The 144,179-nt window shown below is 43.7% G+C and overlaps 1 protein-coding gene and 1 pseudogene across 1 annotated transcript; both read left to right on the top strand.

The window, feature by feature from the left end:
* Nucleotides 1-53,332: 53,332 nt before the first annotated feature.
* Nucleotides 53,333-53,642, top strand: LOC130017475 (COX assembly mitochondrial protein 2 homolog; annotated as a pseudogene).
* A 25,869-nt stretch (nucleotides 53,643-79,511) lies between these two features.
* On the top strand, nucleotides 79,512-137,178 carry LOC130017467 (NUT family member 2G-like). The gene is made up of 9 exons (XM_056108170.1): nucleotides 79,512-79,527; nucleotides 81,350-81,713; nucleotides 82,168-82,296; nucleotides 82,669-82,808; nucleotides 83,122-83,414; nucleotides 83,816-83,917; nucleotides 84,366-84,413; nucleotides 136,099-136,151; nucleotides 137,046-137,178. Exons 1-9 carry the CDS (start codon nucleotides 79,512-79,514, stop codon nucleotides 137,176-137,178), a joined length of 1,278 nt encoding a protein of 425 aa, XP_055964145.1.
* Nucleotides 137,179-144,179: the final 7,001 nt, after the last annotated feature.

The following is a 144,179-nucleotide window of genomic DNA, read 5'->3' as shown; positions in this document are numbered from 1 at the left end:
AGTGTATGAAGTATAATAAGTTAAGAGCATCATCATGGAACAGACTCTGTCATGACGCAAGAAGAAGTTACTGAATAAGGACCCTGCTGAGGTTAGGATCAACTAAACTGGCCTGAGGACTGTGGTTTGGAATATATAGCAAGATGTCCCAGGAAGATCCAACCTTTAAGCTTAATATAGTTCTTACTGTGTTCATACAAAAATGACTAGAAATTTTATAAGAAGTTACTATGGTTGTTTAAATGGATTACTTACTAGCTGAGGAAAGGAGAAAGCAATACACCCTAAATGCAATCCCACCCTTGTACAGATCTCCTAGTAATCTGGAGTGCTCCTAGTTATCTGGAGTGCTGAACCTTCAGATGAGATTTTGTCCTTGAGTTAATCTCCTAGAACTTCCCCTGAATGACTAGCTTTATCTCTGTTTGATATTCTGATATTGTTCAACCCCACCTATGTGTACCCACACCCTTCATGATTTCTATATTACTATACTGTAAGGGGAAAGAGGGGTCTAGGAGGATGACAAGGAATCCAAGGACGATGACTGGAAGTAGAAGACTTTGAGATCTATAAGGAGACTACGATGATGGAACTATGATGACTGAGACTATGAGCAAAAGTACAACGATGGTTCTGCAGTAAGGAGAGAGATCAGACTACATTGGGGAGGAGAGAGAAATAAACTGGCTACTGAGAAGTCTGGGGCCTAGTTCCCCTGTTCCCGCAATCCTTTGTCCATCTCTTGCTGTCATCTAGCCTGAATGGTGGCTCTCGTCCACCAAACACTTGAGTCCCACATGTGTGCCCACTCCTTTATTTGGAAACTCACACCATTCATGTATTCTTGATTGCTTTTCCCTCCCCATTGGAGATGTGTCTGAATGTATCCCTGATGTTGAAATCCCAGAATATACCCCCTAACTTTTCTTCTGTGTGTTTTATGATTTTATAGACAACATTTCTCTGTATGTGTTTCTCTGTGTGTTTGGGCCATTTCTCAGAAATTTCAGGAAATTTCTGACTCTGGAGGTGAGGGTTTCACTCCTTTAGCTTCAAGGGGACCTGCAGTGTCGGATAGTGACCTTTACTCCCGCAAGCTGAACATATGCTCAGCTCTTTGACCCAACAATCTCTCTGACCCAAGATCCTTATGTCCAGGCAATATCTCCAGACAGTTCTCCCAGCCCCATGCTCTATATGATTTAGTGTCCACACAACTTTATGAGGGTTTGCTGTAAGACTTCAATGCATCATGATCTGAAAAGTTAGTGGATACAATTTCTATCTTCCTGATTCTATTGAGGTATGTTTTGGGACCCAGCACATAGTCTATCTTGGAAAATCTTCCATGTGCACATTTGCAGAAAAGAATGTGTGTTCACATTTTGGGGGATGGAAAGGCCTGTATACATCTATTAGCTCTCTCTCTCTTCCAGTTCTTCCTTCAAAGCCATTCTTCAAAGCCATTCTTCCTCCAAAGGCATTCTTCTATGTCTTCCTTCTGAGTTTTAATCTTGTTGATCTATCCAGAGGTGATAAGATGGTGTTGAATTCTCTAACTACTATTGTTTTGCTACCAATATACTCCTTTAAGTTTCTTAGAAGTTGTTTTAAGTGTTTTTGTGGTCCCTCATTGGATGCCTATATGTTTAGGAGCATGATTTTCTTCCCGCTGTACATATTCCTTGATTATTAAAAAAAATGGCCGTTGTTGTCCCCTATAATCTTTTTCAGCCTAAAATCTTTGTTGTTGGATATTAGTATGGCCACCCTGGATTCTTTGAGGGAGTTGTTTGCTTTAAGGATTGTTTTCTATCTTTTGACGTTGAGTCTGTGTTTGCTCTGGCTGTTCAGATATGTTTCGTGTAGGTAGCAGAATGTTTGGTTCAGGTTTTTAATTCATTTTGCCAATATGTGCCTCTTGATTTACATTGAGAGAGATTATCGTATGGGGTTTTGTGCCATATTTCTGTAGAGGTTTGTTGTGCTTGTAGGGATTTGTCTTGTCTTACAGTAGCCCCTTTCGTCCTTCTTTTAAGATTGGTTTTGAGTCTACGAAGTTCCTGAGTTGTTGTTTATTCAAGAAATAGTGCATTTTTCCTTTGAGTTTATCATTTTCCTCCTTTCCTGAGGGGCTTGAATTTTGGTGTCATCTATATATATTCTCCCTATAATTTCATCTCCCTACTGAATTTTCTTCACATTAGTTTCTAGGTTTAGCTCTAAAATAATTCTTTTTATTTTACTTACCTTTTTATCTCTGAACTAAATATATTCTCCTTTATTTCTGTTGTCTAAAGGTATTCATGCGATGGCAGATGAGTACTGGAAGCCAGGTGGGAGGGTAATAGGAAAGATGGGGGGTCTGTCATTGGATGGTGGCAGATCAATGGAAAGGGAAGATATATTGGCTGATTGGGGATTTCTATGAGAATGATGGGAGAATGGATGGATAGAAGGACAAAGGTGAATGGATATCCAAGGGATTGGAGGGTGTGTGAGTGAACGTACACGAGGAGAGAGAGGCCAACGGAAGGGTGACTGCTGATCTGGAAGGATGGGAGAAAACTTACTCATGGAGAATGAATGGATCTTGAAAGGGGAGTTGTGCTGGTGATTGGTTCTGCTTCTGTGCTGCATGCATTGGTGGGGGAATTTGACATTTTTTGTGTTTAATAACAGGGTTGGGTATTTATTTATGGGAGGGAGATGAACAAAGTAAGATAAGTTATGAGGCATAGGGAAACAGGAGGAGGCTTTTCTTGCTGGTGGATAGGGGGCTGAGGCAGTGCTGAGGCTCAGCTCGGCTGAGAAATCTTGTTCTTTGGGAGTGCTAGAGAGTGGCAGAGTGAAGTGGGGGTAACTGAAATGCCGAAACTCTCCTCTGTCCTTTGAGATCCGAAGACTGTTAGTGAGTTGGAGGCTACAAGGACTCCTGGTGGGATTTTTAGGGAAAAGGATGATTGGCACATTCCCACTCTCCAAGATTAGCCTAGCTCTCAGGCACCAGGGAAGCTGTGACAGCTCAACTCAAAGTAGGTGACTAACATAGTGAACTGTGTTATAATATTTGGGTCACACCCAGCGATGAACAGGGGTTAGTCCTGGCTCATGCACTCAGGAATTACTCCTGGCAGTGTTCAGGGGACCATATGGGATGTGGGAATCAAATCCGGATTGACCACATGCCCGGCAAATGCCCTACCCGCTATACTATCGCTCCAGCCCCTGGAAATGCATTATGATGTCGCTGGAAGTGAAAGTCTGAAATCGAGGTGCAGCCTCTGGTTCCTTTGGATGGTGTATGGCACATGGTTGCCTTGGCTATTCCAGCTTCCAGATGCTGGACCCATTCCTGGCCCAGTACCCCTTCTGGCATACTCAGGGAACAAATCTGAGTCTTCCTCTGTCACCGCATCTGTTCTCTCACCTTAAGTCTCCTGCCTCCTTCAGCTGAAGGACCCTGTGATGATATAGGACCCACTGACATGATCCAGGAACATCTCCAATTTCCCGGTCCTCAATTCCCTCATGGTGTCCCTTTTCCAATGATAATTATGTGTCCCTTGTTGCAGGGATGGGTATGCTTACATTGTCACATTGTTTGCACCATCTTATTCAGGTTCTGTGCTCTGTCAAGGCTGACACCCAAGGAGAGTAGACACAAGGGCCAGGAAAGATTGCTCCACAGTTGGAAACCTGCCTTGTGAGCTGCGGGAGAAGGCAATTGGAATAGAGGAGTGATCAGTTGGTCAATGATGGTTGGATAGGTCGACCGGGATGCTGAAAGTAGATAAAGGACCGAATGTGATAGCCTCTCAGTATTTATATTTTAAACCATAATGCCCAGAACTAGAGAGAGAGAGAGTATGGGGGAAATTGTCTGCCAAAGAGGAAGGGAGAGGCTAGGCTCGAGGAATAATGGGGACATTGGTGGTGGAAAATGTGCACTGCTGCAGGGATCGGTGTTCGATCATTGTATGACTGAAACTCAAATATGAAAGTTTTGTAATAGTATCTCATGGTGATTCCATTTAGAAAAGAGGCACATCCACTTCCTCCTCTCCCTTTCATCTGGAGAGCTTGCTGCGTCTTCTTGAGAACACAGAGCAGTGGGATGGCAGTCAGTGATGTTGATGTCCTCATCTCCGCTCCCCTCACCCCTGCATCTTCATCTCTCCACGCCCCCACAGTGCCCCACTGCTGTGGTCTGATGTGGGTGAACAAAGGTTCTCCACCTCAGTCTTCACAACACTCTTTCCTTGCGAAGAACAGATGCGCAGGAACAGTGTCTGGTCTACTACCGCCTTCCTTCTGTCTACCTTTTTTGGGTCTCCTCCTCCTCACCCTTTGTTTCTTCGATCCCCACACCCAGTTGTGTCTCCATTCTGCCCTCATCACCCTGAGGTCAGTTCCTCGACAGCTGTAATCTTGCCACTGATGAAGTTTACATAGGTGTGCATAGATCTATCCCTCATATGTGGCATATAAAGAGACATAATAAGGAGATAATAAATGCCAGACACTATGAAAACTAAGAACTGACTTACAGAGTGGAGTATCCTGAGTGGCAGGGGAAGAGAATCTAGGGGAGAGGAACTGGCTGGGGAGAGGGTACTGGAGCCATGGCTGGGGTGGGCAGTGGGTCCTCTGGTGCTGGTGTGGTGGAGGGACACTGTGTCCATGGACAGCTACCACTGTAGCAGTGGGCAGTGCTGAAAGGAGGTAAAGGGATACGCATGATACCCTTTAAGTAACATTATTGCAAGCCATACTGCCTAAAAGGGAAATGAGAGGGGGTGGGGGGAAACAGACAGACAGACAGACAGACAGACAGACGCTCTGGTCTGGTGTGTAGGACACTGTGTCCATGGTCCCCTCTCACTGTAGCAGTGGACAGTGAGCAGTGGGCAGTGGGTGCTCTGGTACTGGTGTGTAGGACTCTGTGTCTATGGGCCCCTATCACTATAGCAGAGGGCAGTGGGCACTCTGGTGCTGGTGTGCTAGAGGGACACTTAGTCCATGGAACCCTATCACAATAGCATTAGAAATCATGGTACCAAATGTTTTAGAAATATAAAGAATTACTCATGGCGCCCCCAGATCTCCTGAGCATCATATGGGTAGTCTCCCCAACCCCAAGAGAGGAACCAGTCCAGTGGTTGCACATGCATACTGAGGGGCGCAAAGGCCATGTGCTGCCAGACACACGCCCAGCCCAGCACCACTGCCAGGGGGTGTCCTGTCCTCTTGCAGGCCCAGCAGCCAACATAGGCTTCCTGGGGAACATAGCCGAGGTGCCCCGGGCCTCTGCCCAGGCGCAGCACCTGCAGAGGGGCAGTCCTGTATGGGACAGCAGACAGGCACCTTCTGACGCAATAAGGCCCCAGGAGGCCCCAGATGTCTCCCAGGACAGTGTAGGGTAAACTCACAGGCTTGGTCCCCGGCACAGTGTACGTTCACTGGAGCATTCAAGAGTGACTCCTCAGTACAGAGCCAAGAGGAGCCCAAGCACTTCTTGGTGTGTCTCAACTGAGCTCAAATTGTTTTAATATTTCTGCTTTGGGGGTATATGTTATTCACTTCCATCTCCACTAAAGTGTCCAAACACCTCTGCCACTGATTTTTGTCATGTCTAGTCTGTCCCTTCCCTCTCTACAATGTAATTTTATATAAATTTAAATTCACTAAATATTTTAAGAAACACATTTTATGCTTAACTTTTCATAAATAGTAGCACTATAGCACTGTCCTCCCATTGTTCATCGATTTGCTCGAGCGGGCACTAGTAATGTCTCACAATAAATTGTGAGGCTTGTTGTTACTGTTTTTGGCATATTGAATACATCACGGGTAGCTTGCCAGGCTTTGCCGTGCAGGCGAGATACTCTCGGTAGCTTGCTGGGCTCTCCTAGAGAAGCAGAGGAATCGAACCTAGGTTGCCCGCATGCAAGGCAAACACTGTACCCGCTGTGCTATTTCTCTAGCCCTCATTTGTAGTAATAAGTGCAAATAATTAAAATGTTTAACACTGAAGAGTTGTTTTCCTACTGTTTCTCAATGATTAGAGTTGTAAGTAGTTTTGAAAAACTATGTAGTAGTCTAATTCCCTGAGAATCTATAAGATCCTGAGTTTCAAATATCTTGTCACTTAAAATAAAGAATGGCTTTCAGACACCGGTTCTACAGGTACCAGGACCATCACGATCACGATCACCATCAGCCCGTTGTTTGTCGATTGCCTTGAGCAGGCACCAGTAATGTCTCCTTTCTAGCCCTGAGATTTTAAAAGAGCCATCCATATTCAGTGCTCTTTCAGGGGTAGGAGAATGAGACCTATCATTTTTTCTGGTATTTGGCATATTGAATATGACACGGGAAGTTTGCCAGACTCTACCATGCGAGCAGGACACCCTCAGTAGCCTGCCCGGTTCTCCAAAGTAAGAACGAGATAATAAGATTAGTGGCCACGCGCTTCCGGGAGCTGGGTTTTTATAGTCTCTGGGTCTTAGCCGTTGATGTTTTTTCATACATGATTATATGAGGATTCTTTATTTCCTCAGAAGGTCTTTGCTGCCTCCTTGCAGAGAGCCCTTCCTCACCAAGCACAGACCTTTAAACACTGATGATTCAGCCTGCTGGAGCATGCCTACTCAGGTCTGTTAGGGAACTTCCCCCTGGAAGCAGCCTCATCACCTGCCTGATTTAGAACACAGTTTCTCAAGAGACCCCAGAAGCAGTGGCTCGAGCCAGGCCCCATCAAGAATGAAAGCCTTGCCTTGAGTGCAGTTTCAGCCTCTCACATAAATGGCGATTTCTTACTGTTTTGTTTTGGAGTCACACTCAGTTGTGCTCAGAGCTTGGTCCTGGCTCAGAGATCACTCCTGACAGTGCTCAGGGAACCACATGGGATACCTGGAGTGGAGCCTGGCTTGACCATGTGCACGGTAAGTGTCCTACGTGCTATACTCTTTCTTCAGGCCCCCACTTAGGTATTTAAAATAAACAGTTCCTTCTGCTGTTTTGTACTCCAGAGAGCATCCTAATGCCTGTTGGCTCTCGAAGAGAGATGTGTGTGCACACAGGCCAGGAGACGCCGCAGGGCTAGAGACTCAGGAAGAGGGAGTCCATCAAAATCCTAGTTTCAAGGTATCTTATCCACACCAATAATTCAGCATTGATTACAGTCAGGTGATCTATGCTTATTTAACAGTCTGTATCCAAAGGGGTTTTGCTGAGTTGGTTTAATGTTCCTTTTTTATACATGTTTTTATCCTCCATTGTCAGATATAAATTAAGGGGCTGACTCAGATCTGGCTATTTCATGCTTGAAGAAGGTCACAATGAAAGAAGTGTGAACAGAATTAATTGATCTGGTGAGGAAAATATCCCTTCAACTGTAAACAACATTGTATCTTCAGAATCCCTGCCATGAAATTCACCTTCAGTCCAAGACATATTTTGCTTTTGCTCTTTCATTTTGGAGGGGCCACACTGGTTGATGTTCAGGGCTTACTCCTGGTGAGACCAGACGGGGTTCTGGCGACTGAACCCAGATCAGTGTTTCTGCTCTACCATCTCTCCAGAAACTCCAAGACATAGTGGGAAGTTTTTGTTTCTCTACTGTCATATCTTTTTAAATTCTTGAGACGCTCCATAACTCAAAGCTGTTTTGTCCAATTATTTTTAGAAAATCCTTTTAACAGCCCATACCAACGGTTTAATCTAATCTTTCCTAATAGTCTCAACTGAACAATCGCCACCTACTTAACTTCAATTTTCAACATTAAACATAGCCAAACCTATACCTTCACTATAACAGAACACTAGTCATAAGCCTAACCAAAGGCTTGACCTAACCTTATCTATTAGCCTTAAGCGAACAATCTCCCTATACTTTACTCTCATCAAGTAATTGTGGGTGGAGTGATAGCAGAGTAGATAGGGCGTTTGCCTTGCATGTGGCTGACCCAGGTTCTATTCCTCCATCCCTCTCAAAGAGCCCAGCAAGCTACTGAGAGTATCGTACCCGCATGGCAGAGCTTGGCAAGCTACCCATGGCGTATTCTATTTTCCCAAAAAAGTAACAAGTCTCACAATGTAGATGTTACTTGTGCCCTCTTGAGCGATGAACAACGGGAGTACAGTGCTACATTGCTTGTATTTGTACCAGTAGCCCAGTCTATATCCTTACTGAAACAGAACCCAAACCCTAATAACAGTAAACCAAAAACAGCAAAGCCATGTTCTTATAATACCCAACCTAAAGACTGGGCGTTAATTTACCTATTTTCCTCAACTGAACAATCTCCCTAGACTTTACTTCATTTTCAGTTTTAAAGCAGTCAAGCCCTTAACAAACAAAAGTTTAATCCAAACCCAAACCTGAATGCAATCCACATTCTTTTAGTAACCCACACCAAAGGCTCTGCCTAATTAGCCTCAAACGAACCAACACTCTTATCTAATAACCCCAACCACGTCCTAATTCACATTGTTATAATATCCCATACCAAATACTTGGCCTAAACTTACATGTTGTCCTCAGATGAACAATTGCCCTATGTATTATTTTCTCTTTTCAACTTTAAACATAGTCAAACCAATACCTACTTTACAGATCCCTACCCTACCCCAATTCTCATTGTTTTATTCTTTTTTTTTATTGGATCACCATTATATGTAGGTACAAAGCTGTTCATGATCTGGTTTCAGTCATACAATGTTCCACACCCATCCCTTCATCAGTGCACATTTCCGACAACCAATGCCCCCAATTTCTCTCCTGTAGGAGAACATTGGTTTGCCTTTCCTTCCCAGCCACAGGGAGCTTGGGCTTGTTGATTGCTCCCTTAACCTGTCAATTACCTTTGCCTCCTGATCAGACTCTGCTGACTTGTAAATATTGTTTTTCTCTCTTAATGTCCTTTGCATAGTTAGCTACTTCAGAGCAATGGCTTTTTGTATGGACACAGGAAGACGGTTAAAAAGACATGCTTTTGTAACTTGGGAGTTGATTGACTCCAGATAATATTACCTCCTAGACATCTGCTCTCTCAACTTAAGCCTCAGTTGCCCTTACTGCCTAGATACCCCAAATCAGGGAGTACCCCTAATGAGGTACTGGATGGAACCAGGACAATCGGTGAGCTACCCTGGCATCAAAGTGGGCCTGGCCAAAGGTGCCTAATACTAAACTATAAGTTAAGAACATGGTCATGGACAAATTCTGTCATAATCCAAAAGTAATAACTAGATTTGGGTCCTGCTGGGGTTAGGAATGATTGATCCAGCCTGAGCACTGTAGCCTGAGTCTGTGATGAGATGTCCCCAGGAGAGCTGTCCTACAAGCCTAATTGTGTCTATTCCTGTGTCCATACAGAATGGCAATTTTTAGGAAGTTGAATTAAGATGTTAATTAACTTTCTGGTCTAAGGAGAGGAGAAACACACCTTAATTGCTGTTTTGCCCAAGTGGGCTGCAGGCGGTCAGAAAGGCGTGAAAAACATGTTAATTGTACCTGGGGTGGGGGGAGGCACGGTTTGGGAGGCTTGGTTGGAGAAGAGGTGGTAAAAACTGTGGTTGCAGAGAGTTGGTGCAAAAAGAAAGAGAGGTAGAGTCGGAGAGAGGCAGAGTTGGAGATGTGGGCAGAGCAAGAGACAGAGTTAGCGAGCAAGGGTTGGAGAAAGAATTGTGGAGTGTGTTAAAGAGAGGTTGGAGAGAGTTGCGGGCACATTAGGGAGAGAGTCATGGCCAGAGGGGGTTGAGAGTGGTGGATAGAGTTTGGGAGAGACAAGAGATGGAATAAGGCAACTGATTATCAACCAGCTTGGACCTCGTTTCTCCTCTATCGGCCTCAGTCAAAGGTCATCCCAGGTGGGGAAGCGGTTCAAGAGCACTGCACAGCCAGAGAGAGCCACCAGGAGAGCCCATGAACATCCCCTAATCTGTGATCATTCCTAGAGACACCCGGGTAAAAGGAGTTTCAACAGTCAGGGAAAGGAGCTTAGGGAGGAGCCCAGGAGAGGAGAGCACAGGGAGGAGTCCAGGGCAGGAGAGCACATTGGAGCCCTGAGTGACAGCAGGGCAGGCCGCCCACCAGGTGCGGGGTAGCCTGGGAAGCAACCCACTGCTCACTGCCTGCCTGAGGACGGGCAGCGGGGTCTGCACCAGTAACTGGCGTCTGCACGGTGACCAGGATGTGCACTGTGACTGGAGTCTACACTGGGCGACCGGGGTCTGCACCAGGAGACCCGCGGCTGGAGCCGGACAGGAGGGAGAGCGCTGGGACCCCTGAGTTCTACCCGGCGCAGTCTCCTCACTCAGGGACGCACCCTCGGCTCCCCTCCTGCGACCGCCCGCGTGCCTGGGGTCTTGCAGAGACCCCCGCAGGATGTGCGGACACCGGAGGCCGTCACACGCAGACAGGAGCAACCGGAGCCAGAGCAACACAGCCCGTCTCGCCCTGCGCCAGCAGCGAGACCGGACTTGGCACTGAGGCTGCGGTAAGTGCACTGCGCCTGCGCACTCGGAACATCGCACTCAGCGCATCAAGCCCAACACATGATCCCCTAAGCACCACCAACGGGCGATGCTTAGGGGCCAGGATAATCCAGACCTCCACCAGGGATTTCCCAAAATGTCACATATTTCCACTCATATTAAATTGCCTGTATTGGGGGGTGGCGGTTGAGGGGCCGAATTTCCCTTCTAGCACTACATTCTAAAGTCAGAATGTATTTTAATTACTTTTGCCACTATCGTCTAAAGCAACAGGGTTCAGGACTGGACAGATAGTTCAATGGGTAGGAATCTTCCCTTGCACATGCGGACCCGAGGTCCATGTGGACCCGAGATCCATGCCTGGAATCCCATATGGTCGCTGAGTCCACCAAGAGTAATCCCTGAGCAAAGCCAGGTGTGAACCAAAATCCAAACTATAAAGAGCAGGAGGTAGGGTGCTTGTCTTCATGCTGCAGATCCAGTTCAGATCCTCAGCACCACCTGTGTTCCATGAGAGCCAGAAAAATAGGAGCACTGTTGGACGTGGTCAAATTGACCCCCCACCCAAATACTATTGATGCAGGTGCAGCAGAAGTGGCGGCAGTCGGTTTCTATGTTCATTCGCGAATCCAGGTTCTTCAATATTTTCAAGAATGAAAATATTAAATACTAAAGATTCTCAGCCTGAAGTGATAGCACAGTGGGTAGGGTGTTTGCTTTAGCCACAGCTAACATGGCTCACCGGAGTTCAATTCCTCCACCCCTCTCCAGAGCCTGGCAAGCTTCTAAGAGTATCTCACCCGCCCTAGAGAGCCTGGCAAGATAACCGTGGCATATTCAATATGCCAAACACAGTAACAACAAGTCTCATGATGGAGATGTTACTGGGCCCGCTAGAGCAAATCAATAAACAACGGGAGGACCATGACCGTGAAAGATTGTCAGAGTTAGAAAGTAGAAAATTTTATTGATAAGTAGAAGAGAAAGGAATAGGAGATTCCCAAAGTGGGAGGGAACTTAGTGTGGGCCTATGGCTCTTTTTGTGATACTTTTACAGAAAAAACAGGTCTTTGTGTAACAGAGAATGCAGGGAATCTACAGGGTGGTCATGCTGGTTTATCTTTCGGGTCATCTGCCTCAGGTATTTTTCCTTATCTTAGCCTTGTGACTCCTAATTCTAGGACAGGAGAATATGGTCCTGGGGAGCTCCAGGAATGTTTAAGGTTTGGCCTTGCAGATGAGGTGGAGTAGATCAATGGGGGAAATGGAACTGCTGGTGAGGGGAAACAGTGGACACGCCTCTTGTTGGCAAGGGGAAACTGAGGCTTCCTCTTTCACTATCAAATGATGATATATTCATGAAGGTGTTACTTGGTTACATGAAACACGTTATTAAGTTTTTCAACTTTGTTTATATCTAAGTTACAGGATATATCAGTTTGGACTCAGTGAGTGAGAAGCAGACTGTCACTATGTATTTGGTGAATGAAAGCTCAATTGAGTCACTTAACACTCTTCTGTTCTACTCGATTTTATCAGTTTTTCCTTTAAAGTTTTCTCGTTTATTGGTTATTATTTATCTATACAACCTCTGAAATGTAATTAATGAAAGTAACATTATGGGAGGGCTGGAGCAATATTACAATGGGTTGAGCACTTGTCTTATATGCAACCGAACCAGGTTCGATCCCTGGCACTACATATGGTCCCTTCAATCTGGCCAAGACTGACATATGAGCACATATCTGAGAGTAATTCCTGAGTACTCCCAGGTGTGGCCCCCAAAACAAACCAAAGAAAAAGTACTTTTATGGATCAATAATATAATGGATTGAGTGCATGCAAGAGTCTCAAGTTTAATCCCTGAACAGATCCCAGGTCCCCCAAGCACTACCAGGAGTAATGTTTAAAAACAAAGCAAAAAATTTCACCAAACTCAAGATTATTCATTTTAATGTGGGTTCTGTCTTATATGGAATGAGAGGCTACGTGTTAGATGACATCCTAGGGATCTTCCACTGGGTGGAGTTATCACTGCACCATAGTAGAGCTCTAGCCAGAGTCAGTAGAGATTTGCTTAAACAAAGGATTATTTTGTAGACATGTGAAACGGTGATATTTCTGAACAATTTCTCAGAGTGGAGCCTAATTTATCTGAGTTAGATGACCAGATACTTAAAATTTAACACAGAGCAAGGTCTAACTTACCATCTCCTTTTCAAGTTCGCTGTCTTAGCAGTGGTAGGTTGGTGAGTGGGTTTGAAGTAGAGCATTAATCACTTTTTTGGGTTACTAATTGTTTTTTTCCGTCTTTAGTATTTTGCCTTTCTGACCTTGGCTAATCTGAGTTGTATTTACTAATGTGATTGTGTAGTTTCCCCATCTTAGGGGAACATTTGCTCTTGTTTAAATATCTCAGCTGTGCTCCTGTTCTTTCCTCCACCTAAACATTTTCTAAAAAGTGTAACTTCACCATTGCAATGAAGCGTTAGTTAACTCTCTCATCCTTCTAGAGGCTTTTCAATTTCTCTGACTCCTTCTAATCCATAAGTACCCCTTTGCAGTGCATCCACATAAGATATAGTTCTGAACTCTGGAGTACTGTTTGTGGCTGACTTTACAGCCATATAGCTCTGTGTCAGGTGAACTTGATCTGGCACCATTTAATTATTTCTAAGCCATTTTGGGGGTTTGATGGTCGTGGAAGGAAGTACAGTAACTTTATACATGCTAAACATGAACATTAACAATTATAAAAAGCAATAATCAAATAATAATACCCATATTTGGTGTGTATGTGTGTGTGTGTGTGTGTGTGTGTGTGTGTGTGTGTGTGTGTGTATGCTGATGCCCAGGCATTGTTTTAGCAGAAGAGAAGTGTTTCATTTCTGGCTGCATTTTCTCCCAGTAGCCAGAGTGAAAGTGAACAAATATGGGAGTACAACTTAGCTTTCAGGATGATATGTTCATGGTTTTATCCTGTTTTAACTGTTTTAAAATGAGTCTCACTCAATATTGTGAAACAATCAAGTTTCTCTGATGAACTCATTCTAAGGATATTTCGTGGGGATATGGGGGCATGTATGTTGCTACTACCTCCCAAATGGGGCTCTGAAGATCTGGGACCCTTCTTGGCATTTCCTGGACAGCTGGGCATGAAGTTCATTTCAGGATGTTGCTTGGGCCCTGAGAGTTTGGCCAGGCAACTCTGTTGGTTGTCAAGGGCCTCCAGACCAGAATTTACAGGTCCCAGGGATGAAGCTGGAGATGGGTAGGGGATTTTGTGATGTCAGGAATCAAACCAAGTTTCCTTTCATGCAAGGCTTGCACCTTAATCCATGTACTGTATCCTCAACCTTATTCTAAGAATCCTTAGATTTATTTATATGATTTAAATCATCCATTGCGCGCGCTTGGATGGATGGAGAGCCCCTCTCGGAGAGCCCGGCAAGCTACCGAGAGTATTCGATATGCCAGACACAGTAACAACAAAGTCTCCAATGGAGACGTTACTGGGCCCGCTCGAGCAAATCGACGATCAACGGGAGGGCCTTTACCTTTTACCTTTACCTTTAAATCATAGTTTTAATTATTCAAAATAACGTCTCCCCCCTAGCACAGCGGCAGGGCGTTAACCTTGCAGGCAACCAACATGGCCGACCCGAGTTCGATTCCTTCGCCCCTCTCAGAGAGCCTGGCAAGCTACCGAGAGTATCTCACCCGCACGGCAGAGCCTGGCAAGCTCCCCGTGATGTATTCGATATGCCAAACACAGTAACAACAAAGTCTCCAATGGAGACGTTACTGGGCCCACTGGAGCAAAATTGACGAACAATGGGAGGGCTTTTACCTTTTACCTTTACCTTTAACCTCCCCCCTCCCCCCCCCCTTAACTTCTGAAAGTCTTATATACTGATTGGAAAAGCTAGAACATACTGAAAATTATATGAAAGGCAAAAAGATCTATAAATCACCTAGATAATTGCTGTTAATTGAACTTTTATTTCTAACTAGTCTTCCATAATTTTGCACTTTGTATCTTTAAAGTGTTCAAAGAGAGACGCCTGCAGAAAAGTAGCTCTGAGACTCAGTCTTTCCCTCTTCACCGCTCACACTGCACTGATCTTGTCCCAAACCCAGCAACATGAAGAAACAATGCAAAGACCCACCACATGGGGAGGACAACAAAAAGAATGCAGAAGAATCTGTCAATACTGTTCACCTAAGGGACCTCTCAGACAAAGAATTCAGATACGAAGTCATGAAAATGTTCAATCAACTCAATCAGACAGTTAGACAGATATCCAGTAACATGACAGAAAAAATTGACAAATTGCGCTAGGAAATGAGAGCAGAAATGTCACGAATAAAAGATTCCGTAGATGAAATGAAAAACTCAGTCTCTTCTCTCAAAAATAGAATGACCACAGCTGAAGAGAGAATCAGTGAGCTGGAAGATCAGCTGCACCAAGCCAACAGGCAACAACACACAGTGGCAAGGCACCTCAAATGAGCTCTACAGAGAATCAGAGTCCTAGGAGATGATTCCAAGAGGAACAACATTAGAATCATTGGACTACCAGAAGCTCAGGGAAACAATCCCAGTGAAAAAAAACACGGTGAAACAAATCATTGCTGAAGTATTCCCAGAGCTCCACAATGCAGCCATTCAGGTTCAAGGAGCCCGAAGGGTACCAGCTAAAAGAGACCCTAACAAAAACACTCCAAGACATATCATAGTTAGAATGATTGATGCTCCTGATAGAGATACAATACTGCAAACAGCAAGGTCAAAGAAGAAAATCACATACAAAGGAGCATCCCTTAGATTCACAGCAGTTCCATCAGGGGGAACCCTCCAATCCCGAAGGCAGTGGCAATCTATAGTGAAAAAAAAAAACTCACTGAAATGAATGCTTCACCAAGAATACTCTATCCAGCTAAACTCTCACTCAAAATTCAAGGAGTGGTACAGTATTTTCTAGAGAAATAGCAGCTCGGGAACTTCATAGACTCAAAACCAAACCTAAAGTAAGGGTTAAAGGGGCTACTATAAGACAAGACAAACCCTACAACCACAACACACCCTTACAGAAAGATGACACAAAACTCCATAACAATAATCTCTCTCAATGTCAACGGTCTAAATTCACCAATTAAGAGACAGAGAATGGCAAAATGGATTCAGAGACAGAACCCAACATTCTTCTGCCTACAAGAAACTCATCTCAACAGCCAGAGCAAACACAGACTCAATGTCAAAGGATGGAAAACAATCCTGCAAGCAAACAGCTCCCTCAGAAAAGCTGGGGTGGCCATACTAGTATGCGATAGCATTAATTTTGCATTGAAAAAGATTAGAAGAGACAACGAAGGCAATTTTCTCTTCATCAAGGGACACGGACAACAGGAAGAAATCACAGTCTTAAATGTATATGCACCTAATGAGGGAACAGCTAAATATTTAAAACAACTGCTAACAGATTTTAAGGAGGACATTTCTAGCAACACAATAGTAGCTGGAGATTTCAACATCATCTTATCACCTCTGGATAGATCAACAAGAACAAAACTCAGCCAGGAAACATTGGCTTTGAAAGAAGAAATAGAAGAGGGAGGGCGTATAGACCTGCACAGGGCTTTGCACCCAAAAAAGAAAGAATACACATTCTTCTCCAGTGCGCATGGAACATTTTCCAAAATAGACCATGTCCTAGGCCACAAAATATACCTAAATAGAATCAGGAAGATAGAAATAGTATCAACAATCTTTTCAGACCAAGATGCACTGAGAATAGGAGTGAATCACACACAAATACGGAGAACCAAATCAAACACCTGGAAATTAAAAAACTCAATGCTTCAAAACGAGTGAATCAGGAGGGAAGTCAATGATGAAATCAAAAGATACTCGGAAACAAATGAGAATGAAGACACGAGCTACCAAAACTTAGGGGATGCTGCAAAAACCATTTGAAGGGAAAATTTATAGCTCTGCAAGCATATCTCAGGACAGAAGAAAGGATGCACATAAACAACCTGACTTCACAGCTCAAGATCTTAGAAGAGGATCAACAGAAGGAGCGCAAATTGTGCAGAAGGAAAGAGACTATAAAACTTGGAGCAGAAATCAAAGACGTAGAAACCAAAAAAAAAAAAACAGTTCGAAAGATCAATGAAACCAAGAGCTGGTTATTCGAGAAAATAAATAAGATAGATAAACAACTAGCAACACTCACAAAGAAACAGAGAGAGAACCCTAATAAATTGAATCAGAATTAAGAATGGGGATATCACAACAGAAACCAAAGAAATTCAAAAGATCATCAGAGACTACTTTGAAAGTCTGTATGCCACGAAACAAGAGAACCTAGAAGAAATGAATAAATTCTTGGATTCCTATTATCCCCCAAGGCTGAATCAAGAAGATACCGTGTACCAGAATAGACCTATTCACATCAAGGAAATTGAAACTGTAATCAAAAGTCTTCCCAATAACAAAAGCCCAGGTCCAGATGGATTCACTAGCCAATTTTTCCAAACATTTAAAGAGGACCTATTGTAGGTTCTTCTTAAGATTTTCTAGGAAATTGAAAAAACAGAAACTCTCCCAAACAGTTTCTATGAAGCCCATATCTCTCTAATACCAAAAGGAAACAAAGACACCACAAGAAGAAGAAAACTCAGATCGATATTCCTGATGAACACGGATACGAAGATTCTCAACAAAATAATAGCAAATAGAATTCAACAACTCATCAAAAAGATCATACACCATGACCAAGTGGGATTCATCACGGTGATGCACGATGGTTCAACATTCGGAAATCCGTCAACATAATCCATCATATCAATAAAAGAAAAGATGAAAATCATATGATCATATCAATAGATGCAGAGAAAGCATTTCACAAGATCCAGCAAGCGTTTATGACGAAAACCCTCACCAAAATGGGGATAGCCGGGACTTTCCTCAATACAGTTAAAGCCATCTACCACAAACCTACAGGAAACATCATCCTCAATGGGGAAAAACTGAGAACCTTCCCACTAAGATCAGGGACGAGACAAAGATGCCCACTCTCTCCACTACTGTTCAATATAGTACTGGAACTACTTGCAATATCAATTAATCAAGAAAAAAATATTAAGGGCATCCAGGTAGGGAAGGAAGAAATCAAGCTCTCACTATTCGCAGATGATATGATACTATACTTAAGAATCCTAAAACCTCTACCAAGAAACTCCTTGAAACAATAGACTTGTATAGTAAAGTTGGAGGCTATAAAATCAATACACAAAAATTCATGGCTTTCCTATACTCAAATAGTGAAAGAGAAGAAAGTGACATAAAGAAAACAATCGCATTCACAATTGTACCCCAGAAAATCAAGTACCTAGGAATCAGGTTAACTAGGGATGTAAAGGACCTGTACAAAGAAAACTACAAAATGCTTCTTCAGGAAATAAAAGAGGGCATGAGGAAATGGGAAAATATCCCCTGCTCCTCTTTACAATAGCCAGAAACTGGAAGAATCCTGAGTGCCCAAGAAAGATGACTGGTTAAAGAATGTGAATGGAATTGACCGGACAGAGGTCAGCACTGGTGTCTGCACTTCCAGAGACCGGCCTGTGCCCTTATGGCCCATTGACCTTCTTCGGACTGCCTGTAACTAAACCATTAATAGTTCTGATTCTAGAGCAGTTTGGGTACACTGCGCTGTCTCTCTGCTCTCTCTTCTCACATTCACTCTCTTTCTCTCCCTCCCCTCTTCTCTTTCTCTTTCTCTCTTGTCTGTCCTCTTTCTCCCTCTCCATTTCTTTCTCTCACACCCTCTTCCTTCTCTCTTCTCTCTCCCCCTCTCACTCTCCCCTGTCTTCTCTCTTTTCTTTCTCTCTCTTCCCCCCTTCTCTTTCTCTCCTCCCTTCTCTTTCTCTCTCCCTGTCTTCTCTCTCCTCTTTTTCTCTCCTTTTCTCTCTCCTCCTCCTCTCCCCCTCCTCTCTTCTCCCTTTCTCTCTTCTCTCTCTCTCCCCTCTTCTCTCTCTCTCCTCTCTCTTTCTCACTTTTTCTCTCTCTTTCTCCCACTGATTTTTGTCCCACACCTAGAGATACTCAGTTACCACAGGCTCTGTACTCTGGAGTTGCTGGTGGTATTGCTCAGGGAACTGTGAAGCTTTGGCCTGCATGCATAGCATGCACTCAATCCATCGAGCTCACTCCAACCCCTGGCACACTTGTCTTTGTTTTAGAGAAGACAGGAGACATAGTGCATCAGGTATGGTGCCTGTCTTGCCTGTGGACTACCTGGGTTTGATCCCTGACACTCCATATGGTGCCCTGTGCAAACCAGGAGTGATCCCTGGGCATGGAACCAGGAGTAAGCCTGGAGCACCATTGGATGTGGCCTCAAACATGTGTGTGTGTGTATGTGTGTTAAATAATTTTTATTTTAATTGAATCCTCATGAGATAGTTACAAAATTGTTCATGACTGGGTTTCAGTCATGCAAAGTTCCAACACCCATTCCTTCACCAGTGCATATTTCCCACTACTAGTATCCCCAGTTTCCCTCAAACCATGCCCAGCCTCTCTCTATGGCAAGCACTTTCCTTTTTTCTCTCCTTTGGACACTATGGTTTGCAGTACAGATACTGAGAGGTCATCATGCTTGTTCCTTTACTTCCTTTCAGCAGTTCTTATTCAGTTCTTATTCAGAGTGATCACTTCCAACTGTCTTTGTCATAGTGGTTCCTTTTTTATCCAAACTGCCTTCTCCCCAGCACTTGAAACCAACTTGCAACCATGACCTGTCCTCCTGGCCCTTGTTTCTATTGTCCTCAGGTGTTAGTCTCATACTGTTTTTTTTTAATTCCACAAATGAGTGCAGTCATTCTATGTCAGTCCCTCTCCTTCTGACTTTTTTCACTCAGCATGATACTCTCCGTGTCCATCCATTTACATGAAAATTCCATGCTTCATTTTTCCTAACAGCTGCATAGTATTCCATGGTGTAGATGTGCCAGAGTTTCTTTATCCAGTCATTTGTTCTCAGGCACCGAGGTTCTATAAACACACTCTTATTCCCTCTCCTGACCTTCCCCCTTGTTGCTGTTGATCTGCCATGTGGGGTCCACATGCAGCTTTATTGTGGCACTCGCAGTTCTCACTGTGATGCCGGCAGGGGTTGCGGGCAGGGTGCAGGGCTCACATAGTCTGCTGGGGTGCTGATGGGGCATCATATGTCAGGATAAATCACTCACTCTGCTGGGGTGCTCCTAGCAGGTCGAGTATTAGGCTGCAGGCTCTTGGGTTTGTGCTCCTGTGGCTGTGGTGCATGCATCTCTACTTGCCGGCATGCACCTCTGGCTGAGCCATGCAGGCTCTAGCTGCAGTGCTCACAGGGTGAGGGGTCACTGTGGTGCTTTGTTTAGAGTTCCCAGGGCTCACACTTTCTGACTGTGGTGCTTGGGTTCTTGGTTATTAGTCACAACATGTGACAGTGGTTTGGGTGCCAAGAACATTCCTGGCACATGTAGCAACATGTAATTGGAACTCATTTGACCATAAACCTACAAGGCAAGCATCTTAGCCACTGTGCTATGCGTCAAGCCCTCCATTTTAAAATGTTTTGGGGTATAATGTCACCATCCAGTGTCCATCAAAGTGACAGTATCCCTCAGCCATAGTCCCCTGGACCTTTCAACCCTGCCCTGCCTCTTGGTGTGCTCAATTTGGGATTTAGAGTCTATGGGTTTGTCTTTGACATTTCTCTCCTTGTGGTGTATTTCTTTGAATACCATATATAAGTGAGATCATCCTGTATTTGTCTTTCTCATTGTGAGTAGTGATTTCACTGATCTTTTACATGATCTGTTTTCATTTCTATTTTCCTTACTTCCACTGTAATTTTTATTTTTTTCCCTTCATCTACTGACTTTGGCTTTAATTTGTTCTTCTTCTAAGTTCCTTGAGGTATGCAAAAAATATTTATCGTTGTTAAATTTGACAGTGCTAGAGAGTGAACCCTTTAGCTACTTCTAAAAGACCTTAGATGTGAAGATGTTCCCTTCACAGCACTGCAAGGGGAGGCCCAGGAAGCTTTCTCTGTGCTGTGCATTCTGACTTTGCTCTGAGTGCTTATGCACCAGGTGGGAATGGACGTGGGTGTCCCTGATAGTCCACATCTCCAGTCCTGTTTTGTTTTGGGGTTACTTCTGGTGCTGCACTTAGGAATCACTCCTGGTAGTGCTCAGGGATCGTACCCAGGTCAGGACACGGGTCCTACCTGCCATGCTCTCATTTCCTATTTTTTTTAATTTAACTTTATTTTTTTTAATTGAATCACTGTGAGATACTGTTACAAAACTTTCATGATTGAGCTTCAGTCATACAATGATTGAACAACCCATCCTCCACCAATGCGCATTTCCCACCACCAGCATCCACACTTAAGTACCTATTCTTAAGTGTGGGACAGAGGTGCTTGTTTGACTTGCATTGATCCAGCAGACAGAGACGCATGTCTTCCTCTCTCCCTGAAACCTGTGTTTTTTCATTGAAATCTCGCCATCCCCTCATAGCATTCATGGTATTCTAAGAGGTTGTCTTTCTTGCCCCAGTGTCTGCCTCTCTAGAGGATATCGCAATCACTCCCTCCTTTCACAAGCACTGCAAGTGTACCTGGAGCTCACAGACTCAAGTCCCTCATACTGCCCTTCCAGATAAGTCCAGACTCTCTAGGATTACTCTTCAGGCTTAGTTTCCTTTGGACTCCCTCCCACATCTCTGATTCACCATTGCTCAGTATTTCCCTCATCCACTTACTCAAGCATCTTGATAACATATGTATCCTCTGCTCTTGGAATCTGCCTTTTGTTCTCTTTGGCAGGCCTTAAATTGAAGAGTAAGAGTAAGTCCTCAGCATTTAGCCTTCGGAGGGTTTGATCAGAATGTCCTCTCCACCACTTTGTCATAGTTCTTTTACAGCCCTCATTTCTGCCCTTGAGTAATTTAATTGCACATATATCTTCCATTAGGTTGTAAACCCTTGGAAGACAGGGATGTTGCCATCCATTATGATTCCCCAGTACTTGATATGGTGCTTTTTGCTTGTGTGGTAGTGTGCAGGGGCTGGCAGCTCCAGGTTCTGTTCTTGGAGTTGCTTCTGGGGGTGCTTGAGGGATCTTACAGTGTCAAGGATCCAACCCAATCCAGAGTCTTCTACATAACAAAGCATGTGCTCAGTCTCATTGAGCTGTCTCTGATATGGTACTTTGAATGCATTTAGTATTCATGGTTAGTGGAGTTAAAGCTCAGTGTACTTGTGAATCAAGGTTTGTTTTTAATAAATTCAAAGTTTAAATTGTTATATTAGCCAAATAGTATTGTTTAAAATGGAACTTACTCATTTTTTAAAATCTCTATCCCAAAGCAGCTCAATGAATTCTACATTAACCTCCATTTTATAGAGGTAAAAAACAGCAAGTATCTTGCAAAAAGTTCCAGAGTGAGGGGAATCTGTGCCTTAGAAGATCTTGTTTTTCTAACTGAAAAAGGCCCTCGTAATTCTCAAAAAAAAAATCCTGAGAAGTCAACCAAGGTTGGTTAAATGAAGAGAAAGGATGAAAATGGGAAAGAGTTACAGCTCTCCATATGCAAATCCATCCTGTCTGTCTGTCTGTCTCCATTTCTCTCACTCCCTCCCTCTTCCAAATCTTGGTTCAGCCTTGGGAGAATATAGGAGTCCAGGAATTTATCCATTTCTTTAAAGTTCTCTTATTTCACGGCATAAAGATTCTCAAAGGAATCTCTGATTTGAATTTTCATAGTTTCTGTTGGGATGTTACCTCTTTCATTTCTGATTCAGTTTATTAGGGTTCTCCCTCTCTCTCTTTCTTTGAGAGTCTTGTCAATGGTTTACTGATCTAGTTTATTTTTTCAAAGAACCAGCACTTGATTTCATTGATCATTTGGAGTGTTTTGGGGATTCCAGCTCTTTTTTTAAAATTGAATCACCTTGATATACACAGTTACAAAGTTTTCATGATCTGGTTTCAGTCATAAAATGTTCAAACACCTGTCCCTCCACCAGTGTACATTTCTCACCAGTGCACCAGTGTCCCCAGTCCTCCCTCCATCCCTCCCTCCCTCTCTCTATCTCTCTCTCTCTCCCTTCTAGCCCCCTTTCTCTTTCCCTCTCTCTCTCTTTTACCTCCCCCATCTCTCTCTCCTTCCCCTTTTGAGTATTATGTTTTGCAGTATAGATACTGAGAGGCCATCATATTTGATCTTTTACCCACTTTAAGCACACATCTTCCTAGACTATAGACCAAGCGTTATGGCTACTTAATACCTGGATTGCAGACCACAACACCCTAAAGGAGAGAGAGAGTAAAAGGTACTATCCACCTGCCACAGAGGCAGGAGTGGGGGGTGGGATGGGGATTATGGGGGGATGCTGGGAACATTGGTGGTGGAGAATGGGCACTGGTGGAAGGATCAGTTGATAAGATAACTCTGGAATTAATTCAAGAGGAACAACATAAAAATAATCATTGTCCCAGAGGGACAGGAAGGCGACTCTTGTGAAGATGCAACAATCAGAAACATCACTGCTGAGAAGTTCCCAGAGCTGGAGGGGGCAAGCACCCAGATCCAAGAGACTTGAAGGGTACCAGATAAAAGAAATACAACTAAAAATACTCAAAATACAAACTACTCAGAATGATGAATGTCTTAGATAGGTATAGAGCACTTAAAGATTAAAGAAAAAAATGACATGCAAAGGAGTGTTGGTACAAATGACAGAAGATTTCTTACATGAGGCCCCAAGACAATGGTGGGAGATAATTAAACTCAATGAACAACTTTACCCAGCCAGACTCTCATTCAGATTTGAAGGAACTATACACAACTTCACGGATAAGAAACAGTTCAGGAACTTTATGACTCAAAACTGCTGTAAAAAGAGAATGAAAAGGGCTACCGTAGATGAGAGAAATCTCACAAATAGACCAAATTTCTACAAAAAGACGGTACAAACTCCAAGGCAATAATCACACTCAATGTCAGAGGCCTAAATGTACCAATTAAGAAACATCAAATGTCAGTATGGATTAAAAAATTGAGTCCAACCTTCTACTGCTTGCAAGAATTAAATTTAAGCAGTAAGGGCAAACAGATTCAAAGTCAAAGATTGGAAGACAATATTTCAAGCACACAAGCCCAAAAAAAGGCTGGGTGGCCATACTGATATCAGACAACATTGACTATAGTATTAAAAGGTTTTAAGAGACCGAGAAGGCCATTTCTCAGTGATGAAGGGATATGAACATCAGAAAGAACACACATACTCCTAAACATATTTAAAATTCATAAAATGACCAATAGACTTGAAGGACATTGATGACAGCACAATAATAGTTAGAGATTTCAACACCACTTGTGTGTAAATTTCATGATTTCATCTTTTCTAAGAGCTACATAGTACTCCATTGTGTAGATGTACCAAAGTTTCTTTAACCAGTCATCTTTTCTTGAGCACTCAGATTTCTTTCAGTTTCTGGCTACTGTAAAGAGTGCTGTAATGAACAAACAAGTGCAGATGTCACTTCGACTATACATTTTTGCCTCTCTGAGATATATTCCCAGGAATGGTATTGCTGGGTCAAATGGGAGCTCAATTTCTAATTTTTTGAGAAGCGTCCATACTGTTTTCCAAAAGGGCTGAACTAGTCGGCATTCCCACCAGCAGTGAAGGAGTGTCCCTTTCTCGCCACATCTGTGGCAGCATCAATTGCTTTTGTTCTTTTGAATGTGGGCCAGTCTCTGAGGTGTGAGATGGTATCTCATTGTGGTTTTGATCTGCATCTCCCTTATGATTAATGATGTAGAGCATTTTCTCATGTGCTTTTTTGCCATTTGGATTTCTTCTTTGAGAAAGTTTCTGTTCATTTCATTGCCCCATTTTTTGATGGGGTTGGATGTTTTCTTCTTGTGGAGTTCAACCAGTACTTTGTATATCCTTGATATCAACCCCTTGTCAGATGTGTATTCGGCGAATATTCTTTCCCATTCTGTAGACTGTCTTTGTGTTTTGGTCACTGTTTCTTTGGAGGTGCAGAAGCTTCTTAGTTTAAGAAAGTCCCATTTATCTATCTCTGTTTTCACTTGCTCAGTCAGTGGCGTGGCATCTTTGAAGATACCATTAGCTTCAATGTCATGGAGGGTTTTGCCAACTTTGTCTTCAATGTTCCTTATGGTTTCTGGTCTGATGTTGAGGTCTTTAATCCATTTTGATCTTACTTTTGTACATGGTGTTAGGCAGAGTTCTGAGCCCATTTTTTTGCATGTAGTGATGGAGATCTTTAAGAGCACTTTATGTATCTTAGATATTAGTCCTTTATCTTGCGTATGGTCTCAAAATCCTTTCAATCAGCAGAATGTCTTTTAATTGTAGGGCACATTGCTCACAGAATGCAGAAGTGTTCTAGTTTGATATAGTTCCGTTTCTGTTTTTATTACCTTTGCCACTTGAGTTCTTACATTTCAGACTTCACTGTGGTCATGATTTTGGAGAGTCTTGCCTATGTTTCCTCAATGGATTTTTCAAGATTCAAGTGCAATATAAATATTTTAATTTACTTGAGTTGATTTTTGTTTACAGGGTGAAAGAGGGGTCTATTTTTCCCTTATTGCTTCTGTTTTATTCTTTTTCTTATTTTTCACGATTGTCTGAGATTTCTAACACCTTACTCTGAATGGAGCAGGTCAAGATCTCACAACGTTTCATAATTGCATGCACTGTGGGAAAGCACAGGGTACTCCAGACCCAAGTATGATGAAGGCTTGCACCTAATTTCATTTTTTTTAATTGTGACTATCTAGTTTTCCCGTAATCATTGGCTAAAGAGGTTTCCTTGCTCCAATTCATGCACTTCTTCATAAATAAATTGCTTATGCATCTGAGGGTTTCTCCCTGACTTCTCAATCCTATGCCATTGAGAAGAGACTTTTTTTCTTCCGGTACCAACCAATTTTGATTGCTAAAGCTTTGTGTCAGAATTTAAAGTCTGGGGACACAATGCCTCCCATTTTTCCTCAAGATTGCTTTGGCTATGTCAGGAGTTTTGTAGCTTAATGCAAATTTTAGAAAAATTTACTCCATGTCCTTGAATAATGCCATGGAAATTTTTTTCACAATTGCTGTTTCTGTAAACTACTTTGAGTTAAGATAGTCATCTTCAAGATGGCAATTATTATGATCCTTAAACCAAGAATATTTTTCTATTACATTAGTTCATTTTAAATTCCTTTCAGAAGTTTTGCAGTTTTCACTAAATAGGTCTTTTACCTCCTTTGTGAAACTAAGGGGTTTCTGTTTTTTACATGATTGCAATCGGGTTTATTTCTATTCTGGATTTGGGTTTTTTTTTTGTTGTTGTTTGTTTGTTTACATGTAAGAATAAATTAGAATCCTGTGCACTGGTTTTGTAGCCTGCTACTTTACTATATAAATATATTGTTTTGAGGAGTTTTTCAGAGGAGCCTTTTTGGGTTCCTACATACGAAATTCCTAACAGTGCTTTGTAGGTTTTAATAAGTAAATCTTTCACCTCCTTTCTAAAAATTGATTACACATTACCTAATGTTTTTCATAACTATAAGCAGGATTTTTAAATTAAATCACTCTTTTATCATTGTTTACATATAAAATCACAAAAGATTTTCCTGTTTGCTTTCGTAAGCTGCAACTTTCCTGTAAAGATTTATTGCTTCTAGGAGTGTTTAGTGAATGATTGGTTATGCAGTCTTAGGGTTCTTGATATGTCATTTGTAAACAGTGAATTTGATTTCTTTGCCAATTTGAACACAAATTTAAATTTTTTTCTTGCTTAATTTCTGTGGCAGCAGCTATCAGAACTGTATTGAATAATAGTGCTCTCAATATATTGTTACATCCATAACAGCGTTGGGAAGTCAAGCACTAAAGAAACAAATTGTGATTGAAGCCGACTTCAGGTTAACCATGTCACGATAACACTAGAAAATACTTTATCTGTGAAACAAACAAACAAAAAACTATAATGTATTTACAGAATAAAATAAGGGATTCACACTGTGCTAACATACACCTACAGAGAACAAAGGCAGTAAGAAAAATACAAAACCCAAGAAAAGTGAGACAGAAATAACATTTTTCCCTTTCTGATATTTGGGCCATTCTCAGTGGTACCTGAGAGTGACTCCCAGTTATTTGCTTGGGGACTTCCTGTGGACCTTTGGGGGCCAAGCAGTGCCAGGGACCCAGCACAGGAGATTCATGGCAAAACATGCTCTCAAGCCATTTGAGTCATTGCTCTGGACAGAGGATTATTTTTTAAGGGCAATACGGACTCTGTCCCCAGTGGCAATTACTTTTAATATAAGTTTACTCTTCCCCATAAAAAAACATAAATGGCCAAATACATTAAAAAAAAAAAGGCCCTCCCGTTGTTCGTCGATTTGCTCGAGCGGGCCCAGTAACGTCTCCATTGGAGATTTTGTTGTTACTGTGTTTGGTATATCGAATACATCACGGGTGGCTTGCCAGGCTCTGCCGTGCAGGCGAGATACTCTCCGCAGCTTGCCGGGCTCTCCGAGAGGGGCAGAGGAATCCAACTCGGGTTGGCCATGTTGGCTGCATGCAAGGCAAATGCCCTACCGCTGTGCTAAATTTTTAAAAACACACAAAAGCCAGTAACCTACTTTATATTGTCTAAAGAAATTCTCCAGCTCTAGCGACACACAAAGGTCAAAAAAATGGAAAAAGATTTCCCATGATGGGAGAATTATGCTGAAAGTAGACTATAGACCAAACATGATTGCCACTCAATGCCTCTTTTGCAAACCACAGCACCCAAAAGGAGAGAGAGAGAATAAAAGGGAATGCTCTGCCACAAAGACGGGGGGGGGGGGGGAATGGGGCTATGGGGGGATAGGGGGTGGGAAGGATACCAGGACCCATGGTGGTGGAAAATGGGCACTGGTGGAGGGATGGGTATTTGATCATTGTATAATTGAAATCCAAGCACAAAAATTTGTAAGTCTACAACTGTACCTCATGGTGTTCCACTAATAAAAATTAAAAAAAAATTCCCATGCAAATAATAGCCAAAAAGGAGCCACAAATGTAACCACAGTAATATTAGACAAACACTTACCAAGAAAAGCCTGTATGAGTGTTTGGATGAGCGCATGCGGCCAAGAGACCTGAGCGTTGGTGCTGGAGAAGTAGGAATCTTTAGAGCAGTGAGTGAATCCATGGAACTGTGAGGTCTGGAAAACGGGTCTGCAGCAGGAAATGAGGCAACCAGGGCATTTGCTCCCCAATGAAATGGGTTCGTGTTTCCACGAACAGCCTTCACCAGGCATAGAAGAGGATGTTATCTGCTTAGATCCCAGTAGAAAAAGCTCCAGAATTTGTGTAATAGCTTAGAAAGGTCAAAGGAGTGAGGAGCTCTCTTAGATCTCCCATCCTGTCCAGCAGCAAAATCCTGCTCTTTTGTTTCCACAGGGCAACCAACAATCACCCTGATACCAAAAGCAGTCAGAGACAGCACAAAAAAGGAAAACTACAAACCAGTAGCCCTGAAAAATAAAGATTATATGAACCTATCAATAGGTGCAGGGAACACATTTGACAAAATCCAACATCCATTAATGATTAAAAACTCTCAATAAAAAAATGGAGTTGGAGAAATTTCCCTCAATATAGTTAAAACCATTTAACACAAATCCATAGAAAGCATAGTACTGCATGGAGGAAAACTAAAAGCCTTCCCTTTCAGATGAGGCACAAGAAAAGGATGGGCTTTCTCACAATTTCTATTCAATATTGTACTGGAAGTTCATGCCATAGTAATCACGCAAGAAGATATTAAGGTAACCAGATAAAAAGTCAAGCTCTCTTGATTTGCAAATTACATGATACTGTACTTAAAATCTCTGAACACTCTACCTAAAAAAAAAACCCTCCTAGAAACAAGAGAATTGAATGATAAAGCAGTAGGCTAGAGAAAAGACACCTCTCAGAGGAAGATAGGTGGATGAGCAGTAGGCAAACAAAAAAATGCTCAACATCACTTATCAGAGAAATCCAAATCAAGACAACAAGGACACATACCACCTCACACCAGTGAGAATACAATCTGTTCATAGACTAGAAGGATTAATGTAGCCAAGATGGCAATAATCCTCCAAAGCATTATACAGATTCAATGAAATTGTATGATTCAATAAATCATTATAGATTCACTTCTTTATAAAAATTGCCCCTTGAATGTTCCTGACATTTATATGGACTGACAAATCCCCACCAAAAATAGCCAAAGAAATCCTAGGGAAAAAGAAAACTGGAAGAATCACTCTGCCCAATCTCAACTATACTGCAAAGCTGTAGTAAGTAAAGCAGTGTGGTATTAGAATAACACCACAGACCTTGGTATGTAAAATAATAAACAGACATTAAGACCAGTGAAATAGAACTGAAAACCCAGGAACAGATCCTCACGTATATGGACAGCTAGTCTTGAGTAAATAAGCAAAACATCTTAGGTGGAGCATGAGAACTTCTTCCACAAATGGTGCTGGGAAAACTAGTTGGTCAATGCAAAAAAAAAAAAGAAAAGAAATCAGAACCTTTTCTAATACCATGTACAAAAGTCAAATCAAAATGGTTAAGTACCTCAATACCCAAAAAAACATAGTCAGAAGAACACTTACGGACAGTTGAAGCTAGAGGCATCTTTAAGGAGCCAACTGCCACTGGCCAAGCAAACAGAAACACAGATAAGCAGGACAATATCAAAACAACTTATCTGAATGAAAACTGTTACAAAAACACAAAGATTCCCCCCAAACTGGAAGATAATTGACCATCATTCATTTGATAAATTCTTAATATCCAAGATGCATATAAGCACTGATAGAACCATGGGAAAAATCCAACCCCATAAACAAATGGAGAGAAGAGATAAAACGAAACTTCTTCAAAGACATACAAATGATCAAAAGGCATATGAAAAAATGCTATACATAAGTAATCATTATGGGAATGGAAATCAAAACAATGAGATAGCACTTTACACTACAAAACTGGCACATATCAAAAGATGAGGAAGAAGAGGCTGGGCTGATAAAATCTCAGGGCCAAAATAGGCTGCCAAAATGAAGAAGGACAAAAATGACTGTACTTTCAGTGCACGTATGCTGGCATCAGATGCATCCATCGAGGACCTGATGGTGCAGGCGCGAAAAATCAAGTAGAACATCATTGGTCTGACCGAGACGAGAAGGCATCAATCACATCATGCCATTTTTGACACTGGGGAAGAGCTGTTCCTCAGAACATGTGACAAAAGAGGCGTCGGTCTTGTCAGTGTCCTTGTCAACACAAACTTGGCCATAAACATTGATTCATTCGAATGCCTAACAACCCGAATTGGACAATTACACTTAAACAGATGTGGCTGGAGAAGTTCTATAAAGAAGACCACACCTTCTACAAGATCATTGTCAGTGATTTTAATACCAAGATAGGACCGAGAAGATCAGCCGAAGAACTCCACATCAGGACACATGGCCTAGAATGGAACGAACAGGGTGAGAGATTGTCCGAGTTCATCATGTCGACCAAGACCATCTATGGTATCTCACAATTGCAGAAGGCTAAATCTAAACGTTGGATATGGGAGTCTCCCAGTGGATGATTCCACAATGAAATTGACCACATCATATTCAATCAATGGTCTTGCCTGACCGATATTGCTGTCTGCGCTCTCCCCTCGCTCCAAAGAGGTGCATAATAGCAAAAGGATGCTTAGCGCGTGTGTGCATGTGCAAGAACTATGGGCAAAGGCCAGATTCCTGCACAAGACCAACCGGAGCTCAATCCTTGAGACCCCAGGTGTCCCTGAGGCCTCCAGGAGAGACCTCTAAAATGCAGAGCCAGGGTCAACCCAGGGCACTGTAGGGTGTGGCCGCAAAACAAATGAAAAAAAAAAAACAACTGGAGGCAATTGAATGCAGCCTAAAGCTGCAGTGCTGACCCTCTCATGGCCCATAGTCGTGGCCATGTCCCTGTGTGTGGCAGCTGCAGACTCTGGAAGTCAGTTTCCACACCAAAGTGTGGTTCATTTTGGGGATCCTTGTATGGTCACCATCCTCATGTCCCTTGGGGGAACTTGCAGCACTTGGTGCCCTACACGAAGCCTAAGTTCCAGAGGCCCATCATCAGGATGTTGCCCATGTCACACCCACATGTCACACAGCTGGGTGTCTCTGAAGTATCACCAAATACGTGGACACCTTATGGTAGTGATAGGAGGCCTATGTCCTCTACAAATTCACGAGCTTCCTAGTCAACTTCCTGAAGAGCTGTTTTCAACCTAAAGTCATGGGGAAAGGCAAAGAGAAGCACAAGTCCTCACTTCCCTTCTTCTGCTTCCTTCCATGCTCCATGGGAGAAATTCTGCTGCCCTGGTGCAAGGGGGTTGTGCTACAGTATGTCACGAACAGACTGGCCACCACAACCACCTCTGAGATCTGTGAGACGTGCAACTTCTATGTGAAGGAACATTCAGCTTGCAGAGAGCTTGCGTGCATTTGGTCATCATCAACGTGCCCCTGTTCTTTGCCATGTACAGCCTCCTGATATTTTATTAAACACCAAAGGAGGATCTGAGCCCATCTAGCAAATGGGGATGTTCTTTCATGTGAAGCTCATTATCTTCTGGAAAACAGTGGTGATTGCTTTGTTGGTAAAATTTCATGTGATTTAAGACAGCAGAGACAGAAACATTCTGCATAGAAATGTTCATTGCTGCCATAGTCCACCACTACACCTTATATGGGAGATCAAGAATTACGAGTGTGCAACTCTTTCTTCCTCGAAACGTCACTTTTTCCACTTCACAACCACACACTGGTAATTACCACGAGCTTGGAGACACACTGATGGCACAGAATGTGCTCAGTACAGTTAGAGGTACCTGAAGACCTTTAAAATGACAAAGAACATCACATAAAAGCCGAAACTTCGGAATCCATAATCCAGTGCTGCACTTCTTTATGCTTTTTCTTTCTTCCTTTATTTCTCTATCTTCCTTTCTTCCCTCCTTCATTTCCTCCTACCGTGCTCCCCTCTCCCTTTCTCCTCTTTTTCTTTTATTCTTTCCTTTTTCCTTCTTCCCATCCTAGAGCAATGCAGAGGACCATGGGTTGGACAGCCAATCTATGGAGAAGACATCAGACATAAGGACGGTCGGTCCAGGTACAAGTTCCAGTTCTGCACAGACTCATTAGGCTCACCTTGACCTGCCTCCAGTGAGGCTCCCACACTCCCACAGGCAGACAGGGAGTGTCCCAGTGTCTGCCCACAGGAACTGAGGGGGGGGTGTTCAAGAAAGAAAGAAAGAAAGAGAGAGAGAGAGAGAGAGAGAGTGGTCTGCCATAGAGGCAGGCAGATGGGGGGAAGGAAGACATATGGAGAACATGCATACTGGCATACTGCTGAAGAAATGGGTGTTGGAACATTGTACGACTGAAACCCAATCATGAGAAACTTTGTAACTGTGTATCTCATGGTGATTCAATGCAATAAAAAATATTTGAAGTGCCCCTCAAATCTGTGTGTGTGCGTGCGTGTGAGAGAGAGCAAGAGAGCGAGAGAGAGAGAGAGAGAGCGAGCAAGCGAGAGAGAGAGAGAGACTATCTTTTTAGTCACTGTATCTGTGTATATTTGAAATACTGGAACGTTAAAGCCAGGTTAAAATAAAAATTAAAGGCCCTTAGGACAAGCTGGAGTTCAGTTGTGAAGTGTCATGTACCAATATTTAGAACTATCTGGTTTTTGATATATTTTTAATGATTCTAGGAGGACTAGACTGAGGACTCCACCCAGCTACTTAGTGAAGTTGAAAGGAGAGCAAGCCAGCCATACCCTGGAGAACTTAGGGTTTACTTGTGAAGAGTTAGCCCTGATACTAACTGGAAGAGGCCACTTTAATATGGGAGCAGCCTGGAAGCTGTCTTTCCTTGCAGTTTCATTAAAGAACAAATCAAATAAATCAAGATAATTAATTGTAATCACCATTTTAAATTAAATTGTTAGTATGTATGTTAAAGTAATTGATTTAAATTTGTCTTGAAAGTTTTACAATTATGATGTTGAAATTAATAAGTAGCTATTGTTTTGTGAGAACTTTGGTGGAACAAGGCTTCCCAGAACTAGACTCTAAGGAAAATTTTGGATAGGAAGCAAGGGAAGTGCTCAGGAATAATCATTCCATGAAAAGAATGGAATAATAAAACATTGCATGATATTTGCTTTTATATAAATTAAGATCCATTTGGAAGACATTGTCGTTTTAAAAAAATCTTTACTATTTTAATTATATGACTATAAAGTTAAGTATATAACTTGTAGTTAGTTATATAATACAATAATTTATGTTATATTATTAAATAATTATTATAGCACTGTCACTATAACTCTGTCCTCCCGTTGTTCATCGTGTTCATCAATTTTCTTGAGCGGGCACCAGTAACATCTCCATTGTGAGACTTGTTGTTACTGGGTTTTTTTTTTTTTTTGCATATCGAATACATCATGGGTAGCTTGCTAGGCTTTGCCGTGCGGGCAGAATACTCTTGGTAGTTTGCCGGGCTCTCCGAGAGGGGTGGAAGAATCAAACTCAGGTTGGCCATGTACAGGCAAACACCCTACCGGCTATGCTCTCACTCTGGTTCAAATAATTATTATGTGCTACATAATTTAAATTAAGTATTTGACTACAAAATTAAGAGAGAGAGAAGGAAAGCGCCTGCCATAAAGGCAGGCTAGGGGAGGGGCAGTGACAGGAGTTTCCCCCGGGTCATTTGTGGTGGGAAATGGACACTGGTGGAGGGATGGGTTTTGGAACATTGTATGCCTGAAAACCTGGTCATGAAAGCTTTGTAACTCTGTATCTCATAGTGATTCAATTAAAAACTTCAAAAAAGCCAATAATTTAACATACCTAGCAATATTTGATCTCTGAGATTTTTGGTAAGTTTAAATTGTTAGGCTGATTTGGTAACCTTAGCAATAGCTCCATTCCTCGATGCTCCTGAAGAGACTGGAGGAAGTCTCCAGCTCAGGAATTTATTGTTTCTTCACTATGGATTACAGATGAAAGGGAAGAGAAATGGGGGCGTTTTAAACTTCAAACTGCTAGGTTACCCTGTGACTTTGGGTGATTTCTAAAATAAAGGATTAAGTTTTAAAAAACGGGACACAGTTATAAGAAGAATTTTTTGTTTGTTTCTGAATTTTTTATTGGATTCTGCAAAGCCAGAGAGCCCTAATAAGAATTTTTAGGCTATACTGCTAATTATTTTGCCTAGAACATGAAAATGCATTTCATTAACACAAATCATCTTATATGGTAGTTTTGACACCTGGTCTGAAACACAGTCATGACCTAAGTCTTAAGTATAAATATGAAATTTTTATAGTGCTTAATATGTGATTAAATTAAATAATTCTTGATATATGATAATATATGTGAGTTTTTAAAACTCTTTAATATGTTTTCCTAGAAATTGTGGTTTTAAGGATGCAAAATAAACCTAGGTTAATTTACAACAGGAGCAAAGCTTTTTTTGTGTTTTTTGGGTTTTTTTTGCTTTTTGGGTCACACCTGGCGATGCACAGGGCTTACTCCTCGCTCTGCACTCAGGTGTTACTCCCGGCGGTGCTCAGGGGACCATATGGGATGCTGGGAATCGAACACGGGTCGGCCGCGTGCAAGGCAAAGGCCCTACCCGCTGTGCTATTGCTCCAGCCACGTAGCAAAGTTTTGCTGGAGCAAAAGTGTAGTGTGTAATAGTTAACTCTTAAGTATTCTAAAGATTTTGGCTATTTATAGAATAATGTTTTTGTGTTTGGTTTTTGTTACACTTGAAAGTTTTGTAATTTTCAGTGTACCAATATTGTCTGGTCTATGCATGTGAAACGGTGCTGTGAAACGGTGGCTCTTAAACCAAGTTTGCGAATGTCTCCAGTATTTTAACTCAGAACTGTGATAGGATGAGAACCCACGTGTCCATGCTTTTCTGTTACTACGTGAGACCACAACTTGGGCTCTTCATAGAAAGGTTCCCCTGATGAAGTAAAATGAAGAAAGAAAAAGGAGCACAACCTGATGACAGTTAGCTCCCCATCCCTCTTTGCAAAACTGAGAGCTGGGATTATGAAGACATCACCATCTCAGGATGGCGATGGTTGGATAGTATGATATTTTTAAGAACAGTTCTGAGTGCTTTATGAATAGGGAATTTTAGGAAAACAAAATATGTCTTAGGGTAAAGGGAACTTAGGATTTTAAATACTGTAGTAGAAGTTATTGTCTCGTGGGAAAATGGCCTTTTAAAAAAGGAGGAAAAATAGAAAGCTAGAAGAAATATTTGACTTCAAACTAAGGTAGACATAACTGATTTTAAATATTGTCCCCTTTCATAAAATTGTGTTAATTTTCAAGCACTGTTTTAAAGATATAAATATGAACAGTGTCTAACATTATCTAAACTGTGTACTGCAGATGGGGAAAATGTGGTTAAGCTAAATTTTACATCAAATAGAATGTTTTTACACAATTTTAAAGTTTAAAAGAAATAGAGGAGGCCCAAGCGATATTACAGCAAGTAGAGTGTTTGCCTTGCATGTGACAGGCCAGTTTGATCCCTATATGGTCCCCTGAGTCCTGCCAGGATCCCTGAGCACAGAACCAGGCACAAGACCTCAGCTTCCTCACTCCCAACCTTTCACTGAAGTAAAGAAGAGAAAAAAAGAAAGTCAAAGAAAAGGAAAAATAGAGTTGTCATGCGTGTAACAAAATGTTGAAGATGAGCATAAAATTAAATAATTTGGTGCATGATCATACCAAATGTTTGTTTGAAATGAATTTAGAAACATTGTGTTCTTTCAGTTAATTACCTGAGTATTACACATCAGGATGTTAGTGAGATATTTGCTTGTATCTTTCCTTAATGCCTTTTGTGTGTTTTGCTCATGTCAATTTCTCGTTGTGTTGGACAAGGAATACTTATAAAGCTATGCTTTTTCTATAAATTAATGTGTGAGTGGATTAATTCTAAAATACTAGTAATGCAGGTGGACTCTGATTAAAGAACCTGGGCACTCATCACATTCACTTATTTTAAGCTTGAGTTGCCTTACATTGGTCTTAAATCCTAATACCTCCTTGGATGGCCCTGAGACAAGCTCTATACTAGCCTGACTTCTACACCGGAGTGTGTCTGGACCCACATGAATTATAACTGGATAATGGCTCTTCTTTGGAAAAGGCTTAAGGAAGCAACTGACAAGGAAACTAAGGGGTTGGGAAAATGAAAACAAATTGGCCTGAAGCCAATTTGTAGTTTGGGGAACAGGACCAGGTGTCCTTACACACCCAAAACTCCAAATCAACAACCTAAATACATGTCTCAAAATCTGGAGAAGGAACTACAAATAAAATAGCACAGTAGCACTGTCCTACCATCGTTCATCTATTTGCTCCAGCGGGCACCAGTAACATCTCCATTGTGAGACATGTTGTTACTGTGTTTGGCATACCGAATACGCCACAGGGAGCTTTCCAGGCTCTGCCGTGTGGGCGGGATACTCTCCGTAGCTTGTCTGGCTCTCAAAGAGGGACGGAGGAAGTGATTCCAGGTCAGCCACGTGCAAGGCAAACACCCTGCCCGCTGTACTATCGCTCCAGCCCACAAATAAAATACAAAGACTGAAAGGATAAAATTGAAGTCAAGAGAGGAAATCAATAATATAGAAAGCACAAAAGAAATTCAAAGAATCAATAAAATTAGCAGCTGCTTCCTCAAATGATAAGCAAGAGAGACAAACCTTTCACTACACTCACAATCAAGAGAAAAGAAAAAAATGTTCAAATAAAATAAATCAGAGACCAAAAGTGTAGATCATTACAGATCCCTTGGAATTTCAGTATGTAAGAGGTCACTATGAAAAACTTTATGATATTAAGTTGAAGAATCTGGAAGAAATGAACAGATTCTTAGAATCAGCACTGTCTGTCCTCCTATTGTAAATTGATTTGCTCGAGCGGGCCCAGTAACGTCTCCATTGTGAGACTTATTGTTACTGTGTTTGGCATATCGAATGCATCATGGGTAGCTTGCCAGGCTTTGCCATGCAGGTGAGATACTCTTGGTAGCTTGCCAGGTTCTCCAAGAGGGGCGGAAGAATTGAACCCAGGTCGGCCTGGTTGGCTGCGTGCAAGGCAAACACCCTACCCGCTGGGCTATCGCTCCAGCCCTCTTAGAATTATATCATTTAAAAAATCTGAATGAGAAGGATGTAGTGTTTATTAATAGACCGATCATGACTAAGTAGTCTCATCAAGAACAACATTCCAGGTCCAATGGGGTTACTGGAAAGTTCTATCTGACTTTCAAAGAAGGTTTTTACTAAAATGGAAGAAAAAAATCATAGATCATATTGGTGAATGCAGAGATAACTTCTGACAAGTTTCAGAATCCATTCATGTTGAAAAAAAGAACTTTATTAAAATAGGGGTGGAAGAAACCCTTTTCAAGGCAGTAATGACCATCTGTAACAAGCCCAAGGCCAAGATCTTTGTTTTTTTTAATTGTTTTTATTTTATTTTCATGATTTTTGGTAACACCCTTCAGTTTTCTTACCAAACTCAGGAGTCACTCTCCTGACTGATTCAGGGACCATATTGGATGCTAGGGATTAAACCCGGGTCAGCCACATGCAAGGCAAGCACCTTAATCACTGTGTTATCCATCCAGCCCAACAGCCAGTATCATTCTTAATAATAAAATATGCAAAATATTTCTTCTCAGATAAGGTACAAGGATGTCCACTATCCTTTCATCCTCCACTTTTATTCAATATTGTATTAAAAGTCCTGGCTACAGCAACAAGGCAAGAAAAATGAATCAAGGGACCCAAATTGTGAAAGAAGTCCAATCATTACTATTTGACCATGACATGATAGTATATTTCGAAGACCCTAAAGAGTCAACCAAATGCTACTAAAATTAATAAATCAATACAGTAAAACTCGCTGTAAAAAACCCAATGCACAAACATTGGAGTCATTCTTATATACAAATCAGTGAATGAGAGGAGTAAGCCACCAAGGAGTCTATCCCATTTATATTAGTGTCCAAAATAAATATATCAGTTTCCAAAATATCAAGAATCTCTGATTAAACCTAACAAAAGATGTAGATCTACATCATGAAAACTTTCAACCACTTAATAAAGACATAGAAGACCTTAGGAAATAAAAAACAATTCCATGCACAATTACAGACAGAAAGACTAAATTTATTAAAATTATTAATCTACCTTAGCTCATATATTCAACATAATGCCCATCCAAATTCAGATGACATTCTGCAAAGACCTAGAAAAGTCAGCAATATAGTTTGTACGGAATCACAAGAAACCACAAAAAGTCAAATCCATACTGAAAAAGAAGAGATTTGTAGGTATCTCTTTACCTATAATTTGAAACTACATTTATAAAACTATACGGATCAAAACTGCAAGGTACTGGCCTAAAATTAGGCTTTATTCAAGTTACTGGAATAAAGGTACTGCAAGGTACTGGAATAACGTTTGGTTTTATGATCAATGTTAAGAATTGAATACTCAAGGTAAAAAAATATTTATAGACATAACTTTGATAAAAGGAGGTGAGAACATGAAAAGGAGTAAAGATAGCCTCTTCAAGAAATGTTGCTGAGAAAATTGGATAACCACAGGTAAAACATTAAAGCTGGATCCACATCCAAAAGTCAAATCAAAGTGAATAAAAGATCTTGAGATCTGACTGGAAACTAAAGTACATTTAGGAAGATATAGGCAGAATAGTCTGAGATTTCAACCTCAAAGATGTCTTCAATAATATGATTGGCAAAGGAAACAGAATGAAAAATAAACAAATGGGACTATATTAAAATGTTTCTGCATGGAAAAATGAAAGGCTGAAACTAAAAGACAGCCAACGAAATGTGAAAAAACTTGCATTCAACACATCATAAACGGTTGATCTCCAGGATATTTAAACTACTTAAAAAGATCAAAGAAAAATATCCAAAGACCTTATCAAGAAGTGGGTGGAGGAAAGGACTGAGCGATAGTATAGGAGGAAGGGCATTTACTTTCCCACAGCCAACCCGGGTTTAATCCTCAGCATCCAGTAAGGTTCCCTGATCATCGCCAGAAGTTAGTAATGAGGGCAGATCCAGGAGTAACCACTGAGCACTGAGGTATCCCCTCAAAACTGAGATGGGCCTAAGAGATGCTGCATTTGGCAAAGGAACCAATTGATAGTTGAGCAGCAGGAGCTGTTCTCTATCCTCACATGGGGCCACCGCCACCCATGGGGACAAGATGCCTAGTTTTCGCACCATCACTGGACCTGTCAGCTGTGCCCCAGCAGTTTGTCTTTTAGTCCTGGTTTTGCTACTCTCTGGCCAGGGCCATCTGTCTGCTGGTGAGAGTCCTGTGCTCAGTACCTTGTAACTATCTGGATGTCTGAGCCCTGCCTGTACCTGAGCTATCCTGAGCATCAGAGCCTTGCCTCTAACTGCCAGAATCTGGGCACGAGTGATACTGTGCCTCGTGTCAGGGTACACCATACTACCTAATCTATTGGGAGGACAGTATCCAGAATGCATGTTCTCAGAGAGAGAGACAGAGAGAGAGTCAGAGAGAGAGAGTCAGAGACAGAGAAAGAGACAGAGACAGAGACAGAGATACAGACAGAGAGAGACAGAGAGATAGAGACAGACAGATAGAGAGAGCACCCCAACTCGGGACTTCCTTTAATCTGCTGCCAAATCCTACCCTCAGCATTCCAATTCTGTGTTCAGATTGACTCCCTGTTCCATGGGCTGAGATTGGCTCCCTGTTCCTGGGACTCTACACCTCAGCTCCTGCTGTGTCTCCCCGCCCCCCCCGCCCCGAGTAGTGGTTACCTTAAAATCTTTTAGGGATTGTGGCAAAGGCCTATCTTCTAAAACTCCTTCCTGTCGGCATGTGGACGCTCGTTTTGCTTGGGACTCCTAGGTGCCACACTTGTTCCCTAACTGGAACAGTGGGGTAGGAGTCAGTGTCCCTGATGGCTGGTCAGATAATTAGTGGGGCTCCAAGACTTGAGAGACAGACACGCTCAGACCTGTGACAACTAAAATCTATTTCACTAAGACCAGGGAACTTTGGAGAGAATATTCCCATATGAAGAAACAGAAAATATAAAAACATCCCTTAACACCCATAGAAACATATAGAACCATTTACAAGTGAAGAACACATTTAACTATTAGCCTTGAGGAGATATTTTGCATCTTCTAGATTTTGTGCTTCATAGCTCTTGTCCTTGTAGTTTGTGTTGGAATCTAAAATAATTATTTCTGTGACCTGGGTTTTAGTGGGTAGTCTTCTAATCAGTGACTATTCTCATGGAAATGGGTTTCTGCAGAAGTTTTCTCTAATTGCACATTTACTTTTCCAATGCCCTTCCTGATGGCAGTAATAACATCTCCCTTTGGAGCTGGTTTTGAAGTTCTCAAATGCAACAGCAGTTCGGGCTCGATTCCTGTGTCCTCTGTTCCCTATTTCAATCGACTTTCTTTCTCACTTTCAGTAGTTCTCCAAGGCTAACCCTTGAAACCAAGCCTACTATTTGAAACTTTCTCTGTATGTCCAGGGCAGTCTATGCTGCCAGTAGGCACAGACACGCCTCATTCATGGGTGCTCACCATCAGACATTAAGGATGCTGAGTCTGGTGAGGGAAGGAAGGTATTGTCATTTGGATAATTTGCTCCTGTAGAGTTATCAGACAGCTAACCTTTGATATAAGGAAAAAGCTTCTAATGCAAGCTGTGAGTTCCAGGCCTAGCCAATATGAAACCAGAGAGCACTGAAAAATGAGCAATGAGACTTAAGGTGGTACAAGAAAATGTCTCCTAAACTGACTTGAGGAACTCAGGAAGGCTATATCCTCAGGCTTGTGTAATTCACTGAATGGTGACACAGCAGCCACCGAAATATTTCTTCTACTTGTATGTTTTCAGATGGAGAAACCACCAAATGGTTCCAGATGACACACCATCGGGCTGTCCAATGAACAACTGGGGAAAGTTTGATTTGAAGTTTCTCCATAAAGAAGGACTCAGCCACTTCTGTACCAAGTCTGGCCACAACACAATTTGGGAGGTCAAGTATGGCCAGCACAAGGAAGTATAAACCATAGTGCTGTCTGGGAACTCTATTAGTTTTGTAAAAATATGGGTAAGCACATTGTTCACCTTATGTTCACCTGCTTTATGCTTTATGAGAAAAACCTGGACTTTGTTGGAATTGTAAATTGGTACCCTCTTTTCTTGCCAAATACCATGAGACTAGAACAATGGACAACCCCTAAGAGCCCTCTTCCTGCAGTGCTCATAGCCCCAGAGTTGTTTCTCCCTTATCCATACCCACAAATGGACCTGTTGACTATCAGGAAAGCAGGAGACTTAGGATTTATGGCTTTGTGCCCACTTCAGGAGGCTCCCCAGGGATGCAGGAAATATCCAGGATCCATGTGCCTTTCTCCTTGAAAGTTATAGGCCAGATAAAGCCAGATCTAGGGAGATTCTTGAATGACCCTGAGAAGTACATAATGAAGTTCCAGGGCTTTCTACAAATGTGTGAAATGGCATGGAAAGTTATAATACTCATCTTAACTCAAAACTTAAAAACAAACAAAAGAGTACTGTACAAAAGTACATAACTTGATTATGTACTTATCTGAGCCATATAATCATTTCTGGAGAATTCAGAATCCTTTAATAAATAAAATATATTCCACAGCGCAGTGGCAGTCTCTCCTGTAGACTCAGGATAGAATTACAACCAGCCAACTGCTGCTTGATGCCTAGACACTGTGAGTTACAGAGTAGGGAAAATAACAAGAAGCAGAGACTGACCCCTTAATTATGCTTTGTTGATCATTATTGAGCAGGAACCAGAGAAAACACCCACAATATCTTTAGAGTGTCAGGGAAGCAATTAGAAAATACACTACCTAAATCCTGATCCTATGCAAGGTGAACTAATCTTATGGAAAAAAATGTTTCTGCAGGCTGCCCCAGATATACGGAGAAAGTTTCAGAAGATAGGTGTGGGTCTGGAGGTTGTCCTTGGAGAACTATTGAAAGGGGCTTTGGCAATCTATTGCAACAGAGAACAAGAGGGCACAGGAAGAAATAGAGCCCAAGAGTGGTTTTGCATTTGAGAACTTCAACAGAAACTCAAAAGGGATATGCCATTTCTGCCATCAGGACGGGCACTGGAAAAGTGAATGTCCAAATAGGAGAAACTTCTGCAGAGACCCCGTCCATGATAATAACAAGCACTGGTTACAGGACTACCCACCAAGTCCTAGGTCCCAGAAATAGTTGCTCTAGAATCCAACACTGCAAACCACAGGGACAAGAAGTTTGAAGCACAGCATCTACAAAATAGATATAGATTTTCAAGGTGAATAATTGTTTTCTTCTCTTGGAAATAGTTCTATGTCTTTCTATAGGGGCAAGGGAGTACTTTATACTTTCTATTTCTTCATATGAGAATATTTGCTCTAATGTTCTTTGGTTTTAGTGAAATGGGATTTAGTTGCCACATGTCTAACCATGTCTGTCACACTAGAGTCTTGAAACCCCAATGATCATTCGACCACCATCATAGAAACTAACCACAGCTTCACCAGAGCTCCAGTTAGGGAACAGGAGTTGTATCCTAGGGGTCCAAAGAAAGACCAGCACCCACATGTCAACAAGAAGTCATTTCAGAAGATGGGCCTTTGGCCCAATCCCTAAAATAAATTTAGGGTAATCACTCCTGACATTAGGAGTTAATGCTTTAGGGGATAAATTAATAATTTAGGGGAATTCTTCAGCAGAAGCTGAGGTGTAGAGTGCTAGGTCACTTTCAATCTCTGCCTATGGACCAGGCAATCAGAACGTAGAATAGGATGGCTTGGGGTGGGACTCGGCAGTAGATAAAAGGAAGCCCCCCTCCCTCTGTCTCTGAGCACACATTCTCTGGACTCTCTCCTCTCTCCATGGATCAGGTCTTTCCTAGACATGGGGCTCAGACCCAGGCAGGGCTCAAGATGCCCTGTAGTGACAAGGCACTGAGCACAGGACTCTCACCCACACACACATGAACATGGCCAGAGAGTAGGAAAGCAAAGACTGCATGACAGGAACTGCTGGGATAGAGCTGTGAAGCCCATTTGATGGTACAGAACATAGGATCTAATCTGCCTGGGCAGCTGTGCTGGAGACAGAGGAAAGCTTAGATGAGATAGAGAGCAACGCAGGGACAGGACCCAGGCATTGTTCGTGGGGGGGGCAAGTAGACAGCTTGGGACAGGACAGGGAAGTCGTCCACGGGTCCAGAAAGTGTCAGGGACAGGACATGGTTATCATTCACAAGTAAAGGTGAAGCCTGGACATCTAGGGAAGACCTGGAACCATTTATTTTTCTGTACAAGAAACTAACTTTCAATCTTCTGAGTTTTAGGTGCAAATATTTCATACAATTCTCCCAAACCCACCACCGCTTTCTTGCTAATGAGAGTGCAGCAGGTATGGCATTTGCCATTCTTTAGCTCTTTGGGTCACACTGGCAATGCTCATGGGTTATTCCTGGCACTCTAATTACACTTGGCAGTTCTCGGGCACCATACAGGATACTGCAGATCTAAGCCAGGGCGGTCTTGTTCAGGGAAAATTTCCCACCTGCTGTACTATTATTACTATTATTACGCTGGAGCGATAGCACAGCGGGTAGGGCGTTTGCCTTGCATGCAGCCAACATGGCCGACCCGAGTTCGATTCCTCCGCCCCTCTCGGAGAGCCCTGCAAGCTACCGAGAGTATTCAATATGCCAGACACAGTAACAACAAAGTCTCCAATGGAGACGTTACTGGACCCGCTCGAGCAAATCGATGATCAATGGGAGGGCCTGTACTATTATTACAGTAGGGCATTTGTTTTCTACACAGCCAACCCAGATTGGATCCCAGGCAATTTATGTGGTCCCCTAATCACCAATAGGAGTGTTCCCTAAGTGGGGACTGTGGAGTAAGCCCTTAGAAAAGAAGATAAAAAAAGGATAGAATTGGTGAAAAAGAAGAAGGAAAAGAATGGTGGGAGGAAAGGCTAAAAGAAGACAGAATTGAAGGAGAAAGGAATAAGGAAGAATGAAAGAAAGAAATCAAAGAAAGAAAGTTATAAATAAGGGAAAGAAAAACCAAAAGAAGCAAGTATCAAAAGTAAGAAAGGAAAGAATGGAAGGAAGAGGAGAAGAAGGAAGGAAGGAAAGAAGGAAGGAAGGAAGGAAGGAAGAAAATCCAGAAGGAAGGAAAGAAGAAGAAAACTGGAGGATTCCAGGACAGAAGGAAGGTAGGGAAAGAAAGAAATCGGATGGAAGGAAGAAAAAAGAACGAACGTATTAAAAAAGGGGGTAAATGGGAGGAATCTACCTCCCGAACTTCAAACTGTACTACAAAGCAGTAATAATTAAAACAGCATGGTATTGGAACAAAGGCAGAATTGCAGACCAATGGAACAGGGTTGAATACACTGACATCTCCCCTCAATCATATGATCATCTAATCTTTGATAAAGGTGCAAGTAATGTGAAGTGGAGTAAGGAAAGCCTCTTTAATAAATTATGTTGGCATCATTGGACGGCTACATGCAAAAAAATAGGCTCAGAACTCTGCCTAACACCATGTACAAAAGTAAGATCAAAATGGATTAAAGACCTCAACATCAGACCAGAAACCATAAGGTACATTGAAAATAAAGTTGGCAAAACCCTCCATGATATTGAAGCTAATGGTATCTTCAAAGATGCCACGCCACAGGCCAAGCAAGTGAAAACAGAGATAGATAAATGGGACTATCTTAAACTAAGAAGCTTCTGCACCTCCAAAGAAACAGTGACCAAAATACAAAGACAGTGTACAGAATGGGAAAGGATATTCGCCGAATACACATCTGACAAGGGGTTGATATTCAGGATATACAAAATACTGGTTAAACTCCACAAGAAGAAAACATCCAACCCCATCCAAAAATGGGGCAATGAAATGAACAGAAACTTTCTCAAAGAAGAAATCCGAATGGCAAAAAAGCACATGAGAAAATGCTCTACATCATTAATCATCAGAGAGATGCAGATCAAAACCACAATGAGATACCATCTCACACCTCAGAGACTGGCCCACATTCAAAAGAACAAAAGCAACCAATGCTGGCATGGATGTGGCGAGAAAGGGACACTCCTTCACTGTTGGTGGGAATGTCCACTGGTTCAGCCCTTCTGGACAACAGTATGGACGATTCTCAAAAAATTAGAAATTGAGCTCCCATTTGACCCAGCAATACCACTCCTGGGAATATATCCCAGAGAAGCAAAAATGTATAGTCGAAGTGACATCTGCACTTGTTTGTTCATTGCAGCACTCTTTACAATAGCCAGAAACTGGAAGAAACCTGAATGCCCAAGAACAGATGACTGGTTAAAGAAACTTTGGTACATCTACACAATGGAGTACTATGTAGCTGTTAGAAAAGATGAAGTCATGAAATTTACATACAAGTGGTACAATATGGAAAGTATCATGCTAAGCGAAATGAGTCAGAAAGAGAGGGATAGACATAGAAAGATTGCATTCATCTGGGGGATATAAAGTAACAAAGTATGAGATTAATACCCAAGAATAGCTGAGATCAGCACCAGGAGGATTACTCCATAATTTAGAGGCCAGCTGGGTATCCTAGAGGAAAGGGTAGTTCAGATAGAGAAGGGAGCACCAAATAAAGGATGTTTGGAGGATCCTCCCAGGAGGGGAGATGCATGTCGAAAGTAGACTATGGACTGAACATGTTTGCCACTCAATGCCTCTTTTGCAGACCACAACACCCAAATGGAGAGAGAGAACACAGGGGATTGTCCTGCCACAGAGGCAGGGGGGATGGGGGGATGGGGGTGGGAGGGATATTATCCATGGTGGTGAAAAACGGGCACTGGTGGAGGGATGGGTATCTGATCATTGTATAATTGAAACCCAAGCACAAAAAAAATTGTAAATCTACAACTGTAAAAAAAAAATCTAGAGAAAGGGCTGGGTGTGAGCTACACAAGATGGAAGGCATGACTTGTATGGGCACAGCCTGGGCTTAATCCTTAACAACCACATGGTGCCCAGCACCATCCAGAGGCCCTGAGTACTACAGGAGTGACTCTGGAGAATTTCTGAGGAGAACCCAGCAAAAGTAAGAAAGTAGGCCATGAAGAACTACCATATCAAAAGTAGATGAAGGAAATAAGAAATAAAGACATGATTCAGCTGACACAGAAGGCAGTTCTTTGAAATATTAACACAATTGAGAAATCTCAAGACAGACTCACCGAGAACAACAGAAACTTATCTCCTACCCTGTCAGATGAGAACTAGAAACTCATCTCATACACTGTCAGACTACAGTTACAACTGAAAATCTTACCTAAGGGCTCTGGTTTAACTGTAACTCTCCAATTCCATAACAGTTAAAGAATGTTACAAACCTAAACCCAGTAACAAAATCTCCTTCAATCCCTACCTACTCTATGTAATAGACATAAAGGCTATACAAGTAAGCATCATATGAATAAATTACTTTCAAAAAATAGCTTCCATATTCAACCTGATTTCAAACTCGTTGTGAAAATAAGAAAAAGGCACAAGTTTACAGCATTTCAAGATACAAAAAGTTATTAAAATATGTATGCTTCTATGAATAATACTGCAATTACCTAGCAAGGGTAGTGGTGGCATAGTGAAGGGATGGACTAAAAGTATAACATGGTTCTGGAGGTGGGGACATGGCAATTGTTGGCCAGGGAACTGTTCTAACATGGCAATTGTTGGCCAGGGAACTGTTCTGTTTGTCAAAACCATAGCTGGTATTAAAACTATTATAAGCACATCACCTACAATGTCATATTTTTTAAAATTTCACTAGTGTTCCCCACTTTTAATTTTCTCAAAACTATGCTCCAGCAATATCCACTTTACTTACCTCTTAATAAATACTTAGTTTTCATTTTTACAGAAACAGACACAGGGAAAGTTCATTTGCTATTACAATTACAAAGGAGCAGTTTATCTTAAACCTGATTTTGTAAGTTCAGAGAGATATAACAAGAGTAAGCTGTATAGCTGAACACAGTTTGAGCTCCAGCTCCACATATGGTCCCCCTGAGCACTGCCTGGAGTGATCCCTGAGCACAGAGCCAGCAATTAGCCCTAAGCAACACCAGGTGTGACCCAACCCCCGCTCCCCACTCCTACCAACAACACCTCATTATGTAAAAAGCCAAATCCATACACATGACTAGTCTCAGTGCTCATAAACAAAGAGAGAGGGGAAAATATTAGTCCCAAGGGCTCCTGGGTGGAGAAGTCAATAAAGCACAAGCAAGTCAAATGGGAACAAACAAAAAGCCTGGAGACAGAGCTGGACCTTGAGAAAGCAGGAAGGACAGCAGCCCGGAGCAGGTGACACAGTAACCCCAGGTCATGGCAAGGCCAGAGACTTGCAGACACCTCCCTCCTCTGGGCACATCATTAAGCACTGACCCCTTTAACTCTTCCACAAGAAGAAAACATCCGACCCCATCAAAAATGGGGCAACGAATGAATAGAAACTTTCTCAAAGAAGAAATTCGAATGGCTAAAAGGCACATGAGAAAATGCTCTACACCTTTAATCATCAGGGAGATGCAGATCAAAATAACAATGAGATATCATTTCACACCACAGAGACTGGCCCACATCCAAAAGAACAAAAGCAACCGGTGTTGGCGCAGATGTGGAGAGAAAGGGACCCTCCTTCACTTCTGGTGGGAATGTCAACTGGTTCAACTCTTTTCAAAAACAGTATGGACGATTCTCCAAAATACAAAGACAGTCTACAGAATGGGAAAGGATATTCACCGAATACACATCTGACAAGGGGTTGATATCCAGGATATACAAAATACTGGTTAAACTCCACAAGAAGAAAACATCCAACCCCATCCAAAAATGGGGCAATGAAATGAACAGAAACTTTCTCAAAGAAGAAATCCGAATGGCAAAAAAGCACATGAGAAAATGCTCGACATCATTAATCATCAGGGAGATGCAGATCAAAACCACAATGAGATACCATCTCACACCTCAGAGACTGGCCCACATTCAAAAGAACAAAAGCAACCGATGCTGGCATGGATGTGGCGAGAAAGGGACACTCCTTCACTGTTGGTGGGAATGTCCACTGGTTCAGCCCTTCTGGAAAACAGTATGGACGATTCTCAAAAAATTAGAAATTGAGCTCCCATTTGACCCAGCAATACCACTCCTGGGAATATATCCCAGAGAGGCAAAAATGTATAGTCGAAGTGACATCTGCACTTGTTTGTTCATTGCAGCACTCTTTACAATAGCCAGAAACTGGAAGAAACCTGAATGCCCAAGAACAGATGACTGGTTAAAGAAACTTTGGTACATCTACACAATGGAGTACTATGTAGCTCTTAGAAAAGATGAAGTCATGAAATTTACATACAAGTGGTACAATATGGAAAGTATCATGTTAAGCGAAATGAGTCAGAAAGAGAGGGACAGACATAGAAAAACTGCATTCATCTGGGGAACATAAAGTAACAAAATAAGAGACTAACTCCCAAGAATAGCTGAGATAAGGACCAGGAGGTTTACTCCATGGCTTGGAGGCCAGTCACACATGTTGTGGGTAAAAGTCAGCTCAGATAGAGAAGGGAGCACCAAATAAAGGGTGTTGGGAGGATCCTCCCAGGATGGAAGATGCGTGCTAAGAGTAGACTATCGACTGAACATGATTGCCACTCAATGCCTCTTTTCCAAACCACAGCACCCAAAAGGAGAGAGAGAACAAAAGGGAATGCCCTGCCACAGAGGCAGGGTGGGATGGGGGGTAGGGGAGTGGGAGTGATACTGGAATAAGTGGTGGTGGAGAATGGGCACTGGTGGAAGGATGGGTATTTGATCATTGTATAACTGAAACCCAAGCACAAAAATGTGTAAGTCTACAACTGCACCTCATGGTGTTTCACTAATGCAAATTAAAAAGCCCCAAAAAACTGTGTTTTTCAGAAATTTTGACACATGGTCAATCCTAAACATATGCTACCAAGTGAATAAACCAGCAAGAAACAGAAATGCGATGTTGATTCAGCCTAGACAGGTACTCTAATGAGTTGGAATCTTGAAGACAGAATGAAGAGTTGCAGGTTCCTGTGAGAAGAGGGAGGAGCGTGTGCGTTATTTACAGAGCAGTCTCCACCTTGAAGAGGCAAGGGGAGAGGAAGATGGAAGGCAGAACACTAAAAATTGCTCAGGTACAGCAGTGAGTAGGGAAACAGTGAGAAGTACAGCTCCAAGCAGAATTCCAGCAACAAAGCTCCATCCTAATAACCAGGTTGCACTGAAGGAATATGCAGCAGCATCGTGCTAATGAAAACAGTATCTCAGAACCCGTTCAACTCTCCTAATCTGACTCAAATTTCCACATGAGTTTCTTGTCAAAAATAGTTTTAAAAAGCACCTCATGGCCCAAATGAGCAACTACCTGACAGCGGACACCTGCGGTTTTACAAGTGTTCTAGAAGTGAGACTTGAATTGTAAACCAGGATCTGCACCAACGCAGGGACCCTTCCCCCCAGGTATACCCGTGGCAGGGGTCATGGCCTCTTGGGTTGCTGCAGATCATGCATATGACAATTAATTTCCCTTTCATGCTGCACTGGACCCATATCTCAGCCTCCTTTACAGAACTCTTATGACTAAAGCCTGGCTACCCCAGCTGCATTAAGCCAGTAGTCTGCCGTTCTATTCCAAGCAAAATTCAACAAAATAACTGTGAACACAAGAATCTGTACAAACCTAATTTAAAAGAAAATATTGCCTGGATCAGTGTTAGAGGTCCCACAGAATTCGCACAGCAGCACCAACGTACTATACTTGAAAGAGGAAGATACTATACTTGAAGGGGGAAGAAGAGAACACTATTGATCAAGCTGAAGCCTCAACAGGGAATACCCACATTAAGAATCTCTCTGATAAAGAATTCTGAGGTGAAGCTAAGAGGATGTTATTGAGCTCAAAGAAACAGTGGAATGGACATCCAAAAAAATAGAGAGGATATGAAAGAAATGGTGGAAGGGGCAGTCAATACAATACAGAAAGAAATGAGAGCATAAATTTTTTTAAAACGCTACAGACAGAATTTTCACTAATAAAATATTTGGTAGATGAAATAAAAAACTCAGGGGATGCCCTCAACAGTAGAATAACAACGGCTAAAGACAGAATCAGTGAGCTTGAAGATGTGCTCCGGAAAACATAAAGGCAACAACAGAATATGGTAAAAGACTTCAAAATAGCTCAATGGTGAGTAAGAGATATACGGAATGAGTTCATGAGGCATAACATAAAAATCATCTGAGTACCAGACAGGGAGGCAAGCCCAATTACTACCAATATTGGTAGTAACTGTTAAATACATCACTACTGAGAAGTTCCCAGAGCTGGAGAATGCAGGCTTCCAGATCCAAGAAGCCCGAAGGGTACCAGCTAAAAAAGACCCTAATAAAACGAATCAAAGAAATATAATGAGAACGACAAATAGCAAAGATAGAGACACAATACTGAAAGCAGCAAGATCAAAGAAGAAATCACATACAAAGGAGTACTTTTTAGATTTTCAGCAGACTTATCAGATGAAACGCTCCGGGTCCAAAGATATTGGAATATAGTTTAAAAAAAAACTCAATGAAATGATTTCCTCAGAATACTGTATCCAGCTAGACTCTCATTCAGATTTGAATGATATACTACTTCATGAATTAATAACAGCTCAGGAATTTTGTAGATTTAAACCTTAAATGAAAAACTGAAGGGGCTAGTGTAACACAAAATAAAAACCCAAAATAAAACAATCTTCTACAGAATGTTGGCACAATACCCAATGAAAATATTCTCTCTTATCGTCAATGGTTTAAGTGCACCAATAAAGAGTCACAGAGTTGAAAAATGGATTAAAAATCTAAATCTATCATTCTGCTGTCTATAAGAAAATCACAAACAGTCATCGTAAAAATAGACTCAAGGTCAAGGAAGGAAAACGAACTTTCAAGCAACCAATTTCTTCAAAAAAGCCAGGGTAGCCACACTAGCATCTGACAACATAAATTTTAGGATGAAAAAGATAAGAAGTGACAATAAAGGCCATTTCACAATCGCTATCACCCCATTGTTCATCAATTTGCTCGAGCGGTCCCAGTAACATCTCCATTCATCCCTGTCACATGCTAGTGTAGCCCGATGACATATTGGGGGCTCTTTCGGGCTCAGAGGAATGAGAACCATCATTGTTATTGTTTTTGGCATATTGAGTATGCCACAGGTGACTTGCCAGGCTCTGCCATACGGGACACTCTCAGTAGCTTGCCAGGCTCTCCGAGAGCAATGGATGCAGAACCCAGCAGCTTGGAGCAGAAAAGTGAATGGACTATGCGTTGATCCAGCCCATCAAGTCTGCCGGAGGGGAAAGGGTGTTGCCCCATTCGCCCTCTCCTCTCTGGAAAGAAAGATGGCGGCCACATGGGAGCCTTGTGGACAGCAGGTATGAGCCGGGAGTGTGGGGGCGACTAAAACCTCATGGGAAGGGGGGCGTTTCGCTCCGCCCTTCACGCCCTACCGAGGCCACCAGTTGCCCCCCACGAGTGGCTCTCCAGCACGGCCACGACTCCAGAACACAGAAACCAATTTCTTAACTATCTGACTTTCAGTAGAAATACTTCCAGGGTCAATAAGTAAAATAGCAGAAATCCAAAACCAACATTTAATTCTTGAACCCAGCTGGAGAAAGCAAATCACTTCACAATGCTTTTTCAGCATGTCTGATTTGGGGGGGGGGGGTAAACTCTAAATAATAGTGGTGAATCTTTTATTGAAACAATCTAATCAAAGCGGATAGAGTGTTAACTAGAATTCATCTGCCTCACAGGGACGGGGAGGGGTGGGGGGTGGGGTTTTATTGGGGTTCTTCATGGGAAAAAATAAGTATTGGTAAAGGGAAATGTGTTTGATATTTGCATGACTGAGACATAAACCTGAAAGCTTTGTAACCTTTCCCACAGTGATTCAATAAATAATAAAAAAAAAAAAAGAGGTCGCAAGGCCACAAATGTGGCCGCACACTTCCGGGAGCTGGGTTTTATTTATTTAATTAATTTATTTATTTAATTTCACAATAATCAAGAAATATGTACATCAGGAAGAAATTACACTCCTAAATTTATACGTGCCCAAGAGGGGTCAGCAAAATGCTTAAAACAACTGCTAATAGACTTCAAGGAGGACATTGTTAGCAACACAATAGTAGTCAGAAACTTCAGCACTGCCTTATCACCTCTTGATAGAACAATGAGACTAAAACTAAAAAAGGAACTACTGGAACTGAAGGAAGAAATGGAAGAGGGAGGGCTAGTAGATATTCACAGGGCTTTTAAAGCAGATAAGCAAAAGCAGAATACACAATCTTCTCCAATGCACAGGGAACATTTTCCAAGATTCCTGAGTGCAGAGACAGGAATAACCCCTGTGCATCGCCATGTGTGACCCCCAAAAAATGAAATCTAAATTAGCTAGAATGCTACTAGGATGAACTTCAGAATAAGAAGAATCACCAAGGAGAGAGAAAACCATTAATAATTCCAAAGCACTGATCACCAAAATGCAACATATGTATGCATATGTATATATATATATATATAAAACCACAAATATATTATCTCAATATGAGTAAAATTTGATGGAAGAGAAAAATACTTTAATATCCAGAGCTGACACTTGAACCACCTAGTAATCTCCAGAACCAGTGAACAAAACTAGTGGCCCAAATCGTTGTTTCTCACCCTTTCACTGACCACAACTTCCTTCGGGCCTTGTTTCTTCTTGTGGCACCCTGTTCTATCAGTTGGTATTCTAACCTTGTCACAAGACTAGAGGCAAAAATCACCCATTTATAGATTTAAACCTGTGTTCCCCTTGTAACATCCTGGAGGGCCCCTAGGAGTTATTTGATCTCTTGTTGAGTAATGCTGGTCTACAAAGTTCAATCATCTACTCAATCTGCTTAACAATTGTGGAATATACATATACATATACATATACATATACATATACATATACTCGTTTACATGTTTTATACTGCACTCACCAAGCAAGGGATGTAGAGGGGGAATGAAGCGACAGACTAGAAGTATCATATGAGGTGGGGACTGGGCAGTGGCTTCCAGGGAACTGTTCTAACTATCCATTAAAACCATAAATGGTATTTACACTATTATAAGCATATCACCTGAATTATCATAATAATTTTTAATTGGCTAGTGTTCCCCACATTTAATTTTCTCAAAACTATGTTCCAGGGGAGCCGCCGCGGGCCCTCGCGGCCGCCGTACTTGGGCGCGCCTGCGCATGCGCCCTGAGCCTCGTCCCGGCCAGGCTCGGCGGGTCGCCCAGACTCTGCTGCAGGCTCCTGGGCGGGCCACCGTCCGGGTTGTTCTGCTGGGGTCCGTCACCTCCTCCTAAGGATGCATCCCGACTTATCTCCACACTTGCACAACTGAAGAGTGCAACATCTTGATACACTTGCTTGAGGAATGTCACAAAAATCACGGCTCTCTGAAATGTTTTGGTCATTGCAATGATCTTGATTGAGAGATGAGAAAAATGCTTGAAGAAAGAGTGCACGGAAAAGAGGATCAAGAGCAGGGAGCCTGGTAATGCGATGCGAAAGAGACTATTTAATTCCCCAGAGGATTCTGAAAAATAAATTGTATTTTCACTGGATGCCTTGGCTGAGAGAAGACCTAAAGCCTCTTGGTTGACAGCTGAAAGAATCCTCTCATTTGGTTCTCCGGAACCCTTTGCCGATCCGTAGAAACAAGGCATGGAAAGATCCGGAAAAGCCTGGATTCTGACAATGTTGGCAGACCCTTAAGTTCTCACCAGCAAACTTGACTTCCCACTTTCCCCCTTTCTCTCCACCAGGGAACACTGGAGTAACTTCTCTCCCTCAATAAAAGAACTGATTTTAATCATAAAACAGACACACACACACACACACACACACACACACACACACACACACACTATGTTCCAGTAGCATCCCTTTTACATACCTCTTAAGAAATAATTTGCGTTTTTAAATAAATGGACCCAAGAAAAGTTCATTTGTTAATGGTCATACAATGACTAAATAGCAGTTTGTCTTAAATCCGATTTTGTATGATCAAAGAGATAGAACCAGAGTAAGGCTGTGTAGCTGACCCCAGTTTGTTCTCTAGCCACACATATGGTCGCCCAGAGTACTTCCTGCTTCCTGGAGTGATCCTTGAGCACAGAGCCAGCAGTAAGCCCTACGCACCACCGGATGTAGTCCAACCCCCCTTTTCACTCCTGCCATCACCACCTAATTATGTATAAACCCAAATCCATACACATTACTAGCCTCAGTGCTCATAAACAAAGAGAGAAGGAAAAATATTAGACCCAAGGGCTCCTAGGTGAAGAAGTCAATAAAGCACAAGTAAGTCAAAAGGGAACAAACAAAAAGCCTGGAGTCAGAGCTGGACCCTCACAAAGCCAATGGGAAAGACAGCAGCCTGGGAGCAGGTGACAGAGTAATTCCAGGTCATGGCACGACAGAGAATTGCAGGTACCTCCTTCCTGACACATGTCCACGACTTGATGTCCAGACACACCATTAAGTACTGACCCTGTTGACTCCCACATAAGGAAGGGTTATTCGGTAGAACACATACCAGACTGGCTACACACTGTGACACCATATCTGTCAGTGTTTCTGCATCTCCTCTAAATATGGACCCTTCTGGTCTGGCTTCCTTCCAGGACCCATATCACCCAAATTCAAAATAATGATAATAATAATAATAGCGGTAATTTAAAATGAAATTCTAAAGACAAAAATTAGAATAAGATTCCCATATAGTACAGCTGTTTGACTCCAGGGTAGTTGCCCAAAAGAGTCAAAAATAGATATTACAACTAAGCACACAGCATTATTCACAATAGCACAAGCATAGAAGAAGCAACGCACAAGTGTCTAGCGGTAGAAGAGGAAGTAGCAGAATGCTGTATAGACATAAAACAGAACACTACTGAGCGTCTCAGAAAATTCTGACACATGGTGATCACTAAAGACATGCTGCCAAGTGAACAAATCAGTGAGAAACAGAGAAACACATATTGAATCAGCTTAGACAGGAACTCTAATAAGTAGCTGGAATCTTAGAAACAGAACAGAGTTGTGGTTGCAGGTTCCTGGAGAGAAGAGGGGAAAGCATGTGCATTATTTACAGAGCAGTCTCTGCCCTGCAGAAGGAAGGGGAGAGGAAGATGAAAGTCAGTTGGTTGCACGACATCATCACTGTAGTTAACATTGCTGCACACGTAAGAACAAAGATGCCAATTTTTTTTTTTTGGCTTTTTGGATCACATCTGGTGATACTCAGGGGGTATTCCTGGCTTTACACTCAGGAATTACTCCTGGTGGTGCTCCAGGGAACGATATGGGATGCTGGGAATCCAACCCGGGTCGGTGGCATGCAAGGCAAATGCTGTACCCACTGTGCTATCGCTCCAGCCCCTGAAGATGTCAATTTTATCTTTTATATATGTCACAATACAAACCTTTTTAAAGCTTGGGAAGTAGATCGGTGATCTAGTGAAAAGGAATTAAATTCTGCAGGGATCTCTTCCGGAGACAAAATAAAGAGGCGGAGTGGAGGACTAATTGGCTTATTCTGTGTAGAAAAACATGTGAAGCCAGGGATGAGTAAAATTATTAAAGACAAAAGTACAGTGCATAATACGTATTTATGGCACATATAATAGATAATACAGGATTGAATATCTCCAAATAGAAAAGAAAGAAAATTAGAAAAGATTGAAAGGTTAGAAGACATTCCTGACGAATTTATTACTGTTATCATAAACTACTACCAGGAATGGTCCAAAAACAGTAAAAAATAGTAACCATCTACTCAGAAGTCTGCTTTTGTGTCACCCCACTAAATTTGAATATTTGAGAAAACCATCATTTTCTCAAATGACAGCTGCTGTTCGGTTGTCTTGTGAAGGAGTCTGAATGTGGACATGGCCGATTTCACCAGCAAGGTGAGCTCAGTCCTCTGAGATAAACATTTCTGTCTGATGCAAGCTTTCTTTCAGAAATCTGTTCTATATTCACAAACAGACATGGGTGAATACATTTGTCTACGCAAACTGTTAATTCAGAGGCTAGAATACATATAAAGCATATGATTACAAGTTTAAATATAGCAACAATGTTAGAATAATTTAAAAAGTAATTAGTATATTGAGTTCTTGGGCCTCATATCTAGTTGAATCACTTACTTGTACTAGATTATTTTGTACATTATATTAGCTTCTGAGTACATATTTTTTCCTGAATGGTGGACATTTTAATTTTACAATAGAACCCTTTTCCTCAAATTATTTCATTGAATATTATTTTCATGATACTATCTCACTGCTTTTTATAGTTGCTTATCAGATTAAAGATTGTTTCTTTGTAAACTGCTGTTTGTTTCATCATTCATTCATTCATCATCCTGTTTTTCGTCGATTGCCTCGAGCAGGCCCCAGTAACATCTCTTTCATCCTAGCCCTGAGATTATATTCAAGGCTCTTTAGGAGAATGAGACCCATCAATGTTACTGGTATTTGGCATATTTGGTACGCCACGGGGAGTTTGCCAGACTCTGCCCTCTGGGCAGGCTACATTCGATAGCCTGCAAGTTTGTCCAAAGTAGGAATGAGATAATAAGATGTCATAAAAAGATGTCCTGATAAGATGTCGCATGGCCGCAAATGCAGCCGCGCGGTTCCGGGAGCTGAATTTTATAGTCTCTGAGTCTTGGCCGTTGATGGGATTACACGGTTCCAGGGGGCCAGGTGGTGGGCGTGACCCCCGCCTACTGGAATTTGGAGGATCTGGGTGGAGGATGCTTGACTCCAATCCGAGTAGGCTTGGAGATCTCGGCCCCGGAACCCGCGTGGCTTTGTCCCTCTGCCAGTACCTTCATGTGTGCGGAGAGTGGTCTCAGCATGGTGGTGGCTGGTCCTGGAGGTCTTCGGCTGCCGGAGCCCTGGTCAGGGCGGGGAGGAAAGCTCAACCTGCTCCCCTCCAAGGGACCCCGGCGAGGAACAGCCAGGCGCAGGGGCAGGAGACTGCACTGGTCTCGTCTGGAAGCTGGATTTTATAGTCTCTGAGTCTTGGCCGTTGATGGGATTACACGGCACCAGGGGGCCATATATGGAGCTGGAGATCAAACTGTGTTCAGCTATACAGCTTACTCTTGTTATATCTCTCTGAACTTACAAAATTGGGTTTAAGATAAACTGCTCCTTTGTAATTGTAATAGCAAATGAACTTTCCCTGTGTCTGTTTCTATAAAAATGAAAACTAAGTATTTATTAAGAGGTAAGTAAAGTGGTTATTACTGGAGCATAGTTTTTAGAGAATTAAAAGTGGGGAACACTAGTGAAATTTTAAAAAAATTTGATATTTTAGGTGATATGCTTATAATAGTTTTAATACCAGGTGATAGCACAGCGGTAGGGCGTTTGCCTTACAAGCGGCCAACATGGCCGACCCGAGTTCGATTACTCCGCCCCTCTCGGAGAGCCCGGCAAGCTACCGAGAGTATTCGATATGCCAGACACAGTAACAACAAAGTCTCCAATGGAGACGTTACTGGGCCCGCTCGAGCAAATCGACGATCAACGGGAGGGCCTATTAGAGATTAGTAGCATGTTGTTAAAGGTTGAGACTTGTGTGCTGATATATATATGTATATATATATATATATATATATATATCCTACAGTATTTTTGTGTAATCTTGATGCTTCCAAAGGAAAATAATATTTGACTGTGATATTTAGATATCCTATATTTCTCTTATTATTCTTAATTCTTTTTATACCTTTGTCAGCTTAATTTTTGTTTTGTTTCCTCTATACTTCTAATTTCCCTGTATTTTTCTTTTAAGAGATATCTATTTCCTTTTATAGGTCCCTAGCCTGGACTGACCAAACCCTACTTCTTTACATGACATGGTCTTTTAGACTACAGAAAGAACTGGTCATGCAGCAGGTCACCGGAGATCTTTCTGGACCTATTACTGACCCAATTCTACCGGGGCACTTCAGACAGAACAGACTTGCCCTCTCTGCCGCTCCAGATGAAACCCCTGCGGCCACGAGTTTCGAGAAGCAAAACCCAGGAATGCGGATTTCAGGACTAAGACTCCAGGCAACATGGAAGTAGCTGAGATGGGCTGACCCTCCCAGTCTCCCTGCCCGCTTGGGATCCTGGCTGTCATGCCCATGATCTGCCTCCAGGCGCCATCTCAGTGCATCAACAGTCTTGATTCAGAGACTCCCAAATGAATCTCAAAATGTATTAGCTCGTACAGAGATGTCTCTGGACCCAACCATTTACAATTTTAGAATTCCAGAAGTGTGTGGTTGCTTTTGTGACCATGTGACCTCTCGTGTTATTCATAATAAGCAACAGAAAATAAAGTATCTATCATCTGCCCCTGGCAGGCAGGCTTGAATGGTGGTGGAAAAATTCAAGCAAACCATAATGTTGAAAAGTAGAGAGTGTGGGAGAAATTGCCATAGAGGCGTGGGGGGGAGGGGTTGAGATGGGAGGGGAATACTGGGGACATTGGTGGTGGAAAATGTGTACTGGTGGAGAGATGGGTATTCGATCATTGTATGACCGAAACTCAAACGTGAAAGCTTTGTAACTGTAGCTCACAGTGATTCAATTAAAAAAAAAACTGGTCAGAAACTTAAGAAACTGAGAGATAACATTTCTGCTCTCAAGTATATTTCAACCCCTAGTAAGCTGTGTAATTTCATAGACTTTTTAACAAAGGATATATGGACCACACAGCACTTTTAAGTTATACAACTCAGCTTTATTTAAAGGAAATCACACAAGTGTGTCCAATTAATTCTCAGTAACATTAAAATTTATAACAGATTCCACACATATTATTCTGGGTGCATATTTTGAAAGTAATAAATTCAAACAATAATCATAGCTTACCTATGTGACAAATTTAAATGTAAATGGTAAAACTAAAACAAGTAGGTAAAACAATTAGCTAAAACAAGAGGTAGGCTCATATAAGACTAGGCTCCAGAGATTCATAAATAAATCTCAAGAGAACAACAAGACACAAAAGATATTTTTTCCAGACAGTCACACATGATTGAGATGTCCATGGTACCCTGGAAGAGGGGTGGGTCCTGGGCTGACCCACCCAAACAGAATCCTGGACCGCACTTGCTCCCACACTTCAAAATAGCCACCATGCTCCCTACGGGACTCCATTGTCTTGGGACTCAACCTCATAGAGAAATTAGTCTGCTGAAAAACTCAGGTATGCGGGTTTTATGACTGAGATCTTCCAGACTTTCTCAGAGTCAGGATGGGCTACTTCTGCCCCACTTCCTGTACTTCCATAAGCCCCAGAAGTCACTTACACACACTAAAGCCACCACCCAATTAAAAATTTAACTCCAGCTGCACCACCCTATTAAAAATTCCGGACTTCCTGGAGTGAACAGTCGTGAATGCGAATGACATCTCAAACTCCACAACACAGATAAACCAGTAGTAGCCCACCAGATTGGATGGGATGTAACAAAGAAGGCAATCAATCTCAATTAATAAAACATAAACAAAAAAGACTTAAGCTGAAACAACATCTTAATAATCTCTCATACAAGGACTTAATGTCTCCATGGTGAGATACAACAATTTATACTAATTTTCTGCTAAAGAAATATTTGTTGAGATTCCCGCCTGAAGCCCAGTGGGGAGAGTGCCCGTCCAGCTCCGCGGGACCGCCCACCAGTCCGTCGGCCCCTCCCCTCCAGGTGGGTAGGGGGCGTCCAGCCAGGAAGTGCTCCTGCCCCCCAGCTGCGCCTCAGATTCCCACCTGAAGCCCAGCCGGGATACTGTCGACCACCCTTCCTCCATTCCAGGATCCTGGGTGGGAGTTCCCTGGGATGGGCTAGGGGCGTGGCCACCAGGAAAGGGGCGTGGCCTCTTAAAAGTAGGCATGGCCTTCTCCTCTGCGGGCGGCCACTAACTCGGCCGCAGTTATATCACTAACATCAAGCACTCAGCACTTTCATCCCACAACTGCCCCCTAATACCAACCAAAAATTCCCCACCTCTTTTACTACAATCCAACAACATCCCACTCGCCTACTCAATTTCCAACAAAGACCTGTCTGAAAATAGCTGTATAAGCTCAGTACCAAATAGCACCTCCTCCAAAAGTTTCACTCAATGTCGGTTATAAAACAAAGAATAATGCCTGATTGAGAAGAAGGTCAAACTCAGAAACGAAGAAGGGTGCCTACCATCGACAAAACCTTATCCAAAATCCTTTCCCACTATAAGATGGAACAGTATAATCTGCACCGGACAGGAACCGAGGCCCATTGTTCAGCAACAAAACTGAACGGCTCCTGGCAGTCTCTCCTCATCCAAGCAGGTACAGCCTGCCCCCACGACTTGGGACTCCCCCAGGGAATGCGCAGCTAGCTCGATCCCCTAGAATTGCCGGTTTTCCCCCTTGACCTGCGCGGGACGGGAACTGAGGCAACAAAGCTGAACAGATCCGGGAACTCTCTCCTCACTCAACCAGAATAGTAACAGTGAACGTGAAGGACTAAAGCACACTGGTCACAATGGTAAAGCAATGCAAAAGCCCACCAAACTTTCTTATTGAAGAGGCTAGCCCAGAAGACACTAACAGTATTGCAGTGTTAGACAACCTCTCTAACAAGGAATTCAGAAGGGAGCTACTTAGGATGCTTAGGGAACTAAAAGAAACAATGGAAAGCAATGCCAATAAAAGACAAGAGGATTTGAAGGCAGAAATGAGAAAAATGCGATCGGAAATGTCGGACCTGAAAAACTTGGTAGGCAAATTGAAAACCACAGTGGAAGGCCTCAGAAGCAGAGTAACAGCTGCTGAGAACAGAATCAGTGAGCTCGAAGATGAAGTTCAGAGACTCGCCAGAAAAGAGCAGAAAATGGAAAAGAGACTCACAGTTCGGGAACAGATGGCAAGAGAAGATCGTGATAAAGCCGAGAGGGGTAACATAAGAATTATTGGAGTCCCAGAGGGACAGGAAGAAAACCCTGATGAAGAAGAAACTGTCAAAGACATCATTGCTGCAACATTTCCAGAGCTGAAGAAAACTTGTGACCACATTCAGGAGGCCCGAAGGGTACCAGCTAGAAGAAATCCGAACAAAAATACCCCAAGACACATCCTGATCAAAATGACCAAAACTTTAGACAGAGACAAACTTCTGAAAGCAGCAATATCGAAGAAAGAAATCTCTTACAAAGGAGCATCCTTAGAATTCACAGCTGATTTTTCTGATGAAACCCTCAGGGCCCGAAAACAGTGGTGGGACATAGTGAAAAAACTCAATGAAATAAATGCCTCTCCAAAAATACTTTACCCAGCGAGACTCTCATTCATAATAGAAGGAACAACACACAGTTTCACAAACAAATAACAGCTCAGGAACTTCATAGACTCAAGACCATGGTTACAAGTACAACTAAATGGTCTACTTTAAGACAGGACAGGACTGTCAAATACACCTAATTTCAACAGAACAATGGGACAAAATCCCGTAAGAATAATCTCTTTCAATGTCAATGGGCTAAACGCACCAATTAAAAGACACAGAGTGGCAGGATGGATTAGAAAATTGAACCCAACATTCTGCTGCCTGCAAGAAACACACTTCAATAGTCAAAGCAAACACAGACTCAGTCAAAGGCTGGAAAACAATCCTACAGGCAAACAGCTCCCATAAAATAGCTGGGGTAGCCACCTTAATATCAGACCACATCGATTTCAGAGTGAAGAAGGTCATAAGAGAGAGTGAAGACCATTTTTTAGTGATCAAAGGATCTTTACAACAGGAAGAACTTACAATAATAAATGTATATGCACCTAATGAGAGACCGGCAAAGTACTTAAAACAACTACTCATAGATTTGGAAAAAGACATCAATAGTAACACAATACTAGTGGGAGACTTCAACACCGCTTTGTCACCTCTTGATAGATCAACCAGACTCAAGCTTAGCAAGGACATACTTCATCTGAGGGAAACAATGGAAGAAAGGGACTTAGTAGATATATACAGGACACTTCATTCACAAAAAGCTGAATACACATTCTTCTCAAGGGTACATGGAACATTCTCCAAGATAGACCACATGCTGAGCCACAAAACATGCCTCCATAAAATTAAGAAGATAGAGATTGTATCAACAATCTTCTCAGACCATAATGCGCTGAAATTAGAAGTAAATCACACACAAAAACCGAAAACTAAATCAAACACCTGGAAATTAAACAGTGCTCTATTGAACAACGAGTGGCTTAGACAGGAAATCAAAGAGGAAATCAAAAGATTCCTAGAAACGAAGGAAAATGAGAACATGAGTTACCAAAACTTATGGGACACAACAAAAGCTGTGTTAAGAGGAAAGTTTATAGCTCCACAAGCATTCCTCAGGAAGGAGGAGTGAGCACACATAAGTAACCTAACCTCACAGCTTAAGAGCTTGGAGAAGGACCAAAAAAAGGAGCACAACCCGAACAGGAGAAAGGAAATAATAAAACTCAGAGCAGAGATTAACGAGATGGAAACCCAAAAAACAATCCGAAAGATCAATGAAACCAAGCGCTGGTTCTTCGAGAAAATTAACAAGATTGATAAGCCTCTAGCAAAACTCACAAAGAAAGGGAGAGAGAAAACCCTAATAAACCGAATCAGAAATGAGAAGGTGGTCATTACAATAGAAACTACAGAAATTCAAAGGATCCTCAGGGAGTACTTTGAGAAGCTTTATGCCACGGAACATCAAAACCTCGAGGAAATGGATAAATTCCTAGACTACTACAGACTCCCAAGGCTGAACCAAGAAGACCTGGAATACCTGAGCAGACCTAGCACCATCAAGGAAATTGAAATGGTAATAAAAAGTCTCCCCAAGCACAAAAGTCCTGGCCTGGACGGATTCACTAGTGAATTCTTTCAAATCTTTAAAAAGGACTTACTCCCAATCCTCTTTAAGCTTTTCCACGAAATTGAAATATCAAAAAGACTTTCGAACAGTTTCTATGAAGCAAATATCACACTGATACCAAATGCAGACAGAGATACCACAAAGAAAGAGAATTACAGACCGATATCGCTGATGAACACAGATGCAAAGATCCTCAACAAACTACTAGCAAATAGAATCCAACTACTCATCAAAAAGATCATACACCATGACCAAGTAGGATTCATCCCAGGGTTTCAAGGATGGTTCAACATTCAGAAATCAATCAACATAATCCATCATATCAACAAAAGAAAAGATAAAAAGCATATGATTATATCAATAGATGCAGAGAAAGCATTTGACAAGATCCAACACACCTTTATGATGAAAACCCTAGCCAAAATGGGTATAGAGGGGACCTTCGTCAACATAATTAAAGATATCTACCACAAGCCTACAGCAAGCATCATCCTCAATGGGGAAAAACTGAGAGCCTTCCCTCTAAGATCAGGGATGAGACAAGGATGCCCACTATCTCCACTGTTGTTCAATATAGTGCTGGAAGTACTTGCAATAGCGATTAGGCAAGAAAAAGATGTTAAGGGCATTCAGGTAAGAAAGGAAGAAATCAAGCTCTCACTATTCGCAGATGATATGTTACTCTACTCAGAGAACCCAATAACCTCCACCAAAAAACTCCTAGAAACAATAGACTCGTATAGTAAAGTTGCAGGCTATAAAATCAATACCCAAAAGTCCATGGCTTTGCTATACACGAACAGTGAGAGGGAAGAAAGCAACATGAAAAAAACAATCTCGTTCACAATTGTGCCCCAGAAAATCAAATACCTAGGAATCAGCTTAACTAAGGAAGTAAAGGACCTGTACAAAGAAAACTACAAAACGCTACTTCAGGAAATAAAAGAGGACATGAGGAAATGGAAAAATATCCCCTGCTCATGGGTCGGGAGACTTAACATTGTCAAAATGGCAATACTACCAAAAGCATTGTATAAATTCAATGCAATCCCTATAAGGATACGCATGACATTCTTCAAAGAAATGGAGCAAACACTCCTGAAATTTATATGGAACAATAAGCTCCCACGAATAACTAAAGCAATTCTTGGGAAAAAGAAAATGGGAGGAATCAACCTCCCGAACTTCAAACTGTACTACAAAGCAGTAATAATTAAAACAGCATGGTACTCGAACAAAGGCAGAAGTGCAGACCAATGGAACAGGGTTGAATACACTGACATCTCCCCTCAATCATATGATCATCTAATCTTTGATAAAGGTGCAAGTAATGTGAAGTGGAGTAAGGAAAGCCTCTTTACCAAATTGTGCTGGCATACTGGAAGGCTACATGCAAAAAAATGGGCTCAGAACTCTGCCTACCACCATGTACAAAAGTAAGATCAAAATGGATTAAAGACCTCAACATCAGACCAGAAACCATAAGGTACATTGAAGATAAAGTTGGCGATACCCTCCATGACATTGAAGCTAATGGTACTTTCAAAGATGCCACGCAACTGGCCGAGCAAGCAAAAACAGAGATAGATAAATTGGACTATCTTAAACTAAGAAGCTTCTGCACCTCCAAAGAAACAGTGACCAAAATACAAAGACAGTCTACAGAATGGGAAAGGATATTCGCCGAATACACATCTAACAAGGGGTTGATATCCAGGATATACAAAATACTGGTTAAACTCCACAAGAAGAAAACATCCAACCCCATCCAAAAATGGGGCAATGAAATGAACAGAAACTTTCTCAAAGAAGAAATCCGAATGGCAAAAAAAGCACACGAGAAAATGCTCGACATCATTAATCATCAGGGAGATGCAGATCAAAACCACAATGAGATACCATCTCACACCTCAGAGACTGGCCCACATTCAAAAGAACAAAAGCAACCAATGCTGGCATGGATGTGGCGAGAAAGGGACACTCCTTCACTGTCGGTGGGAATGTCAACTGGTTCAGCCCTTCTGGAAAAAAGTATGGACGATTCTCAAAAAATTAGAAATCGAGCTCCCATTTGACCCAGCAATACCACTCCTGGGAATATATCCCAGAGAGGCAAAAATGTATAGTCGAAGTGACATCTGCACTTGTTTGTTCATTGCAGCACTCTTTACAATAGCCAGAAACTGGAAGAAACCTGAATGCCCAAGAACAGATGACTGGTTAAAGAAACTTTGGTACATCTACACAATGGAGTACTATGTAGCTCTTAGAAAAGATGAAGTCATGTAATTTACACACAAGTGGTACAACATGGAAAGTATCATGCTAAGCGAAATGAGTCAGAAAGAGAGGGTTAGGCATAGAAAGATTGCATTCGTCTGGGGGATATAAAGTATCAAAATATGAGATTAATACCCAAGAATAGCTGAGATCAGCACCAGGAGGATTACTCCATAGCTTAGTGGCCAGCCGGGCATTCTAGAGAAAAGGCAGCTCAGAGAGAGAAGGGAACACCAAATAAAGGGTTTTTGGAGGATCCTCCCAGAAGGGGAGATGCATGTCGAAAGTAGACTATGGACTGAACATGTTTGCCACTCGATGCCTCTTTTGCAGACCACAACACCCAAAAGGAGAGAGAGAACACAGGGGATTGCCCTGCCACAGAGGCAGGGGGAGATGGGGGGATGGGGGTGGGGGTGATATTATCCATGGTGTTGAAAAACGGGCACTGGTGGAGGGATGGGTATCTGATCATTGTATAATCGAAACCAAAGCATAAAATATTGTAAATCTACAACTGTACCTCATGGTGTTTCACTAATAAAAAAATAAATAAATAAAAAAGAATTTCTCAATGTTTCTTGGGCAGGGAGTGCTTTTACCCGCCCCCCTTGGGGCGCCCCGAGTGAAGCAGCCTGGCGCAGAGTCTGGTGGTTTGGCTATGTCAGGCGTCATGTTACTCCCTTCCAGGAGAAAAACCTGGGACCAAGCCCCTGCAACCGAAAGCCTCGAACCCAACTGCCACCACACTCAAGGATGCTCCCCACATGCTCAGGCCAACTTAATCACTTACCTTCCTGTTAGTCGTTGATTTGCTCGAGCAGGCGCCAGTAACGTCTACATTTGTCCCTGTCGTGTGCTAGTGTAGCCCAATGGCATCTGTTCACTCTGGGAGCATGAAGAGCCTCAAACTGATCGTTTATGATCTTGATGAAGAAGTCTGACCATCTCGCACGTGGGCGGCCACACGGTCTTTTGACATCCTGTGGAATCCAGTCGGTAACAGCTCTAGTCCAGTGGTAGTTTTTAAATCTCATTATGTGACCAGCCCATCTGATTTTTGACACCTATGTAAATGAGACAGCGTCCCTGATTCTTGATCATCGACGGATGTTGGAACTCCGGATTCTTTCTCTCATTTGAGTGAAACGTGATATTCCAAGCATAGCTCTCTCTATTCTTCTTTCGGAGACCTGAATAGCATTCTCATCCTGTTTGCGTAGGGCCCAGGTCTCTGAGGCATATATTAATGCCGGAAGAATAGTGGAATCAAAGAGATTCAAAAAGAAGAACAGTCTAATCAAAGAGAGTCGGCTCAGGTCGACTAGTGAACATATTCCTGGACCGTGCAACACATCATAAGACATTCCCTACCCATTCTCCATAAGTACCACACCACATTTGATGGGGTACAAATACTAGGCAAAAAATCTTTTAGGGAAATATATATATGCATAGATACATATTTTCATATATATAAACGAAAGCTCATATCACTGAACCTTTAATAACATGTTAGTGATATCCTAAAGTATGTTTTAATGGCCCCTGACAAAATAGAACAATATTCACACTGTTTCCTCTTTGGAGACTTTTTTTGTAGCACTTTCAGTGGTTTTTCAAAACAGACAATACAAAGTGTATTATTTCAGTTGTGTTTTGGGCTGGAGAGATAGCACAGAAGGTAGGGCATTTGCCTTGCAAACAGCCAGCCCAGCCAAGCAGGGTTCGATTTCTCTGCCCCTCTCAGAGAGGCTGGCAAGCTAACGAGAGTATCTCGCCCAAAGGGGTGACATTGAATATAAGATATATTCAATATGCCAGTCATAGTAACAATAAGTCTCACGATGGAGACGTTACTGGGCCCTCTGCTTGAGCAAATCAATGAACAACGGGAGAACCCTGACCCTGTTTTGGGACAGGGACTGGGGCTTGGGATGGAAACATCCCAAATTGGGTGGTGGGAAGGTGTAACGGTGGTAGAATTGGTGTTTGAATATTAAATATAATCATTTATTGTGAACTACCTTACAAAATTAAAAAAATTGTTTTTTGTTTTTTGTTTTTCTTTTTGGGTCAAACCCGGAAATGCTCAGGGATTGCTCCTGGCTCATGCATTTAGGAAATACTCCTGAGGGTGCTCGGGGAACCATATGGGATGCTGGGAATCGAACCCGGGTAGGCCATGTTGGCTGCATACAAGGCAAATGCCCTACCTGCTGTGCTATCACTCCAGGCCCAAACATTTTTAAAAAGAAAAAGAATTTCTCAGTGTTCCATGTAGGAACCTGTCAGCTAACAAGTTTCAGAGAAATGACTCAAGCAACTTGGATGATGCCAACAGAGAGGAGGAGTTCTGGTTTTCTTGCCACTAAAAAACAAACTGTCAGGGACCCCTTATGCTCTCTTCCAGGGAAGCTATTAACCCCTTGCTTCCTGGGGAATGGAAATCTTGGTAAAATAACGGTGAGTTTCTGAGGATAGATAAGAAAGACGAGTAACTCCAAAATATTTCCTCCCACCCTCCTAAGACAGAAAAGTTGCTCACTCCTCCACACGCAGAGTAATACGAAAAGAAAGTCTCAGCTCACCAGATGAAGAGGGGTAAAAGGAAAGAGAAAAAGATGGTGAGCAGGGAAATAAATACAGGATCCCTGGGAATTCCCCAAAAGAAAAAAGACAAACACAACACATGGGTGGCTAATTAACCCTTCCTCACACTGAGTAGGTAGGTGATCAGTCTCTCCCAGGCCCCTGAGTGAGAACCATTGTCAAGGCGCTGTTCAGACCAGGCAGCACTCTGTGGGCCGCTTGGGGCCAGTCCTGGCACCTGAGAATCAAACTCCATCCAGAAGGGAAACTCACTCCCCATATTCTGAAAAGGACTCAGAATCCAAACCCTCCCTGGGAGAGGAGCTAAGGGCTTTCCTGTAAGTCTGTCCAGGTAAGGTGTTAGGGAAGTTCCTGTTGTCAGTGAATCCCATTGTTCCCTAGCCCGCCTACCCAACTTCTACTGGAGTCTGTGGGCAGCTAAGGAAGGCTGGTACCCTCAGGCACCTTCTATAAGGACCCAGATCTCCTTTCACCCACCAAGCCAGTAATTCCAAGTTGTCTTAGCATCATACCAGGACCTCCAAATGTAACAGTTCGATTAATCCATCACACCAAAATAAACTTTAGGATATTAAGAAAGGAGAGTGAATTATTTCATGTCAAGACAGACCACAACCAGGTAATCTTCTGGAACTGTAGCCAGACAGGGGCACTGAGCACTTGACATAGGAACATTCCTGAAACCACTCACTGGGGGCAAAGAGAAGAGGAGCAAATAAATGGGGCTTTTCAATTGGTTGTGTTGTGACAATACACTAAGTTACACTGAGGCAAGAGGGGTCTTAGTTGTGGTTCCTGTTGCTGGAAATCTTTGTTATGGACACATTCCTTTAGGTCCCATAGAGACATCTATTAATTGACTAATTCTTTCTTTGACCCTTCACTACTTCTCCACCCGGGTAACAGGTGGGTTTGGGTCCTTCTGCTCCATTCTGAACCAAGACTTATTACTGATGACCTATTCTTCTCTGCTAGGTTCCTAGAATGAGCCACTCAGAGTTCCTGCCTCTGGCTGTCTCCTGGTTGCCTTTGCTTAGCTCGCGCTCACGTTTCTACCTTTGCTGTCACTATAGCAATACATCATGAGAAGGTATTTCTTAATTCAAGTGGTACAGCAGAAGCAGAGCAAAAGTACAATTTAATCCTTATATATCAATGTAGCCTGATACACCAATGGGAACAGTCCATCACTGCTCAGACCACCTTGAATCCAGGGTTTAACCCAAAACTCACATGAAGCACTAGTAATAATGAAAAAAGTTAAGAAATTTCACCATTCTTTGGACAGACAGAAGCCCAGAACACTTCTCAAGTGCTTCATAAATTCTGACACTGACTGACATGACCTAAAGCAACAAAATGTTCTACATAACCACTGAACTACTAAAGCATCACAAGAGTCAATGAACCTACAATAAGACCGAGGGGAGAAATAATAAGTAATTGAACAGAAGAGGTAAAGAATACAATAGTAGGACTCAGCATTAGAATGGAACAAGCCAAAATTGAATCAGTGACACACGTGGCGGTGGGTGTGGGGAGTATGATTCTGCCAGCAGGTCAACCTGTACCTTCAGGCGAGCGCATCAGCAGCCTGTTGGTGTCTTCATTGCTGCTGTGCCTTTGGTCGGACCCCAACAACTTGGGTCCAAGTTTACCAGGAAAGTAAACCAACAAAAGTGACATATGTGGGAGCTACACAGACAAACCACCGCTGGCTCAGCTATACAGGCTCCTTTATTGGCCTTATTTTCAGAGGCCCATAAATTTTGAAGAGAACAAAAGCCATAGTTAAGGCCGGTGGTGCACTGTGGGAGAGCAGGCGTGCCCTGCATGGCATATGCCAATTTCTCTGAAAAGATGGAAACAAGGGCCATGATCCAGAGACACAAAAGAGTCTCGAACAGAGCAGCTCACTGCAGAGATGCCTCCAGAATTCAAGCCAGACCAACTTCACTGACATGCCCAGATTTGGTGGTGGTGGTGGGGGCGGCAGGCATTGTCCCTCCACCTGCCCCCTAAACCCCACCTCCCTGGCGGTTGCCAACTTTCAGAACTCAGAGAGAAGTGCAGGTAAGTGGGTTCAGAGACAACAAACTCCTGGCGTCAAGGGATAGGGGATGGGCCGGTCCCTCTCTTCCCCCATCCCCATAGGACCCTGGATGTCATGCCCACGAACTGCCTCTGGCTGCTACTTAAGCTTCTTAATGGCCATGATCCAGAGACACACAAAAGAATCTCTAATCAAGCAGCTTGCTGCAGAGATTTCTCCACACCCTACTTATCTAGAATGTTAGAATTACAAGACAAGTTAAGGCTCTTGTGACCATGAGACCTCTTAAGTGAATCATAACAAGCAATTCAAAAGGGAACAGAGGGGAGATTGTCTGCCATAGAGGCAGGGGAGGGGTGGGAAGGTGGGGATACTGGGGACATTGGTGGTGGAAGATGTGCATTGGTGGAGAGATGGGAGTTTGATCCTTGTATGACTGAAACTCAAACAGGGAAGCTTTGTAACTGTCTCACAGTGATTCAATAATTTTTTTTAAAGACAGTACACATGTCCTCATCAATAAGCAAGAGATGGAGGCCAGAAAGATAGCAAACCAGGTAGGGCACTTACTTGCACATGACTGATCTGTTTGATCCCTTGTTCCCCATGTGGTCTGCTTAGCCAGCCAGGATTGTTCTCTGCATGCAGAGCCAGGATAAGCCCAGAGCACCAGTGGATGTGGCCCACAAACAAACAAAAAAGAGGTCTAGAAAAGAAAATTTTTAAATAAATAGTGTAAGCTATTTAACTGACAACAGAAGAGAAAAATAACTGAATTATAGAATTTCTAGAAGGGCAGTAAAGAAACAAATGCAATAGTGTAGTGGGTAACGTACCTTCTTGCATGACACTGACTTGGATCCAATATTCAATATCACCCAGAATCCTCCAAGTCCCACCAGGAGTGATCTCTGTGTACAGAGCCAGGAGTAAGCCCTGAGCACTGCTAGTGTAGACCCCAAACAAAAATTAAAATGAAAAAAAAAATCAGTAAAAAACCTCCCCAAGCAAAAGTACAGATCCAAAATGGATTCACTAACACACAGCCAAGCCAAATTAGATCCTCAGCACCCACATGTTTTCCCAAGCCCCCTGGGTGTCACTCACAATCACTGAGCCAGAAATAAGACCTGAGCTCCTCTGGGAGTGATGCAAAAAAAAAATAACCTAGAAATCAAACTAATATTCACAACAAATGTAAAAAACTACATGAGTGTTATCAGTCATTTTACAAAGGAAAAGGAAAGGAACCCTGGAAATGGGAAAATATTACATGTTTATGTGTATGAAAAATTAACATTGCCCAAATGATAATACCCAAATTATACATATTTAATGCAGTTGTTCAAGATTCTGATGACATTCATCAACAATTTAGAAAATCTTTTAGTGAAATTAATACAGAATCATAAAGCTCCCTGAGAACTAAAAGCAATTCTAAGAAAAAAGGAGGGAAGTATTGCTTTTCCTGGCTTAATATTGTACTATAGTAAATTTTCCCATTATAGGATATACGGTTGTCAGTGAGATCCCAGAAATACCCAAAGGGGCCGTGGGTGAAAATTAGTTAACTGGAGGTGGTGGTGGTGGTGGGGATAGCCTAAGACTATATGGTTAACCAATAAGATAGGAAGATATAGGAAGAATCAAGATTGGAAGGGGGCACATGAAAGATAAGGTCAGAAGCAACGTTGCAAAACATAGTAATCAAAATTGTGATCTATTAAAAAAAGGAAACTCTCAGGGCCATGGGGTAGAATTGACAGCACACAGATATAACTCACATATTTATTGAAAAATCTATGACAAAGTTGCTAGGTACATGAAGTGGGGCAGGCAAGTACTCTTCAACTAACATGTGTGCTAAACTGGAAAATAAAGGTAAAGGCCCTCCCGTTGATCGTCGATTTGCTCGAGCGGGCCCAGTAACGTCTCCATTGGAGACTTTGTTGTTACTGTGTCTGGCATATCGAATACTCTCGGTAGCTTGCCGGGCTCTCCGAGAGGGGCAGAGGAATCGAACTCGGGTCGGCCATGTTGGCTGCTTGTAAGGCGAACGCCCTACCCGCTGTGCTATCGCTCCAGCTGGAAAATAATGTAAAAAAAAGAGAAAGAAATAGGTATCTCATATCCACCCAAACTTAATTCAAAGTGAGAATTTAATTCAAATATATACTTTGAAATTGGACCGTAATCCATACAATACGTTTATTTATTTATTTATTTTTCTTTTTTTTTAAAACTTTTTTTTTATTAGTGAAACACCATGAGGTACAGTTGTAGATTTACAATTTTTATGCTTGGCTTTCGATTATACAATGATCAGATACCCATCCCTCCACCAGTGCCCATTTTCCACCACCATGGATAATATCCCCCCCACCCCCATCCCCCCCCATCCCACCCTGCCTCTGTGGCAGGGCAATCCCTTGTGTTCTCTCTCTCCTTTTGGGTGTTGTGGTCTGCAAAAGAGGCATTGAGTGGCAAACATGTTCAGTCCATAGCCTACTTTCGACATGCATCTCCCCTCCTGGGAGGATCCTCCAAACACCCTTTATTTGGTGCTCCCTTCTCTATCTGAGCTGCCCTTTCCCCCTAGAATGCCCGGCTGGCCTCTAAGCTATGGAGGAATCCTCCTGGTGCTGATCTCAGATATTCTTGGGTATTAATCTCATATTTTGTTACTTTATATCCCCCAGATGAATGCAGTCTTTCTATGTCTAACCCTCTCTTTCTGACTCATTTCGCTTAGCATGATACTTTCCATGTTGTACCACATATGTAAATTTCATGACTTCATCTTTTCTAGCAGCTATATAGTACTCCGTTGTGTAGACGTACCAAAGTTTCTTTAACCACTCATGTGTTCTTGGGCATTCAGGTTTCTTCCAGTTTCTGGCTATTGTAAAGAGGGCTGCAATGAACAAACAAGTGCAGATGTCACTTCGACTATACGATACATTTTTGAAAGCATATCCAGACCTGTCTAGGAAAGGAACCTCATAGGTGTGTGCAATGGTTTGATTTCACTGGTAAAAGAAATAAAAATACAAAGGGGATTAAAACAAATGTACAAGTGATTACAGAACAAATGAAACTTGAGATAAAATTTTAAAACTGCCCTACTGAGTGGGAGAAAATATTTTCAAACATATAACAAATAAAGGACCAGTATCAAGATGTATAAAGCATGCAAAAGCTCAACAAAACCCAAATCATCACATCAAAAAAGGAGAGAAGTGAGACCCATCCACAAAGAGGACATACACATGATCAATATGTGTATGAAAACATGATCAGTATCAACTATTACGAGGATATTGCAAATCAAAACAATGAGTTATTATCACACACCAGTGAAAATGGCATATGTCACAAAGAGTAGAAACAACTACTGTTGGCAGGAATGTAAAAAAGGAAACCTCACTGGGAAACTGAACTCGTTCAACTTCTAGGGAAAACACTCCAGAGATTTCATCAAAACAATAAAAATATAATTTCCAAAAGTTTCAGCGATTTCACTTGTTGGTATTGCCCCACTAAAAACAAAAAATATTAATTTGAAAAAATATATGTATACCTGTGTTCATCGAAGCACTAATTAGAATAGCCAGGATATGGAGACAATGCAAACATCAATGATGGATGAATAAAGAAGTTAGGACACACGTGCACACAGGCAGATATACACAATGGAATTTTACTAAGCTATTACAAAATAATGAAATCTGTGACTGGAGCTGGAATAAGTCAGAGGGATTAAGAAAAAAGCCTTAATTTCAATAAGTAAGTTAGTTGAAATAGGTAAGAGAGATTAAGACAAAACTCACACAATCTTATCTCTCATGTGTGATATTGGGAGTCAGAAAACAAGGAAAGAGAGAGTGTCAAATATGGCAACACCTTGACCTTGAATTCCAAACCTGAGATTACCATGCACTTGGGGGAGGAGTGGGATAAAACAAGACGTGAAGCTCGAAGTAGCACATGGATAGTGGTGGAATGTCTTGGGCATTTTGGTGAGATGAAATGCAATGACTGTAATAATAAATACTGTTCCCCCAACAAAGCAGTGGTTAGAACTGTTGGTTATTAATTATTTGTTAACAGGGAAGGCACACATGACCTGCAAAGATTAACCTTAGACCTGACACTCATCATCCTCATTTAGGAGGACTTGAAATGCTACCGACTGAAGTAGTGATGGTTTGCAATGAGAAAAATTCTCTCTAGCTTTCACATGACTCAAACTATGCACACAGGCTTATTATTTTAACCATCTTAGACATCCATAAACTCCTTTGGTGTTCAACCCACTAGGGAGCTAGATGGCAGTGGGTGCTGGTCTCCTGGTGTATTGCGGGCTCATTCAAGCCCGGAATGGGTGGAAGGGAACACAACAATCTACTGGGGTCTCCACCTATAGAGTCAGAGTGCAAATAACCCAGAGCACAACCAACACAGCAGAGCCAGAGAATCAGAAATCAAATTCAAAGCAATGAAGGAAAAATATACAGAAATACTTATTTACTATATATATATAAAGCAATCAATGCATCACAATCTTCCTAAGTGCACATGGGATATTTGCTAGGACTGATCATTTTTTAGACTACAAAAATTTTCTTAGCAATTTCAGGAAGATCTAAAACATGCCAAGTAACTAATGGAAGACAATTGCAAGAAAGTAAAAATTAATCATAAAGAAAAATTAGAACTACATATATGCATGAAAATAAAAAAACTCTGAACAGCCAATGGTATGAGAATGAAAGTTAAGTGGAAATTAGAGGGGGGAAAATGAGACAAATAAAAAAGGAAACACATCTTTCTAAAACACGTGACATGCTGCAGAGTTAAGAGAAATTTCACAGCACTGAAGGCCTTAGTCAAGCCGTGGCAGCCAAAACCCTCCAGAATTCAACCGCTGCCATGGTCACAGCTGCTTTTCACATGTTCAGGCAGAGCCTCACCCGTGACTGAACCTATTCCACGACCGTGCGGCTGCATTTCATACCTGACACAACCCATTTTCCAAGAGTGGCACACCACATTTGATGAAGGCAACCAATTCTTGAGGGAAATATATCTTTACATATATATATATATATATATATATATATATGTATATCACTGTTCCTGTCCTCCCATTGTTCATGGATTTGCACCAGCAGCCCAGTAACGTCTCCATTTTGTGACTTGTTACTTTCTTTGGCATATCGAAGAAATCGCGGGTAGCTTGCCAGGCTTTGCCTTGCGGGCGAGATACTCTCAGTAGCTTGCAGGGTCTTTGAGAGGGACGAAGGAATTGAACTCGGGTTGGCCGCATGCAAGGCAAACGCCCTAGGGCTGTGCTATCGCTCCAGCCCAATATCTATGCACAAAGGGCTGAACCTTTAACAACAGGCTCATAATCTCTTATAGAAGGGTTTAGTGGTTCCTGCGTGAAATACAACAATCTTCACACACTTTTCTCTAAAGAAACATTTTGGAGCATTTTTAGCATTTTATTCATAACAAATAATGCAAAATAAATTATTTTGGTTCTGCTATGGGGCAGGGGTTGGGGTTCGGGTGAAAACATCCGAAATATGGTAGTGGGAATGTGTAATGGTGTTGGGATTGGTGATCAAATATAAAATGTAATCAAATATTGTGAACTACTTTATAAAAATAAAATTAAAAATAAGAAATAAGAAAATTCTCAAATGAAAGGAATACTTAGCCAATTCACCAGTTGGTTCTGGAAGAATAAACAAAATTGACAAGAAAATAATATCCAAAGATGAATAGCCTAAAATGCAGTGTGGGCAGGATACTCTCAGTAGATTATCGGACTCTCTGTAATATATAAATATAATACATATTTATATAATATATAAATGTAACATATGTAATATTTATATATTTATTTATGGGCTGGAGCAATAGCACAGTGGTAGGGTATTGGCCTTGCACGCAGCCAACATGGCCGACCCGAGTTCGATTCCTCCACTCCTCTCGGAGAGCCCGGCAAGCTAGGGAGAGTATCTTGCCTGCACGGCAGAGCCTGGCAAGCTACCCGGGATGTATTCGATATGCCAAACACAGTAACAACAAAGTGTCCAATGGAGACGTTACTGGGCCCACTTGAGCAAATCGATGAACAATGGGAGGACAGTGATAAGATATTAATTTATTTTTATATATAAATATATATATTTCCTCTATCATTTGTTGCCTACTGTCTGAAACCCATCAAATATGGTGTGGTAATGATGGAAAATGGGTAGGGATGTGGCCAGGAATATCTTCACTCGTATGTGAGGCTCGGCCCAAGTGTGTGGAAAGCAGCATGGAGTGTGGCGGCAGTTGGGTAGTGGAGCAAGAATATAGGTTCCAAAAGACCTAGTGATTTCACATTTGCATGTTCCTACCAAAACCCCTTAATAGAAAAGTCAAAATGATATATGCACTCCTATATTCACTGCCATGCTAAGTACAATACTCAGGAAAACCCCAAATGGACACATAAACAGATAAAGTTGTAGTATAAACACGCACAACAGAACACTACTCAGCTACAAGAAACGGTAAAATCTTGCAGACTCCTGCAAATTGGATGGATGGAGGGCATCCTGACAAGCAAAAGAATTCAGAGAAAGGACAAATCTTGTAGGATCTCAGCGTGCTATATAAACAAAGGAAAGTAATTAAAAATTCCTGAATGAAAAGATGTCTTGACTTTTGATTACAAAAGTAAACCTCAGTCAAGGAAGAAGCAGACTGAAAGAGATCTGAGGACAATGGTGGGGAAAGGCACCCAGGTCGAGAGTTACTGATGACAACATATATGACCTTAGTTGTGTGATGCACATATAACGTGCAGAAAACCACATCCCATGACCACTACACAGGTGCCTAAGTTTTCAAACTTCACAACTCAGGTTGAAGAACACCCCTCATTCTGTGCCCTGGGAAAGAATCCATAAGAGCTTCCATGACTCGCTACTCCCATGAGAGATTGGACACACTCAATAAGCTTCTGCCTTGTCTGCCCAGTACACCATCCTCCTTCCCTCTGGAATTTCTCAAGATTCTTTCCAATTGCTCTTTGCTCTCCCCTTTCTACAGCAGATATTTCTCATCCTAACAAATTCTTCGTGGGATGAAGGCAACTGAATTAGTGTAGCCATGATATGAGAACCACTACCACCACCACAGGTTCCTCATATTTGAGGGGTCATCAAGCTCAGCTTGCTCTGCTGGGCCCAAAATTTCACTAGCTGCTTCCTGAAGTTAACAATCTGAAATCCCTGTCTCTGTCATCTGGCCATCCTACTGCTTTCTTGGAACTGGTAATCGCCATGCTTAAACTCAAACAGATCTGGGATTGCTGCATTACACCCATGTACTTGTGAGCTGACAATGGCTGGACACCTCTACCTGGTCTCTATAAATGAAGTGTCTTGTCCTAAAATACTACAGATGATGAACACACATTTAAAATGTTTTAAGGCATTAAAATATACAAAAATAAAGTTTCACTGTCAATTTTGTAAGCTCAACTGAACCTTACATATCTCTGTCGATATTTGCTTAGTTCTTGCATCTCCTGCCAAACAGGCTGCCAATTGCACAACAATTGGAAGTCGGATTATGATTGTTTCAATATTTTAAGTTAAGAAAACGGTTTCATTTATTGACGAAGAAATAGTGATGGAACCTAATTGTTGGTTTCTAAAACGTTTTGGGAAACAAAGGTGAAGCTTTTCTATGTATGTATTTTCTATGTATGTTAGAGCTTCCCCTTTTCTCCATTTAGGAGTGACCTGACTTTTTTCATGTTCAAGGGCTAAAGTTTTAAATAAGGAAAAACTTTGTGTTTGCTTTTGCATCCTACACAAAAGGTCCACATGGTAGAAGGGCTTTGTTTGCTCCTGCTGTTTTATTGCTGTTGTATTTTGGGATTCTTTTATTTTGGTTTGAAGGCACACTGGCTGTGCTGAAGAATTCCTTTGCACTCAGGAATTACTCTGGCGGTACTCAGGGTACAATCTGGGATGAAGACGATGGAAGCCAGGTTGGCCATATGCAAGGCAATGGCCCTCCCCCGCTGCACATTCACTCCGACCCCAAGTAGCAGTCTGAATGGTCTCAGGAGTCCTTTACCACCCTAGCTCTCAGCGTCCAGATCCGGAACACATCTGGCGCAGGTGTGCGGCGCTGCCACAGCCTGGGGGATACGCGCCCCCGAGACAGCTGGACAGTGCCACATACCCCTCTGTTGAGCCTAACATAGGCATGGGTGCGACTATCCCAAAGAGGAATCATTACACCCATAGCTTGTAGGACGTTGGCAGTTGCAGACCCCGCGACAGATGCAGGTGCGCGTGCGTGTCCGTTACCTCTAACTGCTTAGAACTGAGCCAGGACAGCCCCAATGCGCGCGCACCTACAGGGTGCAGTGGTTCAAAGTCGGCCAGTCATGCACGAGATTGGTGGCTTTTCAGGCATAATAAGGATTCAGTTAGGGACTGCAGAAGTTCTTGCTGTGGGGATGGAGTCTCCTGAACAAGAGAGAAGCCGTTTGACCAATATAAAGAAATCACTACACATGCCAGCTGGTAGAACGTACATGTACTTTTAACCAGAGTGGAAGTCAGTTATGAGTTCATAAAAATGAGATCCGTAGGGGTTTCAGTTCATAGTACATGTCTAGAAATATGTTAACAACAGAAAACCAGTTTGGTGTGGGAGAGAGCATTGTATTACAAGGCGAAGTTGAAGGGAACACCCAGCCATGCATTAAAAACACATCACTGAGCCTTTGGCAAAACTTAGCTTTGAACCACTAAAGATATTCCTCAATTCAACATTATATTTAGGAGGCAAATCATCCATAAAATGTATTGCAAATGCAAAGAAGTAAGTTTGTGCTTTGTAGCTGTTTTAAAAAGAAACTTCATGGCTATTCCAGGAAGGATAAGAGCTTCCAGTAGAAAGAAACTTTGAAAAAGCTAGTCAAACGTGTTAGACAAATCTACATTACTTTCAGTCCTAGGGATTGGACCCTAATGAAGGATCAGCAAAACAAAGAAACAAAAAAGCAAAGCCCACTGCATTTGCTTGGGAAAACTCCTTTTAATTTTTGACCTCCATGGGTTCACAAGTCACAAATGACTGAATATTGCAAAGAAAGCGTAGACTCTGTTGAAGGAGGTCAACAGGAAGAGAGGAAGGAGAGAGATTTGAGGGGCACACAACTAGACTAGTGGATAAAGTATTGAGATAAAACGAAGACCAAGCCAACCTGTGTGCTGAGAATTGGGAAACTTTGTCTAAGTGGCTGAAAGAGACCATGTGAGCTGCTCTGCCATTGAGCAGTTTGAAGGAAAGTTCTGGTTCTGGCCGTCCAATCAGAGCCCTTCATGGAATGTTTCCCCAGCCAGGCCCTCCTGGCCCTCCCCTCCCCCACTGCAGAATGTCTTGGGCCCAAGATTCTGAGGTTTGAATTCAAACTTCACCCTCACCCACTGGGATCCTGAGCGTCTGCGTGAGCAGTTCACTCTCTGATCCTGGTCCTGATTTTTGCCGTTGTGAAGGCTGATAAACTGCAGTGGCATCTGGCCACGTCTATGGCGATGGCGTCAGGAGGAGGTAAGCCTGTGAGGGTGTCTGTGTATGTGAGAAAGTCTCTGTCACACTGAAACCATTTGGGTTCATAGTCACCCTGACTGGGAACACCATGTTTTGAGTGGGTGAAAGAGGAGAAAGACCTGGGCTCCATAGATAGCTCACCTGTACAGCAAAGGGAGTCCAGGAGAACCTGAGGGGTCTGGGAGGGCATCCTTGGAGGTGTGTCAAATTACCTGGGAGAAGGTCATTGGTATGGACAGAGGGAGGCAGCAGGCATATGGCTGCTTTATATGTGAGTGTCCCGCTGGTGGATGGGGGAACAAGGCCACTTGTCATGTGTCTGGAGGGACTGTTTTGTGGTGGCACAGGGAAGACCCAGGCATGCTGAGTCCATGTCTCCTCCTGTGTTGTAGAATAAGTTTAGTAGTAATTAGACTTGGGCTGAGCTCAACCTGATGTGGACAGCTCAGCTCAGATGGTCCAGGCTGAACCTTGTTGATTGAGGCTGTCTGTGTGTACTTCTGCCATGATGCGTCCTCCCCAGAGCTGGGCTGCAAGTGACTAACTGCCACAGTCAGAGCCTGACACTTCTGCAGAATTAAACTGTCTGCTGGCTGAGCCCAGCAGTTGTCTTGGGTCAGCAGGTTGGGAGACAGGTGACTTCAGCGTAGTTACGACTCAGCTTCCTGAGTTGTTCTGGATTGCTCTCCTTTTAGTGAAGTTTGTTCTTCCATGGTCTGGCATCTCATGGTGCAGCCCCAGCAAGCATTTCAGCTCTGAGGTGAAGATTGATTGAGAATTGGATACTTCCCTCACAGACAAGGAATAAATGGATGTGTGAGTCTATGTGTGAGTTTGTGAGAATGAGTGTGTGTTTCTGTGTGTGTGTGTGTGTGTGTGTGTGACATGTGGGGTTTTCCTGAGAAAAGTCTGTGAAGGTCTGTTCCTTGAGTGTACTGAGGCAGAAAGAGCATCGTCAGAGCAGTTGGAGACATCAGGGCCTCTGTCCTGAGCATGATGCTCACAGGCTCTGGGACGTCTCTAGGGCGAGTCTCTGTGTGAATTCCACCTGAGTAACGATGGTGGCAGACAATTTTCTTTCCTGGCACCTGGTTTATGCCTGATGTTTATTATCCTGTATCTGTCTCTGGGATAAAGTCTTAGATTATTTAGAAGATGTTACCAATTTTCAATCTAACATGATCAGCAGCTCCAGAACTCTGGAAACATCCCCAAGTGTCTGACTGGTGAAATCTCTGGCCATTTCCACACCTGCTGCCATCCCTGATGGAACTCTCCCAGAACACAAGAACCCTAGCCTTAGGATCTCCACGAAGTATAACACAGCTGGAGGGGAGGGATGGCCTGTGCCCGGGACTCAGGGCTGAGACAGGGCACACCACCTCATTCCTTTCAAAGGGCCTGATCTAGAGATGGTTGGGCCAGTGAGGCCTTGCTCCCCCCCACACCGTCTCCCTCTCACTCCCCTCCCTCCTCTCCACAGTGTCTCCTGTGCTGCTCCCAGAGATGACCATGAACCTTGGGGTCTCCGGCTCTGCATTCCGGGTCTTGCCCTTTCTCAATCCAGGGCTCCCCCAGCCACCACCCTGGGAGCCGATCCAGATGCCCCCTCTGGTGACCTCGGCCATCGCTCCTGGCAATCCTCTGGTGCTGTCACCTTTCCCCATGATGCCGGTGGTGGCAGGAGCTGCCAGCCATGGTCCCCAAGTTCCTGAACCTTGCAAGGTCATCATCCAGGTCAGCCCTGATGTGGGGCTTGTGGAATCAGCAAAGAACCAGCCTGTCATCCTGACACAGTCTTCACTCAACTACGGGGGTCCAGAAGTTCCATCTGCCGTGAATGGGCATCCTGCACCCATCTACTTGGTGTCATCTGTGCAGGAGACCATTATGCCGACCCCAGCTACTACTGTCACCCAGGCTGGGACAGGAGACCATCCTCCTCAGGCTCCACTGCCAGTGGACCAGGTGGTTCCCATCATCCTCCCATCCAGTGGTGGATCACAGCCCCAGTGGGTTTGTGGGGAGAGTGGTCCAGCCACCACCCGGAACCAGGCATCACCTGAAACATCCAGTAGCCCCAGTACCGTCTACGAGAACTTTCGGCGCTGGCAGCGCTTCAAGGCCCTGACCCGGAGGTACCTTCCTCAGACTCCGGACACTGAGGCCGTTTCCTGCTTTCTCATGTAAGTCCCTCGGTTGTCCTAGACCTAATGTGAGCTTCACAGGAAGGGACTAGGGTGACCCCCAGGGTAGGGTCCATGAGAGCATGACCTCAGGAATGCCATCCCGGGGTTTCGGCTCAAATCCCATAGTGACCAGTCATGCCCTAAAGCTTCAACTCAGTCCCCTCATCAGGGTTGGTCCTGACCTGTGGTCTATAGGACAGACATTCTGTTCCTAAGACCAGACACAGCACAGATGCACCAGGGTTCAGACAGGCCGTGACTGCTCAGCCTTGTATCTCATGACGTATCCCCAGAGCTGAGGGATCACACCAGCATGGCCACTGAGCTGGGGTGTGGGAGGCAGAGTCAACTCTGCGCGGGGAGACCAGGCCCCCACCGGGGGTCTAAGCATGGGTGTAGGGCAGCCGGGGCTCCCGGCAGATACAGAACCTTACTGAGCCTGTCCTTGCAGCCCGGTTCTGCGCACCCTGGCCCGCCTGAAGCCCACCATGAGCCTGGAGGAAGGCCTGCGCCGGGCCCTGCGGGAATGGGAGGGCACGAGCAATTTTGACCGCATGATCTACTACGACATGGCTGCCAAGTAAATCAGTCCTGGGCAGAGAGTGGGGATTGGGGCTGGCTGCGGGACCGGGCTTCAGGGGCTGCTCCCAGATGGATAAGGGTTCCTTGGCATCCCCGGGAGGCCCTTCCCCTCCGGAAGCTTGTCCCTCCTGGGGCCTGGACACTACTCCCCACGCCACTCTGGGGCCCCTGACCACAGTCTGGGGGTCACAGTCCCGTATTTTCTGTGACCCTCAAAAGGCTGATATGGGGAATCACTGGGGGCGCTGGGGTCTGTGCCCACCCATTCTCAACCCTCCTGAGGGCTTGGCCGTGAGTGTTCCCTGTCCGTACCTCATCCAGTGTGGTCCCGGCCAGCCCATCTAAATGGGGTCTGTGCTCCCCATACCAGGTTCATGGAATTTGAGGCTGAGGAAGAGATGGAAGCGCAGAAGCTGCAGTGGATGAATGGAGTACAGGGCCTGCCAACCCCTGCTCCACCCAGGCCTGAGCCTCAGGGTGCTCCAGGCCCACCACTAGGCCAGCAGCCAGGTACCGACCCTGTTCCCCAGCTAATTTTCATAGGCCCAGGAAGGTGCTAGCGTTCCTGCCCTGCCAGGGAGCCTTCACTCTCCCGGGGACACCCAGGCCTATGCTCAGCGGCCCCCTGTTCCTGGGTTTCTCCCTCTCCCTGAACACAGCACACTGCATGAGGGCGTCAGACTCACCTTTGAAGTGGGGTTGACACACACTTGACCTGACCCAGCCCACAGATATCCGTCCCCATTTTTGTGCTCAGTGCTGTGTGTCTGAGGGCAATGGACGCGGGGTCCCCTCACGTCCCTCTCTCCTGCTTCCTCCTCAGCCTGTGTCCCTAAGAAATCCAAACCCCGGGCTCGGGCAGCCTGCCCCAAGACGCACAAACCACAGTGGGACCCCAAAACCAAGGCCCCCAAGGAGATCCCCCCTGAGGCCGTGCAGGAGAACATGGATATCATGGACGAGCTGCTAAAGGCCCCTGACACAGTCTGCGGGGCGCCCGTTGGCCGAAGGGCAGCGGGCAGGAAGGAGCAGCAGGAGGAGGCCGGGATCTACCCTGAGCCGGGGCTCCTGAGCTATGTGTATGAGCTGTGTTCCCAGGAGGCCTTTGTCACCAAGGTGGGTTTTGGGCACTGCTGTAGGGTGGGGAGGGTGCAGGGTTGCTTCTGTCCAGGACTTGGTAGTGACATATTTCTACTTGTGTTTGTGTGTATGTGTGCACATGTGTCTCCCTGTGTACAAATATTGGCCCTAGTTTGTGAATTTCTGGGTTTGGTCGATGTGTGAACATCTCTGTGTGTCTCCATCTGTGTGTACTGTGTGGGCTCTGAGCAGAAACGTGTGGATACATGTACATGTGCCTAGAGGTGGAAGAGTGTGTGTCTTTGTGTCATGTGTGTACATGACAGAGACTTGGTGCAACCGTCCAAGACCCTGCACTGTGCTGAGAACGGGTGTGTTTGCATCTTAATTCCTTCCTAGTCCGTACGAGAACCCTCACACCCGCTTCCCCTTCCCAGGTCGAGGCAGTCATTCACCCCAGCTTCCTGGCGCACCTGCTCTCCCCAGAATCCCAGCTGGATCTCCTGGACCTGGCTGAGGAGCTGGAGGAGGAGGAAGGACTCACCCCCACACAGGTGAGGCACATAGGTCTCTGGGGTCCATGCAGGACCCAGGGGAATAATGTGAGGGTTTCCTCTAAGGCAATGGGTAGTGGCCCACGTCAAACACGAGGCATTTTGCATGTGATTGCTGGAAAAGAGTCCCTGCAGGGGACACAGGGGACAGGTCCCAGGGCACTCAGAGCAGCAGGTGGGTCATGAGTCAGGGAGGGGCGCCCAGCACTGGGGCCTAGTCACTTGGTGCCCTCCCTGCCCAGGCCATGGCCAGGGGCCTCCCTCTGAGTCCTCAGGGAAGATGAGGACGTGAATATGGGGTGAGGGAAGGGTTGGCGGGGGTGAGGGCCCTTAGTGGGACAGAGATCTGGGTTTTCTACTCTGGGAGGAGTCGGGGTCACGCTATGTCCCACCCTGCACCTCCACATGCCCACACTGTCCTTCCTCCCTTCAGATTGTGGAAAAGCGTCTGCGAACTGAGCAGGACAAGGAGGTCATGAAGGCTTGTCCCCAACACCAGCTGACTCCAAAGGACTCAAGTCCATCTGAGAGTGCAGCAGGTCACTGGAACCCAACACCTACCTGGGGCCATAAGTCAGGGGCCAGCGCTGAATCCTGTCACCCTGAGACTGACTTTGGACATGCCTCAAGGCCTGTGCCGGCTGAGGCCACTGCGATGGCACCTCGAGCCTCTGTCCTCTCATTGGGGAGCCTGGAATCCCCATCCCTTCATGCAGAACAGGCCCCCTGTCCTGGTTTCGGTGCCCCTACTCTGGACAGCAGGGTCTCCCTCATGCTGGGAGAGGCCCCTCCTGGCCAGGGGCCACATGGAGCAGCAGAGGGCTCCAGTGAGGAGGAGGAGATGCCCAGCCTGGCCTTCCTCCAGGCCTCTCAACATAGCCTTCAGCCCTGGGGCTTCCCCATAAGCCCTGGCTCAGACACTGGCCCCTGTTGCCCGAGGGCCTGGGGGGCTTCTCGGCCCCAACCCACTCACAGAAGGGCCTGTAATCCTACTGCCCCTGCTACTGCCCCTTCTAGGAAGCGGCCTCTGTGTGGGAGTGCAGAACTGGGCACTACTGAGAAGACCCCCTTCCCTGGGGAGCACCCCAGGGTGTCTGGGGGCTCAGCCTTGACTGTGGAGCTGGTGGGTCCTTCCCTGCCCCCAAAGAGAAGGTTCCAGGCTGCTGTAGCCCAGAAGAGTACAGTACAGGATGGGTACAGCATCCAGTAGGACACCGGGGAGCTCCCTCCTGAGCCTGGCTGCCCCTAGCAGCCTTGTCTTCCACCTGATCTTCATCCAGCTAGGACTTCTCTGTATTGTTTGGCGGGCCCAGTGGTGGGGTTGTGCTGGAGCAGCCCCTTTATGTCATTGTGTAAATAGTTAATAAATTTCATTTCATTGAAAACACTCTTGGTATCTCCTGTCGCTCATGCTCCTTGGACAATCCTGAGATGAAAACAGGTAAGGGCGTTACAGGGGTTGGGTCCTGTGAGACATTGTGCTCCCTGGAGGAGGGAGGAGTCCTCCCCACCCGTAGGGAGATGTGCTCAGTTTCAGCAGACCCACCCAATTCTGTGGACATAGGTGAGGCTTAAGTTTGCTGCCTTTTCCTTGGAATGCATTAAAAAGCACATCAAAGATTGAGGGCATCACGCTGGGAAAAATCACAGCATGGGAGAGAGCAACACAAAGGAGCTCTCACAGATGTGGGAGACAGACTCTATTTCTTCACTGAGTTCGTGGGTCACACCCAACAGTGACTGCTCTACAGAGCACCTTGTTCTAGGACTCACTCCTGGTATAGCTCAGGGGACAACGTGGTGCTAGACATCAGTAGAACGAGGGCTGTGCACATGCAACACAAGCACCTTAATGTGTATACAATTTTCCCAATTCTCAACATTCAATTTGATTTGTTTTAGTGTCACACAAAATGGTTCCTGGAGCTTACTCTGGCTCTGCCCAGGAAGCACTCCTTTCTGGGCTCAGGGGACCATATGGAGTGCCAGTAATCAAATCCAGCTTGGCCATCTTCAAAGCAACTTCCCCATCAGCTGTACTACTTCTTCTTCAGTTCCAAAATACCTTTGAAAACAATTTCACCACACTTTAAAATAGAGCTCGTATCCTCAGAAGGTGTCCATAACCTCCTCCACTCAGCCATCACCCTTTCTCTTCCCATTGATCCTTGAGTCTTGAACCCCATATTCCTTTCTCCCTCTAGATTCCCACACTCTGGCCATCTAGAGTTCTGTGGCCTCTTTCACTGAGAACAGCTTTTCCTGGTCCACCTACATCAGCTAATTTTACAGTTCAAACGTTAACTACAGAATCATATTCCATGTGCAGAAGGGCTAAATCTGGCAATTCCTTCAATGGTTGATGAACAATGAGCTTCTTTCTACTCCCTTGTACTAGCTAACAGCAGATACGAAGATTTTAAGTGAGGTTCTCAAAGAATTTTATTGAGAACGCAAGCCTGGGAAAAACCCTCTCACTGCTGGCAGAGAATCCCAAATTTGGGATTGTGGGGTAGGGATTTTATGCACTGTGTAATGCACCCCAAGCACGAAGGTTCTGAAAACTGTATTAGGGATGCAACAATTAGTGATATCCAGAGAACATGTGTCCTTTCTTGGTGTTTTCTTTACACTAAGACAAACAGCAAGGTCCTTAATCTTTCCTTGTCTGTCCTGTCTCGACTTCTGGAACTGAGCATGGTGTCCTGAACCTGCAGTGTTCTTTATCCCTGATAGTTGAGGATCTATATTGCCTTTGGTGCTCTGTTACTTTCTGCCAATTTGGAGAGAGTTCAAAATCACAGGTAGTTCCTGTCAGGAATGGGTTTCTTTTTTTTTTTGGTATGCAAAATAATTTTTTAAATTTTATTTTCATAAAGTTATTCACAATAATGGATTACATTCAATATTTCAATCCCACCACCATTACACCATACCAACACCATTATTTCTAAGCTTACCAACACCAGCACTCAAGCCTGCCTAACAGACTGATACTTTATTTTGTATAGCTTATTGGCTGCTTATTATGAATAGCATGAGAAGTCACATGGCCACAAAAGTGGCTGCACGCCCTGGAATTCTAAAAGTTTAAATAATTAGTGTCTGAAGAAATCTCTGCAGCTAGCTGCTCGATTCTGAGATTCACTTTTGAGTCTCTGGATCATGGCCATTACTGAGCTTAAATGGCACAAGGAGGAAGGCAGTTCATGGGCGTGACATAGAGGCGAGGAGATGGGAAGGAGCAGCTGTCCCTGATCCCTTGAGGACTAGAGTTAGCAGTCACTGGTCTCACATACCTCCGTTTTCCATTGGGCTCTGGATTCGTCAGGGGCAGGTGGAGGGACAACACCTGCCCCTGTCTGAGGCACCCCGTGAAATCGGCCTGCTGCAAGATCAGGAGACCTCTTCAGCAAGCTTCCTGGTGCCGAGATTCATTTCTTGTTGGGAATGTTTTAGGGTAACCTTGAGGCTCCTCCACAGCACCAGTAGCTTCTGGAGTGAAGTGGCTCAACATGCCTGATCATGCATTTTGTCCCTAGAAGCTAGAACAGTTCCTGGGCACACCAGTTTTGTTCTACTTTCTCTAAAACTGTGATCACTGTGGAAGAAATGAAGTGTGTCCAGACTATGGCACAGCTGAAACAAGGTGGTCAGATCTTTCTACTGTATCTGCATGCACTTTTATGGGCACACAAAGTCCAGCATCCAGACTTCAGAGCAGATCAGCTGCCCTGCAGAGGACCCAGATACAGCAGCGGGGCCTGTGCTCATTCCCATAGACTAGCCCATAACCTCCATGTTGTTCCTGTTGGCGAGCTCCTTGCCACCTGGCCCCACCCCAGCAAGTGCTGGGAGTTTAAACAACACTGACCTGTCTGGAGAAAGCTCTGCTCTCCACTGGGAAGCACTGAGGAAGCCCTGCAGTCACAGTCAGGGAGCTGAGGGGTCCCTGGACTCTTCCCCCTCCATGGAGCAGACCCTAGAGGGGCAGCCGGGCTGTGGAGCTGGGTTGGATGGAGAAGACTCTGATGTGGTGGTGTTCATAAAGGACCTGAAAAGTTGGATCAAGCATCTGGAAAGCCCTGGGGACCTGGCTTTTACCTGTTAGAGCAGGGATGGCAGCTTGCTGAGACCAGCTCTTCATTCCTCTGAAGTGGGACGGGAGTGAGGGTGGAAAAGGATCTATCTGGGGCTTGGGAGGTATTAACACAAGAAATGTGCTCCCAAGAAAATGCACATCTCAAAATCCCTGGAGAGGGGGCCATGTTTTATGTGACCAGGATAAAGACTGAGGGGTGCATTTTCTTGGGATAGGTGGAAAACAAAGGTTTCATTATCAGGCCTTGAGGATCTTGGAGCCCCAGAAGAGTCTTGCTGTTTGTGTCATGTTCTTGGGATTGGGTTGTGTCAGAGTAAAGCCATCCCAGAACACATGCAGGGACACCTGTGGCTGTGACTGGAAAACACTTGCAGGTGTTTCTTGCAGTGTTGATGCTTCGGCAGGCTTTGGTGCTCACTTTGCCCAGGTCCTGTGCTCTCTGTATGTGTTGTTTCCAAAAGGGGCCACCTGGGATAGGCTCTGGAAATGGCAGCAGCCTCTGCAGTGGCCAAAGGGCCATGTTCCACACCCCACAGTTGGAACAGCTCTGGTGAGGGTCCAAACTGCACATCCAGTTGTGGGCTCGGTAAGGGCTCAGGCACTGGATCATGGAAGGGAAAACAAAACCCGCACCAGAGCTAGGTGAGAAGAGTTTCTTCAAACCTGTGTAGGCAGCTTCAAGCTGTGCAGGGGCTAGGGACTTACATGAGTAGATGGTCCTCAACTCTGTGCCAGAGGCGAGCTCCTTGAGTCCCCTTACTTGATGGGGCTGGATCAAACCCAGGTTCTAGTAGAAACTTGGTATGTGGATGACTCTAGTTATGGCCAGCCAGATGGAGGCCAGTGTTAATCCAGCCTTCTACAGAGGGGATTAGGTGTGGTTCCAAGAGGAGGTAATGCATGCCTTCTGGCTGGACATGCACTCTTGGCCTCCCTGCGAGTTGCCAGGCTGGGCTCTGCTGAGGGACCTGTGACTCAATGCTGCCCTGAGACACAGGGCCTGGATACATGCCACCTGGTGGCTGCCTGCCAGGCTGCTGCATGCTGGCTCCAGAGCTCTATGGGCGGTAAATCGGGCTTGGTTTGATAGCTCCACCCTGGAGAAGGAAGTAGTGCTATGGGCCTCAAAGGTGTTTCCAATGATCAGACCCATTGACAGGGACAGCTCAAACAAAAATACACAAATGGGACTTCATAAAATTAAAAAGCTTCTGCCTAGCTAACAACATGTTCTACAAGGAAAGGACACCAGACTGAATTGGAGATAATATTCATGTGCAACACATCAGGTAAATATGAATATCCAAGATCTATAAAGTACTCAAGAGGACTCACCTCCCTCCAAAATTCACAAACCCTATTTAAAAATTGTGAGAGGAAAGAAATAGACGCAACTTCAAAGTATACTGTTGGCCATGAAATAACACATGAAAAAGGGTTCATTATCACGTGTTGCTGGTCTTCACTGGGCTGGAGCAATAGCACAAGAGGTAGAGCGTTTGCCTTGTACGTGGCTCACCTGGGTTTGATTCCTCTGTCCCTCACAGAGGGCCCAGCAAGCTATTGAGAGTATCCCGCCATCTTGGCAGAGCCTGGCACTCTACCGTGTCATATTTGATATGCCAAAAACAGTACTAACAAGTCTCACAATGTACACGTTACTGTTGCCCATTCAAGCAAATTGATGAACAACGGGAGGACAGTTTTACAGTGCTATCACTTACCCTCAGTTAAATCCAAATCAAGATGCTAATAAAGTATCATATCACACAAAGGAGAATGACAACTGTCAGGGAAAAAAAAGTGGGCACAATCTGTGGTGTTGTTGGGATGTGGTGGAAAAGGAATCCTTACCTGCTGTTGTTGGGAATGCTGTCTGGCTTAGCTCCTGTGGAAAACAGTTTGGAGGTTTCTCAGAAAAGTAAGAACAGAGCTGCAGTTTGATATTACCCCCACGACACAAAAACTTTCATTCAAACAAACAAATGCACACCATTATTCATTGCAGTACTCAACACTATAGCTAGACATGGAACCAACTTAGGTATCCAACATCGGATAAACAATTCATGAGAGTATGATATGCAAACACAGTGCAGCTATAACGGAAGGTGAAGTCATACAATTTGCCACAACCTGAATGGAACTGAGTCAGAAGGAGGACAAATGCCACAGACAAATGTCACTTGTCTGTGGTATATAGAATAACAGGGTAAGGAATGCAAGGTAACAAATGGGATACCTATATGACCCTTGACCCTTGATTACAGAAATAAGGAATAAAGGGAAGGAAAGAAACTGAAGGGAGTGAGAAGAAAACGATGGAGGGTAACTGGGGTAGGGGGCATGCACAGTAGTAGAGGGGAGAGTTTTATCTGTATATTATGTCTGAATAATACAGCTAACAACAGTCTAAGAATAAGACTCAAACTACATCAGCCAAATTAAAAAAATGTGCTCGTCCAGGGGTATGGTGCTGCCATGAGTCAACCTGCATCTGCGGGGAGAGTGCATCAGCAGCCAGACTTTCTCAGTGTCTCGATGGGCTACCTGCCTCCACCTCCCTGTACTTGTGCAAGCCTCAGCAGTTACATCCACACCGCAAAGCTGCCACACAGTTAAAAAGCTACTCCAGCCTTACCGAGTCAATAAAAATACTGAATTCTCTGAACAAACTCCATGACCTCTTAGCACCTGTATTGTAAACCATTATGCACAAAAGGTAAAGGAGAGAGAGGACAAGAAGAAAAGTGCCTCCCATAGAGGGAGGCTGGGGATGAGGGATGGGGCGTTGGGGGATGGTGGGAAGGAAACAGGGGACACTGGTGGTGGCAAATGTACACTGGTAGAGAGTATTCATGTGCTGGATCATGATATGACTAAAACCCAACTATGAAGAGCTTTGTATTGGTCCATCTCATGGACATTCAATTAAAAAAATTTTAAAAAGTAATGTCGAGTTCATGCCAATTCAATCAGCTTATTCAATGGCTGAATAAATAGCAGTACTCCTACATTAAATATAATGGTAATAACAAAATATACCTGTCAAGGAGACAGGCTGGGGTTGGGAGGAAGCTTTGGGAAACTGGTGGAGAGAGGTCAACACAAGGGGTGAGATTGTATTGGAACATTGTATACCTCAAAGTCAGCTATGAATAACTATGTAAGTAACAACTCCTTAATGCTTAACAAACTTTTTCTACATTTAAAAAGGAAAGAATAACTGTAACACTGAGAGGATCAAAGAACAAATATGATTTCACCATCATGGGGAATGAGCAGCTACCGCCAAATATCACCCTTAAAGTAGGGCCAGAAGGGTCCATGATTCTCTCACCATACTCAGTGGTTCATCATCTGAGGATGCCTGAGGACCACATACCTGTTTTTCTGAAGGGGAGGAGGGAGAGGCACATGGAGTTGATGGAGCCCCGTGAGTGGAGCCATAGGTGTCAGCTGACCTGACTGGAGAGGTAGAGCTTCACCCCCCACCCCTAGTAAACTCCACAGAGAAAGGGTAGGTTTGTGCTAACTATCAAGACTGGACATTGGACACAGCCCCTTGGCTCTGGACACTTGGCTGTGACAGGTGTGTTCTTTCCCCCACTGCCCTTCCCTCTTCCCTGGGGATTCAGAGTCTTAGGTCAGAGGGAAACCCAGATGCTGTCCACCAACACCATAGAGAGGGGATGGGATGGGGAGAACTGTGAACTCTGTGCTCAGGTTTGCCCTCCCTGCCCAGGGCTGTGGGTGGCTAACGGAAGTTGTCTCTGGCCTGCCTTTCCCCTCTTCCAAAAAGGACTCCAAAGAAACTCAGAAGTAAGGTCACAGCATCACCTGCTTGTATTGGAAGAAGAGGCGATTGAGAAATCACAAGCTCTTAGGCTTTAAGAGAATGAACCTGTGAGGAAGCATTAACATTCTTCTCAGTGCATGTGGAACGTTGTCCAGTTCAAATCAATCATAGACCTCTACAAAAGTATCAATAATAATATAAATATTTATATGAAATTAAGCATCTTTTCCCACTACAAAGTGACGAAGGGAAAAAATCAACCTAAAGCAAACAGTAAGAATCACAGTATATAGACACAGAACAAGATTCTTCTGAAAAACACTTAAAACAATGAGGAAATAAATAAGATATATGAATATTAACAAGAGACACAGCAAAAAAAAACTAGGGTCTGATGCAAAGAAAGTGATGGGAATGAGGGAAAATAAAGAAATACCGGCCTACCTTTCAAAAAAGAAAAGAACAAGTAAGAAAGTCTCAAATAATCAATTTGAGCTCACATTTGAAGACTATGGAGATGGATAGATCAAAAAATTAGCAGAAGGAAATGATAAAAACGTGATCATAAATAAACAAAAAATTAAATGACATAGGAGCCCATATTATTTGAATCTCCTTCCTACAGATGGCAGAAAGAAAGTATTATGTCATGCATGCTTCTTTTTCTAGAAACTCATAAATGACAAAGTAAGGGTCTTTAATTGTAGATTTCTGAGATAATCACTCTTTATTTTTTTAATTTTTTTTCTTGTCCCTTTTTGTTTTTGGAACATACCCAAAGGTGCTCAGGGCCTACTCTGGGTTCAGAAGTCATTCCTGGCATTGCTCAGAGGACCATCAATGTTTACTGCATCAAAGCAGGATTTAGTCACATGCAAGCAAGTGCCTTTACCCCAGTACCTAGCTCTGGCCTTTCTTTCCTTTTATCTTTTTCTTCTTTTGGGGTCATACCCAGCGATGCACAGGGTTTACTCCTGGTTTCTACACTGAGGAATTACTCCTGGTGGTGCTCAGGGAACCATATGGGATGCTGGGAATAGAACCCGGGTCAGCCAGGTGTAATGCAAATGGCCTTGCCACTGTGTTCTTGCTCCAGCCCCACTTCTTTGCATTTTAACATAGGTTTCGGCACAGAAGATGAAAGACAGGGTCTTCAGCTGCCTCTGATCTCACCTGTAGATTCGTCTGACAGAAGAGACATTTCACAGCAGAGGGAAATGTAGTGTGATAATGGGTCTCAGGGATCTGAGATCTCAGATGGACACAGGGAGGACATGAAGTAAAGAACTGAAACATCACTGACCACTCACGACAAGGAAGAAGCTTTGCGACAGAAAATCAAGAACAAATTGGAAAACTCTCCAAATCAGCATATATATTATTGTAGATTTCAAAAGGGGAGGAAAAAATTACCACAGTAAGCCAAGAAAAGCAGGAGAAAGAATCTAATTTCTAGACTTAGCAATTCATAAGAAATTCCACCAATCCCAGACACATAAAGAGAAATACAAAATTGGTTTTGACAAAGGTGCAAAAGCAAAATTCTTAGCTATGATAGAAAACACAAAATTAATTGCTTAAAAATGAATAAATTGAACTTCATCAACATTTAAAACTCATATTTGGAGGAAGATGGTTTTCATGGCAAGTGATCAACACGCCACAATTTTCCATCTTTACAACTTCGTCTTATTGAGAATGATATTATCCGAACGGGACTATACATGCTATGAAAATGAAATGTTATAGAAATGACTACTCACTAAATGACTATGCAAAATCCACTTGACATGCAGTTATAGAATCAATGTTTCTTATATTGGATTTTAGTATTTGGTACAATGGATTCTACTATTTTCCCTGATGATTCACTCCCTTACGATCTTTCAGATTATTTCCAGTGAAAGTCTTTACTGAAAAATTCCAAATTATACTGAAAATTTTGGAATTGTCCCTTCTAATGGGTGAATTTCATGACATGATTCATATCTCTGTAACAAGCTAAGAAGCGTATCCCTTATCTAGTGGCGTGGCTTGCCCTTCCTGGGTTTAAGCATCCTCGGTACAATCCTGCCTCCCTGGGTCCCTCCTCTCGGCTGGCTCCTTGGGTCTCCCGTTCTGCTCCAACGTTCTCATCTAAGGAACAATTCACTCCCCCAGCACCAGCTGTGCCTTCGGCCCTTACTCAACTCTGATGTAGACCTCTCCAGCCCAAATCTCTTCCAAAAGCCAAGTGGAGTTCCTAGGTCCCTCTCCTGAGGGAGTCGAAGCACTCAGCTCCTCTGTGGACCCTCTCCAACTCTCCAAGGCCTGACAAGCTCAGAGTGCAGCCAAGGTAGGGTGTGAGAGCTGGGGTCAGAGGGGGTTAGGGTGGGGTCAGGGAGGGGTCAGAAAAGGGATAGTACAGGGGCAGGTCCAAAGTCAAGGAGGGCTCAGGAGAGAGCTGTGTCCAATGGGGAGGATGGGATTAGTGAGGTCATATTTTAGGGGTCAGAGGTCAGAGGGGTGCAGCCAGGGCTGAAGCTACTCTGGCCATGGGCATGGTGACTGGAAGCCCCTGGCAGGAAGTCCCAGCCCCGCAGCCCTCGGCTCAGCAGGTGCATGGGGCACCCTGGGCTTAGGTGAGCAGATGGGCTGTGGGTGGGGAACAGCCTGGGTGGACTGGCCCATCAGTCTCCTCTTTTTTCCTCTCTGGGTTCTCCAGTCTTCGAGCGGGCAGCCGGCCAAGGCATCCACACGGTTGGGGCACCCGGCCCACCCTGTCCAGATCATATGACCCACTGCCCCTCCCGGAGACAGCGTGGAGGTGGAGGCAGGACACTAGTACAGCCCCGCACACAAAGCTAGTGTCTGGGCCGGGGGTGGGGGTGGGGGGCGCTGCGGGCATGGTGTCTCGGGGATGCAGCTCTGACCAGCTGTGGCCACCACATCCCTTCCACGGCTTCCCACGGGGCTTGCTCACTGTGTGCTCTGCTGTCCAGGTTTCTGCTGCCCAGGCAGCAGACAGGGATATCAGACACAAAGCTGCCCTGTCACTCTGGGACTGGTTGACCCCTGATTCTGCTTTCCCACTGAGAAGTGGTCAAGGGTCTACCGGTGAGGAAACGGGGACCTCCTGTTTACCACATGGCATCGGACTGGTCATCACAGTGTGCGGGAAGCCCAGGGGGTATGGATGATCTCTGGTGGCCAGGAGGCCGTGGAAGGCCAATGGCCATGGCAGGCCAGCCTGCAGTACCAGAGCATTCCTCCCTGTGGACCTGTGCTCATTCATTCCCACTGGGTGTCCTCTACAGCCCACTGCTTTACAAAGTGAGTTGTTTCTCAGGTCCTAGCAGCCGGGCTGGCAGGGGGAGAGGGTTAAAAGATTAGAGCCCCTGCGTCCTCAAGGCTGTGTGCTGGGACAATCTGTGTCCTTCTAGTCCAAGTTTTTCTGCCTGTGACCTGTCCTCTCCTGTATTGTCCTCTCTCCTCACCTGATTTTGCTCATCTTCTATCCTCATCCCTGTGCCTTTCCCCGACACAGGTCTGCCCCCGAGATGGCAGTGTTCATCCTGCCTCTCAGGAGCAATGTCAGCTGGCTCTGTGTCACCTCACACCACGGCTTCTCTCAATGTCCCTGCAATCCTGGTTGTCAGAGGGAGGTTGGAACCTGGGATGCAGTGGCAGATGCTGTTGTTCTGAACGTCTCTGGCCTGGGGTCTCTGCTCACCACATGTCTATGGTCAGCTGCATGGACACTAGATATGGAGTCCCTGACCTTGAAGAAGAACAGAGCTCCTCTCTGTCCTCGGTCCGGTTGGGTGTTCCCAGTGGTTTGGGAGGGGCAGTAACCAGGAGTTGGATCTTTGGTACATACAGAGGACCACAAGCATCTGTGTTGTGCTGTGTCCCACTGGAGACCCACTGTGGATTAGGTTGGCTTGACCCACCTCACTGTGTCTCCATTTAGTCAGAGCAGAAGTACCCCTGTGGGTGAGCAGGGCTGACACTATTGGAGTGGAGAACTCAGATGGGCAGGCTCCAGTGGGCATGGGTCAGTTTGTGGATGCGAGAGTTTGGTCACAGGCTATGTGGGGAGGAATTTCCAGGTGAGTGAGTGAGAGGGTGGAATGTTTCATCCCTCATGGTCAGAACACAGGACATCCTGCACGCAGGGCCTCCTTTGACCAATGATTTTGTGCAGTTTCAGAACAGGTGAGTACCAAGTGAGAGAAAGGAGTGGTGCGAGAACAGTTTGGTCATAAGGGGGACAAGAGCCAAGATGGCGCCAGGGCGCTCTGCATGTGCCCAAGGAAGATCAGGATTGTCCAGCCCCATGGGACCTGCAGCCCTCTGTGATCATTTCCGATAGTGGGTGTGTGCTGAGTTGTGATTAAAACCGCCCTGATTGCTAGAGAGAAGGTCTGACAGAAAGGGAGAGTTCTGTGCGGTGGTGCAGACAAGGCAGTGCTGGGGGTCAGATGATGGTGGAGAGGCACAAGCTGCCATATGCAGAAGATGATGACTGTCACCTTCCCTCCTGCAGGAAGTCTCAGGACCCTGAGGATTACTGGGTGTGTTGGGGAAGTACCCAGCTCTCCCAGGACACCGAATAGACCAGGAGGGTAGCTGTGAGCTGCATTATCATCCATCCAGACTTTTAGAAGCTCCACCATTTTTCAGCGGTGTTACAACTGCACCAACCTGTGAACTTCAGCTCCTATATCATCCCTGTCTGCCTTCCAACCCCTGGCATGGAGCTGCTTCTTGGCACATCTTGTTTGATAAATGCCTGGGGAAAGCTCTCTGAGGTCAGTGAGTGGTTATGGTGTGGGTGTGGATGGGAGACAGGGACTAGGATTCTAGCTCATCAAAGTCTCTAGTTAGTGTGGAGGCCTATGGACCTTGTGCCTCTGTGCCTTATTTCCTGAGAACTGGACTCTTCTCATTCCTCTTGTGAAAAATGTGTCCTTCTGAAAGCTTCAAGTTACTCAGGTCGAAGACACTGAAATTCTGGGTCCTTTGCTTTTGGGAGTCAGGAATCTGGAGATCAAAGTTTCTCTGTCTTGGGTGTAAAAACTTAACTAATAAGTGAATTGATGTAGGGTTTCTCAAAAATGCTGTTTAGGTGGCCTGAGAACTCCTCTCAGTGATGTATGGCCCACCTTCTCAGTTTGAGGATGCAGTGTTGTTAGGTTCTGCAGTGACAGGGTTAACCAGGCCACCTCAGTGATGCTGGGGAAACCTCTAGGCCACATCTGGTTGTGCTCAAGGGCCTGTAGGGCTTTATCTTAATGCTCAAGGAACATGTCATGCCAGAGATATAACTAGCAACGATTTTGGGAGAAGCATGTATTTCACACTTCTGTTTTCTTCTAACCCCTTGGTTCTAATATTTCAATTTGATGTAGATCAGATATGACTTTGTCAACTCAATTTGTCTGAGTGTTCCTCTTTCTACGGTAAAATACCTTAATTTTTCCATGGCCATAGAAGGAACATGTCAAAGTAAGAAAAGAGCTCTTGGAGAACCTCGGGGAAGAAAGATCATGACCTAAAATCATCTCAGTTCCATCACCTAAGTTTTGTTCTTCTCCTAACCTGTGTCTCCTATCTGACTCTTGGATTTGTCAGGTGAATGGAGTAATAGGGTGAATACAGGGCAAAACTTTGTGGAGGTTTTCAGTAAAATGAGGAGAAGTATAAACATTGAGTATAAACATGAACTTGTTCAGAGAAGTGTGTTTATACTTTAGTGAAATATTGATGCATAATGATTAGCAAAAAGGAAATATTTGCCTTTTAAATTTTTTATATTTATAAAGTTGTTCACAATAATTTATTACATTAAATATTTCAACACCAATCCCACCACCATGTACCTTCCCGCCACCATTATTTTGAATTATATCTTTAACTTTATATTTTTATATCTTTATATCTTTATGGGCTGGAGCGATAGCACAGCGGGTAGGGCGTTTGCCTTGCACACAGCCAATATGGCCGACCCGAGTTCGATTGCTCTGCCCCTCTTGGAGAGCCCGGCAAGCTACCGAGTGTATCTTGCCCGCATGGCAGAGCCTAGCAAGCTTCCTGTGACGTATTTGAAATGCCAAACACAGTAACAAGTTTCACAATGAAGGCGTTACTGGGATCACTTGAGCAAATCGATGAACAACCGGAGGACCGTCGACCGTGATATCTTTATATTTATCTTTCTTTTTTTCTGTCTGTCTGTCTTTTTCTCTTTCGGTCTCACCCAGCAATGCTCAGGGGGTTGCTACTGGCTCAGCACTCAGGAATTATTTCTGGCGATGCTTGGGGGACCATATGAGATTCTGGGAATCGAACGTGGGTCGGCCGCATGCAAGACAAACGCCTTATCTGCTGTGCTATTGCTCCAGCTCCCCAACTGCCTTTATTTCTAAAGTCATTATTTGGTACACTGCTTCTATTCAAAGGTGCTACAGGCATTTCAGACAGACCATATCTTACGGAAATGGGGTACAAAAGCATTCCAGATTCTTGCCTTAATCAGTGGCAGGAACACTTCCTTCCTCGTAACCAGCCCCCAAATATACATGCACATGCACACACACACACACACACACACAAACACACACACATGCTCACAGACACATTCATACTCTCACTCAGTCATACAAGCTTATACTGTGTTTGTCTTGAGGTCCAGGATCATGCCACAGACTTATCATTAGTCAGCCTATAGAATTTCAGACAATCAGCTTCTGACTTTTATGGGCTTAGCTGTGACCAGGTGGCCTCACCTCCAGTGCTCCCATGCCAGGCCGCCATCACAAACATCCTTCTGCCCATTGCTTCCTCTCCCCTTCTCCTTTCTCTCTAGAAGCTTCTTTGTTTTCACTGGTTCTGCAAGTTAGAGTTGTCATTTCTTCGTGATTGCTTGCCTTAGTAAATCATCTTCTACATTTGAGCAAAATCTGTTAATTGTCTTTGGATAACTAATTAGTAATGGTACTTTAGAATCATATGGAATTTCCGTATTAATTTTTTAAGGACTGCATATCGTTATCCCTAGCAACTACACCAATTTCATTCCCAGTACCAGAACCCTTTTCTCCACTTCCTTGCCAACAATCATTTCTTCTTGAACCATTTTCCCAACTATGAGCCATTTCCCTAGTTATAAGTAATTTTGAATTTTTTAATGTGTCTGTGCGCCATCTTTAAGGCAGTGTCTGTTTATGTCTTTTGAATAATTTTTATTGTATTTTTTTCTGTTTTTTGGTTATATGAGTTAATATATTCTGGGTATTAGTTCTTCGTTAGGTATGATGATCAAATTGCTTTTGCCTATTGTTCAGTTACTTTTATTGTTTGTTTGTTTATTTGTTTCCAATGTAGTTGACTTTTCTGTGTAAATGCGTTTTAGTTTTATGTTGTCCCATTCTATTGGATAACATTGGGTGTCCTTGCTCCTTGTATGACTGAAACTCAAACATGAAAGTTTTGTAACTGTATCTCATGGTGATTCCATTTAGAAAAGAGGCACATCCACTTCCTCCTCTCCCTTTCATCTTGAGAGCTTGCTGCCTCTTCTTGAGAACACAGAGCAGTGGGATGGCAGCCACTTATGTCCATGTCCTCATCTCCGCTCCCCTCACCCCTGCATCTTCATCTCTCCACGCCCCCACAGAGCCCCCTGCTGTGGTCTGATCTGGGTGAACAAAGGCTCTCCACCTCAGTCTTCACAACACTCTTTCCTTGCCAAGAACAGATGCGCAGGAACAGTGTCTGGTCTGCTACCGCCTTCCCTCTGTCTACCTTTTTTGGGTCTCCTCCTCCTCAACCTTTGTTTCTTCAATCCCCACACCCAGTTGTGTCTCCATTCTGCCCCCATCACCCTGTGGTCAGTTCCTCGACAGCTGTAATCTTGCCACTGATGAAGTTTACATAGGTGTGCATAGATCTATCCCTCATATGTGACATATAAAGAGACATAATAAGGAAATAATAAATGCCAGACACTATAAATACTAAGAACTGACTTACAGAGTTGAGTTTCCTGAGTGTCAGGGGAAGATAATCTGGGGGAGAGGAACTGGCTGGGGAGAGGGGACTGGAGCCATGGCTGGGGTGGGCAGTGGGCCCTCTGGTACTGGTGTGGTGGAGGGACACTGTGTCCATGGACAGCTACCACTGTAGTAGTGGGCAGTGCTGAAAGGAGGTAAAGGGATACGTATGATACTCTTTAAGTAACATTATTGCAAGCCATACTGCCTAAAAGGGAAATGAGAGGGGGTGGGGGGAGACAGACAGACAGACAGACAGACAGACAGACAGACAGGCGCTCTGGTCTGGTGTTTAGGACACTGTGTCCATGGTCCCCTATCACTGTAGCAGTGGACAGTGAGCAGTGGGCAGTGGGCACTCTGGTGCTGGTGTGCTAGAGGGACACTTCGTCCATGGAACCCTATCGCAATAGCATTAGAAATCATGGTACCAAATGTTTTAGAAATATAAAGAATCACTCATGGCGCCCCCAGATCTCCTGAGGAGAGTGGGGAGTCTCGCCAACCCCAAGAGAGGAACCAGTCCAGTGGTTGCACATGCATACTGAGGGGCACAAAGGCCATGTGCTGCCAGACACACGCCCAGCCCAGCACCACTGCCAGGGGGTGTCCTGTCCTCTTGCAGGCCCAGTAGCCAACATAGCCTTCCTGGGGAACATAGCCGAGGTGCCCCGGGCCTCTGCCCAGGCCTAGCACCCACAGAGGGGCAGTCCTGTATGGGGCAGCAGACAGGCACCTTCTGAGGCAATAAGGCCCCAGGACGCCCCAGATGTCTCCCAGGGTTTAGCAGCACTGTAGGCTAAACTCACAGGCTTAGTCCCCGGCACAGTGTACGTTCACTGGAGCATTCAAGAGTGACTTCTCCGTACAGAGCCAAGAGGAGCCCAAGCACTTCTGGGTGTGACTCAACTGCCCCCAAATTGTTTTAATATTTCTGCTTTGGGGGTGTGTGTTGTTTACTTCCATCCCCACTAATGTGTCCAAACACCTCCGCCACTGATTTTTGTCATGTCTAGTCTCTCCCTTCCCTCTCTACAATGTAATTTTATATAAATTTAAATTCACTAAATATTTTAAGAAACACATTTTGTGCTTAACTTTTCATAAAGAGTAGCACTATAGCACTGTCCTCACGTTGTTCATCGATTTGCTCGAGCGGGCACTAGTAATGTCTCACAACAAATTCTGAGGCTTGTTGTTACTGTTTTTGGCATATTGAATACATCACGGGTAGCTTGGCAGGTTATGCCATGCAGGTAAGATACTCTTGGTAGCTTGCCGGGCTCTCCTAGAGGGGCAGAGGAATCAAACCTAGGTCACCTGCATGGAAGGCAAACACCGTGCCCGCTGTGCTATCGCTCCAGCCCTCATTAGTAGTCATCACTTAACTTAATCACTTAACTTCCCGTTAGTCGTTGATTTGCTCAAGCGTGCGCCAGTAACGTCTCCATTTGTCCCTGTCGCATGCTAGTGTAGCCCAATGGCATCTGTTCGCTCCGGAAACATGAAGGGCCTCAAACTGATCGTTCATGATCTTCACGAAGAAGTCTGACCATCTGGAAGGTGGGTGGCCACGCGGTCTTTTGACATCCCGTGGAATCCAATCAGTAACAGCTCTAGTCCAGCGGTCGTCTTTAAATCTCATTACGTGACCAGCCCATCTATCTGATTTTCGACAGCTTGGCAAATGAGACAGCGTCCCTGATTCTTGATCGTCGACGGATGTCAGAACTCCGTATTCTTTCTCTCATTTGAGTGAAACGTGATATTCCAAGCATAGCTCTTTCTATTCTTCTTCGGGAGACCTGAATAGCGTTCTCATCTTGCTTGCGTAGGGCCCAGGTCTCTGAGGCATATGTTAATGCAGGAAGAACAGTGGAATCAAAGAGATGTGCCTAGAGCCGGAGGTTCTTCATCCTCTTAGCTATTTCTTCGACGTTCTTGAAGGTGTTCCAAGCTGCTCTCTTCCTCCTGCGCAGGTCATTTGGGTGCCAGGTCATTTGTCATGTTGACCTCTCGACCTAGGTACACATAGCTGTTGCATTCGGAGACGGTCGTTCCATTGAGAGCAAATGGGGCGTCAGGAACAAGGCTGTTTCTCATAAACATTGTCTTCGTAAGATTCAGCTGTAGTCCTACCTTTCCACACTCACGGTCAAAGTCGGCCAGCATTTGTATTAGTAGTCATAAGTGAAAATAATTAAAATAATTAGTGCAAATAATTAAAATAATTAGTAGTCATAAGTGCAAATAATTAAAATGTTTAACACTGAAGAGTTGCTTTCCTACTGTTTTTCAATTATTAGAGTTGTAAGTAGTTTTGAAAAACTATGTAGTAGTCTAATTCCCTGAGAATCTATAAGATCCTGAGTTTCAAATATCTGGTCACTGAAAATAAAGGATGGCTTTCAGATACTGGTTCTACAGGTATCAGGACCATCACTATCAGGATCACGATCAGCCTGTTTTTCGTCGATTGCCTTGAGCAGGCACCAGTAATGTCTCCTTTCTAGCCCTGAGATTTTAAAAGAGCCATATTCAGTGCTCTTTCAGGGGGAGGAGAATGAGACCTATCATTGTTTCTGGTATTTGGCATATTGATAATGACACGGGAAGTTTGCCAGACTCTACCATGCGAGCAGGGCACACTCAGTAGCCTGCCCGGTTCTCCAAAGTAAGAACGAGATAATAAGATTAGTGGCCATGCGCTTCAGGGAGCTGGGTTTTTATAGTCTCTGGGTCTTAGCCGTTGATGTTTTTTCATACATGATTATATTAGGATTCTTTATTTTCTCAGAAGGTCTTTGCTGCCTCCTTGCAGAGAGCCCTTCCTCACCAAGCACACACCTTTAAACACTGATGATTCAGCCTGCTGGAGCATGCCTACTCAGGGCTGTTAGGGAACTTCCCCCTGGAAGCAGCCCCATCACCTGCCTGATTTAGAACATTTTCTCAAGAGACCCCAGAAGCAGTGGCTCGAGCCAGGCCCCACCAAGAACCAAAGCCATGTCTTGAGTGCAGTTTCAGCTTCTCACATAAATAGGGATTTCATATTGTTTGTTTTGTTTTGGAGTCACACTCAGTTGTGCTCAGAGCTTAGTCCTGACTCAGAGGTCACTCCCGACAGTGCTCAGGGAACCACATGGGAAACATGGAGTGGAGCCTGGGTTGACCATGTGCACAGTAATTGTCCTACGTGCTATACTATTTCTTCAGGCTCCCACTTAGGTATTTAAAATAAACAGTTCCTTCTGCTGTTCTATACTCCAGACAGCATCCTAATGCCTGTTGGCTCTCGAAGAGAGATGTGTGTGCACACAGGACAGGAGACGCCGCAGGGCTAGAGACTCAGGAAGAGGGCGTCCACCAAAATCCTAGTTTCAAGGTATCTTACCCACACCAATAATTCTGCATTGATTACAGTCAGGTGATCTATGCTTATTTAACAGTCTGTATCCAAAGGGGTTTTGCTGAGGGGGTTTAATGTTCCTTTTTTATTCATGTTTTTATCCTCCATTGTCAGATATAAATTAAGGGGCTAACTCAGATCTGGCTATTTCATGCTGAAGAAGATCACAATGAAAGAAGTGTGAACAGAATTAATTGATCTGGTGAGGAAAATATCCCTTCAACTGTAAACTACATTCTATCTTCAGAATCCCTGCCATGAAATTCACCTTCAGTCCAAGACATATTTTGCTTTTGCTCTTTCATTTTGGAGGGGCCACACTGGTTGATGTTCAGGGCTTACTCCTGGTGAGACCAGATGGGGTTCTGGCGACTGAACCCAGATCAGTCTTTCTGCTCTACCATCTCTCCAGAAACTCCAAGACACAGTGGGATGTTTTTGTTTCTGTACTGTCATATCTTTTTAAATTCTTGAGAAGTTCCTTAACTCAAAGCTGTTTCGTCCAATTATTTTAGAAAATCCTTTTAACAGCCCATACCAATGGTTTAATCTAATCTTACCTAATAGTCTCAACTGAATAATCGGCACATACTTAACTTCAATTTTCAACATTGAACATAGCCAAACCTATACCTTCACTAAAACAGAACACTAGTCATAAGACTAACCAAAGGCTTGACCTATCCTTATCTATTAGCCTTAAGCGAACAATCTCCCTGTACTTTACTCTCATCAAGTAATTGTGGGTGGAGTGATAGCACAGTAGATAGGGCGTTTGCCTTGCATGTGGCTTACCCAGGTTCGATTCCTCCGTCCCTCTCAAAGAGCCCAGCAAGGTACTGAGAGTATCCTACCCGCATGGCAGAGCTTGGCAAGCTACCCATGGCGTATTCTATTTTCCCAAAACAGTAACAAGTCTCACAATGGAGATGTTACTTGTGCCCTCTTGAGCGATGAACAACGGGAGTACAGTGCTACATTGCTTGTATTTGTACAAGTAGCCCAGTCCTTATCCTTACTCAAACAGAACCCAAACCCTAGTAACAGTAAACCAAAAACAGCAAAGCCATGTTCTTATAATCCCCAACCTAAAGACTGGGCATTAATTTACCTATTTTCCTCAACTGAACAATCTTCCTAGACTTTACTTCATTTTCAGTTTTAAAAGCAGTCAAACCCTTATCAAACAAAAGTTTAATCCAAACCCAAACCTAAATGCAATCCACATTCTTTAGCAACCCACACCAAAGGCTCTGCCTAATTAGCCTCAAATGATCCAACACTCTTTCTCTAATAACCCCAGCCACGTCCTAACTCAAATTGTTATAATATCCCATACCAAATACTTGGCCTAAACTTACCTGTTGTCCTCAGATGAACAATTGCCCTATGTATTATTTTCTCTTTTCAACTTTAAACATAGTCAAACCAATACTTACTTTACAGAACCCTATCCTACCCCAATTCACATTGTTTTATTTTATTTTTTTTGGATCACCATTAGATCTAGGTACAAAGCTGTTCATGATCTGGTTTTAGTCATACAATGTTCCACACCCATCCCTTCATCCGTGCACATTTCCGACAACCAATGTCCCCAATTTCACTCCTGTAGGAGAACATTGGTTTGCCTTTCCTTCCCAGCCCCAGGGAGCTTGGGGTTGTTGATTGCTCCCCCAACCTGTCAATTACCTTTGCCTCCTGATCAGACTCTTGCTGGCTTGTAAATACTGTTTTTCTCTTCTTAATGTCCTTTGCATAGTGGTGAGCTGCTCTGGCATTAAAATGGGCCTGGCCAAAGTTGCCTAATACTAAACTATAAGTTAAGAACATGGTCAGGGACAAATTCTGTCATGATCCAAAAGTAATAACTAGATTTGGGTCCTGCTGGGGTTAGGCATGATTGATCCACCCTGAGCACTTTAGTCTGAGTCTGTGGTGAGATGTCCCCAGGAGAGTTGTCCTACAAGCCTAATTGTGTCTATTACTGTGTCAATACAGAATGGCAATTATTAGGAAGTTGAATTAAGATGTTAATTAACTTTCTGGTGTAAGGAGAGGAGAAACACACCTTAATTGCTGTTTTGGCCTGGTGGGCTGCAGTGGTCAGAAAGGCGTGAAGAATATGTTGATTGTACCTGGTGTAGAGGGAGGCACGGTTTGGGAGGCTTGGTTGGAGAAGAGGTGGTAAAAAATGTGGTTGCAGAGAGTTGGTGCAAAAAGAAAGAGAGGTAGAGTCGGAGAGAGGCAGAGTTGGAGATGTGGGCAGAGCAAGAGACAGAGTTAGCGAGCAAGGGTCGGAGAGAGAATTGTGGATTGTTAAAGAGAGGTTGGAGAGAGTTTCGGGCACATTAGGGAGAGAGTCATGGCCAGAGGGGGGACAGAGTGGTGGATAGAGTTTGGGAGAGACAAGAGATGGAATAAGGCAACTTATTATCAACCAGCTTGGCCCTCGTTTCTCCTCTGTCGGCCTCAGTCAAAGGTCATCCCAGGTGGGGAAGTGGTTCAAGAGCACTGAAAGGCGAGAGAGAGCCACCAGGAGAGCCCATGAACATCCGCTAATCTGTGATCATTCCTAGAGGCACCAGGGTAAAAGGAGTTTCAACAGTCAGGGAAAGGAGCTTAGGGAGGAGCCCAGGAGAGGAGAGCACAGGGAGGAGTCCAGGGCAGGAGAGCACATTGGAGCCCTGAGTGACAGCAGGGCAGGCCGCCCACCAGGTGCGGGGTAGCCTGGGAAGCTACCCACTGCTCACTGCCTGCCTGAGGACGGGCAGCGGGGTCTGCACCAGTAACCGGCGTCTGCAAGGTGACTGGGATCTGCACCGTGACTGGAGTCTACACTGGGCGACCGGGGTCAGCACCGGGAGACCCGCGGCTGGATCCGGACAGGAGGGAGCCGAGCTGGGACCCCTGAGTTCGACCCAGCACCGCCTCCTCACTCAGGGCCGCACCCTAGGCTCCCCTCCTGCGACCGCCCGCGCGCCTGGGGTCTTGCAGAGACCCCCGCAGGATGTGCGGACACCGGAGGCCGGTCACACTCAGACGGGAGTGATCGGAGCCGGAGCGACACAGCCCAGCTAGCCCTGCGTCAGCAGCGGGACTGGACTTGGTGCTGAGGGTGCTGTATGTGCACTGCGCCTGCCCACTCAGAACATCGCGCTCAGCGCGTCAAGCCCAACACATGATCCCCCAAGCACCACCAGGGGGCGCTGCGGAGCCAGGAGTAATCCAGACCTCCACTAGGGATTTCCCAAAAGGTCACATATTTCCACTCATATTAAATTGCCTGTATTGTGGGGCGGCGGTTGGGGGGCCGAATTTCCCTTCTAGCACTACATTCTAAATTCAGAATGTATTTTAATGACTTTTGCCACTATCGTCTAAAGAAACAGGTTTCAGGACTGGACAGATTGTTCAATGGGTAGGGATCTTCCCTTGCACATGGGGACCTGAGATCCATGTGGACCCGAGATCCATGCCTGGAATCCCATATGGTCGCTGAGTCCACCAAGAGTAATCCCTGAGCAAAGCCAGGTGTGAACCAAAATCCAAACTATAAAGAGCAGGAGGTAGGATGCTTGCCTTCATGCTGCAGATCCAGTTCAGATCCATAGCACCATATGTGTTCCATGAGAGCCAGAAAAATAGGAGCACTGTTGGAAGTGGTCAAATTGATCCCCCACCCAAATACTATTGATGAAGGTGCAGCAGAAATGGTGGCAGTGGGTTTCTATGTTCATTCGCGAATCCAGGTTCTTCAATATTTTCAAGAATGAAAATATTAAGTACTAAAGATTCTCAGGCTGGAGTGATAGCACAGTGGGTAGGGTGTTTGCTTTACCCACAGCTAACATGGCTCACCGGAGTTCGATTCCTCTGCCCCTCTCCAGACCCCGGCAAGCTACTAAGAGTATTTTGCCCGCCTGACAGAGCCTGGCAAGCTAACCGTGGCATATTCAATATGCCAAACACAGTAACAACAAGTCTCATGATGGAGACGTTACTGGGCCCGCTAGAGCAAATCAATGAACAACGGAAGGACCATGACCGTGAAAGATTGTCAGAGTTAGAAAGTAGAAAAGTTTATTGATAAGTAGAAGAGAAAGGAGTAGGAGATTCCCAAGTGGGAGGGAACTTAGTGTGGGCCTATGGCTCTTTTTGTGAGGCTTTTACAGAAAAAACAGGTCTTTGTGTGACAGAGAATGCAGGGAATCTACAGGGTGGTCATGCTGGTTTATCTTTTGGGTCATCTGCCTCAGGTATTGTTCCTTATCTTAGCTTTGTGACTTCTAATTCTAGGACAGGAGAATATGGTCCTGAGGAGCTCCAGGAATGTTTGAGATTTGGCCTTTCAGATGAGGTGGAGTAGATCAATGGGGGAAATGGAACTGCTGGTGAGGGCAAACAGTGGACACGCCTCTTGTTGGCAAGGGTAAACTGAGGCTTCCTCTTTTACTATCAAATGATGATATATTCATGAAGGTGTTACTTGTTTACATGAAACACGTTATTAAGTTTTTGACTTTGTTTATATCTAAGTTACAGGATATATCTGTTTGGACTCATTAGTGAGTGAGAAGCAGACTGTCACTATGTATTTGGTGAATGAAAGCTCAATTGAGTCACTTAACACTCTTCTATTCTATTAGATTTTATCAGTTTTTCCTTTAACATTTTCTCGTTTATTGGTTATTATTTATCTATACAACCTCTGAAATGTAATTAATGAAAGAAACATTATGGTAGGGGTGGAGCAATAGTACAATGGGTTGAACACTTGTCTTATATGCAACCGAACCAGGTTCGATCCCTGGCACTACATATGGTCCCTTCAACCTGGTCAAGACTGATATGTGAGCACATATCTGAGAGTAATTCCTGAGTACTCCCAGGTGTGGCCCCCAAAACAAACCAAACAAAAAGAATTTTTATGGATCAGTAATATAATGGACTGAGTGCATGCAAGAGTCTCAAGTTTAATCCCTGAACAGATCCCAGGCCCCACAAGCACTACCAGGAATAATGTTGAAAAACAAAACAAAAAAAATTCCATTAAACTCAAAATTATTTATTATCATGTGGATTCTGTCTTATGTGGAATGAGAGGCTGTGTGTTAGATTACATCCTAGGGATCTTCACTGGGTGGAGTTATCACTGCACCATAGTAGAGCTCTAGCCAAAGACAGTAGAGACTTGCTTAAACAAAGGATTATTTTGTAGACATGTGAAACAGTGATATTTCTGAACAATTTCTCAGAGTGGAGCTTAATTTATCTGAGTTAGATGACCAGATACGTAAAATTTAACACAGAGCAAGGTGAAACTTACCATCTCCTTTTCAAGTTCACTGTCTTAGCAGTGGTAGGTTGGTGAGTGGGTTTGAAGTAGAGCATTAATCACCTTTTGGGTTATTAATTGTTTTTTTCCATCTTTAGTGTTCTGTCATTCTGGCCCCGGCTAATTTGAGTTGTATTTGCTAATGTGATTGTGTAGTTTCCCCATCTTAGGGGAACATTTGCTTTTGTTTCAATATCTCAGCTGTGCTCCTGTTCTTGCCTCTACCTAAATATTTTCTAAGAAGTTTAACTTCACCATTGGAATGAAGCGTTAGTTAACTCTCTCATCCTTTAGAGGCTTTTCAATTTCTCTCACTCCTTGAATCCATAAGTATCCCTTTGCAGTGCATCCACATAAGATACAGTTCTGAACTCTGGAGTACTGCTTGTGGGTGACTTTACAGCCATATAGCTCTGTGTCAGGTGAACTTGATCTGGCACCATTTAATTATTTCTAAGCCATTTTGGGGGTTTGATGGTGGTGGAAGGAAGTACAGTAACTTTATACACGCTAAACATAAACATTAACAATTATAAAAAGCAATAATCAAATAATAATACCCATGTTTGGTGTGTGTGTGTGTGTGTGTGTGTGTGTGTGTGTGTGTGCGCGCGCTGATGCCCAGGCATTGTTTTAGCAGAAGAGAAGTGTTTCATTTCTGGCTGCATTTTCTCCCAGTAGCCAGAGTGAAAGTGAACAAAAAGTGGGAGTACAACTTAGCTTTCAGGTTGATATGTTCATGGTTTTATACTGTTTTAACTGTTTTAAAATGAGTCTCACTCAGTATTGTGAAAAAATCAAGTTTCTCTGATGAACTCATTCTAAGGATATTTCTTGGGGATATGGGGGCATGTAGGTTGCTACTACCGCCCAAATGGTGCTCTGAAAATCTGGGACCCTTCTTGGCATTTCCTGGACAGTTGGGCATGAAGTTCATTTCAGGATGCTGCTTGTGCCCTGAGAGTTTGGCCAGGCAATCCTGTTGGTTGTTAAGGGCCTCGAGACCAGAATTTACAGGTCCCAGTGATGAAGCTGGAGATGGTTGGGGGACTTTGTGATTTCAGGAATCAAACCAAGTTTGCTTTCATGCAAGGCTTGCACCTTAATCCATGTACTGTACCCTAAACCCTATTCTAAGAATCCTTAGTTTTATTTATATGATTTAAATCATAGTTTTAATTATTCAAAGTACCCTTCCCCCCCTAAGTTCTGAAAGTCTTATATACTGATTGGAAAATCTAGAACATATTGAAAATTATATGAAAGACAAAAAAGATCTATAGATAACCCAGATAATTGCTGTTAATTGAACTTTTATTTCTAACTTCTCTTCCATATTTTTGCACTTTGTAAATTTAAAGTGTTTAAAGAGAGACGCCTGCAGAAAAGTAGCTCTGAGACTCAGTCTTTCTCTATTCACCACTCACACTGCACTGATCTCATCCCAAACCCAGCAACATGAAGAAACAACGCAAATCCCCACCACATGGGGAGGACAAGAAAAAGAATGCAGAAGAATCTGTTAATACTGTTCACCTAAGGGACCTCTCAGACAAAGAATTCAGATATGAAGTCAGGAAAATGTTCAATCAACTCAACCAGACAGTTAGACCGATTTCCACTAACATGACAGAAAAAAATGACAAATTACGCTAGGAAAAGAGAGCAGAAATGTCACGAATAAAAGACTCCGTAGATGAAGTGAAAAACTCAGTCTCTTCTCTCAACAATAGAATGACCGCAGCTGAAGAGAGAATCAGTGAGCTGGAAGATCAGCTGCACCAAACCAACAGGCAACAACACAGTGGCAAGGCACCTCAAATTAGCTCTACAGAGAATCAGAGTCCTAGGAGATGATTCGAAGAGGAACAACATTAGAATCATTGGACTACCAGAAGCTCAGGGAAACAATCCCAATGAAAAAAACACGGTGAAATAAATCATTGCTGAAGTATTCCCAGAACTCCACAATGCAGCCATTCAGGTTCAAGGAGCCCGAAGGGTACCAGCTAAAAGAGACCCTAACAAAAACACTCCAAGACATATCATAGTTAGAATGATTGATGCTCCTGATAGAGATACAATACTGCAAACAGCAAGGTCAAAGATGAAAATCACATACAAAGGAGCACCCCTTAGATTCACAGAAGATCCATCAGAGGAGACCCTCCAAGCACTAAGGCAGTGGCAAGATATAGTGGGAAAAAAAACTCACTGAAATGAATGCTTCACCAAGAATACTCTATCCAGCTAAACTCTCACTCAAAATTCAAGGAGTGGTACAGTATTTTCTTGACAAACAGCAGCTCAGGAACTTCATAGACTCAAAACCAAATCTAAAATAATGGCTAAAGGGGCTACTGTAAGACAAGACAAACCCTACAACCACAACACACCTTTACTGAAAGAAGACACAAAAGTCCATAACAATAATCTCTCTCAATGTCAACGGTCTAAATTCACCACTTAAGAGACACAGAGTGGGAAAATGGATTCAGAGACATAACCCAACATTCTGCTGTCTACAAGAAACTCATGTCAACAGCCAGAGCAAACACAGACTCAATGTCAAAGAATGGAAAACAATCCTGCAAGCAAACAGCTACCTCAGAAATGCTGGGGTGGCCATACTAGTATCTGATAGCATTACTTTGGCATTGAAAAAGATTAGAAGAGAAAACGAAGGCTATTTTCTCTTCATCAAGGGACACGGACAACAGGAAGAAATCACACTCTTAAATGCATATGCACCTAATGAGGGAACAGCTAAATATTTTAAACAACTGCTAACAAATTTTAAGGAGGACATTTCTAGCAACACAATAGTAGCTGGAGATTTCAACATCATCTTATCACCTCTGAATAGATCAACAAGAATAAAACTCAGCATGGAAACTTTGACTTTGAATGAAGAAATAGAAGAGAGAGGGTGTATAGACCTGCACAGGGCTTTCTACCCAAAAATAAAGAATACACATTCTTCTCCAGTGCTCATGAAACATTTTCAAAATAGACCATGTCCTAGGCCACAAAACATACCTAAATAGAATCAGGAAGATAGAAATAGTATCAACAATCTTTTCAGACCATGATGCACTGAGAATAGGAGTGAATCACACACAGATACGGAGAACCAAATCAAACACCCGGAAACTAAAAAACTCAATGCTTCAAAACGAGTGGATCAGGAGGGAAGTCAAGAATGAAATCAAAAGATACTTGGAAACAAATGAGATTGAAGACACGAGCTACCAAACTTACGGGATGCAGCAAAAACCATTTGAAGGGGAAAATTTATAGCTCTGCAAGCATATCTCAGGACAGAAGAAAAGATGCACATAAACAACCTGACTTAACAGCTCAAGATATTAGAAAAGGATCAACAGAAGGAGCACAAATTGTGCAGAAGGAAAGAGACTATAAAACTTGGAGCAGAAATCAATGACGTGGAAACCAAAAAAAAAAAAAAACCAATTCGAAAGATCAATGAAACCAAGAGCTGGTTATTCAGAAAATAAATAAGATAGAAAAACCATTAGCAACACTCACAATGAAACAGAGCGAGAACCCTAATAAATCGAATCAGAAATAAGAATGGGGATATCACAACAGAAACCAAAGAAATTCAAAAGATCATCAGAGACTACTTTGAAAGTCTGTATGCCACCAAACAAGAGAACCTAGAAGAAATGGATAAATTCCGGGATTCCTATTACCCCCCAAGGCTGAATCAAGAAGATACAGTGTACCAGAATAGACCCACTCACATCAAGGAAATTGAAACTGTAATCAAAAGTCTTCCCAAAAACAAAAGCCCAGGTCCAGATGGATTCACTAGCCAATTTTTCCAAACATTTAAAGAGGACCTATTGTAGGTTCTTCTCAAGATTTTCCAGGAAATTGAAAACACAGAAACTCTCCCAAACAGTTCCTATGAAGCCCATATCTCTCTAATACCAAAAGGGAACAAAGACACCACAAGAAAAAGAAAACTCAGGCCGATATTCTTGATGAACACGGATACGAAGATACTCAACAAAATAGTAACGAATAGAATTCAACAACTCATCAAAAAGATCATACACCATGACCAAGTGGGATTCATCCCAGGGATGCAAGGATGGTTCAACGTTTGGAAATCTGTCAACATAATCCATCATATCAATAAAAGAAAAGATGAAAATCATATGATCATATCAATAGATGGAGAGAAAGTATTTGACAAGATCCAGCAACCGTTTATGACGAAAATCCTCACCAAAATGGGGACAGCGGGGACTTTCCTCAATATAGTTAAAGCCATCTACCACAATCCTACAGGAAACATCATACTCAATGGGGAAAAACTGAGAACCTTCCCCCTAAGATCAGGGACGAGACAAAGATGCCCACTCTCTCCACTACTGTTCAATATAGTACTGGAACTACTTGCAATATCAATTAATCAAGAAAAAAGATATTAAGGGCATTCTTAGGTAGGGAAGGAAGAAATCAAGCTCTCACTATTCACAGCTGATATAATACTATACTTAGAGAATCATAAAACCTCTACCAAGAAACTCCTTGAAACAATAGACTTGTATAGTAAAGTTGTAGGCTATAAAATCAATACAAAAAATTTCATGCTTTCCTATACGCAAATAGTGAAAGAGAAGAAAGTGACATAAAGAAAACAATCCCATTCACAATTGTACCCCAGAAAATCAAGTACCTAGGAATCAGGTTAACTAGGGAAGTAAAGGACCTTTACAAAGAAAACTACAAAATGCTTCTTCAGGAAATAAAAGAGGACATGAGGAAATGGAAAAATATCCCCTGCTCCTATTTACAATAGCCAGAAACTGGAAGAAACCTGAGTGCCCAAGAACAGATGAGTGGTTAAAGAAACTTTGGTACATCTACACAATGGAATACTATGTAGCTGTTAGAAAAGATGAAGTCATGAAATTTACATATGTGGTACAACATGGAAAGTATCATCTAAGCAAAATGAGTCAGAAAGAGAGGGATAGACATAGAAAGATTGTATTCATCTGGGGGATATAAATTAACAAAATATGAGATTAATACCCATGAATAGCTGAGATCAGCACCAGGAGGATTCCTCCATAGCTTAGAGGCCAGCCAGGTATTCTAGGGGAAAGGGCAGTTCAGATAGAGAAGGGAGCACCAAATAAAGGGTGTTTGGAGGATCCTCCCAGGAGGGGAGATGCATGTTGAAAGTAGACTATGGACTGAACATGTTTGCCACTCAATGCCTCTTTTGCAGACCACAACACCCAAAAGGAGAGAGAGAAAAAAAGGGAATGCCCTGCCACAGAGGCAGGGTGGGATGGGGGGATGGGGGTTGGAGGGATATTATCCATGGTGGTGGAAAATGGGTACTGGTGGAGGGATGGGTGTTTGATCATTGAATAATCGAAAGCCAAGCACAATAATTTGTAATTCTACACCTGTACCTCATGGCGTTTCACTAATAAAAATTTTTTAAAAAATCCCCTACTCATGGATGGGGAGAATTAACATTGTCAAAATGGCAATACTTCCCAAAGCACTGTAAAAATTCAATGCGATCCCTATAAGGATATCCATGACATTCTTCAAAAAAATGGAGGAAATAATCCTGATATTTATATGGAACAATAAGGCCCCACGAATAGCTAAAGCATTTCTTGGGAAAAAGAAAATGGGAGGAATCAACATCCCTAACTTCAAACTCTACTACAAAGCAGTAATAATTAAATCAGCATGTTACTGGAACAAAGGCAGAGCTGTAGACCAATGGAACAAAGTTGAATAGACTGACATCTTCCCCTTTGTAAACACACAAAAAATAAAAAGGCCAGCGGTCAGGCCATTTCCCCACTCCTGGGAGGTCGATGGTGATGGTCAGGCGAAGGAAGGAAACGAGGGCCAGGCTGGGTGGTCTTAGCAGCGGTTTATTACATGGAAGAGAGGTATGTCATGGAGGCCCTAGGATCTCTCAAGTTCAGTGTCCTAGAAGGATGAGACCTTAAAAAGTGCTTGGGGAAGAGAGCATAGAAGGGATTACGGAGAGACAAAGTAATGGGAGTGACTCAGGAGCACTGTGATGGGTGCAACCTGATAAACCTAAGCTCCTTGTACTCCAACATTCCCCCAAGCATATTATGATCTAATTTTTAATAAGGGGACAAGGAATGTGAAGTGGAGCAGGGAAAGCCTCTTTAACAAATTGTGCTGGCAAAACTGGATGGCTATATGCAAAACAGAGGGCTCAGAACTCTACCTAATGCCATATACAAAAATAAGATCAAAATGGATTAATGACCTCAACATCAGACCCGAATCAATAAAGTTCATTGAAGACAAAGTTGGCAAAACCCTCCATTATATGGAAGCTAATGATATCTTCAAAGATGTCACACCACTGGCCAAGCAAGTGAAAACAGAGATAGACAAAAGGGACTATCTTAAACTAAGAAGCTTCTGCACCTCAAAAGAAACAGTGACCAAAATACAAAGACAGTCTACAGAATGGGAAAGGATATTTGCCAAATTCACATCCTTCAAGGGTTTGATATCAAGGATATACAAGGTACTGATTGAACAACACAAACAAAAAACACCCAACCCCATCAAAAAATGGGGCGAGGAAATGAACAGAAACTTTCTCAAAGAAGAAATCTGAATGGCTAAAAGGCACATGAGAAAATGCTCTACATCATTAATCATCAGGGAGATGCAGATCAAAACCACAATGAGATATCATTTCATACCACAGAGACTGGCCCACATCTAAAAGAACAAAAGCAACTGATGTTGACTCAGATGTGGCTAGAAAGGGACCGTCCTTCATTGTTGGTGGGAATGCTGAATGGTTCATCCCTTTTGGAAAACTGTATGGACGATTCTCCAAAAATTAGATTGAGCTCCCATTTGACCCAGCAATACCATTCCTGGGCATATATCCCAGAGAGGACAAAAGTATAGTCGAAGTGATGTCTGCACTTGTTTGTTCATTCCAGCTACTGTTTACAATACTGGAATCTAGAAAAAACCTGAGTGCTGGAGAACGTGACTGGTTAAAGATACTTTGGTACATCTACATATGGGAGTACTATGTAGCTGTTAGAAAAGATGAAGTCATGAAATTTACAGGAGACAAAAACACAAGAATAGCCGAGATTGGTACCAGGAGGTTCACTCCATGGCTTGGAGGCCAGCCGCACATGCTAGGGGAAAAGGCAGCTCAGATATAGAAGGGAGCACCAAGTAAAGGGTGTTGGGAGGATCCTCCCAGGATGGGAGATGCATGCTGAAAATAGATTATAGACCCAATATAATTTCCACTCAATGCCTCTTTTGCAAACCACAGCACCCAAAGGAGAGATAGAACAAAAGGGAATGCCCTGCCAGAGGCTGGGTGGGATGGGGGGATGGTGGGTGGGAGGAATACTGGGATCATTGATGGTGGAAAATGAGCACTGGTAGAGGGATGGGTACTCGAACATTGTATAACTGAAACCCACGTACAAAAGTTTGTAAGTCTACAACTGTACCTCATGGTGATTCTCTAACAAATTTTTTAAAAATTAAATAAAAAAGCTACTCCAGCCTTACCTTCCCAATTAAAATACCAAATGCGCTGAACAAACACGATGACTTCAGTACATGTATTGCAAACCATAGTGCACAAAAGGAGAGGGAGAGAGAGAAGAAAAGTGTCTGCCATAGAGGGAGGCTGGAGGGCTGGAGGAGGTATATAGTGGCAGATTGTGGGAGGAAAACAGGGCATATCGGTGGTGGAAATGTATAATGGTAGAGAGATGGGTGTTATATCATTGTATGACTAAAATCCAATCATGAACAGCTTTGCAATGTCTGTCTCACTAATATTAAACAAAAAACTGAAAAAGAGAAATGAAGAAAATGAGACATTATGGGGGGGAAATGTGTTGATATGTGTTAGAATTTTCTATGTATGAAACATTGCTGTTGAAAAATATTGTAAAATTATCAAACAGTGGCTAAAATAAAATTTAACACTAAATATTTAAAAAATTTTAATATTGAATTTGCTGTCTAAAATAATTGGTCATTTTACAACATGCCAACTTAACTATACCTAATATTATTCCTTGTATTGAATTACTCTGTATCTAGTTCAGTTTTTTTAGGTGGGTGGTGTTGGGTCCACTCCCACCTTGCTTAGGTGGTGCTCCTAGCTCTGTGCTTGGGAGCAATCTGCAGGGAGCATATGTAGTGCCTGGGAATCAACTGCAGCTGGTGACATGCCAGGGAAATGTCTAAACCCTTGTGTGACATTCCAGCCTGCCTTCGGGGATTTGAAACACAGTGTTTGCTTTTTCCACGTCCAAGTGCAGAGCTGTTCAGTCTTTATGGTGGTGGGGACCACCAGGCCACCCAGAGAGTGCTCTAGTGCTCTTGGGGCCTCCCTCATCTCACCTTGACTTGGCCAGGGGGACTCTTAAGTCTATTTAGCTCCCAGTGTTGAGGGAGGGGCGATGCAGTGCCCACATCAAAGTCAGGTTCAGCACCTGCGAAATATGCATCACTGACCAATGAGCTAGCATTGATTAAGAACCTAAGAAATAAGGGTCGTGCTAATCCAGTCAAAACCTATTGAAAATTAGGGTACCAAATAAATAAGGCCTCTAATAAAGCATTTTGTGTCCAGTCCCAATCCTCAGGAGCAGTGGCCACCGGCTCTGTGCTACCTGCAGGGCTAATGCAACAGCCAAAGTCAGTGTCAGCTCACTGCACAGAGGTAACAGACTTCGACCTCTGGTCAACACGGCATTCCTCGGCTTCGGCACTGCTGGCCAGATAGTTCCCAGGATGTGACTGGGGTAGTGCTAGATCTTTTCGGTCACCTGGAAATCCTCAGGAGTAGCTTTCTCAACCTGAGTGGTGAGTCTGCTGGTTTCCTTGAAGTAAACCTACTAAGACACACTCACACACTTGGTGAATGCAAGCTCTAAATATGACAAAAAGGGAAATGACTGAAACATTGTTTTCTCTTCTCCTCTGCTAGTAATTCACGAAATAATCCACAAAGTAATGGGTTACTTTTACTTCTGATAAATAGTGCCACTTATTTGCATCAACACATTAAGAAATACACAAGTTCCTCTCATCTAAAACTTAGTTTCTTTGGATTCAGGGTAAAAGTTTAGAGCAGGGTGATTTTTTCTGGGGACATCCTGTCATATTCCCATACTAGAGACCTTCAGGACAGTTTCGTTTAACCTTTTCCTGTTCATTAAAGTCTTGTCACTTGTTTCCTTTGGGTCAGAATCTGTTCCATGATTGTTCTCTTGACAACTTATATTACTTCGGCATTCAAGTGTTCAGAAACAAGAGTTCTCATGACAGACAACAAAGCAGTAGTAGACAGAGAATCAATTCAATAGTAGCGAAGAGAATCAACTATTAGTTATCTGGAAATAAAAATAACTGAGTCACTTGGGAAGAAAAATATTTCCACTTTCATCAGCCACTGCCAGATCGAATGGCTGCTTCTCCCGAAAAGGAGCATTACTTGAGACCCCCATAACCATGCCACTGGACTCCGCACCAGGCTGTTTCACACGGAGCACTTCAGAGGGGGGCAGGTGAGAGCCCTCCCCGCCCCAAGAGACCCAGCTCTGACAGCCAAAATCTCCACAACCCTACCACCCTACCGCCACGACGCTGTGGGGTCATTCCCCACATGCTCAAGCGGAGTCTCACACATGAGTGAACATATTCCTGGAAACAGCATAAAACACCCCCTGCCCAGTCTCCATAATTACTACACCACATTTTATGTGGTTCAGATAGTAGCAACAAATCATAGAGGGAAATATATAGGCATGTATATATTTCTTCACAGTTTCCTATATGAATAATTTTTGTAAGCATGTTCAGCAGTACTACATAACAGACAATACGAAATATATTATTTCAGTTGTGTTTGGGACAGGGATTGGGGCTTCCGATGGAAACATCCTGAATTTGGTGGTGGTAAGATGTAATGGTGGTGGGATGGGTGTTTGAATATTCACAATCATGATCATCCTGTTGTTCATAGATTGCCTCGAGCAGGTACCAGTAACTTCTCCTTTGTGTAGCCCTGAGATTCGAAAAAGTGCCACATTCAAGGCCCTTTCAGGTTTAGGGGAATGAGACCCATTATTGTTACTGGTATTTGGCATATTGTGTATGCCACGGGGACTTTGCCAGTTTGAATATTAAATGTAATCAAATATTGTGAACTAACTTATAAAATAAAAAAAAAACCTCCACTTTCTTACCGAACTCATTTAGCGAGGGCTACATTATGTATCATTGTATTTCTAACATAAAAAGCTCTGCTTTATTGTTTAAACTTTTTATCTATTTAAACTGTTTTATCAAGTATAAAACTACAAGTACCCTAAGAATTATCTTTGCAGATATTTGTAAGAATATCTTTTGGCTCTGTAAAAATACTTGCTGTTGCTAAGGTTTCTTGTGCTCTACACTACATAGATGTTCTACACTAGAACTTTGTAGAAAAAATTTATTTCTTGTTTGTGAGTAGGCCATCTCATGTCAAAGACAGGGTAGCAGAATGCTTGCCACAGGACAATGTTGTGTCCTGTTCTACTCATGCAGTGCAACTCCTTCCACATGAGCACATGCAATGGTGTTATGAAATAACATGAAAACGTGGTCACAAGTTCTCTCATGTATTTACTAGATATTTGCAACATAGTTCTAATAGTAAAATAGTAAAGGTATTTAAAAACCTGTTTTAAAAACCACCTTTTCTCAAATTTTCACACATGGACAGACAAGACAGCATTGTGGTAAAGCAAAAGAGACAAAACCAAGTTTCCAATGTGACAAAGCTTAAATCTGAAACACAGGTACAATAAATTTTGCAAAGGATCAACGATTTTACTTACAATTATATATCTTATGATACAGAGTAAACTAGGCAGAAAGTCTGCTCTGTACTGCAAATTAACTGGGATACACTGTCCAGCCTTCAGAATTTAATTTCTAGGAAGACAAATATTAAAGGGTTTAATAAATAATTCACTTAGATGATTATAAACAAGCAAGACTTTGGGGCCAGAGCTATAGTACAGCAGCAGGACATTTGCCTTGCATGTGGCTGCCCCGGGTTGGATCTTTGGCACCCCATGTGGTCCCCTGAGCAATGCCAGCAGTAATTCCTTAGTGCAGAGTCAGGAGTAACCCTGAGCAATGCCTGGTGATCCAAAAAGCTCGGAAAAACAAAACCAAAAGCACATTTAAAAAAACCACAAAAGAAAACAAAATAAAAAACTAAGACTAGTTTGGGACATGGTAACAAAGCTGACACATGATAAAATCATCTTCATATATTGCACTTTCAGGTACTTTGCAAAATAATTAGCAATATCATCTTTAACACTGATTACAATATGTTCCCACAGTTCTTGCTCAATTATTTTTAAAAATTTTTATATTTATAAGGTTGTTCACAATACTTTATTACATACATTCACTATTTCAACACCAATCCCACCACAATTATACCTTCCCAGCATCATTATTTCGAATTTTCCTACCTCTACCCAAGCCTGCCCCAAAGGCAGAGGCTAAATAATTGATTTTGTATTGCTTATTATAAATAATAGACTTAAAATTATCCAAAAAGACTTCCTTAGAGGAAAGTGTGTGAAATTTGTTGTATCTCACCAGCAGCCATTAAGCTGCTGTGTAGGAAATCACTAACATGTTGTTACAGGTTGAGCCTTGTATATATATATATATATATATATATATATATATGTATATATATACACACACACACACACACACACACACACACAGAGATCAGTTGCCTTCTACCTTATATCCCATCAAATGTAAATCTCTGACTTCTTTATTTATTGGGACGATAACTGATGCTACTTGGCTCAGTGTTTGGGTAACTCCCAGCAGTGGTTGTGGAATCATGTGTTGCTAAGGACAGAACTGAGGGCTCACATATGTAAAACATGCACAACAGTCCTCTTAGCCATCTCCCTGATGTTCCTTCTTTATATTTATGGGAGATGACTTGTACTAAATATTGAGAATGGGGCGAGGTTTAGGTAGGCTTCCCAGTTTAGTGGGTATTTTGAGTATTAGAAATGATGCTTTCTGAAATGCTCTCATTCTTTTTCTTCATATAGTTTGTTGTGGGCCTTCTCTTTGTCTTTATTTCCCCCATGCTATTCAATTTTTTTTTATCCTTAGCACTTTTACTTTGCATGTGGGCCCTGGTCTGGGAAGGGATCTTTGGTAGGTCACTTTTGACTCTTCATGAGCTGGACTAGACCAACTCTTTCGAGTCTTTCCAATCCTGCCTATTTCTTATGTCATCATGAGATGGGTATACTTGTTCCAGTGCCAATAACTATTCTCTAATTTGCTGGTTGTATTTTTCATTAAAGTTTCTTTTTTGAAAGGGGTGGCAGACCCTATCAGATGCAGCCTTTTATTCTCTCTTGCTTCTCCTTTATTGAGACCTCTATTTACATGCAGGTTTTGTGGCCATTGGTGATTTGCTAGTATTCATTTGTAGTTTGTGTTTCCTTTTGTTATGAACGTTGCCCCAGTTTCCTTATTTCTCTAGTTCCTTTAGATAGAATAAATGCTTTAATTTAAATGCACAAGGAAATTAATCTACAAAAGGCAAAATAACTTTGTGAAAGATATAGGTAGGGCTGGTGATAACCAATTTCTTTATGGGGACTGTCCCTGGCATTGCCCAGGTACCTAGTGGTACTCAAGCCCTGTGCTGGAGACACCTGTTGGCCCTGCAGTGTGTGGTGTCAGGAGGTGTTGGAATGAGCCTAGGCCTACCACGTGCAAGGCAAGTTCTCTACTACTAGATCCATTTCTCCAATGCAAGAACTCATTTTTGTATTTTACTTGTTAGTCAACTTTTTTTTGACAGTGGTTGGGGTGGTATTTGGGTTTGGGGATCATATCCAGTATTGATTAAGGCTCTCTACTATGATTTTTAAATTAAATCACCATGAGATACACAGTTATAAAGCGGTTCATGATCCAATTTCAGTCATACAATGTTCTGAACCTCATCCCTCCACCAGTGCACATTTCCACCACAAGTGTCCCCCAGTTTCTTCCCGCTACCCGCAACTACCAGCCTACCTCTATTGTAGACAGTTTTACTCTCTCTCTCTCTTTCTCTCTCTCTCTCTCACACACACACATTGTGGTTTGCAATATAAATATTGAGAGGTTATCGAATTTGTTCCTTTTCCTACTTTTAGCACTCAGTTCTTATCCGAGTAATCATTTAAAACTATTGCTGTCATAGTGACTCCTTCTCTATCCCAACTCTAGGTACTTTCCTCAAGGGATCACTCCTAGCAGTGTGCACAATGTTGTGCTTCCATATATGGTGCTAGTGATCAAACTGGGGTTGGTTATGTTCAAGGAAAGTGCCCTAACACTTTTTTTTAAATATGTCTGGCCCCTCAACTTTTTAATTAATTATTTTTTGAGAGAAGGTGGAATTGCCAATGATAGAACTCCGTACCTCTACACTGCAAGCATGTATATCATGCATATATACTCATGTATATCACTGAGTAACAAGTAGGCTGGTAGTACAATATGAGGACCTGAGATAATTCAGCCTTGCTTTGGGGACCGTGTGGTATCAGGGATCGAACGGGGGTTGGGCACATATAAGGCATGCACCTTAATGTCTACTGTCCCTCTGGCCCCCATCTAATCTTTTAAATAGCAATAAAATACAGCTTTACAAAATTCCAGCATATACCTATTTCTTATATAACAATTAAAAATTACAAATTAGTCAAAGGCATATCATGTTTTGTTTTTTTTTTCTTTTTGGGTAAAACCCGGTGATGCTCAGAGATTACTCCTGGCTCATGCACTCAGGAATTACTCCTGGCGGTGCTTGGGGGACCATATGGGTTGCTGGGAATCGAACCCAGGTAGGCCATGTTGGCTGCGTACAAGGCAAATGCCCTACCTGCTGTGCTATAGCTCCAGGCCCAAACATTTTTAAAAAGGAAAAGAATTTCTCAGTGTTCCGTGTAGGAACCTGTCAGCTAACAAGTTTCAGAGAAATGACTAAAGCAACTTGGATGATGCCAACAGAGAGGAGGAGTTCTGGTTCTCTTGCCACTGAAAAACAAATTGTCAGGGACCCCATATGCTCTCTTCCAGGGAAGCTATTAACCCCTTGCTTCCTGGGGAATGGAAATCTTGGTAAAATAACGGTGAGTTTCTGAGGATAGATAAGAAAGACGAGTAACTCCAAAATATTTCCTCCCAGCCGTCTAAGACAGAAAAGTTGCTCACTCCTCCACACGCAGAGTAATATGCAAAGAAAGTCTCAGCTCACCAGATGAAGTGGGGTAACAGGAAAGAGAAAAAGATGGTAAGCAGGGAAATGAATACCAGATCCTTGGGAATTCCCCAAAAGAAAAACACAAACACTACACATGGGTGACTGATTAACCCTTCCCCACACTGAGTAGGTAGGTGATCAGTCTCTCCCAGACCACTGAGTGAGAACCATTGTGAAAGCACTGCTCAGAACAGGCAGCACTCTGTGGGCCGCTTGGGGCCAGTCCTGGCACCTGAGAATCAACTCCATCCAGAAGGGAAACTCACTCCCCACATTCTGAAAAGGACTCAGAATCCAAACACTCCCTGGGAGAGGAGCTAAGGGCTTTCCTGGAAGTCTGTCCAGGTAAGAAGGTGTTAGGGAAGGTACCTGTTGTCAGTGAATCTCATTGATCCCTTGCCCACCTCGCCAACTTCTCCTGGAGTCTGTGGGCTGCTAAGGAAGGCTGGTACCCTTAGACACCTTCTATTAGGATCCAGGTCTCATTTCAGCCACAAAACCGGGAATTCCAAGATGTCTTAGCATCGTACCAGGGCCTCCAAATGTAACAGTTCGATTAATCCATCACAGCAAAACAAACTTTAGGACATTAAGCAAAGAGAGTGAATTATTTCATGTCAAAACTGACCACAACCAGTAATGTTCTGGAACTGTAGCCAGACAGAGGCACTGAGCACTTGACATAGGAACATTCCTGAAACCACTCACTGGGGGCAAAGAGAAGAGGAGCAAATAAATGGGGCTTTTCAATTGGTTGTGTTGTGACAATACACTAAGTTACACTGAAGCACGAGGGGTCTTAGTTGTGGTTCCTGTTGCTCGAAATCTTTGTTATGGACACATTGTTTTAGGTCCCAAAGAGACATCTATTAATTGACTAATTGTTTCTGTGACCCTTGCCTACTTCTCCACCCGGGTAACAGGTGGGTTTGGGTCCTTCTGCTCCATTCTGAACCAAGACTTATTACTGATGACCTGTTCTTCTCTGCTAGGTTCCTAGAATGAGCCACTCAGAGTTCCTGCCTCTGGCTGTCTCCTGGTTGCCTTTGCTTAGCTCCCGCTCACATTTCTAACTTTGTTGTCACCATAGCAATACACCATGAGAAGGTATTTCTTAATTCAAGTGGTACAGCAGAAACAGAGCAAAAGTACAATTTAACCCTTACATATCAAAGCAGCCTGAGACACCAATGGGAACAGTACATCACTGCTCAGACCACCTTGAACCCAGAGTTAAACCAAAAACTCACATGAAACACTAGTAATAATGAAAAAATTAAGAAATTTCACCATTCTCTGGACAGGGACAGAAGCCCAGAACACTTCTCAAGTGCATCATAAATTCTGACACTGACTGACATGACCTAATGCAACAAAATGCTCTACATAACCACTGAACTACTAAAGCATCACAAGAGTCAATGAACCTACAATAAGACCGAGGGGAGAAACAATAAGTAATTGAACAGAAGAGGTAAAGAATAAAATAGTAGGACTCAGCATTAGAATGGAACAAGCCAAAATTGAATCAGTGACACACTTGGCGGTGGGTGGGGGGAGTATGATTCTGACAGCAGGTCAACCTGTTCTTTCAGTGCAAGCACATCAGCAGCCTGCTGGTGTCTTCATTGCTGCTGTGCCTTTGGTCGGACCCCAACAACTTGGGTCCAAGTTTACCAGGAAAGTAAACCAACAAAAGTTACATATGTGGGAGCCACACAGACAAACCCCCGCTGGCTCAGCTATACAGGCTCATTTATTGGCCTTATTTTCAGAGACTCATAAATTTCTAAAGAGAACAAAAGCCATAGTTAAGGCCGGTGGTGCACTGTGGGAGAGCAGGCGTGCCCTGCATGGCATATGCCAATTTCTCTGGAAAAGATGGAAACAAGGGCCATGATCTAGAGACACAAAAGAGTCTCGAACAGAGCAGCTCACTGCAGAGATGCCTCCAGAATTCAAGCCAGACCAACTTCACTGACATACCCAGATTTTGGGGGCGGGGAAGACATTGTCCCCCACCTGCCCCCTAAACCCCACCTCCCTGGTGGTTGCCAACTTTCAGAACCCAGAGAGAAGTGCAGGTAAGCGGGTTCAGAGACAACAAACTCCTGGCATCAATGGATAGGGGATGGGATGGTGCCTCTATCCCCAAGGGACCCTGGATGTCACGCCCAGAAACTGCCTCTGGCTGCTACTTAAGCTCCATAATGGCCATGATCCAGAGACACACAAAAGAATTTCTGAATCGAGCAACTTGCTGCAGAGATTTCTACACACCCCACTTATGTAGAATTTTAGAATTCCAGGAGCATGCTGCCGCTCCTTGACCACGGGACATCTTATTCGAGTCATAACAAGCAATACAAAAGAGAGTATAGGGGAGATTGTCTGCCATAGAGGCAGGGGGAGGGGTGGGACGGTAGGGATACTCGGGACATTGGTGGTGGAAGACGTGCATTGGTGGAGGGATGGGTGTTTGATCATTGTATAACTGAAACACAAATAAGGTAGTTTTGTAATTATCTCACAGTGATTCAATAAATTTTTTTTAAAAGACAGTACACATGTCCTCATCAATAAGCAAGAGATGGAGGCCAGAAAGCTAGCAAACCAGGTAGGGCACTTACTTGCACATGACTGATCTGTTTGATCCCTTGTTCCCCATGTGGTCTGCTTCGCCAGCCAGGATTGTTCTCTGCATGCAGATCCAGGGTAAGCCCAGAGCACCAGTGGATGTGACCCACAAACAAATAAAAAAGAGGTCTAGAAAAGAAAATTTGTAAATAAATAATGTAAGCTATTTAACTGACATCAGAAGAGAAAAATCACTGAATTATAGAATTGAGAGAAGGGCAGTAAAGAAACAAATGCAATAGTGTAGTGGGTAAGGTACTTTCTTGCATGAGGCTGACTTGGATCCAATATTCAATATCACCCAGAATCCTCCAACTCCCACCAGGGGTGACCTCTGTGTACAGAGCCAGGAGTAAGCCCTGAGCACTGCTAGTGTAGACCCCCAAAAAATTAAAATGAAAAAAAATCAGTAAAAAACCTCCCCAAGCAAAAGTACAGATCCAAAATGGATTCACCAACACTCAGCCAATCCAAATTAGATCCTCAGCACTCCTATGTTTTCCCAAGCCCCCTGGGTGTCACTCATGATCACTGAGCCAGCAGTAAGACCTGAGCTCTTATGGGAGTGATGCAAAAAAAACAATACCCTAAAAATCAAACTAATATTCACAACAAATGTAAAAAATTACATGAGTATTATCAGTCATTTTACAAAGGAAAATAAAAGGACTCCGGAAATGGGAAAACACTGCATGTTTGTCGATATAAAAAACTAACATTTCCCAAATGATAATACCCAAATTATACATATTTCATGCAGTTGTTCAAGATTCTGATGACATTCATCAACAATTTAGAAAATTTTTTAGTGAAATTAATACAGAATCATAAAAATCCCTGAGAACTAAAAGCAATTGCAAGAAAAAGGAGGGAAGGAATGCATTTCCTGACTTAATATTGTGCTATAGTAAATTTTCCCATTATAAGGATGTATGGTTGTCAGTGAGACCCCAGAAATACTCAAAGGGGGCATGGTGAAAATTAGTTAGCTGGAGGTGGTGGTGGTGGTGGGCATAGCATGAGAGTAAAGGGTTAACCAATAAGATAGGGAGATATAGGAAGAATCAAGATTGGAAGGGGACACATTAAAGAAACGGTCAAAAACAATGTTGCAAAACATAATATTCAAAATTATGATCTATTGAAAGAAAAGCAAACTCTCAGGGCCATGGGGTAGAATTGACAGCACACAGATATAACACAGATATATACACAGATATTTATTGAAAGTCTATGACAGAGTTTCTGGGTACATAAAGTGGGGCAGGCTTCTTCAACTAACATGTTGGGAAAACTGGAAAATAACATGTAAAAAAAGAGAAATATGTATCTCATATCCCCCCAAATGTAATTCAAAGTGGATTATAGACATTGAACTTGGTCCATAATCCATACAATACATTTATGAAAGCATATGCAGACCTGTCTAGGAAAGGAACCTCATAGGTGTGTGCAATGGTTTGACTTCTCTGGTAAAAGAAATAAAAATACAAAGAGGATTAAAGCAAATGTACAAGTGTTTACAGAACAAAAGAAACTTGGGATAAAATTTTCAAACTGCCCAACTTAGTGGGAGAAAATATTTTCAAACATATAACAAATAAAGGACAAATATCAAGATGTATAAAGCATGCAAAAGCTCAAAAAAACACAAATCATCAAATCAAAACAGGAGAGAAGTGAGACCCATCCACAAAGAGGACATACAAATTATCAATAAGTGTATGAAAACATGTTTAGTATCAACTATTACCAGGTAATTGCAAATCAAAACAATGAGATATTATCACACACCAGTGAGAATGGCATATGTCACAAAGAGTAGAAACAACCACTATTGGCAGGAATGTTAAAAAGGTTCCCTCACGGGGAAAACGATCTGGTTCCACTTCTAGGGAAAACACTCCAGAGATTTCACCAAAACAATAAAAATATAATTTCCATATGATTCAGAGATTTCACTTGTTGGCATTGTCCCCCAAAAAACAAAAAAAAATATGAATTTGAAAAAATATATGTATACCTGTGTTCATGGAAGCACTGATTAGAATAGCCAAGATATGGAGACAACGCAAACATCAATGATGGGTGAATAAAGAAGTTAGGACACACGTGCACACATGCAGATGTACACAATGGAATTTTATAAGCTATTACAAAATAATGAAATCTATGACTGGAGCTGGAATAAGTAACATGGATTAAGACAAAAACCTTAATTTCAATAAGTAAGTTAGTTGAAATAAGTAAGATGTATTAAGACAAAGCTCACAGGATGTCACTCATCTGTGATAACTGGGAGTCAGAAAACAAGGAAAGAGAGAGTGTCAAATATGGCAACCCCTTGGCTTGAATTGCAAACCTGAGATTACCATGCACTTGAGGGTGGAGTGGGACATAACAAGAGGTAGCACATGGATAGGGGTGGAAAATCTTGGGCACTTGAGTGGGGTGAACTGCAATGACTGTAATAATAAACACTGTTCCCCAAGAAAGCAATGGTTAGAACTGTTGGTTATTAATTCTATGCTAACAGGGAAGGCACACATGACCTGCAAAGATTTAAGTTAGACCAGTCACTCATCATCCTCATTTAGGAGGACTTGAAATGTTATTGACTGAAGCAGTGATGGTTTCCAATGAGAAAAATTCTCTCTTGCTTTCACATGACTCAAACTTTGCACACAGGCTTATTATTTTAACCCTCTTAGGCATCCATAAACTCCTTTGGTGTTCAACCCACTTGGGAGCTAGATGGCAGTGGGTGCTGGTCTCCTGGTGGATTTAGGGCTCATTCAAGCCCAGAATGGGTGGAAGGGAACACAACAATCTATCTGGGGTCTCCAACTATAGAGTTGGAGTGCAAATAACCCAGAGCACTATCAACACAGCAGAGCCAGAGAATGAGAAATCAAATTCAAAGCAATGAAGGAAAAATATACACGCATATATATTTACTACATATATATATATAGCATTCAATGCATCACAATCTTTTCAAGTGCACATGGTTACATTTGCTAGGACTGATGATTTGTTAGACTACAAAAATTTTCTTAGGAATATCAAGAAGATCTAGAACATGCCAAGTAACCAATGTGAACACAATGGCAAGAAAGTAGAAATTAATCATAAAGAAAACTTAGAACTACATATATGCATGGAAATAAAACAACTCTGAACAGCCAATGTTACAAGAAAGAACGTTAACTGGAAATTAGAGAAGAAAAAATGAGACAAATGAAAATGGAAACACAAATTTCTAAAACAAGTGACATGCTGCTGAGTCAAGAGAAATTTCACAGCATTGAAGGCCTGCGTCATCCCCTGATGTAGGATAACATTCTTTTGTCCTTCCTCAGGTAGCTTAGGTTTGTCAGGTCACACCCATCTAAGGACACTGAACTTGTATTGTAAGCAATATCCTTTCTGTGTGGACACAGGAAGACAGTTAATATTATGCTTTGTAACTTGGGAGTTGATTGACTCCAAATAATATTTACTCCTGGGCATCTGATTTCTTGACTCAGTTGCCCTTAGTTCCTAGCACCCCAAGAACAGGGTCCAGACGAGGGATTGAATGGACCCAGGGCAAGCGGTGAGCTACCCTGGCATCGAAATGGGCCAGGCCAAAGCGCCACGATACTCAACTATAAGTTGACGGCATGATCATGGACAAATGCTGTCATGATCCAAAAGTAAGTAACGACGAGACTAGGACCCTGCTGGAGCTAGGAAGATTAACCTGGCCTGACTACTGCAGAATGTATAGTGAGATGTTCTCAGGAAGAACCAAACTAAGTTTATATCTCTTACTGTGCTCATACAGAATGACATTGCTAGAAATATTAGAAGTAGATTTATTACAACTATTTAAGTAGATTACTAACTGAGGGAAGAACACACCCTTGTTGGGATCCCACCCTTGAGCAGATCTCCTAGTAATCTGGAGTAATCTCTTTAGATGAGATTTTATCCTTAATCTCCTGGAGCAGTGGTCTTACCTCTCTTTGTTGATTTGTCAGTATTCAACCCACCTTTATGTCACCGCCTTACGTGATTGCTATATAAACTAAGACTGTAAGCTCAGAGAGGAGAGTCAGAGCAAGAGGGGCTCAAGCTTGAGAGAAAGAACAGCCATCCTGATCCAGGCACACACAGGACTCAAGAGCACCGAACGAAGGCGGTGAGAAAGGGCCATCCAGTGAGCCCATGAACACACAACCTTCAGCGTGATAAGATTTTACACCCTGGCAGCCAAAATCCTCCAGAACTCAACTGCTGCCATGTTCACGGCCGTTCTTCTCATGTTCAGGCCGAGACTCACCTATGAGTGAACGTATTCCTGGACAATGCGGCTGCGTCTCATACCTGACCCCACCCATCTTCCAAGAGTGGCACACCACATTTGATGGGGTTTAAAGGAGAAGGCCACCAATCCTATGCCTCCTGTTCATTGATATCGACTTGCTCCAGCAGGCCCAATAACGACTCCATTTTGAGACTTGTTGTTACTGTGTTTGGCATATTAAAACGTCACGGGTAGCTTGCCAGGCTTTTCAGTGCGGGCGAGATACTCTGGGTAGCTTGCCGGGCTCCCTGAGAGGGACGGAGGAATTGAACCCAGGTTGGCCTTGTCGGCCACATGCAAGGCAAACGCCCTACCGCTGTGCTATCACTCCAGCCCAATATATATGCACACAAGGTTCAGCCTTTTACAATATGTTCATAATCTCTTATAGAAGGGCTTAGTGGGTCCTGCGTGAAATGCAACAATCTTCACACACTTTTTTTCTAAGGAAACATTTTCGAGCATTTTCATCATTTTATTCAGAACAAACAATACAAAAGAAATCATTTTGGTTCTGCTTTGGGGCAGGGGTTGGGGTTTGGGGTGAAAACATCTGAAATATGGTAGTGGGAAGGTGTAATGATATTGGGATTGGTGATCAAATATTAAATGTAATCAAATATTGTGAACTACTTTATAAAAATAAAATTTAAAAAAAGAAATAAGAAAATTCTCAAATGAAAGGGAAAATTAGCCAATCCACCAATTGATTCTGGTATATTAAATAAAATTGACAAAAAAATAAGTAGCCTACAATGCTACAACTTGAAAAGTAAACATTTAAACGAACATTAAAATACAAAGAAGAACAGCTACTGTGAACAATGGTACACCAACAAATCTAAACAAGATTGACTCAGGATAAAAATACATAAAATAAAACCAGAAATAAACAAATGTGCCTACATCTGAAAGCTTCTGCATGGCAAAAAAAAAATCAGACTTCTTAAAAATCCAAATCAGACTTTCTTAAAATTGAAACACTTCCTACGAACTGGGATAAAACATTTGCAAACCATGCTTTTGGTAAAGGCTTAAATATTACATATGCATAAAGCGTTATAAAGCTCAACCAGAAAAACTCAACAATTACATACAATTGGAGATGAGCATCCATTTTCCCAAAATGTCTAAGTAAAGCCAGCAGACATCTGAAAAGATATTACTAGTCACTTGTTATCTAAGAAATGCAAAGCAAAAATTAAAAAGCAATGAATTTCAAGTCACAAGAGTCAGAAAGATATATATATCTTCGCTAAATATATATCTAAAAATAACTGATATATATACATATATGTGTGTGAGTGTATATATATACATATATATATATGTGTGTGTGTGTATATATATATATATATATATCTGGAAACAACCAGTACTGAGAAGGGGTGGTGTAAAAGGGGTGCTATTTCATTCACAGTCTGTGGGAACAACATTTGGCTGAACCTCTGTGGAAAAGTTTGGAAACTTCTCTAAAAGCAAGAATCACTCTATCACTGTCATCCTGTTGTTCAACAATTTACTTGATGAGCTCAATGAAGTCAGGTGCCAGTAATGTCTCCATTTATCCCAGCCCTGATATTTTAGCAGCATTTCCTTACTCGTCTTTCCCAATGATTGGAGGTTCTTTCAGGGGTCAGGGAAATAAGACTCATTATTTTAATAATTTTGGCATATCGAATACACCATGAGTAGTTTGCCAGGCTGTCCAGTATGGGCAGAATACTCTCAGTAGATTGCTGGACTGTCTGATATATATATATATATATATTTATAAATTTCCTCTATGATTTGTTACCTATTGTCTGAAACTATATATAAATATATATTTATATATATTTATATATATATTTATATATATAAATATATATATTTCCTCTATGATTTGTTACCTACTGTCTGAAACCCATCATATTGGTGCTATAATTATGGAAAATGGGTAGGGATGTGGCCAGGAATATGTTCACTCAGATGGGAGGCTCGGCCCAAGAGTGTGGAAAGTGGCCTGGAGTTGGGTAGTGGAGCAAGAATATAGGTTCCAAAAGACCTAGTGATTTCACATTTGCATGTTACCACCAAAACCCCTTAATAGAAAAGTCAAAATGATATATGCACTCCTATATTCACTGCAGTGCTAAGTACAATACTCAGAAAAACCCCAAATGGACACATAAACGGATAAAGTTGTAGTATAAACACAAACAACAGAACCCTACTCAGCTACAAGAAAAGGTAAAATCTTGCAGACTCCTGCAATTTGGATGGATGGAGGGCATCCTGACTAGCAAAATAATTCAGAGCAAGGACAAATATTGTATGATCTCAGCGTACTATTTAAACAAAAGAAGGTAATTTTAAAATCCTGAATGAAGAGAAAGTCTTGACTTTTGATTACACTAAGAAATCCTCAGTCAAGGAAGAAGCAGACTGAAGGTGATCTGAGGACTATGGTGGGGAAAGGCACCCACGTCGAGAGTTACTGATGACAACATATATGACCTTAGTTGTGCAATGCACGTATAACATGCTGAAAACCACATGCCATGACCACTACATATGTGCCTAACTTTGCAAACACACCAACACTGGACCTTCACTCCTCAGGTACACAAAGCAACTTAAACTCCCGAAGTTGCTCATGGGGAAAATGAAGGACACCCTTCATTCTGTGTCCTTGGGAAAGAATTCATAAGAGCTTCCATGACTGGCTACTCCCAGGACAGAGTGGACACACTCAGTGAGCTGCTGCCTTGTCTGCCCAGTACACCGTCTTCCTTCCCTCTGGGTTTTCTCAAGGTTCTTTCCAATTGCACTTGCCCTTTCTCCAGCAGATATTTATCATCCTAACAAATTCTTTGTGGGATGAAGGAAACTGAATTAGTGTTGCCATAATACCAGAACCACCACCACCACAGGTCCCTCATATTTAATGGGTCACCATGTTCAGCTTGCTCTGCTGGGCCCCAAATTTCCCTGACTGCTTACTGAAGTAAACAACCTGAAATGCATGTTTCTGCCACTTGGCCATCCTACTGGTTTCTTGGAACTGGTTATCACGATGCTTCAACTCAAACAGATCTGGGATGGCAGCATTACACCCATGTACTTGTGAGCTGACAATGGCTGGAACACTTCTACCTGTTCTCTGTAAATGAAGTGTCTGTGTCCAAAAGTACTACAGATAATGAACACACATTTTAAATATTTTAAGGCATTAAAATGTACAAAAATATAGTTTCACTGTCAATTTTGTAAGCTAAACTGAACCTTACGTATCTTTGTTGATATTTGCTTTGTTCTTGCATCTCCTGCTAACCTGGCTATCAATTGCACAACAATTGGACGTCATATTATGATTGATCCATTATTTTAAGTCACGAAAACTGTTTCATTTATTAACGAGGGTATAGTGATGGAAACTAATTGCTGGTTCCTAAAACGTTTTGGGAAAAAAAGGGGAAGCTTTTCTATGTATTCATTTTCTATTTGTGTTAGAGATTTTCCCCATTTACGACTGACCTGAGTTTCTTCAAGTTCAAGGGCTAATGTTTTTAATAAGAAAAAACTTTGTCTGCTTTTGTATCATACAAAAAAGCTCCACAAAGTAATAGGGTTAGTTTGCTCCTGCTGTTTTATTGCTGTTGTGTTTTGGGATTCTTTTGTTTTGGTTTTAAGCTACACTGACTGTGCTCAGTAATTGCTCTGCACTCAGGAATTACTCTGGCAGTACTCAGGGTACCATCTGGCATTACGGGGATGGAAGCCATGTTGGTCATATGCAAGGTAATGGCCCTGCCCACTGCAGTATCGCTCTGACCCCAAGAAGCAGTTTGAATGGTCCCAGGAGTCCTTTACCTCCCTCGCGCTCAGCATCCGGATCCGGAAACGACATGGCGCAGGTGTGCGGTGGTGCCCACAGCCTGGGGGAGATGCGCCCCTGCAGACAGCTGGACAGAGACACACACCTCTCTGTTGAATCTGATAGAGGCATGGGTGCAAATATCCCAAAGGGGAATCATTACACCCATAGCCTGTGGGACGTTGGCAGCTGCAGACCCCGCGCGAGTTGCAGGTGCGCGTGCGTGTCCGTTACCTCTAACTGCTTAGAACTGACCCAGGACAGCCCCAGTGCGCGCGCACCTACGGGCCGTGGTGGGTGCAAACTTCCACCAGTCACGAACGCACGAGAGCCTCCAGAATTATAGGTGGCTTTTCAGGACACAGCAAGGAAGCAAACATAAAGTCTTGCCTGAAGCCTGAGGACAAAGTTCAAGCTCAAAATCCATCTAATGAGAAATCCCTGGCTGAAAATCAAGTATAGCTTCTTCATGACCGAATTGGAAGTTTCAAGAAATTTCTCGAGTCCTCGTTCCCTCTGTCCAACATTGTTTGGGGAAGGATGTTCTTGATTTTGATAGAATTCTTATGACCTGGATATCCCTGTTGAACCAATGTACAGTGACAGAGCAACTGCTGGGAAGCGTCCGGAGATTGGTGTCTGCAAAGGCAGCTTGCCGCGCTGCATAGGATGGAATGATCTGACGGCTACTGACTGAGCAGGTCATTCCCTCCATAGAGGCCAAAGAGTGCAATGAATGTTGTATATGGGCTGGAGCGATATAAATGCATATTCCCAAATCCTTTCAGACTGAGATTTTGGGGAGATCTTATAAATCGTTCCAAAACTAGACTGAAAAATTATTTTCTTATAAACACTGAAGAAAAGAGTGTAGAGGAAATTTGAATCAGGTTTTCCCAACCACGGATGAAAATATGCAGAAGGTGACTTTGTTGCTGATCTGAACATTGAAGTCAGTTGCACTTCCTTTCTGCTCCACTTCCTAATTCAGACCTCCCTATTCCATTCGCCACTGAATTGCCAGACACTGTAAGGATTTAGTTAGGGCCTGCAGAATTTCATGCTGTGGGGATGGAGTCTCCTGAAAAAGAGAGAAGCCGTTTGATGAATATAAAAAAATCACTACACATGCCAGCTGGTAGAACATACATGTGCTTTTAACCAGAGTGGAAACCAATAATGAGTTCATAAAAAATGAGATTCTTTGGGGTTTCAGTACATAGTACATATCTAGAATTATGTTAACAACAGAAAACTACTTTGGTGTGGGAGAGAATTGTACTGACCAGAGAAAGTAGAACGGAACACCCAGCACTGCATTAAACACACATCATTGACTTTTGTCAAAGCTTAGCTTTGAACCATTAAAGATATTCTTTGATCCAACGTTTTATTTAGGAGGCAAATCATCCATAAAATATATTGCAAATGCAAAGAAAGTCAGTTTGAGTTTGGTAGCTGTTCCAACTTGAGGTTTCGTGGCTATTCTAGGAAGGATAAGAGCTTCCAGTAGAACCAAACTTTGAAAAAGCTAGTCAAACATGTTAGACAAATCTACATTACTTTCAGTCCTAGGGACTGGACCCTAAGAAGGATCAGCAAAACAAACAAACAAAAAAGCAAAACCCACAGCATTTGCTGAGGAAAACTCCGTTCAAATTGTGACCTACAGGGGTTCACAGGTCACTAATGACTGAATTTTCCAAAGAAAGAGTAGACTCTGTTGAAGGAGGTCATCAGGGAGAGAGGAAGGAGAAAGATTTGAGGGGCACACAACTAGACTGGTGGATAAAGTATTGAGATACAGCGAAGACCATGCCAACCTGTGTGCTGAGAATCGGGAAACTGTCTAAATTGCTGGAAGAGGCCATATGAGCTGTGCTGCAACTGACAAGTTTGAAGGAAAGTTCTTGTTCTGATCCTCCAATGAGATCCCTTCATGGAATGTTGCCCCAGCCAGGCCCTCCTGGGCCTCCCTCTGTACCATCTCCCTCTCACTCCTCCTCCCTCCTGTCCACAGTGTCTCCTGTGCTGCTCCCAGAGATGACCCATGAATCTTGGGGTCTTCGGCTCTGCTTTCAAGGTCTCGCTCTTTCTCAATCCAGGGCTCCCCCATCCACCACCCTGGGAACCGATCCAGATGCCCCCTCTGGTGACCTCGGTCATTGCTCCTGGCAACCCTCTGGTGCTGTCACCTTTCCCCATGATGCCTGTGGTGGCAGGAGCTGCTGGCCATGGACCCCATGTCCCTGGACCTTGCAAGGTCATCATCTAGGTCAGCCCTGAGGCAGGGCTTGTAGAGTCAGCCCAGAACCAGCCTGTCATCCTGACACAGGCTCCACTCAACTGTGGGGCCGCAGAGGCTCCATCAGCCATGGTCGGTCATCCTGCACCCCTCTACTTGGTATCGTCTGTGCTGGAGACCGTTATTCCAACTCCAGCTACTATTGTCACCCAGGTTGGAACGAGAGACCATCCTCCTCAGGCTCCACTGCCAGTGGCCCAGGTGGCTCCCATCATGCTTCCATGCAGAGGTGGACCACTGTCCCAGTGGGTTTGTGGGTAGAGTGGTCTGGCCACCACCCGAAACCAGGCATTGCCAAAAACCTCCAGCAGTCCCAATAGCATCTGTGAGAGCTTCCGGCACTGGCAGAGCTTCAAGGCCCTGACCCGGCAGTACATTCCTCAGACTCCGGACACTGAGGCCCTTCCCTGCTAGCTCATGTGAGTCCCTCAGGTGTTCTAGAACTAATGGTAGCTTCCCAGAAGGTACTGGTGTGACCCCCAGCGTAGGGTCCATGGGAGAGAATGTCCTCAGGAATGCCATCCCAGGGTTCTGGCTCAAAAGCCATGCCTTAAAGCCTCAGCTCAGTCCCCTCTCAGGGTTGGTCCTGACCTATGGAATGAAGGACAGACATTCTGTTCCTAGGACCAGACACAGCACAGATGCACCAAGGTTCAGACAGGCATGACTGCTCAGCCTTGGCGTCTCATGACTTATCCCCAGAGCTGAGGCTTGACACTAGAATAGCCACCAGTCTGGGGTGTAGGAGGCGAGTCAACTCTGGGAGGGGAGGGGAGACCAGGCCGCCATCGGGGGTCAAGGAATGGGTGTGGGGCAGCGGGGGCTCCCAGCAGACGCAGACCCTGACCGAGCCTGTCCTTGTAGCCCAGTGCTGCGCACCCTGGCCAGCCTGAAGCCCACCATGAGCCTGGAGGAAGGCCTGCGCTGCGCCCTGCGGGAATGGCATGGCATGAGCAACTTTGACCGCATGATCTACTACGACATGGTTGCCAAGTGAGTCAGTCCTGGGCAGAGTGTGGGAGTTGGGGCTGGCTGCGGGCCGGGGCTTCAGGGGTTACTTCCAGATGGCCAGGGGGGCCCTGGTATCCCCAGAAGGCCCGTCCCCTGCAGAAACTTGTCCTACCTGGGGCTGGGACAATTCTGCCCACCATGCTCTGGGGCTCCTGACCACAGTCTAAGGGTCACAGTCCCTTATTTTCTGTGACCCTCAAAGGGCTGATATGGGGAATCACTGGAGGTGCTGGGGTCTGTGCCCATCCATTCTCCATCCTCCTGAGGGCTTTTCCATGAGCATCCCCTGTCCTACCTCATCCTGCGTGCTCCAAGCCAGCCCGACTCAGTGGGGCCTGTACTCCCCACACCAGGTTCATGGAGTTTGAGGGTGAGGAAGAAACGGAGGCACAGAAGCTGCAGTTGAAGAATGGAGTGCAGGGCAAGCCACCCCCTGCCCCACCCAAGCCTGAGCCTCAGGGTGCTCAGGGTCAACCACTAGGCCAGCAGCCAGGTACAGACCCTGTTCCCCAGCTAATGGTCACAGGCCTGGGAAGGCCCTAGGGTTCCTGCCCTTCCAGGGAGCCTTCACTCTCCCATGTACCCCTAGGCCTATGCTCAGCGGCCCCCTGTTCCTGGCTTTCTCCCTCTTCCTGCACACCCCATGCTGCTTGAGGGTGTCAGACTCACTTTTGAAGTGGGGTTGGAGACCCTGGGGACACTGTGGGCCCCTCCTCCCATTGAGGTTATCCTCATCCCTCACGCAGTCACGGAATTATAGTACAACAGATGTAGGCACACACCTGACCCAGCCCACAGGTACCCATCCGCAACTCTGTGCTCAGTGCTATGTGTCTGAGGGCATGGACCTGGGTCCCCTCACATCCCTCTCTTCTTCCTTCCTCCTCAGCCTGTGTCCCTAAGAAGGCCATAACCCGGGCTCCGGCAGCCCAACCCAAGACACACAAACCACAGCGGGCCCCCAAGACCAAGGCCCCCAAGGAGATCCCCCCTGAGGCCGTGCAGGAGTACATGGACATCATGGACGAGCTGCTGAAGGCCCCCGACACAGTCAGGAGGGCACCCCTCGGGCGACGGGCAGTGGGCAGGGAGGAGCAGCAGGAGGAGGCCAGAACCTGCCCTGAGCCGGGACTCCTGAGCTACGTGGATGAGCTGTGCTCCCAGGAGTCCTTTGTCACCAAGGTGGGGAACTGAGCTCTGCTGTGGGGTGGGGAGGGTGCAGGACTGCTTCTGTCCAGGGCTTGGTAGTGACGTGTGCTCTTTGCTTTGAGACCACCCGTGCTTGCATTTTTCTACTTGTGTTTGTGTCCATGTGTGCACGTGTGTCTCTCTGTAAAAACATCGGCCCTTGTTTGTGCATTTCTGGGTTTGGCCGATGTGTGAACATCTCTGTGTGTCTCCATCTGTGTGTACTGTGTGAGCTCTGTGCAGAAACATAAGAGGATACATGTACATGCTCCTAGAGGTCGAAGAGTGTGTGTCTTTGTGTCATGTGTGTATATGCATCCATGTGTATTTACATTTGCTTCTCTGTGAGAGTAGATAAATAGTCCATGTGCCTTTGTGAGTGCGGATTGTCTGGGCCTGTGTGTGTGTGAGTGTGAGCGCTCCCGGTTTGTGTCTGTGTGAGAATTTGTGCAGCCGTCCAAGCCCCTGTTCTGTGCTGGGAACGGGTGTGTTTGCTTCCTCATTCCCATTGGTCCTTATGAGGACCCACACCACTGCTTCCCCCTTCCAGGTCGAGGCGGTCATTCATCCCAGCTTCCTGGAGCACCTGCTCTCCCCAGAATCCCAGCTGGATCTACTGGCCCTGGCTGAGGAGTTGGAGGAGGAGGAAGGTCTCACCCACACACAGGTGAGGCAGATGCGTCTCTGGGGTCCATGCAGGGCCCAGGGGAAAAATGTGAGGGTTTCCTGCAAGGCAGTGAGCAGCTACCAAGGGCAAATAGGAGGCATTTTGCACGTGGTTCCTGGGAAAGAGACCCTGAAGGGGACACAGGGGACAGGGCCCAGGGCACTCAGAGCAGCAGGTGGGTTGTGAGTCAGGGAGGGGTTTCCCAGCAGTGGGGCCTAGTCACTTGGTGCCCTCCCTGCCCAGGTAAAGTCCAGGGGCCTCCCTCTGACTCTTCAGGGGCGAGGAGGATGTGAATATGGGGTGAGGGGACGATTTGCGGCGGTAAGGGCCCTTAGTGTGACAGAGGTCTGGGTTTTCTGCTCTGGGATGAGTCGGGGTCACTCTCTGTCCCACCCTGCACCCCACATGCCCACAGTGTCCCTCCTCCCCACAGATTGTGGAAAAGCATCTGCGGCCCGCGCAGGACAAGGAGGTCATGAAGGCTCGTCCCCAACACCAGCTAACCCGGAAGGACTCAAATCTAGCTGAGAGTGCAGCAGGCCACAGAACACCAACACCTACCTGGGGCCATAGGTCAGTGGCCAGCGCTGAATCCTGCCCCCTGAGACTGACTTTGGACACGTCTCAAGGCCTGTGCAGGCTGAGGCCACTGCAATGGCAACTCGAGCCTCTGTCCTCTTTTTGGGGAGCCTGAAATTCCCATCCCTTCAGGCAGAACAGGCCCCCTGTCCCGGCCTCGCTGCCCCTACTCTGGACAGCAGGGTCTCCCTCATGCTGGGAGAGGCCCCTCCTGGCCAGGGGCCACATGGGGCAGCAGAGGGCTCCAGTGAGGAGGAGGAGGAGCTGCTCAGCCTGGCCTTCCTCCAGGCCTCTCAACACAGCCTTCAGCCCTGGGGCTTCCCCATGAGCCCTGGCTCAGACACTGACCCCCGCTGCCCGAGGGCTTGGGGGGCTTCTCGGACCCAACCCACTCAAAGAAGGGCCTGCAGTCCTGCTGCCCCCGCTACTGCCCCTTCCAGGAAGCGGCCTCTGTGTGGGAGCGCAGAACTAGGCACTACTGAGAAGACCCCCTTCCCTGGGGAGCACCCCAGGGTGTCTGGGGGCTCAGCCTTGACTGTGGAGCTGGTGGGCCCTTCCCTGCCCCTAAAGAGAAGGTTCCAGCCTGCTGTAGTCCAGAGGAGTACAGTACAGGATGGGTACAGCATCCAGTAGGAAACCGGGGTCTCCCTCCTGAGCCTGGCTGCCCCTAGCAGCCTTGTCTTCCACCTGATCTTCATCCAGTTAGGACTTCTCTGTATTGTTTGCTGGGCCCAGTGGTGGGGTTGTGCTGGAGCAGCCCCTTTGTGTCATTGTGTAAATAGTTAATAAATTTCATTACATTGAAAACACTCTTGGTATCTCCTGTCGCTCATGCTCCTTGGACAATCCTGAGATGAAAACAGGTAAGGGCGTTACAGGGGTTGGGTCCTGTGAGACATTGTGCTCCCTGGAGGAGGGAGGAGTCCTCCCCACCCATAGCGAAATGTGCTCAGTTTCCGCAGACCCACCCAATTCTGTGGACATAGGTAAGGCTCACGTTTGCTGCCTTTTCCTTGGAAAGCATCAAAAAGCACATCAAAGATTGAGAGCATCACGCTGGGAAAAATCACAGCATGGGAGAGAGCAACACAAAGGAGCTCTCACAGATGTGGGAGACAGACTCTTTCTATTTCTTCCCTGAGTTCGTGGGTCACACCCAACAGTGACTGCTCTACAGAGCTCCTTGTTCTAGGACTCACTCCTGGTATAGCTCAGGGGACAACGTGGTGCTAGACATCAGTAGAACGAGGGCTGTGCACATGCAACACAAGCACCTTAATGTGTATACAATTTTCCCAATTCTCAACATTCAATTTGATTTGTTTTAGTGTCACACAAAATGGTTCCTGGAGCTTACTCTGGCTCTGCCCAGGAAGTACTCCTTTCTGGGCTCAGGGGACCATATGGAGTTCCAGGAATCAAATCCAGTTTGACCATGTTCAAAGCAACTGCCCCATGAGCTGTACTACTTCTTCAGTTCCAAAATACCTTTTAAAACAATTTCACCACACTTTAAAATAGAGCTCGTATCCTCAGAAGGTGTCCATAACCTCCTCCACTCAGCCATCACCCTTTCTCTCCCCATTGATCTTTGAGTCTTGAACCCCATATTCCTTTCTTTCTCTAGATTCCCACACTTTGGCCATCTAGCTTTCTCTGGCCTCTTTCACTGAGAACAGCTTTTCCTGGTCCACCTACATTAGCACATGTCCACAGTTCAAACGTTAACTACAGAATCATATTCCATGTGCAGAAGGGCTACATCTGGCAATTCCTTCAATGGTTGATGAACAATGAGCTTCTTTCTACTACCTTGTACTAGCTAACAGCAGATTACAAATCAAATCACAAATCATCCTGTTATTCGTCGATTGCCTCGAGCAGGCCCCAGTAATGTCTCCTTCATCCTAGCCTTGAGATTATACTCAAGGCTCTTTAGGAGAATCAGCCCCATCATTGTTATTGGTATTTGGCATATTGGGTACTCCAAGGGGAGTTTGCCAGACTCTGCCGTGTGGGCAGGCTACATTCGGTAGCCTGCTAGTTTGTCCAAAGTAGGAATGAGATGTCATAATAAGATGTCGCGCAGCCGCAAATACGGCCACGCGGTTCTGGGAGCTGGTTTTTATAGTCTCTGGGTCTTGGCCGCTGATGAGATTACATGGCGCCAGGGGGCCAGTTGGTGGGTGTGACCCCCGCCTACTGGAATTTGGAGGATCTGGGTGGAGGATGCTCGTCCCCAATCCGAGTAGGCTTGGAGATCTCGGCCCCGGAACCTGATATGCAGATTTTAAGTGAGGTTCTCAAAGAATTTTATTGAGAACGCAAGCCTGGGAAAAACCCTCTCATTGCTGGCAGAGAACCCCAAATTTGTGATTGTGGAGTAGAGATTTGATGCACTGTGCAATACAACCCAAGCACGAAGGTTCTGATAACTGTATTAGGGATGCAATGATTCGTGATATCCAGAGAAAATGTGTCCTTTCTTCGTGTTTTCTTTACACTAAGACAAACATCAAGGTCCTTAATCTTTCCTTGTCTGTCCCGTCTCGACTTCTGGAACTGAGCATGGTGTCCTGAACATGCAGTGTTCTTTATACCTGATAGTTCAGGATCTATATTGCCTTTGGTGCTCTGTTACTTTCTGCCTATTTGGAGAGAGTTCAAAATCACAGGTAGTTCTGTCAGGAATGAGTTTCTTTTTTTTTTTTTGGTACGCAAAATAATTTTTTAAATTTTATTTTCATAAAGTTATTCACAATAATGGATTACATTCAATTTTTCAATCCCACTACCATTACACCATCCCAACACAATTATTTCTAAGCTTACCACCACCACCACCACTCAAGCATGCCTAACAGTCTGATACTTTATTTTGTATAGCTTACTATGAATAGCATGAGAAGTCACATGGCCACAAAAGTGGCTGCACTCCCTGGAATTCTAAAATTTTAAATAATTAGTGTCCGAAGAAATCTCTGCAGCTAGCTGCTCGATTCTGAGATTCATTTTTGAGTCTCTGGATCATGGCCATTACTGAGCTTAAATGGCACAAGGAGGAAGGCAGTTCATGGGCGTAACATAGAGGCGAGGAGATGGGAAGGAGCAGCTGTCCCTGATCCCTTGAGGACTAGAGTTAGCAGTCACTGGTCTCACATACCTGGGTTTTCCATTGGGCTCTGGATTCGTAAGGGGCAGGTGGAGGGACAACACCTGCCCCTGTCTGAGGCACCCCGGTGAAATCGGCCTGCTGCAAGATCAGGAGACCTTTTCAGCAAGCTTCCTTGTTCCAAGATTCATTTCTTGTTGGGAATGTTTTAGGGTAACCTTGAGGCTCCTCCACAGCACCAGTACCTTCTGGTGTGAAGTGGCTCAACATGCCTGATCATGCTTTTGGACCCTAGAAGCAAGAACAGTTCCTGGGCACCACACCAGTTTTGTTTTACTCTCTCTAAAACTGTGATCAGTGTGGTAGAAATGAAGTATGTCCAGACTCTATGGCACAATTGAAACAAGGCGGTCAGACCTTTCTACTGTATCTGCATGCTCCTTTATGGGCACGCAAAGTCCAGCATCCAGAGTTCAGAGCAGATCAGCTGCCCTGCAGGGGACCCAGATACAGCAGCGGGGCCTGTGCTCATTCCCATAGACTAGCCCATAACCTCCAGGTTGTTCCTGTTGGCGAGCTCCTTGCCACCTGGCCCCACCCCAGCAAGCGCTGGGAGTTTAAACAACACTGACCTGTCTGGAGAAAGCTCTGCTCTCCACTGGGGAGCACTGAGGAAGCCCTTCAGTCACAGTCAGGGAGCTGAAGGGTCCCTGGGCTCTTCCTCCTCCATGGAGCAGACCCTAGAGGGGCAGCAGGACTGTGGAGCTGGGTTGGATGGAGGAGATTCTGAGGTGGTGGTGCTGATAAAGGACCTGAAGAGTTGGATCAAGCATTTGGAAAGCCCTGGGGACCTAGCTTTTACCTGTTAAAGCAGGGCTGGCAGCTTGCTGAGACCAACTCTTCATTCCTCTGAAGTGGGAGGGGAGTGAGGGTGGAAAAGGGTCTATCTGGGGCTTGGGAGGTGTTAACATAGTCTGCTCCCAAGAAAATGCACATCTCAAAATCCCTGGAGAGGGGGCCATCTTTTATATGACCAGGATAAAGATTGAGGGGTGCATTTTCGTGGGATAGGTGGAAAACAAAGGTCTCATTAGCAGGCCTTGAGGATCTTGGAGCCCCAGAAGAGTCTCGCTGTTTGTGTCAAGTTCTTGGGATTGGGTTGTGTCAGACTAAAGCCATCCCAGAGCACATGCAGGTACACCTGTGGCCGTGCCTGGAAAACACTTGCAGGTGTTCCTTGCATTGTTGGTGCTTCGGCAGGCATTGGTGCCCACTTTGCCCAGGTCCTGTGCTCTCCGTATGTGTTGTCTCCAAAAGGGGCCACCTGGGATAGGCTCTGGAAATGGCAGCAGCCTCTGCAGTGGCCAAAGGGACATGTTCCATACCCCACAGTTGGAACAGCTCTGGTGAGGGTCCAAACTGCACATCCAATTGTGGTCTA

The sequence above is a fragment of the Sorex fumeus genome, unplaced genomic scaffold, assembly GCF_029834395.1.
Source record: "Sorex fumeus unplaced genomic scaffold, SorFum_2.1 ptg000197l, whole genome shotgun sequence".
Taxonomy (NCBI): domain Eukaryota; kingdom Metazoa; phylum Chordata; class Mammalia; order Eulipotyphla; family Soricidae; genus Sorex; species Sorex fumeus.
The sequence above is the reverse complement of the archived record's forward strand: the minus strand, read 5'-3'. Positions and strand labels throughout refer to the sequence as shown.

Excerpts from the sequence above, each read along its gene's own strand:
- LOC130017467 (XM_056108170.1), top strand. Across the intron at positions 83,415-83,815 it reads AGGAGGCCTTTGTCACCAAG|GTCGAGGCAGTCATTCACCC; the intron begins GTGGGTTTTGGG and ends TCCCCTTCCCAG. Across the intron at positions 84,414-136,098 it reads AGGACAAGGAGGTCATGAAG|GAGCTGCTGGCCATGGACCC; the intron begins GCTTGTCCCCAA and ends CTGTGGTGGCAG.